This window comes from Callorhinchus milii, unplaced genomic scaffold (assembly GCF_018977255.1).
Source record: "Callorhinchus milii isolate IMCB2004 unplaced genomic scaffold, IMCB_Cmil_1.0 Scaffold4, whole genome shotgun sequence".
Lineage (NCBI taxonomy): Eukaryota > Metazoa > Chordata > Chondrichthyes > Chimaeriformes > Callorhinchidae > Callorhinchus > Callorhinchus milii.
This window is the reverse complement of record NW_024704745.1, coordinates 70205473-70349651: the sequence shown is the minus strand read 5'-3', so window position 1 is coordinate 70349651 and position 144179 is coordinate 70205473. Positions and strand designations below refer to the sequence as shown.

General features: G+C 39.7%; 2 protein-coding genes across 4 annotated transcripts; both read left to right on the top strand.

Annotated features, from left to right (window-relative positions):
- Positions 1 to 14089: 14089 nt before the first annotated feature.
- Positions 14090 to 34300, top strand: katnal1 (katanin p60 subunit A-like 1). Of its 3 annotated transcripts, XM_007900593.2 has the most exons (12): positions 14090 to 14284; positions 15705 to 15880; positions 16723 to 16886; positions 18475 to 18640; positions 20304 to 20428; positions 20548 to 20653; positions 24203 to 24361; positions 25990 to 26116; positions 26934 to 27068; positions 27326 to 27452; positions 27819 to 28011; positions 34015 to 34300. In XM_007900593.2, the coding sequence occupies exons 2-12, from the start codon at positions 15719 to 15721 to the stop codon at positions 34018 to 34020; spliced, it is 1470 nt and encodes a 489-aa protein (XP_007898784.1). In that variant the 5' UTR covers positions 14090 to 14284; positions 15705 to 15718; the 3' UTR covers positions 34021 to 34300. The 3 variants fall into 3 exon arrangements, with proteins under 3 accessions (XP_007898784.1, XP_007898781.1, XP_007898783.1); XM_007900590.2 differs by lacking the exons at positions 14090 to 14284; positions 34015 to 34300 and adding an exon at positions 14510 to 14550 and having other exon boundaries at positions 27819 to 28668; XM_007900592.2 differs by lacking the exons at positions 14090 to 14284; positions 34015 to 34300 and adding an exon at positions 15156 to 15439 and having other exon boundaries at positions 27819 to 28668.
- A 34545-nt stretch (positions 34301 to 68845) lies between these two features.
- On the top strand, positions 68846 to 133668 carry LOC103183281 (protocadherin Fat 4). Its single transcript, XM_042334424.1, has 15 exons — positions 68846 to 68851; positions 68978 to 69212; positions 69949 to 70296; positions 77766 to 78676; positions 80515 to 80689; positions 89591 to 89771; positions 92578 to 92828; positions 94336 to 98682; positions 100184 to 100288; positions 101189 to 101496; positions 114141 to 114226; positions 114378 to 114557; positions 127467 to 127591; positions 131332 to 131546; positions 133588 to 133668. Exons 1-15 carry the CDS (start codon positions 68846 to 68848, stop codon positions 133666 to 133668), a joined length of 7554 nt encoding a protein of 2517 aa, XP_042190358.1.
- Positions 133669 to 144179: the final 10511 nt, after the last annotated feature.

Sequence of the window (144179 nt, the reverse complement as noted above, 5' to 3'; positions counted from 1 at the left end):
CAGAATATCAGTAGACCTAGAATCAAGAATGAGAGTGAATCTTGAATTCCTTGAACTCTGTACAATTTGGAGTTCACCACCCTAGTCGATAAGTTTTGAAAGAAACGTACTTTCAGAAGCTAGAATGTTTTGTTCGCTGTTTTTTAAGCATTGGTGCACTTGTTGCTTTAATGTTTATACTTCAAGGGAAATTGCCATCTACAAATGCATTAAGTGATACACCTGGGATACCAAGACACCAAGATAAACTCCAATCATTCTTCCACTGTCTTAATATCTTATTCAAAGTATAGCACCTCCATCCCCCCAGATGAACAACCCAGACAATGAGGGTGTCTGACACATGTGGAAACTCATCATTATAATTAGCGGTCCAACCTGGCCTGAGACAATCAAGATTGTACAAAAGGTTGATTCAATTGCGATATTCCATTGCCAAGTACTTTACTTTATAGCCAAGAAGGATAGGTGCATTTTTTTCCGATGGAAGAGCACAGTTGTATCAGTCACAACAAAGCAAATCCAAATAAAGCACGTAAAGAGCAAGTTCATAGCATATTACAGCACAGAAGGAGTCCATTTGACCCATCATTCCTGTGCTAGCTCTCTGAAAAAATTATCCATTCAGTCACTCCCCTCCCCTTATACCACATCAGAGGGTAGTGAAGGCTGACAAGTTGCAATGCAAGCTACAGTACTTTAGGCAGTAGAATTACTACAATTGAGTGATCAAATGAGCATGACTGACCAACAATAGTGGAGGAGGTTCATGCTCACCAGCAAGCTGTCACTAGTTTTGTTTGTCAGGTCCATGGAGACAGTGGAGTTCTCTATGAGAAATACTGCACCACCAGTGACAGTGAAGAACATTCAACATTCTCAATTATTATCCAAATTTTTATCCACATTCCCTTGGAGACAAGGTCTGAAAAAATAGAATGAACTCAAGCAAAGTGGTGAGAGTTAGGTCTGTCGAGAGTTAGGATTATAGAGATTTTAGCACATTAGCTTTCTTTTGTTAATTTTCTCAAGCAAATTTAATTTGTATGAAGGATGCTTGTGATGGGCCGAGCTTGAGCGTCTGGCAGAGAGATGAGGACCTCAGGATCTTATTTTTCAGATTTTTTGCCCAGAACCCTGGACACTACTATTTGCACACCAATGTGTTTCCAGTTAAAATTAGAGAACTGCTTTTTGACCTCTCAGTTCAGTGTGTGCTGCCTACAACAGATCTTTTGTTAATTTTGTTTTTGTACAATCCTTTGTTTAAAGCACAATTACAGAATGATGCACTCGCTGCAAGACATATTACAATGAACATCAACTTATTAACTAGTGCAGTGCTACTGGTGCAGGGTTTATGTGATTTGTTACTACATTTGCTCCTTGTAATATAGTTATCCTTGTTTGATATGGTATGTTGCAGCCCTGATACTTCTATTTGTGATTAACCCTGATGTAGTAATAATAAATAACAATAATATATGAAATAACATGGTTAATATGTGAAAGGAAAGAATATATCACAGAAAAGTGGGTATCTATAATATAATAAATAGGCAGGAGCTGAAAATAGAAGAAACAAATGCCCTACTGTATACATCATCAATTGTATTGATAGAAAAACAAGACATTAAGATCAAATAAATAATAAAGAAACAACTAAAATAACAAATGGAAAATGAGAATTCAAAAACAGATTAATGATTACAGAAGTGATCTCTCCATCCTGACTGAAATATGCAATAATAAAATAATCAATATCAGAAACAGAAAAACACTTCACTGGAAATACTGTATAACTGATGATGAAGGAGTCCTGTAGCTCAGTGGTTAGAGTACTCGCTTCACAAGTGAGAGACCTGGCAGGGCGAAAACTTGGGCAAGTTTCCTTACTCCACACACCTGATAATAATCCCTTAAGAAAACAAAGCAATAATAATTTGGTCACTCAATCCACAAGTGTTTGTGGAACACTGCTGTGCGCAATTGACTGCCACGTTTCGCCCACAAAATATATAGTCAATTCACTTCACAGTATATTCTGTGAAGTGCTTTGAGGCATCTCGAAGACGTGAGAAGCACTATATCAAATACAAGGAATATTATTATTAATATTATAAAAGCTCCAGGAGGTGACTGGATATCTCTTCTATAGCAACGGGGAGAACAATAATAAGAGCTCCTCATTTTCTGTCTGTGACATGTGAAGTGAAGTAAGTTCACTGCTAAAAAATCTTTCCTGCAGTAAATTCACTCTGACATCATGGCTTATTCATCGTAATTCGCAAACTCCTACTAGCTTCACATTTATTACTTGCTTTCTACATTATTGCTGGAAATTCTCTTATCAGTACAGTATTTTACACACATTATTTACAATTCAACAATCCCTCAAGTACATAGATGTTTGTGGTCCTATTTTACAGCATTATGAGTGCTTTACTTTGGTCCTATTCTTCAAACCGTGGAGATCCTTCAGACCTCCTGACGGGTCCTCTGAGTCACAGAGATGGTATTTACAGTATCCAAACCACATTTTCACACTTCACTCCTTGTTTACATATGGGGAGAGAGGTGACAAAGGGGTTGCCCACGTAGAGATTGGTTTGCTCAATGATGCTGCAACATCAGCAACTTTGCAGGGCCTAGCACAAAGAATGGTTACTGTGATATTTTTTCTTTGAAATTTCTCATTTCAAAACTGGATTCAAGGATTCTAGAAATGCTATTCACAAACCTCTATGCCGTTCTTCCTCTCTCCCTTGTCTTCAAACCTTCTGAAATTTTTTTCTGCTTAGAAATTGGCAAAAAAACCTTGATTCTCCCTTCTTTCTCAATGCTCAGTCCTCCATATCATGTGGAGCTTTTAAGATGCCCATTCTACATGAAATACATGCACCTTCAGGGTACAAATTGTACTTTCTGGATATTTGAGCTTAAATTGGACTTTTTTTTACAAACATTTGCAGTGTAACATGTTCTGTTTTTATAGATACCTTCATATTTCTGCAATGCTTTTTCCAATGCTGACTAAATCAATTTTGCACACATTGATGAATTTGAAGGCTTCTTCAATGTCATTCCTTGCTTCAGAAAATGAATGGAATGGGCTTTGTGGTTGATTTTAACGAACCTAGGAACTGTGTCCCTTTAGTTGGAGTTGGGACTGAAGGTTTTGGGGAAGAGTGTGGACTGCAAAGATAAAATGTTCAAAAATCTAGGATCGTCTAATGGAAATTTTGGAGAAACAAGGTGGAGTTTCAGTAGCAAAACCCGTAAAATATTTGAATACTTCACTCACCCACTCAGAAGACCACAAACTGGCAAGTGCTGTACATAATATGCTTTCTCTGGTCTGAACATGCAATGATTCATGTACAGCCCTGCCCTTTTTGGTGTGAATTCTGAGTTGGGCTGACATCATTGCTGAGATGGGCTGGTTTTATTTCCGGAAATATGCTTCATAACCTTCCACAGCTCTTGGCTCATAACTGAAGCAGATATTAATTATGTTATTTTTTACAATACAAGCAAAATGCTATAATTTGGAAATAAAATACAGCTGATGACAAATGTTATCTTCCTTTGGCTATTATTTTACACTTGCCTCTACTTTCTCAAACACTAAGCTGACTGTATCTAGTGCATGGAGTATGGAGTGTACACACGCTTATGGAAAGGTAGCATCTATCATGTAACATGAGGTGGAATATGTTTATTCACACTACACCTTTTACAATGTTAGTTTATTTGAGAGGGGATTGATCTCCATTTTCCAAATTCAAGATAATCATTGATGCTCACAGAGGTTCTCTACTCCCTTTGATAAGTTTAGAGTACGATTGATAACAAAATAATACATTTTTAATTCAGAAATGTAATTAAATCCTAAATGTAAAATGCATTTACAGTAATCTAGCTAAGCACACAGGGACAAAGTTGTTAAACTCAATGAACAGTGTAAAATACCACAGTGCACATCCACTGCATTCAGCAAACGTCGGCTTTCTTTCTTCGACCTCACCATCATCGACAAAGCGATCTCGGATCATCACCTCATCTCCCTTAACTCCTCAATCCCTCTCTCCACCGTCACCCAACCCATCTCCATCTCCCACTGGCCCCGGAAAAAAATCTCCCCCCCTTCCCTCTCGGCTGCCTTGCAGTCATCTGAACTTCTTCCCTTCTGGGCTTCCTCCCGCAATGACCTATCCTCCTCGATCACTCTTCTCCACAGATCCCTCTCCTATTCTTGAAAAATCCTCCCTGGATCCATCTCTACTCTTAAATTACCACCCCATCTCCAATCTCCCTTTCCTCTCCAAGGTCCTGGAATGAGTTGTTGCTTCCCAGCTTCGCTCCTTCCTCTCCCGCCACTCCCTTCACGAAACCCTCCAATCGGGTTTCCTTGTCGCCCACAGCACGACACCCAACTGTACTTCTCTACCTCCACCCTTGACTCCAGGACCACTGAGGTCAAGTCCTGGATGAGAGCTAATTTTCTTCAGTTGAACGTGAACAAGGCTGAGGCTCTCCTAATGGCTCCCGTCAGCGCCTCCACACCTTAGGCGCTGACAGCATCACCATCCATGATGCACGCTGCACCTTACTAAGCCAGTTTGGAAACTTAGGGTCTTGTTTGACCCTCAACTATCCTTTCTACCCCACAACTGTTCTATGACCCACTCTGCCTTCCCCCACCTCAGCAATATCGCCTGACTCCGCCACTATCTCACTCCGCAGACTGCCAAAACACGTTTTCATTACAGCGAGGCTTGACTAGGCAAGTTCCTTGCTTTTCAGCCTCTCCAACTTTTCCGTCTACAGGATGCAGATCATCCAGAACAGCCCGTGTCCTCTCCCGCACCAGGCTCCGTGAACCTATCACCCCCATCCTCGCCCAACTCCACTGGCTTCCCATCAAACAGAGGATACAGTTCAAGATCCTGGTCCTCACCTTCAAGCCCTCCATGGTCTTGCTCCCCCCTACCTCTCCGACCTCCTAACCCCCTACCATCCTGCTCACTCCCTCCGCTCAGCGGGTTCGGGCCTGATTCACATCCCCCGCCTCCCTCGCCCCACTATTGACGGACAGGCCTTCTGACACTTTGCCCCCACCCTCTGGAACTCCATCCCGTAGTCCCTCTACCTCGCCCCCTCCCTTGCCTCCTTCAAGACCCATCTCAAGACCCTCCTCTTTGACCATATTTTTGATCTCCCTGCTTCCCCCACTGTCCTCCACCTTCCCCAATTCCAACCCCCAATTTGGGACGAACTTATCCGGCGCCTTGGGACATCCTCCTGTCGTGAAAGGCACTATACAAATGTAATGTTGTTCTTTAATGGGTAATGTTGAACAAGAAATACACAATCATTATATAGTCAAATCTGTTCAAGAAACCAACTCCACTCAGCAACCACCCCTGTTAACAACCACCATGGAACAACTTGGCAGCCCGGTTTCACACCAACGAATCCTTACTCAGAGGCCACCCTCATATAATGGCCAGTTTGGCCCAGTCCCCTAGGAGGTTGTTGAAGACAGGTTTGACTGTATATAGCTATTCCTTGTGATGTGCTATGTAATGGTTAGATGATATAGATACTGTATCAATTGCAAGGATTATTATTATCACTTCCTACTGGAAATAGAAATCAGGGTGAAATCGTGCATTCTATCTATTGGCCTTCCTAGATACAAATAATATATATAACGTCTTTGAGACGTCTTAAATAGCTTCACAGAATATACTGTAAAGTGAATTGGCTGTATATTTTGTGGGCGAAATCATCTTTCAGCAAATGAATAGCCTACAGAATAAAAGATTTCCCCTCCAAGGCTGGACTGGCTTTAAGTTAGTGAAACCCGCCCGCCCATAACATTGGTGAAATATGTGTGTGTCATTAAAAGATTCAATCACACATTATTTTATGTTTTATTCTCCAAAACATAAGTTGCCATTTCTTGTGTGCTATAGACTGATAATGACAGAATTGCTGCACCATCTTGATGCCTTTTTATTTTTTTACTGCGATTGAATAACAAATAGCTTATTGAGAATTCGCCTTCCAACAGTGTGTTCAAAGCCGCTTCGAGACATTCTTACATTTCAGATTAATTATGACGTGCTACAGTGAACACTAGAGCCAAGAAGAGAGAGCAGGTGTGAGAGGATCCTATAATCAAGTACAGGAGTAATTTGAAAGCACATGTCCTGCTCCTGCATGTAGTCCCTCTCTGGTGCTTCTTATTTGAGAATGTTCTATTAAAAAAAACCTTAAGCGCTGCTTAAAGGATCAGTATACGATGGTAAAATTCATAGGTTTTAAATATCTAAATATTTTATTTTGTTGAGCAAGTGTTTTTTAACTTGTACCCAGCGTAATTTCCTTTTTTAAATTTTACAATGTGAACATTTTGTGAATTTTTCTGTTACAGCCTTGCGGGGGGAAATCTTTAACTGTGGTATATTTGTACTTTGTTAATTTATTAGAAATGTGGTGACCTAATTAGGTCTTTTTGTCTTAGGTCTGAATGAAGCAAGTTGTGCTCATGACTTTATTTTGAAATAATAATGATTCTTGCATTTGATTATAGTACATCATCGCATCATTGATTGCAAAGAGCTCCACAGAATTTTACTGTAAAGTGTTGTGACTGTGTTTGTAGATGAACATGGTAGCCAATTTGCACAGAGCAATGACGCATGAATAGTCATGAAGTGAATGATCATGAAGAATTTTATCTGGAGAATTGTTGGCCATTGGGATAAACTTGCCTTCTCTTTTAGAATGGTACCATATGGAATGGTTAACATGCACCTGGTCAAGTAAACAATATCTTGGTTTAATGTGTAAGTGAATGTGAATGGGGCGGAATATCAGGCGTAAGTGTTCTAAAAATATTTTACACTTTATGAATATTCCTCATATTTACACGCTGGTGAAACAATGTCCCAAAAGCTAAACGACTACAGAACTGAAGTTCTTAAAGCCTTGTTAAAGGCTATAAAGCAACTAATAAACCCTAAATTCTGCAACTGAAAAGGAAATTAGACGAGTGAGAAAATATTACATCAGATATTGAGATGATGAAAGGCAAAGTTGTGCTTGGAGGTGAGTGTAACCATTTCCACCGCCAAAAAAATCAAACCCGTCTACTCGAGTGCAGATGGCGGAAAACTGGCCTGACAGTTCACCGCCAACTGTGGCTCGAGCATCTCCACAGCTATTGCCATTCTTTGACATGCGCAAAAACGGCCTTCTACTCCAACATCATCTTGGAGGCTAAACACAATCCTAAAATCCTTTTTTACACCACCCACTACCTCCTCCGTGCCCCCACTCAGGCCTCCTCTATCTTCATATCAAATGCCAAGTGCGAGGAGGTCATGGACTTCTTTTCATCTAAAATACTTAACATCCGCCAGACAGCCTCATCCACCTGCCCCTTGTCACCTACCACCACGCCCTCTCTGTCCCCCTCACCTTCCTCATCACCTGCCCCTACCAACAACCTCATTCTACATTCCTTCCTCCCCATCTCTCCCTCCTCCCTCTCACCCACCATCACCTCCATGAAACCCACCACCTGCTGCCTCGACCCCCTCCCCACCAACTTACTGGTCACCCAGCTCCCCATCCTCTGCCCACTAGTGGCTGGCATCATCAACCAGTCCCTCTCCTCCGGATCAGTCCCTGCTCCCCTCAAAACTGCTGTCATCACCTCCCTCCTGAAAAAACCCTCCCTTAATTCCTCAAACCCCAACCATTACCACCCTATTTCTAACCTGCCCTTCCTCTCAAAAGTTCTAGGATGCGTTGTTGCCAACCAACTTCGCGTACACCTCTCCTCCCACTCCCTCTTCGAACCCCTCCAATCCAGTTTCCGCCCTGCCCACAGTACAGAGACTGCGCTTGTGAAAGTCACAAACGACAGACAACCTCTCTATCTGTGACCAGGGCTCCCTCTGTCCTTGTCCTCCTGGACCTCTCCGCCGCGTTCGACACAGTTGATCACACCATCCTCCTCCACCGCCTTTCCTCTGTCATCCACCTCAGTGGGACCGCACTCGCCTGGTTCGAGTCCTACCTCATAAACCGCCAGCAGTGCATCTGCACAAACGGCTTCTCCTCCCACTCTCACCCGGTTACCTGCGGGGTACCCCAAGGATTATCCTTGGACCCCTCCTCTTTCTGTCCTACATACTCCCTCTTGGGGATGTCATCCGCAGACATGGGGTACATTTCCACATGTATGCAGATGACACCCAACTTTATTTTGCCACCTCTCTTTGCGACCCCCATATTTCCTTTGTCAGCCTGCCTGTCAGATCTCAGGGGCTGGATGAGCGCAAACTTTCTTCAGCTGAACGTTGACAAGACGAAGCTATACTCTTTGGCTCTCGTCAATGTCTAAAATCTCAAGTCTCTCACCTCTTCCACCTACCCGACCTCCCCCTAAAACTCTCCGAACCCGTACACAATCTAGGCATCAGGTTTGACCCCCAATTATCCTTCCTCCCCCACATCCGGTCCCTCACCAGCACCACTTTCTTCCACTTCCGTCGCATCACCCGTCTCCGCCAATACCTTTCCCCAAAAGCCGCTGAAACCCTGGTCCATGCCTTTGCCACCTCTCGGCTGGACTACTCTAACGCCCTCCTCACCGGTCTCCCATCCACTATCATCCACAAAATCCAAGTTATTCAAAACTCTGCCGCCCGCATTTTCACCCGTACAAAACTCCACTCCCCGATCACCCCAGTTCTTGCCAGACTGCACTGGCTGCCTATCCAGAGAGGATCGATTTCAAAATCCTCACCCTTGTATTCAAGTTCCTGCACTCCTCTGCACCTCCCTACCTCTCTGACCTCCTCTCTCCTCAAAACAGTACCCGTTGCCTTCGTTCCTCCGGGTCTGGCCTCCTCCTCGTCCCCCGCTCCACCCTCGGCAGCCGTGCCTTCAGCCACTATGTCCCGAGGCTCTGGAACTGTCTTCCTCACTCCCTTTGTCTCGCTCCCTCCCTGTTCGACCGCGCCTTTGGTCACCTTCCTCCCCCTCCCTCGGTCCCGGGATCCATTTCTGTAAAGCGCTCTGAGACGCCGTCCGGCGTGGAGAGCGCTATATAAATCCAAGTTGTTGTTGTCGTTGTTGGTACATAATAACAACAACAAATTATATGTATCTAGCGCCTTTCATGTCAGGAGTACTTCTCAAAGTGCTGGACAGTCAAGTGTTTAGATCCAAGCTGTAGGCTGGAGTCAAGCGGGGTGGAGGGCAAGGTGCAAGGTGCTGGAAACATGACCAAAGGCATGGTCGAAGAGAAAAATCTTGAGACAGGCCTTGAAGGAGGCAAGGAAGGGGCAAGGTGGAGGGGCTCCTGATAATGACTGGTACATGCTATCATTTTTGACAAAGGAGATATGGGTACAGCAAACACCTGAATGTAAAGGAGTAAAGAGAGAGATTGAGATCAATGACCCCCATCATAGATTGAACACTGATGGAAACTAATACCATAGGCAACAGACGTATAGGAGCAGTGTAACCTACCTGTGCATGAGAAAACTTTGTTTAGGGAAACTGTTGTGGACCAGTGTAAATCCCTAAGAAACACTCTAAGTTAAGCTTTTACACTGTATTTAAAAAAATTCTTTATTGCAGACTTTTACTGCAATTGTAGATACAGTTGTCACAAATGCTTACTTTAAAATATGGATTCAGAGTATCTCCACTATTTGGATTCAACATTAGTATAAAACATATGTCAAATCTAAACTAAATGTCAGAATATATATAAAGATATGACCCATCTAACAAATTTTCTGGCAGTGCTGTATACAATGGAATACATGATTGAATTTATAATTTTTCAAATCATTCAATTTAATCTGATTTCATTTTATGAAAGGAATTTATGATGCTGAAAGAACTGGCAGTGACACTGATGTTTGAGTCAGCTGAGTGTCTGATGAGATTTTCTTGTGGCATATTTGTGCAGAAAGGACACAGACTGAAGGACAATTTTGGGCACACATTCAGGAGCTTGCAAGTCTTGATTTTCGTGATCGTATCAATCAAGAATTTGCAAAATTCTACACAAGTTTTAATTTTAAGACTGTGGTCTTATGACTAAGACTGAGATTTTTGGGGTCTCAGGTGTGCTTAGGAAAGATGCAACTGATAGGTGAATCACACTTCTTGACAAATTGTGAAATATACTATTTACGTATAACACTGAAATAGTGCTCGTCAAAGTCACCAATTATGTGTGACCAGGGGTCCTGAGCCTCCTTGTCCCCCTGGACCTCTCCGCTGCCTTTGACACTGCTGACCATGCCATCCTCCTTCACTGCCTCTCCTCCCTCAAACACTTCAGTAGGATCACACTCTCCTAATTCGAAGCCTACTTGACCCACCGTCAACAGCATACCCTCCCTACAACCCAACATGGTCAGCTGTAGCATTACCAAGGCTCTATCCTCAGCCCCCTCTCTTTCTTGTTTACCTGGTCCCCCTTGGTAATCTCGTCCTCACACAAGGGGTAAATCTTCCACAGTTAAACATAGACAAGACAGAAGCCATCCTCTTGGCTCCCATCAATGTCTTCACACTTGTGGATCTGAACTCCTTAACTTTCCCTGCCTATCCCTCAGACTCGATGAACTTGCACACAATCTTGGTGTCAGGTTCAATTCCTAGTTTCCTTCCTAACCCACATCAGGACTGCTTGCCAGTCTCCTAGCTCCACCATTCATAAAATCCGATTAATTGAAAACTCTGCCGCCTGTACCTCACCCATACTAAATTCATACCCCTATCACCCCAGCCCTTGCCAGGCTCCACTGGCTCCCTATTGCAGAATGGTTTCATTTCAAGATACTCATACTCAACATGCAAATCACTTCATGCCCTGGAACCTCCCTACCTCTCCAACCTGCTTACACACCACTCTTCTACCCACCCCTTTTGCTCAGATGGTTCTGGCCTCCTGTACATCCCTCATTCCCTCACTCCACCTTCGGCAGCCATGCTTTCAGACAGTATGTCCTTCTTTTCCTCATTCTCTCCACCTTGCCTTCTCCTTGTCCATCTTCAGATTTCACATGAAGACCTCCTTCTTCGACTGTGCCAATGGTCACCTCTCCTTGCTCCCTGGGTCGGGGTCAAGATCTCCTGCTGTTAAGTGCTCCAAGACGCTACCCTACATGAAGGGCACTATTTTAATGCAAGGTCGTATTGCTGTTATTTACAGAAATCAACTTGGAAAAAAGAATTGGGGGGGGGTGGGGAGAGAAATGCTCCAGGTTTCTAAAATGCTGATACGCAAAAATAATGTAGGCTTTTTACTACAGCTCACTGGTTTAAAATTAAAATTTAAAATTTTAAATCGAGGCAGCAGGTGGGGGTTGGGGAGAAAGCCCATCTCCTCCAAATGTGGACTCCTGTAGCTTAGTGGTTGGAGCACTTGCTTTGCAAGTGAGAGACCTGGGTTCAATTCCCGGCAGGGCGAAACCTTGGGCAAGTTTCCTTACTCCACACGTCTGATAATAATCCCTCAAAAAAACTAATAAATTGGTCATTTCAATCCACGACTGTTTGTGGGACACTGCTGTGCACAATTGGCTGCCGCATTTCGCCCACAAATATACAGTCAATTCACTTTACAGGCTATTCTGTGAAGCGCTTTGAGACGTCTAGAAGACGTGAAAAGCGCTATATCAAATGCAAGGACGTGAAAAGCGCTATATCAAATGCAAGGATTATTATTATTAAAAAGACCCAAGTCATATTAGAAATTAGGGTTTATATATAATAATAATCCTCTCATTTGGTATAAAGCCTCATCTTTTTGTTGAGATGTCTCAAAGCACTTGAAAGGATTTTACTGTGAAGTGTAGTAAGTGTATTTTGTAGGCAAACATGGCAGCCAATTTGTGCACCTCTGTGCCCCACAAGCGGCATGCAATGAATGACCAAACAAAATATTGGTCCCGACAGAGTATTGGATATGTGAAATAGAATCTGAACAAAAGTAGCCGATGCTGTTCTAATTAATTCATAGAAAAAGAAACAATTAATCAGCTGGTTGGAAAAATATTGCAGATTTTCAGAATAAGTGCAGACTGAACAAGTAGTCTAACAGGTAGAACATTTTCCCCGATTTGTCTTCCATCTATAAAGTTTATACACAGGCAGAAATGATCAAATTTATATTAGCAGAAAATAAGATGCATTTGTTTTTCGGCTTATTTTAAACTTACCAGAGATTATTTAGACACAGACACTGCAATCAGAGACTACGCAGAACCTTATTATAGTAGCTTCTTATTTACAAAACCACTGAGCTGCACCTGGTGCAACATATCCTGGTTTGTTTGCTGGTTTATTCTCATGTCACATATGGCTCGTCTCAGTTGGAATATACTCCTCCTACTGGCTTTGTGAGGCTCAAACCAGTCAATGTTCAGTCTCCAACTAAAACAGTGACAACACCAACAAACCTACATTTGTATAGCAGCATTTCACATCAGGAGGAAATCCCAAGCCGCTGGACAATCAATGTTTCAAACCCGAGCTGGGGTCAGGATCAGCGAGGGTGGAGGGCGGGGGGGGGAAGGATGGTGACTGAAGGCACAGTTGAAGAAGAGGGTCTTGAGACGGATCCTGAAGGAGGCAAGGGAGAGGTCAAGGCGGAGGGACTGCGGAATGGAGTTCAAGAGGATGGGGGAAGAGTGGCTGAAGGCCCGCCTGTCAATGGTGGAGCGGGCAAGGCGGGGGACGTGAAGCAGGCCAAAGCCCGCTGATCGGAGTGGGCAGGTTGGTTGAGAGTTAGGTGGTCGCAGAGGGTGGGGGCGGGGGGGGGAACAGCCAGGAAGTCTTTGAAAGTGAGGTCCAGGATCTTGAAATCTTGAACTGTAATCTCTGTGTGATGGGAAGCCATTGGAGTCAGGCCAGGATAGGGGTGAGAGATTCACGGAGCCTGGTACGGGAGATGTCACGGGCTGCAGAGTTCTGGATGATGTGCAGCCTATGAAGGGAGGAGTTGGGGAGGCCGACAAGTAGGGATGTTATGAGGGTCTCGGCGGCCTACAGTGTGAGACAGTGGGGGAGCTGAGCGATATTCCGGAGGTGGGGAAAGGGGAGTGGGTCATGGCACGGATGTGGGGTATAAAGGACAGTTGAGGGTCAAATAAGACACTGAGGTTTCGTATTGGCTCCGTGAGATGCAGAGTGCATCCATGAAGGGTGATGTGGTCAGCGCCCGAGATATGGAGGCGCTGACGGGAGCCAAGGAGGGCCTCGGTCTTGTTGACATTCAACTACGGGAAGTTAGCTCTCATCCAGGACTTGATGTCCAACAGGTAGTCTGTGAGGACAGCAATGGTCCTGGAATCGCGGGCGGAGGCAGACCCCATGTCTGCGGATGACGTCACCAAGGGGAGCACATAGATATTGAAACGGAGAGGGCCAAGGACACGTAGCCCTGAGGGATGCCACACATTAGGCACAGTTTGGCGAGACCCAAGGCTTGGGGTCCCCAGATTGTGCATCGAGATACTGCTGGGAGTCAAACCAGTTAAAATCGCATGGAGAGCCCTGCTCGGCAAGCCTTCCTGCTCCTTGTTCACACAGGACCACCTCACCCGTTAGGGTTTGGTTTGCAGGATTGACAGGAGCTGCAAAGTCCTTATTCCCAGTGACAGGTCTGTCCTTCCCAAGTGCTGCCGCTGAACCAGGCCCAGGTCTGGCTCAGCGGTGCCCTGGAATACTGCGGACCCGCCCGGCTCAGCACTACCAAGACCAAGTCTACCGAGTTCAGCTCCAAGGAGAGACCCTGAGTGCCAAAGCCCTCAGGAGTGGGGTAGTCCGAGCTGGACAGGCAGGGGGACGAGTAGGCCACACAGCAGCATCAGTGCTGCAGTGCCGTCATGGCGCCCGAGCCATACGAACAGCCCTGACCGGCAGTTCGGGTGAGGCCCCGCCTCTGCTCAGCGCGAGGTTGGGGGAGGGGCGGAGCGCTCAATCAGCTCTTCGCTTCCATTGGCTAATAGCCGCCCGACGGCCTTTGTGACGCGGCGAGGACGGTGGCGTTCTATGGAAACGTCCGCTGCCGCGGCAACGAGATAACGGGCCGAGAGTGAGAGAGAGAGAGTCAGGCAGTGAGTCAGGCACCTGCACTGCGCGGCACCTGCAGAGCGTCGCGCTGCTTCCAGTTGTACAATTGCGCTGTCGGGTCGGCTCGGAGACTTCAGCGTGAAGCCGTAGCGGCCGGTTTGTAAGTACGGCGGAGCGCAGACGGGGCAGTGGCGGTCGGTACTCGTTTCGCGTGCGGCCTAGCAGCAGCCCTGCCGGTTGGGGGCGGCTGGGAGGAGCGCGGAGGCCTGTGGGTATTGTAGTGCGCTGAGGCCGCTGCGCAGCGGGGCCGTTGAGTGAGGCGACTACAACCCCCAGAGGGCATTGCGCCTGTGGCCAGCTGGCCAGTGTGTGTGCAACTCAATGTGTTGGGAGGCAGACAGTGATATGAACCTGGTGTTGCACTGCGTAAGGACTTGTAGGGACAAAAATAATCCTTGCACTTGATACAGCACCTTATCATGTCTTCAAGACGTCTCAAAGTGCTTCACACAACGTACTGTAATGTGTGGTGACTGTATTTTGTGGATGAAATGCGGCAGCCAATTGCGAGCAGCTCGTCATGAGGATTTTTTAAATGGCTTTGTTGACCAAGGAATTATTTCAAGGAGCCTTGGCTGACATTCATGAAAACGTTCATAAACTGAGCTGTGATAATCATTTTTTNGTGTGTATCAGCTCGTCTGTTTTCTGGATCTTTTTTCCGGGGTGGGGGGGTGGTGGTGTGTGGGGGAGAGAAGGAGAGTGAGGTCTCCTCGGAGCGGAAGTGGCTCCGGATGACACGCTTGGCGTTGGAATGGCAGAATTGAATCATTCCTCTGTGGCGGTCTCGGTAGTCCAGTTCCTGAGCCTCCTGAGCCAGGGCACGGCTAATGACATACCAACCAACCTGGCTCATTGGCAGGACTTGGAGGGGCAGAAAGGTCACTGGGGGCAGATATTCTTTTCACTCATCTCCTGTTAACCCTGTAACCCAAAAACCTTAATGGGGGTGGGGGGGGGGGGGCGTGCCATCGAGCTGGACAGCAGCTGGAAAATGGTTAATATATTTGACAGTCACTTGTGACAAGCTTTAAAAGCTTTATTTTAACTGGATGAGTGGCGTTAAACATGCAAGATGCTTTGATATTATAGCTTGTCAAGCTGCGTAGCTGTATATTGGCGTGACAAGTGTTTTCTTCAAATGTTTTTCAGAACACGCCTGCCTTCTGATATTATCGCATTTGTTGGTCAGATATCCATGTGAACCTAATTTCAAAAATTGTTCCGAACAAATTGAACAGCAGCATTTTGTAATGTGAGAGGACATTTTCAATGTACAGAGAGATGATTTATCTGTGCCTTGAAGGCCAAAAGATTATTTGTTTACTAAAAGGAATGAATACCAATTATTTGGTACTAGTGTATATTTCTAAATTAACCAGAAATTATCTCTTCTCCCCCCCCCCCCCCATACCTATATAATACTGGCTTATTCTAAACTTTTCTTGTATTTTTTAAATAGATAAAATCACATTGGTGTGAATTCTAAACTATTTCATTCTGTACTCTTAATCTTTCAGGATTGTAAAGCACCATGAGTTTAGGTGAAATTTATGACAATGTAAAAAAAGGGAGAGAGTATGCTCTTCTAGGGAATTATGATTCCTCAATGGTTTACTACCAGGGTGTGATCCAGCAGATTCAAAAGCACAGCCAATCCATTAGAGATCCAGCAATGAAGGTCAAATGGCAGCAGGTAACTTGAGTTTCTTTTTGTGGAATGCCTGTTTACATATTTGCCTTTAACTGTCACATATTTGCCTTTAATTGTCAGAAGTGTATGTATTTTCTGCTTGGAGGGGGAAACAGGAAATAATGTCCTATTTTGGTTTTATTTCAAGTGAAAGATTTATTGAAAGAAATTAAGTTCAAACATAATTCAACCAGTAATTTGTGACTATGTTCTTAAGTGATTTTTGAAGTTCTCCAAAATTCTCCATGTCCAAAGAAGTGGAAGATGCATGATTTCTACTATTCTGTTGTACCACGATGCCATGTTAATTTAGCGTTGATAGAAGGGATGGGAAAAAATATGCATAGACTGATAAGTGAACCGATTTGGGGAGGAACATAATAGGACACTTTAGGGCAGCAGTTAACAATAGAAAATAGAATAGGAAGATGAATTGGAAAATGTGATCAAATAGGAAAAGAAATTGAGTTTGAAAAATAAATGTTATTGTTTTTAGATGTCCATACCAATTTTTACAAGACCACTGATAGAGATCAATCCCACCTGGTCAGTTAGTTTAATAATAAGCTATACAGTTAAAGACATTATTCTGCTAGACTTACTAAATTGTAAACATTAGAAGTTGGTAATCTAACTGAATCATATTCTTGACTTCAAAAATAAATGCTGCCTAATAAGACAGTAACATCCTCATTATTGGAAGAAAAAATTACGCAATGAAATTAGAGTATTCTTGGAGCAGAGGCCAAAGCAGTATTCTTCATTAGTTAAAGTGAAGAATTATATTTTGATCAGTAGACAAATACTGTACATTTTTATTCAGATATTATTGCATTGTTTTCTAGGTTCGTCAGGATTTGGTAGACGAATATGAGCAGGTGAAGAGCATTGTTAACACTTTGGAAAGCTTCAGAGTAGAAAGACCTCCAACTGATTTCCTTGCACCTCAGCAAGATGACTGCTCCAGAGATCCCAGTGTTTGGCCACCTCCTATTCCAGTTGAACACAGGTGACAGCTTTGAATGCATAATTTTCACAGTTTGATGGTTGAATACACATGTGTTATAATGTACTTTGTTATAACATGGATTTGCTTGTATTATGGTGTGAATTCTAACATTTATTTACCCAAAAATCCAAAATGCACGCAGAAAGTCTAGCTTCAAATTGAATAGTTGCAATTCAAAATTCTGGCCAGTTTCATTAAATTGCATACTGTGCATGAAGTGATGGGGGCAGTGATTAGATAAGCCAAACATTGGCCATATTCTAGCATGGGAAGCCCGATAGCTTTCTGTGTGCATGGGGAGTGAATATGCAAACTCTGACTGGTGGGTTAGATTCTTATGGCCCCTCAACTACCACATTATCATTGGGTTCCACTGTATTTGTCAGAAGATATGAGACTGCAGTGGTTGCAATTCTGACCCAGTCTATCATGTGTTCCGCTTTTGTGGAACCTAAGATAATATGCAATTTTTTAAATATATATTTAAATCGCAAAACCGGAAGGCCATTCTTTGTTATATTTGTTATTTTTTCCATCTAGGAAGTAATTTTTTATTATTGAAATTCATCCTTAACATTTTTTTATTTTGTTTTTATTTTCAGTGAATCCACAATAGATTTTGTTTCTCATGGTTCCAAAATTTATGATTCTAAAAGCATCATCATTTTTGGTTTTAACCTTATTAATATCAAATCTGAATTACAGTCATTGGCAAGGGCCATGTGTAACTAATTCAGATATACCCTAAACCTGCATCTGTTCTTGTACTATAATAGTAATCCTTGCATTTGATATAATACTTTTCACATCTTCTAGATGTCTCAAATCGCTTCACAGAATATAATGTAAAGTGAATTGACTGTATTTTTGTGGGCGAAACGCGGCAGTCAATTGTGCACAGCAGTGTCCCATAAACAGTCGTGGATTGAAGTGACCAATTTATTATTATTTTTTGCTTGAGGGATTATTATCAGGCGTTTGGAGTAAGGAAACTTGCCGAAGATTTTGCCCTGCAGGGAATCGAACCCAGGTCTCTCGCTTGGAGGCGAGTGCTCTAATCACTGAGCTACAGGACTCCATCCTGCACTAAATATGGAGTGAGAAGCAATCACCGTTTACCGCAAATAAATGTCTTGTTTACTTAACTCCCTCTGCTTCTCTGTGGTCAAACCACTTTACCTTGGGAAAATTTTAATTCCTTCATGATTATCTCAACCTGACTTTTGTAGACTTACTGCTACATTGATTTATGATGGAACTACATCAGTGTTAGTTGCCTTTTATTATTTTGTTGGCCTTATTACTGTTGCCTACTCCATCTCTTTTAAAAGGTTAAATTACAAATATTTTATGCTAATTTAACTTCATCTAATAATCATTTTACATTCTTTGGCAAATTCCTGTGATCCTGGTCATGTTTTCATTTGCAGGATTTGATTGTGTACAAAATCTTTGATGTGAATTTTAAAATAGATTATCCCAAACTCTATCAATACTTGATTGACCCACTGTGAAAAGGTTTGGTTGTTATTGTATCATTCTGAAAATTCTGCCTGATGCACTGCTAATACAATTCCTCTTTATCTAGAGCTCCTCAGGTGAAGCGACCAAATCGGGACATGAAGCCCATTCGTAAAGAGTCACCAGTTGTCCAGGCACGGGGCCTTGTAGGTCGAGCTCAGCAAGCAGGGAGAGCTGAAAAAGCCAGCAGCAAATACACCAGTGATTCTAGAGGCAGGGGAAGAGATGACCGGGTAAGTCTGGTACACTCTCTTAATTACAAAGAAGTAATTGTTCAAAAGTTATTTTCTTGTCAAATAAAATAATAATAATCCTACATTTGATATAGTGCTTTTCACGTCGGGAGGACGTCCCAAAGCGCTTCACAGAACACACTAAAGTGAATTGACTATATTTGTGGGCGAACGCGGCAGCCAATTGCGCAAAGCAATGTCCCACAAACAGATTAAAAATGACCAATTTATTATTGTCTTTGGTTTTGGAGGGATTATTATTAGGCTCTGTGTGGAGTAAGGAAACTTGCCCAAGGTTTCGCCCTCTGCCTGGAATTGAACTCAGGTCTCACGCTTGCAAAGCGAGTGCTCTAACCACTGAGCTACAGGACTCCACATATGTTAGTTACTGTTGTTCACATTAGCTTTATATCAGACTACATGTGTGTTTAGTTTGTTTAAACTGCGTTCTGCAATTTGGCAACAGAAACAACTTGTATTTACATAGCACCATTCACCTGGGGCAGTGTCTTGGAGCGCTTAAAGCAAAGTTTGGGTACTCAATGTTATGAGGCACTGAGTCGTGTACTTCAGAGTTCCTTTCAGGTATCTTCCCATTTCTTATTTGGTACCCTTCATTCTGAACTGAACATTTATACCTTAAGGACTTCAAAATGGAGGTTGTGAGGCTTCTGACAAAATTTGTATAACTATATTAAAGGGACCTTCAGCTGTTTCATTTTTCGCTTTGAAAAGTGATGTATATACTATATATAGTAATATATAAATATCCCCCACTCTCCAAATCTCATGAAGATATTGAATCATGCTGGAGTATAGCCCACAGATGTTGCCTGTTTGCACCCAGCATCTAGTTCAAGTGGCCAGTCAGTCTTCATGTGTGAACCTAGGTGGTGTACACATTCTGGCAGCCTGTGTGATATGAAGCCAAGTTTTCGTTTTGCTTCATGTCCATCTATTAACATTCTAATTAGAATTGGTGAATTGTAATGCTAAAGGCCTGATTGTCTCCTACCCTGGCCTTCCCCTTTGGGATTATGTCTAAGATTTAAACTGCATTTTGTAATTTGACAACAACAAAGTCGCCTCACCTCTGCCTTTGGGTCACTGGGCATCTGAATCAAAGGACTTAATAAAGCCCAACTATAGCCCCTTTATTGCCCAGACTGAGATGAGATAACTTATCAGATATCTATGGTTGAAACTGAGTGATACATACCCATAAATTCTCAGTTTCATGCTAGATAATAGTTTTAATTGTTAGAGTTGTAGGTTAAAATAAAATAGATAAAATTAATTTTTATTTAGTTAAAAATTAATGTCTGGCTTTTATAAGCTGTCGTTAGATACAAACTTTATAATACATTTGATGATTTAAGAATAATACATGGAATTAAGAGGATGGGCAGAAATACTATTGCAATAAAACTTTGCCATTTTAGATGCACCAAATTCCCTGTGGAAACTTTAGGTGCTTTTAAGGATTGAATTTTATTTTTTATTACTTAAATTTTGATGGAAACATATTTTGGAATGTAGATGGCACGGGAATTGGGCTAGTTAGTGAGGTGTTCAGCAAAGCACTTAAGCTTTGAAGACCTACCCAAACATATTTTAAATTAATTGCATGTATGTTCAATCTTAGTGATCTGTCTGATTACAGGGCAAGAAGAATCTGCATGATGGAGGAGATGTGGATGTCAAGAAATTTGATGGAACTGGCTATGATAAGGACTTGGTAGATGTTCTTGAACGAGATATTATATCCAGGAATCCTAATGTTCACTGGTATGTAAGCATTTCTATTTTAGAAAGATATACTCACAAATCTTAATGTCTTCTGATAAGCATGTTAAAACCCTCTGGATTTGGTATAGGAACTAATCTTTGTATTTTATTTTGCCTAGGGATGATATTGCTGATCTGGAAGATGCTAAGAGACTGTTGAGAGAGGCTGTGGTACTACCCATGTGGATGCCTGACTTCTTCAAAGGAATAAGACGACCTTGGAAGGTAGAATTTGCTTTTTTTTAAATATAAAGTTTAATTGAATTTAGAACCAGGTGATTTTAATTTTTACCTGGAGTGAGGAATCCTTGCGATACTTTCCTCCCCATCTAAATTGCTAGCACACCTTTGGCAAACTATTTTACAATAGGGTGATAGGCATATTCCTCATATGTCCATTGCAGTTCCATTTGGATTAAAAAGGTTCAATGGGGTTGACAGCTTAGACTTCCTAAGAGTTGATCTGGAACAGGAAAAGCAAGGTTCCAGAGAGGACACTTAAGTCATAGTTGGTAGCATATATCTTGAGTTTGGCCCGTTACCAAGGTTTCTCTTTTATTTAAACAACAAAGCTTCACCCGCACTTTCATATTAGTATGTCACATTTTTAAAGTGAATCTGTTTTTCCTCTTCTGGAATTTCTACTGTAGATGTGGTATTTTCCCCTTGTGTTTTTTTAATATCTATCAAGATCAATAATGTTTTGATATACATATCAAATCATTGTTTCTTAAATTCCACTCCAGGCATTTTCTGTAATTTTAAACTTTTCATATACATTAGAGTAGTAACACAAAACTCCTCTGGGTGCTGCTGTTGAACTACAGTTATCACTTCACTAGATTCCTCGAGTGGTGCTTTATCATTGCTCAAGCAAGAAATTGAAGCTTAAAGTAATCTTGATTCCATAAATTTTACAAGCCTGAAAATTATTTGCCCAGCAAGTGTCAGTTAAAGTCATCCAGACAGAAGGTTGCACATCTAATTTCAGAATTACTCATCAAAACTGGGGCAATATTATAGTGCATCTGTACGCCTCTGGATTATGGATTATCAGAGTTTCTGCTCTTGAATGTCAGTGGATTTGCTCAAATGTCTGTATTAAGCTTGGTTATGATCAATTGTGATCAATCTTGTCAATACTTGCTGTCGTTGTTCATGATGGTCCCTTTGGTAAGGTTCTGGAGGATATACCGTCTCAAGATGTACGACTTTGACCGTACTTTCAGTCAGTTTTCCTCTTCCCGAAAGTACTGTTAGGAGTGGAGTTAAGCACTCTATCAAAACCATCTTATTTTGTTTGCCGGAATTTATACATAATGACCTGTGAACAGAGGAACCAAAGTCATTTCTTATTTATATTTTAAAGCTTGTTTATCTAATATGGCAGCAAAGTTGCATTAGTTCAGTAACAATTACAATAGGCTGGATCACACCAAATAATATTGGCTGTTATGCTTGAGTATAGAGCAATGTTACTTAATATTACAGTATCAAAGTTCATAAGATTCATAAGCAACAGATGGAAAGTCTCAAGTTCTCTTGCTTCTCATTTCTCATGGACTTCAATTAGCAAGCATTGTCTCTGGACCTGGCATGCTGATAACACCAGACGTCAATTTAAGAAATCAAAAGTTTTGTCTTTAACAGTTGTATTCCTGTATCATTGTTTTTTCTTCCCTTTCTACTGTCTTGGATATGATACCCATGAACTGATTTTCATTAAATCAATGCAGTCTCATCAACAATTATGATGAACGCTGCCGCGTTCGCCCACAAATATACAGTCAATTCACTTTGCAGTGTGTCGTGTGAAGCGCTTTGGGACGTCCTCTTGACGTGAAAAGCGCTATATCAAATGCAAGGATTATTATTATAATTAACAAGAGAGCTGCACCTGTGATAAACACATTTCTTACTTCTGAACCAATTTAATTCTTCAAGCCACATATACATATCATTTTCTCATAACAATTTATCTAAAGTTATAGCAACTACCCGTAGCATATATCACGCTTAGACACAAACTCGACAATTTTGCTGATTCTGATTATGCTTATAGTGTCCAGAAATCATGTTTTGCTGTGGACAGTTATATTGCATTAAATGCAGTTAATTGCTGATCCCCAAATGAAATTTGTTCTTCTGTATAGAACAATTAAAAAAAAATGTCCGAGGAAAATGTTTCTAGTTTGAAAGCTTGTTGCTGAAAGGGTTTCCAAGCTCCTGCCTTGGAAAATACTTCAAACAAAATGCCAAATACTGCAGATGCTGTAAATCTGAAACAAAAACAGAAGTCACTGGGAACACTCAGCAGGTCAGGCAGCATCTGTGGAGAAAGGAAAGTGAGTCAACGTTTCAGGTCCATGACCCTTCATCAGAACTGTTCTGATGTATTTGTGGCTTGAAGAATTAAATTGATTCAGGAACTGTTTTGTTCTTTCTCCATAGGTGCTACCTGACTTGCTGAGTGTTCCCAGTGACTTCTGTTTTCATTGGAAAATACTTTGTTTGATACCTTATTATAATTGTGTTTTTGTAAATCATTGATATCTCCAATTTATTTCTGTAGTTAAGAATTTTGCAAACAAGGTTAAAACTGAACAATGTAGAATTGTTTTGCATTCATTTTTTTAATTCCAGTTGTTACAATTTGAAAATTCACCATCTTCAATGCAACATTTTTTTGTGGCCCTAATGTGATAAATTTAATCTAACTCTATGGTGTTTGGACACAACTGTTCTGTCTATTCATATCTAAGGATCATTTGTGTCGATTGCACTGCCTTTGCAATCCATTGGCTTTGTCATCCACTATTGACGCTTGTAAATGGATAGACAGAAATAATAAAGCAAAGTGTGCAGATCTGGGGCTGTTTTTTTAAATATACCGTTTCTCATTTACAGTGAAAAGATGGTTTATTATCTATGCTTAAACCATAGTACTATATTTTTCATCAAAATGTGTTTCATAGATCATGTCTTTCTTATACTTGCAGATAAATTTGATATTTTGCATTTCATACTATTCAAACCTATGGGTGACATTGTACTTCCATTTCTATTCTATTATTTCTGCTTTAGCAGTCATTCATAATTCATGTCTTCCAATTCTCATGCCTTTTTGATGTGATATTTAATGTTATTTGAGATAAGTATTTTAACAACTCAACCAGATCAAAAATGTGTAATTTTTTACACTAATTTTCTATACTTGCAAGCGTACTGGCTACAGTTTGCTTCTGAATCTAATGTATTGTTCAGTCAGATTTTTAAAACTTTTTACTGCTTTGATTTTTTTAATATATGGCAATTTCTCTCTTTTGAAGATGTCTGGCGCCACACATTTATTCATGGCAGGCTATGCCATGAATAGTAATGGTAATGTAATGCTAATGGCGTACTTGCGTCACTGGGAGCTGCCAGAATCTTCACACCCACTGAATTTATACGGCTCCTGAAAACACCTGATACAGTTGCAATGATTCAACACTTATTTATATTGCAATTTTAACACAATCCTCTTCAACATATGTTCCACTTGGCATTCTTTTCATTTTCTTTCTTCTTACCCAAACCCATCCAAAATTCTAATGCACATCCTGTTTGCTGTGAAACATTAACGTTAAACAACAACGACAAAATTACAGTATAACGCCTTTCACATCGGGAGGATGTCCCAAGGCTCTAAAAACATTGTTGGAGATGTAGCAAAAACTCTAACTCTGAACAAATAAGTATGGTTTTAGATTTAATGTTATTGGTATTCTATAGGGTGTTCTAATGGTGGGACCACCGGGTACAGGAAAAACCATGTTGGCTAAAGCTGTAGCTACAGAGTGCGGTACAACATTCTTCAATGTGTCCTCTTCAACCCTGACTTCGAAGTACAGAGGCGAGTCTGAGAAGCTAGTTCGCCTGTTGTTTGAAATGGTACGTAAAACCTTTTAGCCATATATGAAGTTGCTAGCAGTTGAGAAAGGCAGGATCAGGCCAGTTCTTTTACTTCTCCTTTTTCTCTTACTCCTTCCATCTCCATGCATCAAATTTCCAAAGGGGGTTCACTGTCCATCCTTTCATGATTATTATCCTTGAAGAATGGCACAGATTAGAAAAGTTTTCTTGCCTTGTTGCATGAAATTGGATACTGTATAGTGTATTGAGAGCTGCATTTTGAGCATGTCTTTGTGACCACTGAAACATGGAAGAATTAGCAAGTGCTAAGTTACAGCCAGCCTTGTTGCTAGTTTTGGGGCTTCTGTGCTGTTGGGCGGGAGAGAGGAAATTAGCTGAAATTGTAACCATCAATCTAATCTTTAACTTTATGTGAAAAGTAGGTCCACACAATAATTTTCTACTATTTAGAAAATAGAATGACCAATTGCTCAACATGAGGTACTGCCTAAGAAGAAGTCCATGGCTATAATGGACTTCTAGTATAAAGCCTGGTGACTGCAATGAGAAGGAATGCAAAAGTTACTCTATTGAATAAACATTCATAGTCTCTGCTGACAATCCAGTGCAGTGCTTGGGAATGCTAGATTTTGGAAGTTATATCGCACCCATAGTTCAAGTGAACATTAAAGATGCTGTGAAACTATCTTCTTCCAAGTATCCTGGCTCACAGTTCTTCAGATAAAATTGATCATTCACTTGATGGGTTTTGTTTGCGAGAGATTGTTGTGTTCAGATTTGCTGCTGAGTTTGCTTACAAAATACACTGTCACTACACTCTTCAGTAAATCTTGTCAGATGCTTTGAGATGTTTCGACAACATGATAATTTAGGTTTAACTTATAATTATATATTAAACTTGTATGATCACTTCAATCTGTTGTACTTGAGCAGTTTTTCATTTCTAATCTTTTTCTAAACTTTTTAATCAATCTACAACATACAAAAAGAAAAATGTCAAGCTCAACTGACAAGTACACCAATGTATCTGCTAAAAATTCTTCAGTAATATATCTGGAATGAAAGAATTAGATGTTTTCCATAATGGCAAATTAAATTAGACTAACACCCCAGCTGGTGCGACTTGTTGATGGGGGGGTTGGGGTGATGTCCAGAATTTTTGGCTGATTGTAATTACAAAGTTTTTCCAGTTGTGAAAAATGCTGTTAATTGCTAGTACCAGCATTATAATGGTTTGAATCCCCAAGCAGAAGATAGTGAATCAGCTACCTTCTGCTCGCAGGATTCAAACCGAGTCACTGATGATCTCCCCGGCCACCGAAGGTCATCAAGCACTGTGAGATGCCGGTTATGCTAAGAGAGTAGGCTGGCAGGAGTCGATGCGCTGACCTACAGAAATGTTTCTTTTTCAGGCCTGGTCCGGCTAGGTCCAAAGCTTGGTAAGCCGTGGTTTACTGTATACAGTCTCAGACCCTCATGGTTTGATTTTTCATGTACTGGATGTGATGTCCACCTTAAAATATTTAGAAATATATTTTTTACAACATTGCACTTTTGAAATTAACTTTAGATTCCTAATTATTCACATACTTTTGACATTGTGTGTGTATACTCAGGATATTTTTTATTGCTTAAATTGCCCACAGGCCAGATATTATGCGCCAACAACTATCTTCATTGATGAAATAGATTCTATCTGCAGTCGAAGAGGCACATCTGATGAACATGAAGCCAGCCGCAGAGTCAAGTCAGAGATACTCGTTCAGATGGATGGTAAGTTTCCTGTGTCAGGCATTATTTCTGTAAATATTTTTTAAAAAATGTGACCATTATGTATTGAAAGCAGGAAGATTGTTTTTGAGGATTTATCTTGCTATACTTGGTAATTGATACTTAAGTCACCATCTCTGCTAATACGTATGGTTTCATGATGTGTAATGTAGGGGAGCCTTATTATAATGATTGAGTTCAAGAGCTCAGAGGCCATATTATAAGGGAAGCATGACTTTGGGTGATCAGGGCACTGCCGGTGTTGCTTCTTGTGTTTTCCTGAATGTAGCAAACATGCCTGTGAAGTGCTTTAAGATGTCTCGACGACATAAGGCGTGATATCAAAAGCAAAGATTATTATTTATTATGCGTAAAAGTGCCTCTGATGTCACTTGCTGCATGTGCACATGATGCTCAATAAATTGAGCTGATGTCATGTTCTTTGCGAATTGGACTCTGTACTGGATACTTTGTTTTAAGACAGTTCAGAAACCCATTGCCATGCTTAAAGCATACGCAGACCATATATGCATGGCCCCTTTGCATGGAAATCTCCATTTTCCATTTGAATGAAATGTGCACTCCAGAGGGACAAACCTGCTTAGCTAATTTCATAAACTATTTGGTGCTCGTTGGTGAGAATCAAAGTTTAGTGACCTCAGATTGTGTGTTGGGGTACTACTGGAGTTTAATCAACAACTTGCATTTATATACCGCCTTTCATACGGGGCTGCGTCTCAGAGCACTTAATAATGGCAGTTGACTGAATTCTCGATTAATGGATGTGTTTACCATTGTTTTTTGTCAATTGTGTCTAAAGGTGTCGGGGGTGCTTCAGAAAATGATGATCCTTCAAGAATGGTTATGGTGTTAGCTGCAACAAATTTTCCTTGGGATATAGATGAAGCTTTAAGAAGAAGACTGGAGAAAAGGGTATACATTTCTCTGCCTACAGGTACATCTCTTGGAAATATCTGTTTCTTGATGCAGGGGTGTACTTAGTATCTATGGAATCTGGATCTGTATTCAAAACACTTCAGCTTCTTGAAATGTGAAAACCTTTTATCCTTATCAATTACATTTTGTCATTGTATGAATTGTGCCGGAAAGGTTTGGTACATTAGCTAAGCAACAGCCACAAGCTATTAACCAAACTTTTTTTTATATATCATGTTTTCAAAACCAAAACAAATATATTTTTTGCACCACCAGAAATGGGCAGGGCAGAGCTGTTGAAAATAAATCTCCGAGGAGTTGATGTTGCTCCAGGTGTTGATGTTACAATTATTGCTGCAAAGATGAAGGGTTATTCTGGTGCGGATATCACCAATGTTTGCAGGTAAAGATTTTTAATGGAACTAAGATGACTGGTGCAAAGAGGGGGCCCAAAGTGTCAAATACAATGTCAGGTTCAGAAGATTCAAACTAGATAGAATCCCAGTCTTAATATAATCAATTTTATGTTCTTTTTGGGAATGTTTACTAGTTCACTAGACACAGCAGTTTAAATAAAGGTAAAGGGTGGGGATGGTTAGGCCAGGACCAGGATACTCCAGCCAATCAGAATTGTGCAACTCTGATGAGATAAATCTGTCCCAGCTGAGAGAGTGTAGAGGTAGGAGTTTAATGCTGTTTGAAAGACATCAATGGGAAAGAAAATATGATTGATAGAATGATGACACTTTTTCTATATGCTTATTCTTAGAGATGCTTCCATGATGGCAATGCGGCGTCGTATCCAAGGCCTAACACCAGAAGAAATCAAAGCTCTGTCGAAAGATGACTTGCAAATGCCTGTAACCATGGATGACTTTGAACTGTCTCTAAAGAAAATTTCCAAATCGGTCTCTGCCTCTGATCTTGAAAAATATACGACTTGGATGGCTGAGTTTGGCTCGGTATAGTTCATCTATATAGTGTACTTTGTAAAAACTATTTGAGGATGTGGAGCTTTACTTTAACAAACATTTTAGTACATAAGAGAGAGGCTGTGAAGTCATGGGAGTATGAAGATCAATTTTGCACATTTTGTTTCATGAATATGTAATACACTATCAGTAATAGCCTTCAGAATCAATTCAACATGAATCCTGACCTGATGCTTATGAATTTAAAGCACTTTAATGCACTAACAATTAAGAAAGCATTCTATTTACTGGGATAGAGATGAAGTTGTATCAAACCTTATAATGTTATAAAGTGTCTGTCTTGGCCAGCAATTAAGGAAATAGAGTATTTTCCAAAAGTGTTGGTCAAATTATTTCAGCTGGATCTCAAAATTGTAAAGACAATGTTACATATCCTAATTTTGATAAGCGCTCTTTTTACTGCTCCCTCTGAATGATCCTTTATCCATAACACTCTGTATAAATGGTTTTGATTCTAACAGTCTAGAAATTTGCAGTAATGTGCTTCGATAACACTGATTTCTTTCAAAATGTCCAAACTAGACTGAGTTGCTCCAACATATAAAGCAATGTATGATCAATGGGAATCATTAAATCCAATACTTGAGCTTGGTTCACCCACAAAATACGGTCAATTCACTTTACAGTATCTTCTGTGAAGTGCTTTGCGACGTCTCAAAGATGTGATAAGGTGCTACATCAAATGCAAGGATTCTTATTATTGCTCATTTGGCAAAAGGCCACACCAATAATCGTTTGCACAGGGAAGTGAAGTCCTATAGTGGCATGGTGTTTGGACTTTTATGTAGTTGGTGTAATGTTTGTATTTAGTACATATTGTTTCGTTTATATAGTTGATGTTTTTTTTAATTTAATGAACATTATTGTGTTGTAACTGTTTTGAGATCCCTGAAGAATCGTCCTGGCTTAGAAGGGAACTGAAATGTATACTGATTGGATTGGAAAATACTGAATAACAATTGAGTTGCAAACACTTTTGAGATTAATTCAAGCAAACAAACTAGATAATAGTACTTACTTTCATGTTTAACTTTATGTTCTTAAGGTGTTGATTACTTTTTGCTTTTATGATTCAATTCTGAAAAATGGTTCATACTTCTAATACAGTTATAAGAGTTGTCCTGCATCTCCAGTGAACTGTATTTGATTGAGGATCAAAAGGGACCTCTGGTGTTAAATAGAAATATTTATATTTTTTAAACTGGATAATATTCTTTCATTGGGCAATCTTTAGTTCTTAGGACTGATGCATTTTTATTGATATTGGCTAGTTGAAATAAGCTTAACTTTGAAACCTTTTGGGCATTCAGCCATCTACTATTCAAAAGTATAACAAATATAGTAGTAGCAGGATGTTGGATCACATATCTCATAGACAGGTACATAATGGCAGTAGAGAGGTAGGCAGTAGCAAAAAAGGACATCTGACATTAGATAAAACTATATTCCAAGGTACTCCATCTTTTTCTCTCTGACAACTGGTTAATATCTTATTAATAATCCTTGCATTTGATATAGTGCTTTATCACATCTTCGAGATGTCTCAAAGCACTTCACAGAATATACTGTATATTTTGTAGGTGAAATGCGGCAGCCAATTGTGCACAGCAGTGCCCCACAAATAGTCGTGGATTGAGTGATCAATTTATTATTCTCATTCTTTCCCATCTTTATATCCAGCAGCCTTATTAGTCTTGACTAAAACTTGATATTGGCTAGTTGTTTGAGGATTATCTGATTTTTCACATGCAAAATAGAAAAGATAGGTAATGATTTGTATATCTGTCTGTCTTAATGGTGCTAATATAGTAATATAATTTTAATAAGTACATATTAGACTTTAACCAATAATTTAATATAAAGAAGTTGCTATATTTTGCTTTCAAATTAAAATGATGCTCACCATCTAGTTACAGTTAGGGAATATGTGGATGGTCATCTTGGCAAAATTTATTCTGTTCTATAGTACCATAAAACACACAGTTGCTCCACTTTACCGTGAATCCTATGAAGCGTTTTGAGACGTCCTCCTGACGTGAAAGGTGCTATAGCAAATGTGAGAATGATTATTAATTTATTATCCACGTATTGTAATAAAATAGAAAGTTACCTACATCACAAATAAGTCCTATGGTGTAATTCCTAAAAGATCAGAGATAACGGAAAAGGTAACTTTCTTTCCCATTCAATATAGGTTGGATCATTGGGCTTCTTGCATTCTATAAGCCTGCCTATCAATCTTTTTTTACAGAATTGAGATTGTAGTTGGTTTAATTTTCCCTGTAGCTAATTCGGTATTAATGTTTAGTAATGATGAGCATTCCTTTAGTATTTGTACATTGCACTTTTTGTAACCCAAATATTTTAGAACAAAGGGATTCTAATACTGTATCATGTCTTTTTTATATTGTCTTAGTATGAGCACTACTACAAGGACTATTTTGCTGATGGTGTGTAATTGTGCATCTTAAATTGTCATGTTATTTATGTTGTATTTTGCTCGTATGTAACAGTACTACAAAGTATTAAAGTTCCAATTTTTATTTGTGAAATATTCATGAACATGTCAGATAATTTTGATTTGCCTATCTAACACACCTTTTTGGGCTACTGACAACTCTTGTGTGTTTTAAGGGACAAAATAAATTTGAATCATTGTAAGAATTAACTGTTTGGTCAAAGTGATGAATCACACAGTTAAAAGAGTACACAGTAACCAGTGAAAATGTGTTCTTATGTATTTCTAACAGGGAAAAATCACAGGCTGTAGAATGTTAAAAAGAATGATTTCTATCCAACATGCGGTGGTGTTTTTCTCCCCTTGATTCACCTTAATCTAATTCCATTGCCATATTCTAATCTTCCTTTTTAAAATGTCCATCTAATTCTCTTTTAAAATGCATGTTCCGTTTAACAATCTTAAGGAGAACTTCTGCTACCTGGTGTGATGTTTTCCTGAAACATTTATATTCTAAGTTTGTGATTAAATGGTAATAGTGAATTAGATGGGTGGAACAGATGGGTGTTTCTTATGTACTTCAGAAATGGAGAGTTGTGTAGGACAACTGTGACCTCTAGTCTTTGACATCTTATTCAACTATTAGCCATGTTTTGGCACCTGAGTACAAGGTGATTTGTGTTGTAGCTGCTTTTCAACACTATCTGAATATTAGCATTGCTCCCACTTGGAGCTGTTAGTGGAGAATGAGTTGCAACACTGCAATTCTCATTTGTACATCATTCTCTCAACATTCTCCTCAATGAAGAAGCCCTTGGTCATGTGTCCTGGGTTGTTACCATGTGTTCTTGAGAAATAGTTAGACTTAAGAGGCCATTTGTACCTGTCCATCTTGAAAAAAATAATCAGCAGTTTGAGCGAGTAGAAATGGTTGTTTCCAAAAATCAACCTTATTACCCTCAATGTTAATCTGCTATATATCCCACTTCAGAGATAATTGAACCGGGAAAGTTTTTGTCTGTAACAGATATATCCAATGGTTTGAAGCTACTTCAAATAATAGTATGCAAACTGATTTGTTGCTTCTTTACTGCATTATCTCTGAAATGCACCAAATTCTTCCAGACTAGCTTTTGGGCACATTTTACCTGTGAACAAACTTCGCTCAGCTTGTTGCTTGCAGAGTTTACGGAAAGCATGATTAAGTTGGTTTCAAGCTTCATCTGCAGGAAGAGGTGTCTGGTATATATTTTGTCCCTTGAGTAGTTTTCACATAACTCGATTGTGCATTTGTGTCTGGTTTAAAGACTGGCCTTTTTAGTTAACTTGATTAATTACTCTTGAAAGATGGATTTCACATTTTTTGATTAACATGATTAAAGCCAGAAAAAACATGACTTTGATGGGAATTCCACTGCTATTCTCTTGATGTGGATGTTGTGTCCTTGTACGTGTGTGCACTGCAAATCCTCCATTGAGTAGGGTTGTGTGATTTCCTGTGCTGTACAAGTACGATCGCACAGTTATAAATATGAGTTGTTTTTGAGTTATCTGCTGGTTACTGGTCAACTATGTTTGGTTAAGGGTAGGGCCTCCATTTTAGAACCATAGAAATTTATGATACTAAGGTAATTCAACCCATTGTACCAGAGTTGGTGTTTTCCTCTCCAATAAAGCCATCAGTCATAATTCCAACTCTCTGCTCTTTCTTTGTACCCTTGGATAAATAGATACATGATCTCTGTATTGAGATGAAATGTGAAGGATAAAGCAGTAGTTTTATTTGCTTCACAGGTGAAGTGCAGTCTGCCAGAAGCCTTTCATGTTTGAGACCGCTGACATTATCACAGGTTTTGAGGACAGCTGATGTGCTTTGAAAGCCATATCCTAGGAGAGCTTCAAAGACTATAGAATTGAGAGGAAGGCTATTACATGACACAGTTGTTTTAACTTGGTGCTTCCCCCTTTACAGACTTATTTACTTGGGTATTTTTTGTCTTTGATTCAAGAAACACATAAAATATTCTGTAACTGTCATCTTTACTCATTTACAATCATTGGCTCTTTTCAGGATGATAAAAATTGCAGTTCACATTAATGTGTTGGTTACATTTTACCCGAGTCCTGAAAATACATTTCAAGACTTCTTCATGTTTTCCCCTGTTTATGAAGCCAGGCAGGTCTAGTGTAAAACAACAGTTTGCACTTTTATAGGGTGCTTCACATAGGGTAGCATCTCAGAAATCTTATATATAATATATATCAAACTATATTAGTTCTACAAGACTATGTGGCTGCCTTCTGCAAATAATTTTAGAAAGGAACATCATAAACCAGTGTGTTGCATATTTTTAAACTTATTAAAGTATGTAGTAATAACAACAAAAACACATTACTACACAAATGCAATTTGTTGTTATTACGTACTCTTGAAGGCTCAGTTATTGATGTCATTGTAGAATCTGAGTTTGCCACATAAAAATGCATACACTACTTTGATTCTTAACTGGACTTTTGAGTCCAATGGACTGAACAACAACATCAAAACGGCATTTCTATACTTAAGACAGCTGTTTCACGTTAGCCAGTGGACACAGAGCCCAGTTGGAGACTGAACACCTGAACTGTTGGAGGCGGAAAAATGGGTTGGAGGTGGAGCAGAACACAGCTTTCAGAACTCGGCCTCAGCAACAAGAATTTTATTTAAACCGGCCTGAAAAGTTATGTTAAACCTGTTCTAAAGTGTCTTATGCTATTTATATTAATCTATTGTACTCTTGTGTTGTATGTCCCAGCTAAATGATTCAGCTATACATTTGTTAATCTCATGTGACATTAAAGTAATACTTGCTGTTTACCAAAAGACAGTGAGCTATTGAAGGCTTCCAGCTATATATTCAGCTGCCAAACCTAGTTATTGAACACATAATGCATTCAGTAAGAAATTGAGGGCCTAAAGAACTTTCACTCCTTGCAAGTACAAGATCCAGGTTCATGTTTCTATTTTGTCAGCTTGGTTCAATTACTGGCACGCTCGCATCTGGGTCAGAAGATTATGCATTTAAGCCCCATGTTCAGACATTGAGCTCACTCTTAACATTGTGTTGGTGGAATGCTATAATATTTGTCACTTTGAAACCTTTGATGAGACATGAAACTAAGGTGCCTTCTTACTGTATAGGTGGACACTAAAGATCCCATAACACTATTCAAAACAAGAAGTGATTTTTTCCGGTGTCCTGACCAACAGTTCTCCAGTTCAATTTAGCCATTCATTCCATGGCTGTTTATGGGACATTACTGTATGCAAATTGGCTGCAGGGTTTGTTTGTAAAAACACAGCCCCTTGACAGAAATGTTGAGCCATTTTGACATTATAGGCATTGTCTGCAAGGAATAATATTACTTGGAAGTGGTAAGGTTATTATAGCATTTGTGGGATAAGAATCTGGTTGCAGAATGCTGGAAAAGCCTGATGTGACCCCTTACTGATGTGACCCTCTTTGTTTTTCCAGTACTGACAGGATCTGTTTTGTGATGATCATGTGGAAGATCAAGCAGATGAGGTGCGACGCTTCAAGCTGTTGGTATTGTTCTGCTCCCTGTTTGTTGGACAGTAATGGCCACTTTCTCCACTTTGTCATCTTCAATCTTGGACAAGACATTGGAACCTTTTCATGATGAATTGGCCTTTGTTTGGGATGTGGATGAGTCATCTATGAATTGACACTGGCAACTGCATTATTGAGATTATTTTTTAAGAACTGCATACAATATTTAATATGTTCAAAACTTTATTGAATGAAAATAAAAGTGGATTATGTATATTAAAAATGAGTCATTTGTTGTGTAACTTGATATCCATTTTGTATTATCAATGGTATACAGGTGATAAATGCAGACTGAAAGTACACAAAAACCACAGTCACAACACTTTACAATATATCCTGTGAAGCACCTTGAGACAACTTGATAAGGTGCTATACCAAATGCAAGGATTATTATTATTATAAGGGTATATCAAATGCAAGGATTATTATAATAAATGATGAAAGATTGTGGGGGATAATGGTAGTTATAGTCAACAATCTAAATTCCAGTTCTTGAACAACTTAAAACAAATAAGATTTTTAAACAATATATATTTTATGATCTAACTTAACAATAGTAAAGTCATATTCAAGAAAAGATAACTAGTTTTTGTTGTGCAAATGTTACAATGCACTGGTCAGTCTACACTTAGAATGCGATGTTCAATTCTCTTCGTCATGCCTCAGCAACAACTCGCATTTATTTTACATCCTTCACATAGCATAACATCCTGGAGCTCTTTAGAATGGGTTGGATGCCAAGTAGGGGAAAGGAAGCTATCATAGGCACAATTGAAGAGATAGTTTAAGTGGGATTTAAAAACAAATAGAGGGGAAGAGAGAGAGAGTTACAGAGGATAGAATCTGAAGGGTTGGCTCCGAATGGGGATATGGAGAGGGCAAGAGACATGCAGCAAGTCAGAGTTAGATGAGTTGACAGGCAAGCAGAAGAGTGGGGCATAAGATATATTTGCATTAGAAAAGGTATAGAAAAGAGCATCAAGATGCATTCGGATCCAAAAGACCAGAGCTTTGCTATGTTGAAAGAAGGGGAGGGGAGTTTAATGATGTATATATATATATATAATGAGTATAGCATATGTATGGTAAATCAAGACTATTACCTCAAAGTCATCTAATACACAGTAGTACCAGAAAGTATCAATGGAAATTTGTGGAGAGTAAATTTAGAGTAAATATCAGGAAAAATGTATATATTGTGCAGAAAAATAAATAAGCAAAAATGTTGAATAAGATGAAATAAGTCTCCTGTAGCTCTTTCCATCTGGATGGGTGTTGATGCTCTTTTCTGTATCTTTTCTAAAAATGAATTTAGAAATTCATAGAATCAAAGATACTACTGTATCTTTGTTGTGGAATGATTGAACATAGCATTCGAGGAGGTCTGATAAGCAAAATTTTCGTTCAATAAAATTGCTTTAGGCATTTACTATCTTAAGTGAGTCAATGACATTTTCTCATCCTTGATGTTTCTGTTATTGCACAGAGGCAACAAATATAGTCCTTAATGTCTGCAGATGGGATAATTCTTGTGTACAGTAGCAGGAATTCAAATCAAATTCCTGACCAGACAGATATGGTAACTATTACAGTAGAGGGCAGTAAAGAGCCACTATTTGGTCCTATTTTGGACTGCTGCTGTTTGAATATGGAAAAAAACATTCATTACATGCCTAAGCAGTGACCGCTTAGTAATCTCATTGAGCATTCAAGAGATTGGGAGTCATTTCCTCCATTTCTTTATTGTTTATTTCAAAATATGCAGCAAAATATTTTCAAAAAAAAGGCTAGCTCCCAAAATGGGTCAAATGTTAAGATGTTTTGAAGTATAATAATAATCCTTGCATTTGATATAGCGCCTCATCACATCGTTGAGCCATCTCAAAGCACTTCACAGAATATATCGTAAAGTGGATTGACTGTGTGTTTTGTGGGTGAAATGTGGCTACTAATTCTGAAATTAATCTGCAGTGCAGCAACATGCATGTCTCACATTGCTAATGCTATGAAAGCCATACGGATTCAGTACTGGAAAAAATAGTTGAAATATTTTTCGGCATTTGGTAACCAGTTTTTTTTAATCAAAAAAATCTCCCCGAAATTAGCTCGACTTACTTAAATGTTACTAATGCGAATTAATCTTATAGAGGAATAAAATAACTTGTGATACAGAGTTGAATTGTTGATATACTGTAGTAGGAATGGATGGAGAAAAGGGCATTCTGCTCACTAATAATAATCTTTGCATTTGATATAGCATTTTGTCACGTTGAACCACTTTCTGTAAAGTGCAGTGACTTTGCTACTTGTATCATCGACTCTACTCAGCTATTTAATGTTTGGGGAAAAAACATGATACTCACAGATCAATAAGGACCAGAATACCCCTCCCTTCTGCAGATAATAATCGCTTGTCCTTTCCCTTCCACTTTCCATGAACAACATTGCCTCTTCCTTCCTGCCCAGTTTACTCCACCCTATCAACACATGAAACACCATTGTGTTTCATGGAGTATTTAAACATATCTCATTCTCAACCAGACACAATATTTATTATATCTACTCTCATCTAAAAGTGCACAATTTAAAAAAGGATAAACCAACTACATATCAAATCTTGCTCAGACCACACTTGGAATACTGTGTACAGTTCTGGTCCCCATATTATAGAAAGAATATAGAGGCACTTGAGAAGGTGTAAAGGAGATTTACAAGGATGATACCAGAACTGAGAGGTTATACCTATCAGGAAAGGCTGAACAAGCTTGGACTCTTCACTTGAATAGAGAAGGGTGAGGGGTGACCTAATAGAGGTCTTTAAAATTAAGAAGGTTTTGATAGGGTAGACATTAGAGAAGATGTTTCCACTTGTGAGGGGAGACCAAAACCAGGGGCCATAAATATAAAATAGTCACCAATGAATCAAATAGGGAAATCAGAAGAAATTTCTTTACCCAGAGAGTGGAGGGAATGTGGAACTTGCTTTTCCAAAGAGTAGTTGAAGCGGATAGCATAGAGGCATTTAAGGGGAAGCTAGATAAGTACACGAGGGAGAAAGGAATAGAAGGTTATGCTGATAGACTTAGTTGAGGAAGGGCAGGAGGAGGCTCATGTGGAGCATAAATGCCGGCATAGACCAGTTGGGCCAAATGTCCTGTTTCTGTGCTGTATATTCTATGTAATTCTATGTAACTAATAAAGCATTATATACAGCAAGACAAAGAAACCCAAATGGAAAACAAATAGCAATTTATATAATTGTAATTTTGTAATGTTGTTGTTGTTGTCCCCCAGTTCCCAAATGTTTGAAAGTTCGCACACTCTGTATGTATATCACATGACTATTGTAAACTCAATGTATTAGTAAATGATCAGTCCATATACATTCAAAGAATATTTCTGGCCATTATCAAATAGCGCAACTTGCAACCAAAAGATGACTGCAACCTGCACTTACAGAAGAATTACTGTATCAGTCCATAGTGTGTGACTAGGAACCCGAAATGCTAAATTGCACCCAAAGTTTGTCAGATGTCAAGACCTTTTGAAGTATGATAATAATAATCCTTGCATTTGATATAGCGCCTTATCATGTCATTGAGACGTCTCGAAGCGCTTCACAGAATATACTGTAAAGTGGATTGACTGTGTATTTTGTGGGCAAAACATGGCTGCCAATGATGAAATTAATCTGCAGTGCAGCAACATGCACGTCAACAGGAGCTTCTTTCACAATAGTTATTGAATCAGCATGATCAGAAACATGATTAAAGAGGCTGACTCATCAAAGATTGGTGAGAGGGACTTAATAGAGGATGATTGTGAAAGGGTGGGGGGTTGAAGAAAGACAGATTAATAATAATAATCCTTTCAGTTAACAAAGCGCCTCCTTGTCAGGACGACGTCTCAAATCACTGTACAGGATATACTGTAAAATGTAATGAGTGAGAATTTTGCAGGCACATGCAGCAGTCAATTTGCACACAGCAATGCTACACAAAGAGCATGAAGTGAGTGACCAATTTTATTTTGGGGGTTGTTTCCGCGACACTGGGAGAAACTCCCTTCTCTTTTTGAATAGTGCCATGGGATCTTTAACATCCACCTGAACAAGCAAATAGGACCTCAATTTAATGTCTGATCCAAAGGACTACACCTCCATAAATGCAGCACACCCACAGCGCTGCATAAAATACATTGTTCTACATTTCCTGAATTTCATGTCATAAATCAAGAAATAGTCAATCAAAAAAAAGCCTGGAAACAATATTGATTGAATACGGAATTATCTAGATTAGTGTGAATGCCCACCCCCCACCCCCACTCCATTTGATCTGGCCCACTGGCTCGCTCCATAACTCGTAAAGGTTATGTTATGTTTCTCGAAGGGAAACACAATAATATTGCTTATGGGCCCACGGACATTTCTCAAATAGGACATCCAGTCCTCAACAGTCAAAAGGTTAGGCCACCCTGACCTAGACTACGAGAGGCGAGAGTGCTACCAGTTGAGCCAGGCTGACACACAATTATGTCCTTAAGGAGGCCCGGGCATTGTGTGTACAAGCCACTTACTTGGAATGAAGATGTATGGTGCTATGTTTTTACCATTTCAATGATTATTTCTGATCATGCAAATTCTTTCAAAGCTCTTTGTTGTTGGAATTATGTCTCCCTGTCTTGTTATGTTTATTACTTTGTTTGACTAATGCTAGTGGCAAATTGCATTCAAAATAAATTTCCAAGCACAGTATCTTTTGAAACTGCTAGCAAGAAAAACAAAATGAAAACAGCAGCACGATTTTGGCTTGTGAAAGTGTTTACAAAAAAACGGCTCCTGCAGATGCAAAGCAACTGTCAGACTATTATAAAGTATTGATCACCTTTGCTCCTGTATGGGCATGAAACCAAACTACAGCAGGGTCACTTGGATCTTTCCTCAACCAATGTTTACTGAACTGTATCCACAGATCTGCTGCTGACTAAACATAAGAACAAAAGAATTGATGGACGAAAGAAAAAACACCCAGAACAGATCCATCCAGCACGTGTCATGTCCCAAACCAAATATGTTTGCCGCGATGTTATTTCCTAAAAGAAATCTATCTAATTTGCTTTTAAAAGCATCGACACTTTCTGTTTCCACCGTCTTCCTAAACCATCAGCTAAAAAAAGGCTAATGAATTTATTAGCATGTTATTAGTTATTTAATGAGTTTGTGAGCATGTGTTTTTTTTACATCCAGGGCTTGGAATCCACTGCAGAGAGGTTGGCAGCTGCTGCTCAAGCTCTCCACGGCAAACTGATGTTTTTGTATTTTTTTTAATGATTTTTATGAAGCCTTGCACAAAAATGATGAAAAAGAAACATTCAAAAACGTACCAACTAAAGAAAATGGAGTGGAATGAAGTCAGTGGCAGGTATTCTTTCTTTGAAGTGTGAATTTAGATACAGTATTTGATTTTCTGATTGGGATCCATATTGATAGCATAGTTTAAATTGTCCCCCAAGTAATACCTATCCTGCAGTAATGCAAGTTGTATCATTTAAAAAATAAATTAAGTCAATGGATTGAGCTTATTGTTGACCATTGGAGGTCGGTCCTTCAGCCTCTCTGACCCCACCCTCTGGAACTCCATCCCAGTCCCTTCGACTCACTCTCTCCCTTGCCTCCTTCAAGGCCTGTCTCAAGACCCTCCTCTTTGACCACGCCTTCAGTCATCCTTCTACCCCCACCCTCTCTGATCCCAACCCCCTGCTCGGCTCCAAATCCCTGACTGTCCAGCGCCTTGGGACGTCCTCCTGACATGAAAGGCTCTATACATATGCAATTTTTTTTCAATTATTGGTTCAAACTGAAATTGTAACTAAATACAAGTAGTTTGGTTTAGTTTGATCCTTTGGGAGTCGCTCTGAATTGTGCAATGTGCATTGGCTTTTGATTTGTTTTTGGTTTCAATGGTTGCCAGAGAAACCCAGATCACCTGACTGAAATCAATGAACTATTAGACAAGTCACAATATATCAATAATTTGGGATATAACATATATTTAAAATAACACAGGATAAAATCACCTTAAGAATGTTTGATAAGCCAGTATCACCCAAAACATAATGGGGTAGAAATTCTACCTAACTCCAGATTTTCTGTATTTTCATAGCATTTCACTGACAAAAATACACAATCACTCTGCTCTACAGTAAAATCCTGTGAAGTCCTTTGAGAACATTCGATGATATGATAAAGCGAAGATTATCATATTAAATGCAAAGATTATTTATTTATTTATTTGGGGCTGAAATAACTCCAAGGAGACATGTTTGGCAAAGATTCTTCCCACTCAGCTGTTAACACTGCATGCCAAAGCTCTAATGGGTAGGGTGGTCCTAGATGAACAAGCAGCAGGCTTAACTAGATAGTGTTCTCAATGGCGAGCCATATGGCTGGTTAAACTCCAGCAGTTCCCAATGCACACTCTGGGGACCCCAAGCCTTGGCTCTTACCGATCTGTGCCTAATACTTTGCGGAATTAGGTAAGTAGTGTTGTCCCTCCAGGGAGAGTGTGCGCATTCCATTTCTAGACACAGGTGATGTTAGGTGTCAGATACCCAGCTGACCAAACAGAAATCCCATCTGAAATGATTTATCCAGATGCAGTTTTTTTAATGCTTTTGTAACACATTATTACAAAGAACTGCACGGAACAATTCAATATATGAAACTGGACTAATGTGGCATTTATACTGCATGTTTGGCTGTTCTCAAATAGTTCAATGAATAGTGAATAAGTTTTTTAAAAATAAAATAATGATAATCCTTGCATTTGATATCACAGCTTATCACGTCTTCAAGAGGTCTCAAAGCGCTTCACAGAATATACTGTAAAGTTATTAAGTGCAGTTATTATTTTTAATTTCATTTATTTTATTTCACAGTTATTATTATTTTAAAATGTTATTAAAAGGCTCATTGCACGACCAACTTTTTAATAACATTTAAAAATGAAAGTGAACAACAATGTTTTTTAGCTGAAATAAACTGTAGGAAGGAAGAGAAGTTTGGCTTGCAGTCGTTAAGACACAATTCAAATAAATACCCTTAGATTCTTTGAAACGTCAACAAATGCACAGTTAAAATGTTTCTATTTTGAGAGTTTATGAATCTTAAACATGTATGCTATCCTATGATATGTTAGTAAAAGCAGATAAACTGCAGATCACACCTAAACGTAAGAATCTTAACATAAATACTAAATAAACAGAAATTTGTATTCACCTTATAGTGTCCTTCTAATTGAATGACTGAAACTCAAATAACTAAAATTAGGCACAAATGATTTGATGAAAGCAGCTGGTACAACAGGAGCAGCCAAATGCACCAAAGGAAGCTGGAGTAAAATGTCTATTATATAGCGTTACACAGAACAATGCAATGCAGAGAATTAGATTAAGCAGCGTATTACAATTACAATTAGCTGAACTGTATTGTGAAGTCTCTTTCTATCTTTCTGAGTCTTTCAACTCGGTCTTTCTCAGAAATGTTTCTGGAACGGGAGAACAAGAGAAAGGAATAAATTATAAAGAGATCCTGCATGAAAAGTTGATGGACTTTTGATCACACCGAACAAAGAGTAAATCATTTTTTTATCCAAACTTAAGGTTTTCTGCAATACTTCATCCCAAGTGAGAATGCATTTGATTTCTACCCCATTTTAAGCCAACAAACTTTCAGAAGGTGAAACAGTAATGTATTTGTAAGAACCCGTCTGATGCAGCAACAAACACAGCAACAGTGAAAAGATCTACTGACGTTTATTCAAAGTTGCCAAATCCATGAAATTAACCGTGTGCTAGTTTTTTTTTCCCAAGAGGAGAAGGAAAATACGCCAACTTTTACAATAGATACCATCTCCGTGAAATCAGTTCGAGAAGTGCTCCAATTTCCTTCTTCCTTGCTTGGCTAAATTCAGGGCACTGAGCCCAATGCTGAACTCCCCACTAGCGGCCAACCCTAAATAAGCCCTTTATGCTTCTTTGTGCTTTGAGCCCATAACTGTATCGTAGCAACAAGCCAGGAATGCAGCAACATTCCCTGCAGGACAGGGTGTGCTTTCGGCAGAGAAGGGATTTCACAATTTTTTTCGGATTCTCACAGATTGACTGACGTGCTCAAGGTGCATTCAAAACACCAAATAAAGTTCTCAGCGGGAATACTCTGAGAACCTCTCAGTCTGTGTGCGCTTTTGTATGTCAAAGTGTCAGTGCTGAGCAATGGGATAATGATGGTTAAGGAGATCAAAACACAGCGTATCTGTGTTTGTTACTGAGCAATGTTCCTGAGGATAAGTTAATATGCACTGTTATTGCAGCAGGTAGGTTCCAGCAGATTTAATCAAATCATAACTTTAAAATGCCAAGTGCTCTCCTGCAGGGAGGCAATCTGGTTAGAGTAACTGCTGGGAATGGCCTTAACTGATGCCATAGCAATTGTAATAATAATAATCCTTGCATTTGATATTGCGCCTTATCACATTGATGGGACGTCTCAAAGCCCTTCACAGAATATGCTGTAAAGTGTATATTTTGTGTGCGAAACACAACAGCCAATTGCGCACAGCAGTGTCCCTCAAACAGTCGTGGATTGAGTAACCAAAATAATTGTTAAGCAGATCAAAACATGGCGTACTTGTGTTTGTCACTGAGCAATGTTCTTGAGGATAAGTTAATATGTACTGTTATTGCCTGAGACTAACTTAAAGATCTAGAAATGCCACCGGCACATTCTTATAATACTTTTTTTGGAAGTATCAAAAGTACAGTGTTCTTATGAGAAATTTCTATATTATATATAATACATATTATATATAAAATTAGCTTGTGTGCAGAGCAATGTTCCACAAAAAGCAATAAAGCGCATGACTGCTGGGCGTAATTGGCTGCTGCATTTTGCTCACAAAATATACAGTCAATTCACTTTACAGTATATTCTGTGAAATGCTTTGAGACGTCTCGAAGACGTGAAATGGCGCTATATCAAATGCAAGGAGTATTATTATTATGACCATTTTTGTAAACTGCGAGATTGCTGGCCAGAACACGTGGAGAAACTCTCTTTTGAAACAGGGCCATGGAATCTTTAATCTTCATCTGAACAGGAGGAAGACATCTCGGTTTAATGTCACACAACACAAGACAGCAAATCCTGCAAACAGGCACTCTCCCAACATTGCATTAAAGTGTCATCTTAGACTAGTAGCTCAAAGTCCAGATATGGAGCCTAAATCCAAAACGTTCTGACTCAGGGGCAAATTGACTGAGCTGGTCTGACACCTGATACTTTGAGACATTAAAGTTATAGGCACTATCAAATATAGAATTATTACTACTGTACTCAATGTTATATTATGCCCACAAGATATACAGTCAATTCACTTTACAGTATATACAGCGTATACTTTGAGAAGTCACTTTGAAGACATGATAAGGCGACAACGAAAACAACTTGCATTTATATAGAATCCCTCACACAGAATAGCATCCCAAGGTGCTATATCAATCCAGGGATTATTATTATTATTATTACAGCTTCTGAGATAGAACACATTATAAGAAATACGACATCCCCCAGTTCATGAATAAATGCAATCATAACAGGCACAATTTCTTCACCACACATGGATCAAAGACTTACATTGACTGACAAAGAACACGACTGCATGGAAACAGGCCATTCAACCCAACTACACCATGCAGGTTAAACCCCTCCTAATCCATCTCCCATAGCCCTCTTTTTCATTCTTCTTCATATATGCAAAGAATGTTGACTAAAGCAGAGGATTTTACTTGCAAACAAAATATGGATTTTTTTTTATAATAGGGTAGGTTTCTATAAAGTGCAACAGAGAAAAGTGACCTGACAAAAATGTAACTTGTAGAAATGATTACACAGTTATTTTCAAAAACGAATGAATTAACCTTGCATCTTTTGCAAGCAAAGCGTTTCTTCGGAGAGGAGGAGGGTGGGAAAAATTCCCCGTAAAACAATTTTGGCGCTATTAACTAGGATCTATGACGACCGTTTAAAAATGAATTTGTTGACTTCCATCATGACACATAAGCTGCATGATGTGAAAGACAGGCGGGGTTTCTGTTAAGCCAGGCCTTGTCTCACACAAGCTGATTAATAATAATCTAAAGAGTGTACCAAATGCCTTTTTTTTAAAAATCAGAAAAAGGTTGTTTCTCACAGAGAATGAGTGGCAGCCCTTTGACCTGCCAAGAATCCAGCTTTGTGGTTCCCTCACCTGCTGTGAACTGTCATAAAGAATGTGCTCAATTATTATAAGCTGTCCTGTAGCTGTGCACCGGCTGTATAAAAACCTGGGATACATATTCAACTGCACAGCAGGGACTGATATGGTTCATTCATTCCCTGATGTTGCACAGGTAGGGGTAAGGAGGGGAAGATGGCGCCTTCATTACTCTTAATAGATTTCTTTCAATCAATTACAACATCGAATTAAACCCTAGTGAAGATTACCAGATAGATGAATTGAAAAAGGGACAATTTGATTAGATGTTAGAGAAGGCATGTTAAAATTCTATATTTCTTTCCCTTTGAATTTCTCCTGGTAGCTGGCGGATGATTAAATGGGCGACATTGATAGTGAATGAAGTGATGAATTAAATGGGCGACATTGACAGTGAATGAGGTGATGAATTAAATGGGCGACATTGACAGTGAATGAGGTGATGAATTAAATGGGCGACATTGACAGTGAATGAGGCGTTGAAGAGGGCCTCATATTCAAGCTCATTCTCGTCATCACTTTCCAGTAGGGGTCACTGGAGAGTGATCCAAAACATGAAACTTGGCTGATTTTCACTCCCCAGCCCAGTAATACTTATATAATAAGATTTTTTGAATCTAAAGCATGCTGCTGGAGGAGATCTAGAGTTTATAAACAACAACAGATTACATTTCTAGAGCGTATTTCATATCAGGAGGACGTCCCAAAGCGCTGATCATTACATCCATTCTTTAATTAACTGATGTCCTGACCAATGGTCAGAGCCAGGGACATAATCCAAAATAAGAGCTAAAATGGTTGAATCCAAGAAAATATTTCTTAAGACAAAAATGAAATGCACTTCCCAGGATGGTCCGAGATGCAGAATCAACGTAGCCATTTAAAGGTGGGATTGCTGAGTGTTTGGGAAGTCAGAGAACTGTATTAAGGGTTCTGGAGAGAAGGCAGGGAAGTGGGATTGAAAGATAAAGAGCTGCCACAAAATGGTAAAATGACAAAGTAGTCTCGAAAGGTTGAATGGCACTTTAGTTTTGGGTCATGATCTGTTTTTTCAATTCAGGCATTAATTTAGGTCCCTTCTGTCTTGTGAACAAATATACCAATGGTGCTTAATCACGAGTGACAGTTTAATTCCAGGTTACACTGACATGTGAAATGTATTTTTAGCACAGCAACACATGGAACCACTAACAGTACCAGCAGTAATGCCACAGCAAAGAGCAATCAGAGTTCTGCCCACACACCATCCAATACACACACTGTCCAAATTCCCATTTTCCGTCAACTCTACACACAACACCTTTTGTCACTTATGCTACCAAGAAATCAAGGTCACAGACCTGATCTTCACACCTTAAATGTAGAGATAACAAAGCACAGCATATTTTGGGTCTAAATAGTCTGATTCTTTAATAAGGAATCCAAGCCATACAAACGCATGCACTCCCTTTAGAAATCAGAACATGTCAGACTGACCAGTGGAAATTTCTACTCTGATGGTATCTACTTTGGTGTGGGGTTATCATAACAACAACAACAACTACTTGCATTCATATAGTGCCTTTCGTGTGGGGTAGCGTCCCATAGCGCTTGACAATGGTGGAGTCTGACAACGAGCCAGGGGTAGAGGGAGGGGGTTGACCATAAGCACAATGAAAAGGAAACTCTTTAGGCAGTATTTGAAGGTGGGGAGGGGGCAAGGCAGAGGAATTAGGGAGAGAGTTCCAGAGATTTGGGGTGTAGTGGCTGAAGGCACGGACACCGAGGATAGAGCAGAGCGCACAAGAGGCAATTAGATGGCTGGAGACAGTGGGTGGGGGAGTGGGGGGTAAGCAGATCAGATAGGTAGGGAGGTGTGAAGCAATTAAATGATTTTCAAAATGAGTGAGAGGATCTTGAAGTCGATCCGTTCAGTGATTGGGAGCCGGTGGAGCCTGACAAGGACTAGTGTGATGGGACTGATATACCACAAGTTGATAGCAATTCCAATGGGATTCCATATTCTCATTTTTTTTAAAAAATTCAAATCAGTCCCATCATTCCACAAAAAATGAATTAAAATGCTGCAATAATATGCAAGGGACTTAAATACAATTGCCTGACTTGTGTGCCATTCGTCTAAACCCTTAACGCAGTTTCATTTAAAAATGTACACCTTTTGTTAAACATCTCTCAATCCTGTGCAGAATTAAGATAGCTTCTCAGAAGGGCTTAGGTGTGTGCAGCTCAAGGCTGAAATGGGGGCAGATGCTGGTCAGGACACCATATAGGACCAGACCTAGAAAACAAAGTTGGAAGACAAATTTGATAAGGAATCCGAATCATGCAAATGCAGGCACAATAATTTTGGAGTTGAGGTTCAGATCAGACGTGATCTAATAGAATGGCGGAATAGGTTTGAAAGGCTGAATGGCCTACTCCTCCTTTTTCCTGATGGATGTTTCTTCCTTTGCTGGGAGAGAGAAAAAAATGCCTTCAGAGCTTTGGAAATGATGTCAGCTCTGATTTGTTTTAAAATCCAATTGATCCACCTCTCAAAGCTAATTGCTAATACTCTAACCTCATACTCCAACCTGAGAAATGATTCTCCAACCTGATTAGTGTAACCCATTAACCTGATTTGTGCAATTCTCTAACCTGATTAACCTAAATTTGGAGTAACCATTGTTTGTTTATGCAATTGGCAGTACTCTTTTTTCAGGAGCAAAAGGTTGTGTGTCAGACCTCATGTTGGGATTTAATATCAATCTAGGCTAACGATTCAGTGCAGTGGTGGGAGAAGGTGGATAGATATTTGTTAGGTCAGGATATTAAGGGATATGGGGTAAGAGCAGGTAATTGGACAGGATTTGTTAGGGTCCTTCAGATGAGACGTTAAAACTGATGTCCCAACCTCCTACTTAGGTTACTCTATTTGAAAAGAGAAGGAAATTTCTCCCACTGTTCTGGCCAACAATCTTCCAGGTCAATTGTTTTGTCACTTCATGGCTGATTGTGGGACTTTGTGTATACAAATTGGCTGCCACCCGTGTCTACATATACAGGCAAGCTTCCTGTTGTTTGTCCAACCAGGACCACCATATTGTTATCACTTTGGATTGCAAGGTTAACAGGAGTCAAGTGGAAAACAATCCCTGCCCCCAACCCCCAGGGATCGTCTGCCCCTACAAGTCCTGTCGACGAAGAAGGTTGGCTGACCTGTTACCAGTGTCCTGGAATACTGTGGTCCTGCCTATCTTGGGAACTTGACTTCCAAAGCTGCCACAAAGGTTTGACTCAATTCTGATATTCTGTTGGCAAGCATGTCATCCTGGAACCAGCTTGTGCCAGGGAGACCCAACGTACCTACCTCCTCCACCCTGCCAGTTAAACTATATCCTCTTGCCCTACTTTTTTGGTGGAGTGCTGTAGTTTAGAGAGGTTAGAACGCTCGCCTTGCAAACAAGAGTATCTGGGTTCGATTCCCATGGAGGGCAGAATGTTAGGCAAATTTCCTTATTTCACACACCTCTGTTTACCTAGTAGTAAGTCAGCACTGAGTTGTTAGTTTATTGTTGCTTTTCCAGAGGTAATAATCCCTTAAAAAAAATTAAAAAGAAAATAATAAATTGGTCAATCAATCCACGACTGTTTTGCTTTCTTCTGCACTGCCTCTAGGCCTGGGAGGTCCCATATGACGGAGGGACTTGTCAATTTAATCATTTTAAAGTGTTGTAGGATTACACATGGAGAATAATGTAATGGCACAGTGTTACACAAAAACAGGAGTAAGCCATTCAGCCCTTCGAGCCTTTCTATAAGATCATGTCTGATCTGTAAATCCTGTCCAATTACCTGCTCTTACCCCATATCCCTTAATATCCTGACCTAACAAATATCTACCCACCTCAGTCCTGAAGATGTGAATGGATTCAACATCCACAGCCTTTTGGGGGAGGGAGTGCCAGATTTTGAGTGAAAAACTGCCTCCTAATTTCACTCCTACATGTCCTAGCTCTAATTTTAAGATTATTTCTCCTTGTTCTGGATTCCCCCACCAGAGGAAATAGTTTCTCTGTATCTACCCAATGGAATCTCTTTATTATTTGATAAACCTCAATCAGATCACCCCTCAACCTGTTAGTGACATTTAAATAGATGATATTTAAGTAAAGAAACTCATAAGCTACATCATTGTGTATACAATATGCTGAGCAAAGTATTACCTTTCAACCAAAAAATGCAATTCAGTTCTTTATTAATATAACTTTTAGTTGTTTCTTGTATAATCCAAATTAGCTTGTGTGAAAATAATTTTAAACATTGATATTAATGCTTCAAATCTTAGTATTAGTGCTTCAGAATAAGTATTAATGTTACAATCTGCAACTTGAACCGAAAACTATAACGGCTCAAAAATTTATTTATTTTTCATAACTGTACATGAATATGTAAAGCAACTCTTTAACATTGGAGTCCTGTAGCTCAGTGGTTAGAGCACTCGCCTCGCAAGTGAGAGACCTGGGTTTGATTACCGGCAAAGTGAAACCTTAGACAAATTTCCTTACTCCACACGTCTGATAATAATTGGTTAAGAGAAAAAAAAAGTAATAATTTTGGCCACTCAATCCACAACTGTTTGTGGGACACTGCTGTGCTCAATTGCCTGCTGCGTTTCACCCACAAAAATATAGTGAATTCACTTTACAGTGTATTCTGTGAAGCGCTTTGAGACATCTCGATGACATGAAAAGCGCTAAATCAAATGCAAGGATTATTATCTATTATATTATATATTTACATGCCAACAATAATGTCATGCAACATCAAGCACTTGTCAAATGCTAATTAACTTTATCACACAGAGTTGGAAAGAGTGAAAGCATCAGATTCCCTTATCTATTTCTTCTTTACTATCTAAGCAACAGAGTGAGATTCCTCAACTAGCCTCTATGGAGAGACTGCGACATGACACAGATAAGACACAGAGCATCAGAGCAGAGGGCATGCAACACAGAGTTACAATAAATGCCTCTGTCCACTGATTTGTGCTGAACTGGATGATTCATTTGACAAACAGGTCAATTGTAATCGTACTTTAAAAAGGAACCCCCTGAGCTTTTGTCAGCAAGTGCTATGTTACAGCTCCTTAGATGAGCCTAAGTCATTGCCCTTTTAGTGAAAATGTATATAAACAAACCGGATTTGCCAAGATGTACGCTGAGAGCCCTGTTGTATTGTTTGACTGTGACCACAATAGCTTCTCTGCACTAGAGTTTTGTTTTGATAAAGTGTTTCATTAAGAGATACTTAACAATAGACAAATGTAGAAAAAAAATGCATTTATATAGCACCTTATTATGTCAAGGCAACTCAAAGTGTTTTGCAAGCAATTACTATTGAGTGACTATTTTTGTAGATAAATAGGGCAGCCAGTTTTGCTTTAGCAAGGTTCCACAACCAATCGCGAGGTGAACTATGAACTAATCTGTTGGCCAGGAGCAGGCCAGAGCCTGCTGAGAGGAGGGAGCGGGCAAGAGAGTAGGGAGTTAAGAGGTCACAGAGGTAGGGACGAGCAAGACCATGGAGGGCTTTGAAGGTAAGGACCAGGATCTTGAACTGTATCCTCTGTGTGATTGGAAGCCATTGGAGTCAAGCAAGTATGGGGGTAATAGGATCTCGGAGCCGGTGCAGGAGAGGACATGGTCTGCAGAGTTCTGGATGTCTCAAAGACGTGATAAAGTGCTATATCAAATGCAAGGATTATTATTATTATTATTGTTATGGCTCCAGAATCACCTGTTAAATTGCTGCTTCTGATGCTGTTGCCTCTGATGTGCAGAGAGATAGACACTTCATTAGGTGGGACTTGGTGTCTCTGAAGACAACAACACTGCCTTCCTTCACTTCGCAGTGCCACTGCTGAATGCAGGCAGGGCTGACAGTGTAAAATACTGTAAAATACACAGTAACTCAGCCTGAGGTATCTTATTCCAGAGCAGAAGGTACTGAAGACCACATTATAGCTGTTAACTATGGTGCTGCTTTCAAACACAAACAAGGTTCTCTGAAGAGCTTTTGCTTGGAATGTAACTCTGTACCAGGAACTAATTCTAGCAAAACAACCCATAAAGACATAGGAAATGTAAGTGTACTTATCTACTCATCTGCTTAAAGGTGACTTGAATAGATTTGAACAGTGAACATTTTAATAAAAACATATTAAAAGCAATGCACATTTTCTAAACTGTTTTTAACACATCTGCGAGTTCTTTTGGAGAAATGGTGTTTACACGACTAATCTCAGTCATCACTTGTCTGCTTGTCTTTTTCTCAGTTTGGCTGGGTCACTGTTGTTTGACTAAGGCCTCACTTGGCCTGGCCAGATTAGCTGCAGCAAACATACAACAACTATGGACTAAACCCTTGGCAAATACTGTCTGCTAACACAAATAGATTTGTCCCATTTGATGACTTAAATAAAGGGATTTTGCTATCATTGTAGCCATTGTAATTTTACAACACTCCGTTCCTAGGTCAGATGAAAAAAACAGTGACGTATCAATGCACAGGGTTGTGCTGGTCTAGTAAGGAGGGAATTACCTTCTTTCACGCCCTTCCCACCACTTATTTTTGGAGCAGATATAATGGTGCTTTGGTGTTGCAGAACTGCTTGAAAACAATGGCCTCTTGGGTGAGGCATCAGAGAATTGTCAACTACATGGAATTGTACTCAATGTCAAGCTTACGTGTGAAGAATGGGAATTTTGATATAGGTTGCCAGTGACCACAGACATAGTGCCTTATCACCTCATTGAGACATCTCAAAGCACTTCAAAAAACATTTGACTGAAAAGGTTATTTCACACATATGAATTATCTCTTGACATTTTCGCACATGCTAAATCTTCATCATTTGGACAGTGAAATTAGCAATTATGTCAATTGGAGTAAAATCCCATCAGTTACAGACTAGGTAGGAGATAGTTTGAATCTCTTGTCTTTGCTGTTAGTTGATCGGAGCTGAGGCACTGATGTGGGTATTACAATTGCTTGGATATCCCCAAGTTGAGGAAGGGAAATATCAAATCAAATAATGCTCCTTCATTACTGTCCAGTTACTCATCGGAAAAAATGCACTGGTGGATATTGAATAAAGATTACTTGGGACCAGGCTGTAATAAGATTCATTGTTCAATCACCTGCTGGCACTCATTCTCTAAACTCACACATAAAGAATGGCCATTTAGATGAGGTGCTAAAGGTCTTTCCTGACACATGTGGAACTGTAGCGCTGCATGACGTACTGACATCAAAAGAAAAGAGGAGGGAGATTCAATTAAACAATGACCCTCCACCCCACCTTCCATGTAAGACCCATTAGCTAGTTATATTTACACTTTTGCAACATATACATGGTATCATTGATTGTGTGAAAGGGAGGTCATTCAGTATCAGTTCCTTAATGAGAAGCATCTGTGTGATTGCTGTATTTACAATACAATTTACGCTTGTATAGTGCTTATCACACTATATTTTGCTCACAAAATATAGTTAATTCACTTTACAGTATATTCTGTGAAGCACTTTGAGATGTCTTGAAACTGTGATAAGGCGCAAGGATTATTATTTATTATTATTTATCATTTTGGGAGAATGTCGCAAAGCGCTTGACAAAACTGGTTGGCACAGAGGAGTGAGGAGGGGAAAGATGACCAAAAGCACGGTCAAAGAGGTTTTGAAGTGTGTCGTGAAACGGGGGAGGAAGGGAACAAGTTGGAGGGACCTGGGAATGGAGTTCAAGAGAGCAGGTTCCAAGTGACTGAAAGACAACCAGTGATGGTGGATCAGATAGAGCTGGGGATGAGTTGTAGCATCTAGTGCTGTGAAATTCAGCCCATTTACACCTGGGATGGATTACATAGCACTAAGCATTCAAGCCTTCAGAGGAGCCAGCTATTGAGTTAGATATTACAGTAGTTCCTGTGATAGCCACAGCATCACTGCCTTTACACGAGAGTGATGTTGCTCAAGTTGGGGAGTTGATATCATGCGGCAGTGCTGTAAGATATAACATATCGCATTTTTCCATCTATTTCTAAAGATAACTGCTGTGGTTGACCATCGCCCCTGGGCACACAATGATTGAGCCAGAAGATTTCTGCACTGCCACTATTTTTAATTACAGAGATTCAATGCTGATTCATGGGATACAGACTGAGCTCAATTTCAGGATCAAATCTGACAAGTGGGGCCTGCTCATGGGAATCCAAAATGGTAGTCTTGGGACGTCCTCCTGACATGAAAGGCGCTAGACAAATGTAATTTTGTTGTTGTGGTCTGAATATCTTGGAACATCTTCTGCAGGAACCATTATCCCATAGTTGGAGGGGGGATAATATCAGCAGCCAGAATTTAGGAATATTTGGGAAAATATGATATTCATAACAAATTCTAAACATGTAATCTGTAATGGAACATTGCGTTAAAATTTAACTTTAACCTAACACTCTTTACAGTTTCTAGATTACCAATCGGACCAGCACAAATAGTTCAGTTGCCTAGAAGTGCAGAAGAAGTGCAGAAGTGGTTTGAAAAAGGAAATAAGAGGGGCAAAAAGATTATACGAGAAAAGCGGGTAACATTAAAGGGAATTCTAAAATATTTTACAAATATATCAAGAAAAAAGGCTAGTCAAAGGTAGGGTGGGGCCAATTAAGGACCAAGGGGGAAATCTTATTGTGGAGGCAGCGGGCATGGCTGAAAAGGGACAGAAGGACAAACCTGGGAACTACAGGCCAGTCAGCCTAACATCAGTCGTGGGGAAACTCCTGGAGACTATAATCCGGGACAGAATAAATCTTCACTTAGAAGAATATGGGTTAATTAGGGACAGCCAGCACGGATTTGTTAAAGGCAAATCTTGTCTCACAAATCTAATAGAATTTTTCGATGAGGTAATGGAGAGGGTGGATAAAGGTAGTGCAGTTGATGTAGTTTATATGGACTTTCAAAAGGCATTTGACAAAGTGCCACATGAAAGACTTGTAAGAAAGATAGAAGCCCATGGTATAAAAGGGACAGTGGCAGCATGGATCCAGAACTGGCTGGGAGACAGAAAGCAGAGAGTTGTGGTGAACGGCTGCTTTTCTGACTGGAGGTAAGTGTACAGTGGCGTCCCCCAGGGATCGGTATTAGGACCACTGCTCTTCTTAATATACATAAATGATCTGGACTTGGGTATAGCAAGCACCATTTCCAAGTTTGTGGACCACACAAAGTTAGGTAGAGTGGTAAACAGTGAGAAGGATAGCAGCCAACTGCAGGAAGACACAGACAGAATGGTAATGGGCAGACACATGGCAGATGAGTTTCAATGTGGAGAAATGCGAGGTAATGCATTTTGGTAGAAAGAATGAGGGGAGGCAATACAGGCTGGTAATACAATCTTAAGGGGGGGGGTAAAAGAACAGAGAGACCTGGGGGTGCAGGTAAATGAATCCTTGAAGGTGGCAGGACAGGTAGATAAAGCTGTAAAAAGGGCAAATGGGATACTAAGCTTTATAAATAGGGGCATAGAGTACAAGAGTCAGGAGGTTATGATTAACCTATATAAAACACTGGTTAGGCCTCAGTTAGAATACTGCGCCCAGTTCTGGGCATCACACTATAGGAAGGATGTTAAGGCATTGGAAAGGGCGCAGAGGAGATTTACGAGGATGGTACCAGGAATGAGGGACCTTGATTCGGAGGAAAGGCTGGAGAGGCTGGGACGTGGAGACCTAATAGAGGTCTTCAAAATCATGAGGGGATTTGATAGGTTAGAAAGGGAAAAACTGTTTCCACTGGTGGGTGTGTCGGTGACTCGAGGTCACAGTTTCAAAATAGTCTCTAAAAGAAGCAGAGGGGAGGTGAGAAGAAATTTTTTCACGCAGCGAGTTGTTCGAATCTGGAACGCATTGCCTGAAAGGGTGGTCGAGGCCGATTCAATAACAACTTGTAAAAACGTGGTGGATGGATATTTGAGGAGGATGGGTTTGCGGGGTTATGGGGAAAGGGCTAATTGTTCTATTCAAAGAGCCGGCACAGACTCTATGGGCCGAATGGCCTCTTTTTGTGCTGTACGATTCTATGATTCTATGAAGTATGTATGAAGTCAATCATTAACAAGAATAACCTGATTTTTATAGCGGCCTTCACTCAGGCTGGAGTCTTGGAGTGCTGAATCATTTAATGATCAGAGTGTCTTTGCTACATTGCGGTGCTAAATAAAATCAAACTTTAAGGTTGTTTGTAGGTAATCTGAGTTTATTCTCACTATGAAATTGCCATACCACAGCTGTGAGCTTCCCTTCACAGAGAAAGGTCTGCTCCTACTGTAAAACCATCTGAATTATAAAATTGACAGTGTTACTTCTCTTTGACCGAGCCTTCAGCTCCCCTCTCGACTCTCTTCCCCCTCCTCGCTCTCTCCCTTCCCTCCCCTCACCCTGACCATTTCCCCCTCCTCGCTCTCTCCCCTCCCCTGACCATTTTCCCCCTGCTCGGGTCATGACCCAACTGTGCAGCGCCTTGGGACGTCCTCCTGACGTGAAAGGCGCTTTATAAATGGAATCTTGTTGTTGTTGTTGTTTTCCTCTTTGGATGTATAAATCAAATTATATACTCGAGAAAGAAACCAAGAGACCAACACACATACATTTTAAAATACCTCACAGGGTTTGGTATATTATCTATTAAGCAAATGTAAGTAAGTGACAAGAGCAGATTGATAAATAGGTTGTTCTCTAAGGTCTTACTGATCTTTCTTGACACCAAAGTGAGCAAGTTAAATACACTGAAAGGCAGGGAGAACAATCTGGTTGCCTTTTTACTCACTTGACAGCTATTGTGTGGGTTGAAACAGACCTGCTCCAGCTGGAGCAGCAGTGTGAAATCTGCCCCAATTGAAAACACTGTTCTGCCTTGAATAATTAGCACCTTAACATTTCCATGAATTCAGAAAATTCCTTTCTGCTTGCCTCATCGATTGACCTGCCACCTTTTTTGCTCAGGAATCCAAACTGAGAAGATTTGATGGAAAGAGAAACAAGATAATGGTGTGTTAAAAGTGCTCATTCTAATTGAACCCCATTCATGGTATGGATTCAATTTAATTGCCAGCTAGAAATGTAGACTATTAAAATGTTTGGCACCATAACACATGAAAAGTAAACACAATAAACAGGCAGATCACAGGGTGATATTTAACACAAACCTGAGGGGGCAGGAATGGTAATGTTTCAGGTCCTCTTATAGCTGCTAATATCAACATTTTCTTTGGCATTGAAAATCAGCAGGATGACAAATATGTGTTTCAGTCCAGTGTGTTTTGCCTTCAAGCCTTAGGCTAACACGCAACATCTCTAAGCTGGCCTAATTTTAACTTGTGAAGGTGTTCTTGTGGAGTTTACAGATATCTTAGGAAGTATTCTGTGTAAAATGGTCATGTATTGTCCACACCAACTAAAATTCAGAAAGAAATGGCAAGACTTTCATAGTACTGCTACTGTATATATAACCCAGTTTTGTTTTTCTATTCCATTGAATTATAGGTAGCCTATCTGTAAGCTTTTCTGTACCTCTGTTTTCTGCAGCAGGTTAATCGTAAGAATTATTTAAAGCAAATGGCAAAATGTGACTAATCTATTGGAAAAGGTATTAAAATTTTACAGGAATTGTTCAAAGGCACCATGAAAACAGCAACTCAATTGTCGTAGAACTGCTAACGCATTAAATATGATGGGTTTAAATAAAGAAATTGGATGCCATGTACCAAGTAATTATAATTATATATACATGTATGTATTTTAACTTGTTTTACATTTGCCCACATTTTATCTCACAAAAACATACAGTCAATTCACTTCATAGCAATATTCTGTGAAGTACTTTGAGATGTCTTGAAGACTTGATAAGGCGCTATATCAAATGCAAGCATTATTACATTTCATTTATCATTTACATCTCTTTGATAGACTGTTTTTATTTCTCTTAGTTCTATTGTACGACCTTGTGCTTGCATTTTCTTTCCATAGTGTTGTGTCCAAACTGTTTCTCTTCTGGTTAACTTTAAGCGCTGAATTAGAAACTGCTCAGAAATAGTTGGAAGCTACTGACATTTCTTTCAAGGGTACTGTTATAACAAAAACGTGTAAGCCTCTGCTGTGTTAGATAAATGAGCAAACATGGATCATTTCAATTGTGGATCTACATTTCTACACATTTGTAGCACAAATGCATTGCAACAAAGAAAGTTTGAGATTTGTTTTACTGGGTGGAAAATACAGTACAGAATAATTTTTAGTTATGACAACAATCACATCACATGCTTTTTTGTTCCTGCTCACCCCTCCAAATAACTTACAGCCCTAGGATTTGCTCAATATTCAGTCATAGACAGAAAAAAACCTGAAACAAGGAAATAAAATAACAGGAGATCGATAACAGCAAGGGAAAGAAACCTATAAAATAAAACAAGCCGAAAGATTTTTTTAATAAGTGCACTGTGTTCAGGTACCAATAAACAACTTCTATAAAATCATACTATAAAGACAATTCAATCCTCTAGAGTAATAAAAATACAATGCACACTGGACATTGCTTTTGGTCAGCTGGATATCTGGTGCTCTGGGACGCTACCTTGCATGAGGGGCGCTCAATAAATGCATGTTGTTGTTGTTGTGGTTGACATATGCGGAAACCGATCATTAAGTTTAAGAGAATCTAAATCAGTCTGTGAGTTCAACAAATGAATGGCACCTGCACCCTGGAGGAATGCACAAATTGGCGAGATCCAAGGCTGAGGGACCTCAGAATGTAGGTTAAGATACTGCTTGAGGTTGATAATAATAATAATCCTTACATTTGATATAGCGCCTTATCATGTTGTTGAGACAACAACACATTTGCCTTTCACATTGGCAGGATATCCCAAGGCGCTGGACAGACAGAGTTTTGGACCCGAGCTGAGGGTTGAGATTGGGAAGGGTGGAGGGCAGGGGGGGAAGTAGGGAGAAGGCGTTGAAGGTGAGGACCAGAATCTTGATCTGTATCCTCTGTGTGATGGGAAGCCAGTGGAGTTTGGCAAGGGTGGGGGTGATAGGGTCACAGAGCCTGGTGCGGGAGAGGACACGGGCTGCAGAGTTCTGGATGATGTGCAGCCTACGGAGGAAAGAGTTGGGGAGGCCGACAAGCAATGAGTTTGCATAGTCAAGCCTCGATGTAGTGAAAGCATGTATTAGGGTTTTGGCGGCCTGCAGCTTGAGACAGTGGTGGAGTCGGGCAATGTTGCGGAGATGGGAGAAGGCAGAGCGGGTCATGGACAGATATGGGGTAGAAAGGATGGTTGCGGGTCAAACAAGGTCCCTGTGGAAGTTGACCCCATGTCTACAGATGATGTCACCAAGAGGGAGCATGTAGATATTGAAGGGGAGGGGACTAAGGACAGAGCCCTGAGAAATGTGGCATGAGACAGTGCGGGGGCTAGAGGAGAAACCATTTGTGGAGATGAAGTGGAGGTGGTGTGAGAGGTATGATCTGAACCAGTCAAGGGCAGAGCTGTGAAGGTTGAGGTGAGAGGAGAGGCGGTGGATGAGGATAGAGCGATCGATGGTGTCAAAGGCAGCAGAGAGGTCAAGGAGGCCGAGAAGGCAGAGAGAGCCCTGGTCACATTTGGACAGAATGTCATTTGTCACTTTGACCAGGGCTGTTTCAGTGCTGTGGGTCGCATGAAAACCGAATTGGAGGGGTTTGTGAAGGGAATGGCGGGAGAGGAAGGAGAGATGCTGGGAAGCAACAACTTGTTCCAGGACCTTGGAGAAGAAAGGGAGGTTGGAGATGGGGCGGTAATTTGAGAGTGGAGATGGGTCCAGGGAGGGTTTTTTGAGGATAGGAGTGATGACAACCATTTTTAATGGGGTGGGAACAGTACCAGTGGACAGAGAGAGATTTATGATATCTGTGAGTAGAAGGGCAAGGAGGTGGAGCTGGGAGGTAAAGAGAGGGGTGGGGATGGGGTCGAGGGAGCAGGTGGTCGGTTTCATGCGGGTTATAGTGGTAGTGAGAGAGGAGTGGGTGACAGGTTTGAAGATGTGGATGGAGGGATGCGTAGGGGCTGGGGTGTGAGGGGGAGATGGGGTGTAATATATGGAATGGCAGAGGCAGCTGAGTGGATACCTCGGCTTTGGTTTGCAGAAGTCCAGCATTTCCTCGGAGTTGATATTTGAGGTGAGGATGGGCGAGGCATGAGAGGGTGGGTGGAGGAGCTGGTTAGTGATGGAGAAGAGGAGCCTGGCGTTGTCCTTGGCCTCCATGATTGTCCTGGAGTAGAACCACGATTTAGCAGAGGCGAGACAGCTCAAAGTGCTTCACAGAATATACTGTAAAATGAATTGACTATTTTGTGGGCGAAACCAGCTAGATACAGAAATAAATAGTGTTGGGTTTAAAAAAAATGTAAAAATATTAAGGGGAAATTGTGATTTTTTTCCCTAATCTTGTTGAATTCCTAAATTAAGGAATAGTTTACTGACAAGTCAAATTTGGCAACATAGGTCTGATGCCTGTTATCAAAATATCTGATCACCTCCTGGAATTTTGGTTGCCTCTTGAATAGTGATCCAGGTTATTTTTCTTATCCAGAGTTAGAGATTCACCTGACCCCATATCCTATTTTCAAAGGCTCTCTGTGATCAGAAACAGTCAGGTAGTAGGATTAAAAAGGAGATGGATGGGATTGCAACAGATAGCATCAGTACAGAAAACCAGCACAGATCTGATGGGCTGAATATCTCTTTTTGTGCTCACAAAGCTTCTATAATTCTAAACTCCGTGCCCCCTTGGTTTGGGTTCAGGAAATCAACATGGATTCCTGCTTCAGATTATTACCTCGTGACCACACTGGACTAGGCAGATGTTGGGTGAGGATAGCATAAACACTTTGTTCGAAAAATATGCCAACACTAACTACCAAAACTCACAGATGAATACTTGGGCAAGATAACGGACAGCACCCAGTTGCCATGGAATCTTACTAAAGACATTGGGGGGGTTATCTGAACCCTTTTCCCTCCTTCACCTCTCCTTTCCTTCTCTGTTTTGCTTATGTTCATCATAAACCATCCATCTTCAATGTGTGTCATAATGCAAGTATACTCCCCAATGTTAATACAAATTTAGAGTGATACTACTTTTGAACTAACAGCATACGTTAATACAGTAAAGCCCTGGCTTGCCAGACTCAGGGTATCCAGAATTCAGACCTAGTCGGACTGGGCCCGAAACAGAGAAATTGATAAAAAAAATTCTGCAGGCCTTATTATTGGCCTATTCTCAGGGTTCAAAGAATTACAATCTCAGTATGGGCTTTTACTGGCATTTTTCAGCACTGGCACATAAAGCCGGTATTGTAATTACACTTAGCCGGAAATTTCGGCTCTTCCAACCGGATTCCTTCCCTCGCCCCCATCAGTCTGGCTAGTCAAGGGTTCAGTGCATTACATATGTTATGCATAGCACCGTGCTGTCTGAGTGCTGTTATAAATAGAGGATGGAAATTAAACCAGACTCGGTTAGAAAATTATCTGTGTTTTCATTTCTGAAGATAAATAGGATTGTTTAAATAACTGAACTGTAAATGTTTTCCCAAGAAGATAGCACAGTTTTTTGTAGAATCTACGTCTCCAGTCTATTGAGCAGCTTCCAAGTCCGTAGAGTATCTGTAAATGCAGCACTTCCCAGTCATTTTTTAACTAAACAGTATCACAAGCCCACGTGAACTATCCTCAAATGGATTGTGTAAGTATGAAAGAAAAAGTTTGTCTAATGTTCAGTGAAGAGCACACGTGGGTATTGGGGTCAGGTGGTATACTAAGTTGTTAGTTGATCAGGAATAATAATAATCCTTGCACTTGATATAGTGACTTATCACGTCTTCGAGATGTCTCAAAGCACTTCACAGAATATATTGTAAAGTGAATTGACTGTATATTTTGTGCACAACAGCCAATTGTGCACAACAGTGTCCCACGTACAGTGGTGGATTGAGTGACTGTTTTTTTTTTTGAAGGGATTATTACCCCCGGAAAAGCGATCCACCAATCGACTAACAACTGGGTTCCTACTTACTACTAGGTAAATAGAGGTGTGTGGAGTAAGGAAACTTGCCTAAGGTTTCACCCTGCCTGGGAAGTGAACCCAGGTCCTCTCGCTTGCAAGGCGAGTGCTCTAACCACTACGCTACAGAACTCTGCAAAGACAGAGAAAAGTAAAAAAACTGTATCTTCTCCATGATCCAGTGTATGCCTAAATTTTTAAGTTGCAGTAATGTATACACAGTACCAATCTGCTTCCTTTCTCCCTGCCTTTTACTTTAAACAATACTACTTCAATCACATTTTTCCCAAGAGAACAGCTGGACATAGATGTAGCTGTGAGAAGAATTTTCATTCAGTGTTGTCCTATTTAAATATATTAGGATGATAAATGCAGTAATGGATGTGATGATTATCACTGGTTATAATGATTTCATCATGGGACGCACCATGCCTGGAGGTGCCCGGACAGTGACTTGCTGCAGATGAATAGCCCCCATGGTTGGGTTTGAGGTTGCTTGCTGCCTGGTGGCAACACACAGATTGCAGCATTTCAGTACCCATGACACTGTTCAAAAAACAAAGGAATGTCCTGGACAAAAATCTCTCAGACTAAAAAAAATGATCATTTGTCTCTTGGCTGTTTGTGGGACATTGCTGTGCGCAAATTGGCTCCTGTGTTTACCTACAAAAAGAAACAATTGCTACACTTTACAGTAAATCCTGTGAAAAGTGCTTTAAGTGGTCATCTGACGTGAAAGCACTATCAAATGCAAGGATACTATTTTGCTATAACACTGGGGGCCCAAATCTGCTTTGTCACAAGGTCTGAAGGTACACTAACTTAAAGAAGAAGATGACAGAAGACAGGGATGTGCTTTGCTGGAGGTGATGGAGAGAATTTCCAGTGGACAATAAATGTGACTCATGTCCTATATTCTACAAGGCTCAAACATGAAATTCTTCTAACTCTGGTTTCTTTTTGGAGTACCTTGTAAGACGTACATCATTGATGGTTTCCCACTGGGCTAGAACTAATTGGGAATGTTTCATATTTAAAGAAATGCGGCCGAAATTAAGATCATTATTGAGGTGGGATAATAGTGTTCTACACACAAAAGGCCAAATACTTCACCCAGATCTTAGCTTCAAAACTATCATCTTAAAATTGAAGATCATGCATGCAAAATTTCACCTCTGAATATACAATCACTTCACTCCTGTGAATCTTGTGAAGTGCTTTGAGACATCCTCTTGATGTGAAATACAAAGATTATGATTATAATTTTACATACTTTTAAAGGTCAGCCTTAATTTGTAAGATGGTCTTCAGAAGTTCTTAAAGAATGGTAAGTTACTTGAAATGCTTAAAATAATGTGATGACTTGTCAAAGTAGGTATGGGATTCTTCCTCTCTATAATAGAGGCATCTAAAACAACAGGACTTCAAATTAGAGCTAAGTTGAACAGAAGTGATCTCAAAAAATATTTCTTCACACTGAAGTTTGTGAAAGGTTATACACTGCCTTAGGAGGCCGTAGACGCAGAACCAATTGAATATATAAAAGACAGACAGACAGGAATCTAAGAATAGTAATAGTCTATTCAGCCCATCCAATCAGTTGTATAATTTTATTAGATCATGGCAGATCTTTTAATCCAATTTTCCCACGATTTTTCCAAAGCCCTTAATAACTTTATTTCCCAAATATCTATTTGAGTAAATGAGGAGTATCAAATGGCAAAGGGGGATGTAGGGTGCCTGTAAGGGGGAAACAGCAAAATAGCAAAACAAGTTTTTTCTTTTTTTTGGCCAGCTGGGTGTCTGACACATGTGGAAACTCATCACCATGCTTAAGAGTATCCAAACCAAGCTGAGATTTCCGTGCATCCCACGTACACATGGAAATCCCAGAGATAGATTGTTGGAATGGAATGCGCACTCTCTCCCTGGAGGGACGCTTCCTGCTTACCTAATTCCGAAAAGTATTAGGCGCAGGTTGGCAAGAGCCAAATCTTAGGGCATAAAAGCAATGAAAGGGGTCACAACGGTCAATTAAATCACTCTCCTGGCTCCCCTGCCTCAAATGCATTTATTGGCTCTGCCTTTATTGGCTCCAGCTCTTTCTTCTAGATCTCTGAGCAAAATCCAGAGCTAGCCTCAGACATACAATGATAATCGTCACATTTGGTCCAGCGCCTTTCAAATTTGGATGACATCCCAAAGCGCTTCATAGGATATATTGTAAAGTGCAGTGACTGTGTGTTTTGTGGGTGAATGCAGCAGCCAATTTGTGCACAGCAATGTCCCACAAATGGCCATGAAGTAGACTAGATGGAGTAATAGTCCATACCCACTTAAATCTGCTACAACAGTGTGGAGAAACCATCATGTGTACTGAAATTAAGGGTTGAGTTCTCATTCATAATGTATCTTCACAGTGCCAAAAACGATTTTTTTCAGCATCAACATGCTAGAGGTTTTCACTAGTGCTGGTTTTATGATCATCTGGATTGCACAGACACTGTAAATTCTCACCTTGTTCCTTCTGACCCCCTGCTAATCGGGCTTCAGAAATAATTACCTGCCAACACTCCTTACCCAGCCTCCCAAGTACACAGCACTGCAGGGCTGGAATCCTACCCAGCACAAGTAGTTGTGAGTAGTGAAAAGCAAAGCAAGGATATAAACTGGGGAAAATTACAGTACTTCCCCTCATTATATTGCTGATACACCACAACTTTGTTTTTATGGTTTCACATTCCGTAAGAATAAACAACACTTAGTGCGACACTCTTTCTAGGGCTCCTACAGGCTGGTTTACTGAGAGTGTCCAATTTATTTGCAACTGAAGCATCCTGCACTACATCTGACCCTTTAGTTACTGAATGAATTGCTCTTAAATGCCATTTAATGTCATCTCTCCAGAAAAGATCAGGTCAGGGTAAGGATAGTTTTAGGTAGTTTTACATTCAAACACTTCAATGATTCAAGTTTCTTCACTGATTCCCTTGGTTGCTCTTTCCCTTCACATTGTCTGTTAACCCATTGTGCACATAGTCTAGTGTTTGGTTAAATTCCACACAGTTCTTTCTGCTGAAGTAATGTTTTGAAAAGCAAGTTACTGCTTTCTCAATTTGGAATAAATCCATGCATAGTGGACAAACTGTGTATGACTGAAACCCAACACCCATTGTCCAGATTGATTTGAATTTGCATTTTATGTCACCGATGTTGTGACAGCAATTTGCATGAGAATATGGCCAGAGCATCAATCAAAGGAAGTTCCCATGGTCTGCAGACTGATCTCCTAATTATAACTACAGATCAACCAGATAAATAGGAAACTGTTCATTAGTCTACAGGTAGACTGACGCATGCACAACTCAACAAGTAAAAGTTTGCCTGTTTTGTCCAGCAAAGTAGACTCTCTAAATGCACCAGAATGTGTGTGGCACTCAATAAGCATTCGGCTTCCTTCCTTTCTGTGCTCCAAGCAGCATTGAAACCGGCATGTTCATTGTGCTGGCCTATTCTGCATTGGTTCAGCTGTGAATGCTCATGCATGTAAATGGTTTGCCAGTATTGAGCTGGGGGGGGGAAAGAAGAGAGAAGGGGGTGCGTCACTCAGTGAAAGAACTATAACTGGACTCCATGGACACTGAAATTCACACAGCTGCTCACTGACGCTGCCTGATGGGATAGCCGGAGCAAACAGTTCATTTGTTTTGGACTTTTCCATGACTTGTGCCTCACTCCTTCAGCGATTACGCAGGCTTATTTGGAAGCAGATTACTTGGCAAGATTAAACCTGGGAACAGCACGCTTTATTAATGCCTCTGAGTAACAGTCTGAAAGAAGAGATGTCCAAATAGATGGGAGCTGAAGCACAATCCTGTGTGTCTGTTGTACAATGGATAGCTGGAAATGTAGTAATAAAACCCTATTAGGTCTTATTCTAATCCTATGTAAGGTAGGTGTCTTCTTTATTCATTACTACAACACTTTTTCTCCTTAGAAGGAAACATCAGAACAAAATACTCTACAATAACTGGCCTCTCCTGAGTCACATACCTCACACCTCTCTCCAGTGACTCAGCAAACAATTTCTGTGTCTCAGTTGTTCTGTTTATTTAAAGAGAATATTGGTGTTTTCCTCTGTTTCGGTGAATAAGCTAACTCGCCATTAAAGTAATTATTTACCTGAGTGCTTATTGAGGTGCTTATTCAGGAGGTTTTATGATGTTTCTTTATCGAGTGCATCAAGCGAGCACGGAACAGTTGTAAAAAGGTTAAAGGAAACTACTCTAAAGGCTTTCTTTCCAAAGTACAGTGGAGCCTTGTTTGTTCGAATCCCTCTTGGTTTGAGTGTTTCAGATGTGTGAATAATCCACACATATAATAGCTCAATGAGTTTTTGGTCAAACCTTTTCCATAATAAAGTTGAGAAGGAATCCGTGTGAGGAAAGGTGTTTTAGTAACGCAGGCATTTGTGCTCTGTGCGTCCAAATCAAAGTGTTTTTGCTGTAGTTTCTGTGCTCCTTACTTTTCTTTGTCGCATTCCTGTTCTTTGGAGAGCATTCATTAGTTGCTGGTTGCTATAGTTATCCAGCAGGGTGAAATTATCTACTATTATGTAATGCTCATCAAAGCCCAACTCCTTTGAAATGGCAAAATATTTTAAAACCTAACTAACTCTTTCACAGCCGTCTCTTATCATTTGTGGATTACAGTAGAAACACTATCATATCTTAATGTGTGGCAACATTAAAAATCTGTTGAATTGGCATTAAGATAAAGAGAGTATGCTGGAACATAACACACAAAGCAGTTTTTACATCAGGAATACTATTGTGCCTAGAGAAACAAAGAAATATACAAACATTTTCTTTTATCAATTCAGTTCGTTGATAAAAAAAAGTTTGTATCTTTGCACAATATTGTATTTTCACTGAGGAAATACAGTAACAAAAATAATTTGTTATCTCCCTTAGAAAACTAGTGGCGTTTTATTTAAAACTCTTTAAAAATGTTCTAAAAGACAAATGTTGAATAATCATTGCACAAATACAATAGGCATTCCGTCATTCCTTTCTCTTGTGCTCTCATTTCTCCTTTGTAGATGGTGACAATGATCCAACACAATAGAACTGTATTTACATTTGTATAGCGTCTTTCACATTGGGAGGATGTTCCAAGGCCTTAACAGACCTGACAGACATTCCATGGCAATAGAGCTACGTGAATAGATACCTGATAAATAACTGCAGAGTAGCTCAGCTGCCTATATTCTTGGCAGGCTGGTTAAACATGTATCTCAGTAAAACTGAGTAGCTTTGTCAGCTTGACTGAAATGGAATATGTGCAAAGCACAAGTTAGGACATTTGGAAAAGCAACTAAAATGAAGCTGTCTCTTTAAAACTCCTGACATTTAAAAGCTTTGAAGACAAGGTTGTTTGAAGAGCTGTCCCTTTGTAATCTGATTCAAATGTAATTCCTTTTTATTGTAAGCAAATCAAGAATACCTTGGTTAATATAATAAACATGACTATTTACTGTTCACCAGAAATTGCGGAGCCCAATGCTTTGAAAATGTCTCATCCATTATCAGGAACACTATAGCAGATGAAATAAACCTATTTAATGGTTGCCTTTTTCTGTTTGTAGAACATTTCTAATTCCATTCAGATGTTCCCACATTTAAGGCGGATAAATTTCCAATTCAAGGCTGAAAAACAACTCAGATCTGTGCTCTTCTGAAGATCATTCTGTGCCATTGTTGATTCAACACCTCCTTACAGTCAGGGAATGCAGTGCAGATAAACTTGAATGGTAGATGTGGATAGTTATACCATCTGGGATGTTTCTATGTTAGAGCCTTTCAGTTCTTAACTTAAATACAGAGATTACATTTTGATTAATAAATCATTCAGAGTACATGAAAATGTAAAGGTGCCTCTATTTACTATACCATTTCCTCTAAAATTACTGCTAGGATTTAAACCACCAATGTGGTGAGTTGGTTGTGCCTAAACAAAATCAAATGGGATGTTGTGTTGCATCTAAGGATCCGTGCAAAAAGAAGTCTATCTTAATGGGGTTCAGGGTTCATTTATCTTGATGAAGAAAATGATGCTGAATAATGAGCAGAGTAGGCTTCTCTGACCAGTAATAGTCACATTTATTATTCAATCAACGACTGTTTGTGGGACACTGCTGTGCGCAATTGGCTGCCGCGTTTCGCCCACAAAAAATACAGTCAATCACTTTACAGTATATTCTGTGAAGGTGCTATATCAAATGCAAGGATTATTATTAGTGATAGTAATAATGGTAACATCAGGGCATTTTTTAACACATAAAGTGGTGGGGAAAATCTCCACCAGCCCCTAGGAATTCCCCAGCAGTAATTTTAAAATTCCCCACCAGTAAATTGCCTTTCCATAATAACAAAGGTAATGGAGATTTTGTTGGCAGTTGCTAAGAGAACACTGTTTAGGCAGTTTTCACAGAATCTTAGGCAAATTGTACAGAATCTTATTTGATAATTAAAGGCATTCTTGATTATGACTTATTTAATCCCTACTTTCATATTACTTCAATTATCCTAAGGTTTGAAACAACTACATGAAATATTATTCAAATCTGTTTTTTTCCCTTTGAGTTCAGTTCACATCAATGATAATTCCTTTAAAAAATGCCATGAGTAACATTGCCTTTTTACTGCTGCAACTATCTCTGAAAATGCCTGAGGCGAAGCTCTCTGGAGTAATGAAATATAAACTTCTATTCTTTTTCATAACCCAATTTACTTTTGACTGCAGAAATTCCTTCAAGTAATCTGAAACTGACATTAGAGGTTTTCTTAGTAGGAGGTAATTGATAGTAAGATATTGTGCAAATATTGTTTATAACCTATAAGAGCAAAGCCTTTGCCTTGAGGCTCCCCAAATGCACAGTTTGAAAGTTGCATTAATGAATCCATATGCTTTTAATTGGTAAACTCATTCATACCAAAAAATTATAACAAAGGCTTTTTTCCCCGCAGATCAGCATTTTTAGACAGTTTTTATACGGAGCATTATGTAAATTGCTACTGAATAGAATTTCCATAGTGAAAGAATCATTCAGCTGACATTTTCATTTTATTGACCCACTGAGATATATTTCATAGCTTAGCGTCCAGTTTTAATTCTCAAAATGCTAGATACTGTAGGATATTTTATAAAAGACAGATGAATGCTAATTATTTGAAACTAGAATAGCTCCTATACTTTGCTCCACTCAACTTGTTTGTTTCTGCTCTGTAGCTGCCAGTCTACCTAATGCATAACTGTAAGGATTCAAGAGTGGAAATGCCCTAATAGTGGCTGATGACATGCATACAGTGAATAGGTTGTGCACAGCATATACACTGATTGTTAAGGAGTTTATTTGCTTATATGTATGATTTGACTGTGGCATCATTAGGACATGAACAAAGAATATTGAGCGGTCTGATCTGTCCTCCATATGCACTATTTGTATAAAATTTTATATCTAATAATAATGATGCATATGTAATATGATGATACGTAATTTAAGTTCGCTGGGACGCTATCCTGCGTGAGGGGCGCTATATTAATGCAAGTTGTTTTTGATTATTACATCATTAAAACTTGGTATTAAACCAGTTGATCACTAAAGTCTGTGGGCGTGATTTTATATTATATATATATATGTGTATATATAATATATGTGTGTATACACACAATGTATATAACATTTTCCATTTATTTCTTTATATGCCTACATCTATTCAGTTGAGATCAGTCTTGCTGCTCTATTCTCCAATTTTTCAATGCAAATGTTTCTTTTATGATATCCACCACAGGGACAAAGCTGAAGACAGTAAATATTCTCTGACCAGTGTACTGTAGTCTGTTAAACTTGTATTCTACTGTGCTGGATATATATGTTTGCATTTGACCAATTTTTCTCATTGCTTTGCTGCGTTCAGGGAGAAATGTCACCTGAGTCTAGATTTAGCTATTTATGTTGTATTTTAGAATAGCTAGGATTTGTAAAATTCTTAAATACAGCCTTAATTTTGAAGTTGTTTCTCTGTTCATCCTTTTAACAATTACAAGAAATGGATTTCAAAGTAAAAACGGAATTCAAAAATTTGCCAAATTCTGCACGCTTTGCTTTCTTCTGTAATGCATCTAAGAAGGGCATCAAAGATTAAATGGGTCAAAGAATCAAAACTTTGGGTTTTGGAGTCCAAGTCATAACATTGAAATACTTGGCTTCCAAGGATCCTGGCATGATAATGACGGTATAATGTTTGGGTAAAGCAGTATTGACATCAGACACAATGGGCTGAATGGCCTCCTTCTATGCTGTAGATGTTTGACTCTTGCTTACTGAAGAAAATCTGTGATTTTATATCTTTTTTGAGCAGAGTTTGGATGTGAGTCTGACCCATAAAACATTGGTTAAGGCAGAAAGTGTCTCCATCGATTCCATCACTATGAGTTCGGAAACCATAGAGCTAAACCGAGAGGCTCGTTCAGCTAAGAACAGTGCCCAGTCTTCACGAGCAGCTTCGGATCATAACCCTGGGAATATCCATGACAACAGACTGGTCTTTTCAAGGAATGTTTATTCCTTTGAAATCCAAGAAGATGTAGCTCCAGGTAAAGTGATTTTTAAATCATTTAAATAAACTACTTGGCAGAGAAGCTCAGTTACAATCCAGAAATTGAACACGTTTATAGCAACCTCTTGAATTTTGACTGAAAAAATCACATCAGTTCAGAATGTTCTATGAGTTTCAGGTTGTGCTGCTTTTAAATACAGTGGGGTCAAAATTGAGACATATAACCGATTCGATATGTACCCAGCAATTCCTTCTGAAATTTCAATTCACTTTTAATATTCTGAATCTGTTAAGAAACATTTCAAATTTCACACCGTTATCTTTCTTGTTAACTTGCAAGGTTTTTTTTGGTGATTTTTCAAAAAATATCTTTGCTCTGACATTTGTCAGATGACACATTGAGCTGAGGTGCCATCTGCCTGGTCAGGTGAAAGTTGAAGATCCCATGTCACGGGGCAGCCTGGCTCATCAACAGGACTTGGAGAAGCAGACTGGTCACTGGGAGCAGTGATTCTTTCTACTTGGTTCCTGTTAACCCTGCAAGCCACAGCCCCAGTGGGTGGGGTGGGCCTAGATGGATGAGCAGCAGGAAGCTTACTAGACAGTGCTCTCAATGGCAAGCTATGGGTTCCACAAAAATTATAAAACGGGTACAATTCTTTATTTAAAAACTTACTTATAATAATAATATTAATCCTTGCATTTGATATAGCGCTTTATCGTAAGTAAGACGATGTATTAAGATGGTGCATCATCTCTTTCATTCAAACCAGGCACCGTGGTAGGCTCCATAACAGCTTCTGCTCCTAATTGGGGAACTGCTGACATCATTTATGCTATACATGAAGATGATGGCGATGGACTCTTTGTTATTAACTCAGCCAATGGAAATGTTACCCTAACTCGCCCTTTGGACTTTGAGTCTGAAAAATATTACATTCTCACTGTGAAAGCATCTGATGGAGATGGACAGTTCAGTGTGGTCCGGACTTACTTGAATGTGTTGGATATCAATGACAATCCTCCAGTGTTTGGTCTTGAATCCTACAGTGTTAACATAATGGAAAATGTCCCCGTTGGCACCAGAGTTTTAAACCTCAATGTGACTGATGCAGATGAAGGTGAGTGGTCATTTATTCTCACTTCAAGTTCTGTTTACCTTTTCAAAATACTGTATTTAACTGAAACATTTTCAAGTTGATTATAAAACAGTCAACAGTGCCACGATACTATCCATCATATTGCAAATGCATCTTATTTTTGTATTACACTCATAAAGGTCTTTAAAATGATGAAAGGTTTTGATAGAGTAGACATAGGGAAGATGTTTCTACTTGTGGGGAGACCAAAACCAGGGGCCATCAATATAAAATAGTCACAAATAGATCAAATAGGGAAGTTACAAGACATTTCTTTACACAGAGAGTAGTGGGAATGTGGAATATGCTTCCACAAGGAGTTGGTGAGGCAAATAGCATAGATATATTTAAGGGAAAGCTAGATAGGTACATGAGGGAGAAAGGAATAGAAGGTTATGCTTGAAGGCTTAGTTGAGGAAGGGCAGGAGGAGGCTCATGTGGAGCATAAACACTGGCATAGACCAGCTGGGCTGAATGGCCTGTTTCTGTGCTGTATATTCTAATGTATTAGCTATGTATTGAGGGACTTGGTGGTTTTGGGTCGGGTGTTGGGAGAGAGTTATAGTTACTCCAATGATTGAGTTTGCCATGCAGTGATAAGTAAACAAGGAAGGTTGGCTTTACAATACAATAATATGCAAATGAGGGAGGTTTAGCATTTGAACAATTTGAAATTCATAAAGTACAGACAATAATATCACAGCCTTCTCACATTGTTGAGATGTCTCAAAGAGCTTCACGGAATATACTGTAAAGTGAATTGATTGTATATTTTGTGGGTGACATATTACATACGTTTAGAAAATAAAAGTTAACTCACTGTCTTAACATGTGAATGCCTGGGACATTAGGACAGTGTCGTTCTTGTACAGTGGTGTCCCAGTTCTGATCTCCTTCTGCAGAGACACTAAACATACAGTATGACAGTAGGGATATGCAGAGGGAATTCAGAAATGTTTCACAGGTCAGATCAAATCACATCTACCTTTGTCTAGATTTGTCCCCAATGTGGGATAGTTCTATGCCATATGTCACTCTTCCCCAACAATGTCTTTCATAGAAAGCTTGGGCTTGTGATTTAATTTCAGTCTTTCAATAATGCCATTTAATATTATATCCCATATCAACCATGTCTGCTCCCTACACTCAGCAACCTCCAGCCTGGTCCATGTACCCCGCCCGGCCATGCCTGCCCTATCATCAGTGGTAGGGCCTTCAGCCCCTCTGCCCCCATTCTTTGGAACTGCATCCCATATTCCCTTTGCCTTGCTGTCTCTCTTGCCTCCGTCTCAAAACCCTCCTCTTCAACCGCGCCTTTGGTCACCATCCTACCCTGCCTGCCCTCCCCCCTGCCTGCCCTCCCCCTTGCCTGCCCTCCCCCCTGCCTGCCCTCCCCCCTGCCTGCCCTCCCCACTGCCTGCCCTCCACCCTGCCTAATCTTAAATCCAGCTCGGGTCCAAACCCCTGACTGTCCAGCGCCTTGGGACATCCTCCCGACATGAAAGGCGCAATACAAATTATGGCCTAGAGCACAGGAGTGCGGTTCATTTTATTACAGTCATTGAATGGTGCATTTATTGTTGCTCTCCATCCATTTCCAGCAGTTTTCATGCTACAATATGGGATTGAGCACATTGAAACACAAAGTACTAAGTATTAAACATCATCAGCAGCTCTACCTGCTGCTATTTATTGTATGCAAATATAGGAACCAGAGTTCACGCAGCTTTTACACAAGATGGTGCTGTTCTAAGAGCCTCTCCTGAGCTTCACTGCACCAATTCACCTTGCAAAATAACCAGCTATCTAACCAACCCTGAGAACTTTATAGCAAGTCAAGTAAAATATCACAAATACAATTTAAGTTGATCTCCTTTAACATTAGATGTCATGCTGTCTCAGTGGGAAAAAAAATAAAAACCTCTGGCCTCTGATTTAAAAGGCTGTGACTTTCAATTCACAGTCTCGGACTTTTGAGACCCACTCCATCGCAGTGCTGGGGGNTGTGCTGCGTTGTTAGAGATGCCGTCTTTTGATGACCCGTTAAAGCAAGGTGTCGTCTGCTTGTTCAGGTGGTCGTTAAAGATCCCGCGGCACTATTCAAAAAGAGAAGGGAGTTTGTCCCAATGTTTTGGCCAACAATAACTCAAATAATTTTTTTCTTACTCCATTGCTATTTTTGGACTTTGCTGAATGCAAATCGGCATTTACCTACAAAAATACATAGTCACTACACTTTACAGAAAATTCCCTGAAGGGCTTTGCGATGTTGTCCTGACATGAAAGGTGATACATCAGATGCAATTATTTTTGCTCTGTAAAAACACAACTAGTTAATTTAGCCTGTCGAGCCTTTACAATAATCCTCACATTTCATATAATGCCTTATCACGTGCTGAGACATCTCAAAATACATCACAGGATTTTATTCCCTAGCTCTTATCTGTTCAGGAAAATTTTACTGCCTAAAATTTCCAGCCGTTTTGCCCCTGCTCTGGAAATCCATTAAGCAGTTCCTCTGCCTTGTTTCCTTCCTATTCAACTTCCAAACTCACCTGAAGACCTATCTTTTCGACTGTGGTTTCCACCATTTTCCCCTCCTCAATTCAAAACATGGGTTCCATTTCAGATGTGGTGAAGCACCTTGTGTCATCCTCCCAAACTATTGTTCATTGCTGTTGTAACCCTTTCTCTACTCTCTACGCTATAGAAAGTTGCAAAATATAGCACCAACATTTCCTTATTGTGAGTTTCAGTTTGAATTTTGCTTGTCTTTTTATAATTTGCTAATACTTGCAGTTTCTTTAACTATTTTTTTAAAAAAAGCTCCTCTCTACTCAGTTTTATTTAGTTCTGCCTCACTTCCAGAAATAACACACCTTCCCCAAAGCCTCTTTTGTTGATATTGTTTGACTGGTCACAAGGAACAACACAGTATTGATTCGTCATTCATTTGTGAAGCTCACAATCTCTGTTCAGGGCGTTCTCCACCTTCTATTGGAGGGAGGCTGAGATTGGATACTTATCATAGATCACAAGACTGGATTGGATGAAGAAGGCTTTTCAGTCCATCTTATCCCTCCAGAACACCCATCCTACCATTCTCCCATCGCATCATCAAGCTGCTTTTTCCTGGTAACTTCTTCTAGTCTTTATCACCTTTATCACCTCAAGGCTGGACTATGGGAACTCTCTCCTCGTCGGCCTTCCCGGCACCTCCGTCCACAAGCTGCAGGTCATTCAGAACTCTGCAGCTCGTGTACTGTCCCGCACCAGGCTTCGGGAACACATCACTCCCACCCTCGCTCACCTCCACTGGCTCCCCATCCCCCAGAGGATCGAATTCAAGATCCTCACCCTCACCTACAAGGCCATTCACGGCCTCGCTCCCTCCTACCTCTCCGACCTATTATCCCCCTACCTACCTGCCCGTACCCTCCGTTCCTCTGGCTCCGGTCTGCTCCACATCCCCCGCCCCAACCGCCCTACCATCGGTGGCCGGGCCTTCAGCCTCTCAGCCCCTAGGCTCTGGAACTCTATCCCCAGTGCCTTCGCCGCTTCCTCCCTTTCCTCCTTCAAGGCCGGTCTCAAGACCTTTCTCTTTGACCGTGCCTTCAGCTCCCCCCTCGACTCTCTACCCCCTCCTCGCTCCCTCCCTTCCCTCCCCTCACCCTGACCATTTCCCCCCTCCTCGCTCCCTCCCTTCCCTCCCCTCACCCTGACCATTTCCCCCTCCTCGCTCCCTCCCTTCCCTCCCCTCACCCTGACCATTTCCCCCCTGCTCGGGTCCTGACCCAACTGTACAGCGCCTTGGGACGTCCTCCCGACGTGAAAGGCGCTCAATAAATGAAATCGTGTTGTTGTTGTAGTCATTAATAACTGTCTGAGTAAATAAAAAAAACTTCTTGGTATCTGTCTGAAATTGCGCTTATATACTATGCCACCTACTTTTTCTAATAGTAACTTCTTCATACATGTAAGTGCCCATATTTCTCACCTCAGACTAAATTACTGGGAACAGAAATGTGCCATTTCTTCTTTTGGTCCGAATTAGTCCAATTACAGTAAAATCCCTAAACATAAAATCCAGTGCCTTAACCCAGCTTCACAAGGTGGGTCGAAATCACCCACAAGTCCAAAATCAAATTCCAGCCCTCAAATCACCAGGGGAAAATTATGATCTTAAAATGTTATGTCCATAATTTTTACGATCAAAAAACCTGGAGTCCTGTAGCATATTGATAAGAGCACTCGCCTTGCCATTGAGAGCTCCCGGGTTCTATTCCTGGGCACAGCAAAACCCTAGGCAAGCTTCCTCACGTACCCCGTTGCTTACTTATCAGCAATTAGGAACCCAGGTCTTAGTTGATTGGTGGATCGCTTTTCTGAGGGTAATAATCGCTCCAAAAAATAATAATAATAATTTGTCACAAAATCCACAACTGTTTGTGCAACACTGCTGTGTGCAATGGCTACCGTGCTTTGCCCACAAAATATTGGCTTTACACTAATTTGTGAAGTGCTTTGAGATGTCTTGACAACGTGATAAGGTGCTATATCAAATGCAAGGATTATTATTTTGCCAGATCGATATCCGTAATCAAACACAGTGAAAATTATGTTTGTCTTAGCCAAAAAGCTGAAATGTACCAGAAGGTGCTGTCCTAATTTTGTCTTAAATAGCCTGCTGCATCCTATGCCTGTCATACCTCGCTAAGAGTGATTAATGTTGTTAATATGTGTGTTTAAAAAAATTACTCCTCAACAATACTGTTGTGTCTCTCCGTTTGGTTTATTCATGCTAGAATCCTGCTATGACTAACTCTGTTCATCCAACTTGTATGAAATGCTCGCCTGACAGATGGTTGCTGCTCTGACTCATTCCTCCGACTCATTCATTGTGAACTATTTTACGGAAGTCCTACTCACAGGCAGACCTTTCATGTGACATCAGCCCCATCTCTATCTGTGACTGCAAATAATTGACTCTGGGAAGATCAGAAATGGTGACTCTTGGTGCTTTGCAATCGTCAAGACTTTGATTCATACCATAAACTGGTGACTGCCCTACTTAAAAACAGAAAGTTACAAAATGTATATTTATCTGTCCTGCTCTCTATGCCTCCTAAATTAAAACCTTTCACAAAGTCAATTAATTTGTCGGGAAATTCTCCCAAGGTCTTTAAAGCATCGGCCTGGCAAACGTCTATAAATTATGTTCCTGTTTTCAGTTCAAATCCTTGTTTGCTTTATGTTTCTTTTGCCCATGGAGCTGCCTAGTGTCATTAGGGAAATGCCATGCCTTGGAAAAACAACCAGACGATCAAGGCAGGAGAAGACAAATGGCTTGGAATCCGTGCTGGTAGTGAAGGGTAATTGAAGTAAAAGCTTAAGGCTGAATTTGAAAACCCTGAGGTTCAGTTACTTGACCTTTGCAACAAAGGCTGAGTGAAATACTTGTTTTCTCTCCATTTATTAAATCTTACGTCAGACTGCCTCAAATCCATTGATTAAACACAACAGCTTTGTAGTCAGATGTAAAACACGGGAAGGCAGCTGATTTCTAATGGGATCAAGCCTCAAAACTCTTATCTATCAGTCGCATTTTTCCTGTCAAGGCCATGAGTTATCTCAATATCTAATAGTGTCTGAACCCTTTTGAAGCAAAAAAGCAACAGATTGGGGCCGAAGCTGAGAACTGATAATTCATACTGATGTCAAAGCCCCGCATTGTCACTTCCATGATAATTTTACATGTTCAGATTCATATAATTTTTGTGCATTGAACTGGGAATGGTTTAGGAGACTGTTAGTAACTACAGGCATCAATATCACTTTTAATTGCTTTTCATATTGGATTGGGTATAGCAAAGGCTCAGAAAAATAACAGTAGTCTCTTATTACATTAAATATCTAAATATAACAACAATAACTTGCATTTATATAGTGCCCTTCACATGGATAATGTCTCAGAGCATTTCACAAGGACAGGGTCGATTTCTGTGTAAGGGAGATGGGGGAGGTGACCGTAAGCATTTTCAAAGCATTAGGTTTTTATACGGTTTTGAAGACAGATAGAGAGGGGATGAGATGGAGGGGTAGAGGGAGGCATTCCAGAGGTTAGGAGGATCATAGTGTAAGGCAAAGGTGATGTGTTGCTGACATTGGGCATGTAGGACTCAGCAGGCAAATTAAGAGAATACAGAGTGCAAGAAAGTAAACTGTCCTCGACACTGAATAATGGAAACAGGAAAGTATGAAAAATTTAGTGCAGTGGGTAGTCTCAGCATGGAATTACCTGACATTACCATAGTAACAAACCTTATTTGGGAATTCTTAAGCAAAGGGCACTTAGTGCATCTTGTTTGTTACAAAAGTGGGGACAGCTCAGATGTTTGAGATTATAATGAAACTCAGGGTCACTATCAAATGTTACTCAGTATAGCCCAGCAGTAGTTTATTTCCTGAAGAACCTCCTACACAGCAGCCCTAATGATAGTTAAAGCTAAGGATCGGGAGATTGGACTCAATAATAGATTACATTTACCTCTAGTACAATTTCCAATTTTGGAGTCATTGACCACATTACCAGTTGGAGAATAACTCTCATTGCAAATTCACTGGATGTTAATGCACTGTTTCTTTCTTTCAGCGCCTCAGGACGTCCTCCTGACGTGAAAGGCGCTATGCAAATATAATTGGTTGTTGTTCTTTAACAAACGGCATCTAATTTGTGAAATTTCTTAAGTCATGGAAATGGGGTCTCCTTCCCCATATTTTTAAGGATGTTGTGTCAACCCATAAGAACTCCACTCTTTATGTCACAATCTACGTTTGGGGCATTTTCCTGGGGATGTTGGGAATTCTGATGGTATTTCTTATTAAGGAACTGGATAGTGCTCACAAAACAGACTCTGATCCCTCCCTCTGCTTTACCTGGGAAGCACTTTGGGATGTTCCTCCCGACGTGAAAGACGCGGTATGAAATGTAACGATTCCAGATAATATTGGTCACTCAATTTTCCTTACTGCACACGCCTGATAATAATCCCTCCAAAACAAAACAATAATAAATTGGTCATTTTCAATCCACGACTGTTTGTGGGACCCTGCTGTGCGCAATTGGCTGCCGCGTTTCGGCCACAAATTTACGGTCAATTCACTTTACAGTCTATTCTGTGAAGTACTTTGAGACGTTAAGAAGATGTGAAAAGCGCTATATCAAATGCAAGGATTATTACTATAATTCTTTTTTAAAAAAATGCCAGAAATTTGATGCAATGTTGCGAATAAGATAGACAGAAAATTGGGTGAAAGTTGAGCAAAGATTAAATCTGATGCTGTTCTGCTGATTCATTATATTTGTACCGGTGGATGTTAAGTTCTGTGTGAATCGTATATAAATCACTGAATATTACTTTAATATTATGATTTTCTTTTATTCTGTTTAGGTTCAAATGCTGCTTTGACGTTTAAGATAATTTCAGGTGATCCCAGTGGACAGTTTGCAGTTGACAGTAACGCTTTGCTTTGGGTACAAAAACCATTAGATCTGGAAGAGCAACCAGTTTATACTTTAATTGTTCAGACCACTGACCAGGCTCAGTGTGGTTCAACACGCTTTACAAGCACTGCTCAGGTCACAGTGAGCCTTGATGATGTCAATGATAATGCCCCTCAGTTTAGCTCTGCAACTACAGTCTTCCTTCCTGAAGATACTCCTGTCAACGCAGTGATAGTCTCAGTTAAGGCTGCAGATCTGGACAGAGAACTCAATGGCCATGTCACATACTATCTGCAGCAATTTACAGAGAACAAGTTTAGCCTTGATGTATCCAGCGGGCAGCTCAGTGTAACTGGAAATCTTGACAGAGAACTGACAGAAAGGTTCATACTATGCGTGACCGCTTCCGACAAAGGACACCCACCGCTGTCCTCTTCAATGAACATTACAGTCATCGTTACTGATGTCAATGACAACAGTCCTGCCTTTACTCATAGCACTTACAATATCACAGTGGATGAAAATATGCCCCGTGGGGCAGATTTGCTTCAAGTCACAGCTACTGATCCAGACAAGAGCATAAATGGGCAGATTCGATATTCTGTGGCAAGCGAGGACTTTCATATTGATTCAGTAACAGGATTGATCTCAGTAGCTGGAAACCTTGATCGTGAAAAAACTCCATTATGCTCTTTTACGGTTATTGCGTCAGATCATGGAAGCAATCCCAGATCAGGAACAGCCACTGTCCGTGTGAAACTCAGAGATGTCAATGACTTTGTACCAACTATTCAGCCTGTGAAAATGATTTTACATATTCTGGAGAATACAAATACAGTGCCACAGATGATATACCAGGTACTTGAATACTTGTTTTATCTTTAATTGATTAGTGTCAGTGTATTTGGAATAGCTCAATTCTGGGTCTGGCAGTCATGTGTTCATGTCCCACGGATCAATTAATCTCAGTATCTAGGCTGGCACTTCAGAAAACAGGAACACGAGGAAGTCATTCAGCCCATCAAGTCTGTTCCACCAGTTTATTAGATTTGGGCAGATCATTTAATCCCAATGAGCCACCCTTTAACCACACCCTTTAATACCTCTTCTACCCAAGTATTTGGCTGTCTCAGTATCAATTCCAGCTTCCTGAGACAGAGGAATGCACATCATTACAACCTTCATGGCCTCAGTTCTAATAGTCTTGGTTCTGCTTTTAAGATTATGCCCTCTTGTATTAGATTCCTCCACCAGAGGGAAAAGTCATCCACTATCTAATCCTGTCACTTCCTTTCGTAAAATTTTATCAATCAAATCACCACTTGCCCTCCTCTGCTCTCAGGAATATAACCCCAGTCTACCTGGGCTCTCATCGTACCGAGTCCCCTTCAGACCAAGTATTAACTGGACACCCTTAAAAGCTAGTATATCCTTCCCAAACTGAACACTGTACTCCAAAATTAGACCAGTAGCTTTTATAACTGTAGAAGCAATCCGTTACTTGTATATTCCAGTGCTGTACTAAGGGAATTGTTGGAGTTGCTATCCTTCGAATGAAGCTCGGCTCATTTTGTAGTACTTTTGCCTCTGGGTCACAGGTTTTGGTTTTAAGCCCCATATCATGATTTGAACTAATAATCTAGGCTGACATTCCAGTGCAATGCTGGGAAAGCACTACATTGTCAGAGGTGCCATTCTTCAGGCGAGATGCTAAACCAAGGTCTTGTCAGGTTGTTCAGATGAATATTAAAGATTCCACTTGAAAAGGAAAAGGAGAGTTACCCACAAAATATACAGTGAATCCACTCTACAATATATCCTGTGAAGCGCTTTGAGACGTCTCAATGACGTGATAAGCAGAGGGGAGGTGAGAAGAAATGTTTTCACGCAGCGAGTTGTTCGAATCTGGAACGCATTGCCTGAAAGGGTGGTCGAGGCCGATTCGATAACTACTTTTAAAAACGCGGTGGATGGGTATTTGAGGAGGACGGGTTTGCAGCGTTATGGGGAAAGGGCTGGGGAGTGGGATTGACATTAATTGCTCTATTCAAAGAGCCGGCACAAACTCGATGGGCCGAATAGCCTCTTTTTGTGCTGTACAATTCTATGATTCTATGATTCTATAAGGCGCTATATCAAATTATTATTATTGTAAATTGGTCATTCATTTCAATGCTACTTTGTGAGACATTGAGGTGCATAAAGTGCCTGCCATTTTAGCCTTCAAAGGCAATCACCACATTGACAGCGATTATCTTTCAATCACTTTGAGATCTTTCACCATTATAACTGCTGTATCAAATTATTATTATTATTACTATTATGTTGAGATCCTGGTCCTAATTCCCTGGAATTATTTCAATCAGCAAAATAGAGTTGAAGAAATTGGCTTGGGTCCAACATATTATGAAAGCACTCTGTTTTAACAAGAGCTAGGTCTATTTTTATACTGTCATATCAGAATGACATATCTGCTACAATCTAACTGAACATTCTTCAGTACAGCCACATTGAGCATTCATGTAGAAGTTGATACACAAATACATAAAAAATGGTTTCACACAAAACTAGTTGAAAAGAATTACATCAGCAAGCGTTGTAAGCTGTTATTTCCAGGGAATGAACTTGCTGGTTAGACACAGAAGCACTAAAAACACTATTAGTTTAACTCAGTTAGATGCTAACCTGTATTCTAGGTGTCAGGGCGTGATGAAGACCTGGGTTCTAACAGTCAACTGTCGTACACGATTAACTATGGGAATGAAGATGGGATGTTCTCACTCTCAGAGGATGGACTGCTCAGCATGATCCACAGTCTGGACAGGGAATTTCGGGCAGAGTATAGGCTGGTGGTGACCGCCGCAGATGCAGGTAAACACATAAATATTTTACTCTGTGAAAATGTACAAATTATTCTGAGCTCTGCAACCCGTATTCTTTCCCATATCAGGCTGCTCGGGCCTATCACTCACGTCCTTGCCACACTCCACTGACTTACTATTTCTCAGCTGATTAACTTTAAAATCCTTGTTCTGACCTTCGAATCTCTCCACTTCACTGCTCCACTGTACCTCTATTATCTGTTGCAGACTTCTACTATGTTATAGACTTCCAACCTGTGGAAATAGGCTATTTATGTTAACCTTATCAAACTCTTTATTTATATATTTCTATTAGGTTCCCCACTTAAACCTCCCTTTAGCGATAAAAAACCTAATCAATCCTGATAGCAGGAACCTGACAGCCCTGTTATCATCCTTGTAAAAAAATGCTGTATTCTTTCCATTGCTACTACCTCCTTCTCATAGCAACATCAACAACGAATTACATTTGTATCGCGCCTTTCATGTCGGGAGGAAATCGATAGTCAAGGATGTGCACCTGAGATGGGTATTGTTAAATACTTTGAACACCGATATTGGACACAATAATCCAAATGTGGTCTAACCAAGATTTTGTATAAATTCAACATCACCTCACTTTATATTTTTTCTCTCTGGACATGAAGCCCAAGACCCCAGTTGCCTTTTTTTAAATATAGCTTTATCTACATGTGTAGCTATTTTTAGAGATTTGTGGATCTGAATCCCCAGATCTCTTTGCTCCTCTACTCTTCTTATATTCCTATCATCTAGATTATAGATCCTCTCTTTACATTTCCTGCTGAAGTTAATTACTTCATTTTCCTACATTAAACTTAATTTGCTACCTGTCTGCCCATATTCTATTTGCCCTGCATTCTTCTGCAATTGCCTTCACTGTATACCCATGCCCCCCAGTTTGGTATCACCTGCAAATTTTGACACCACCATCCATGTGAAATGCTTTGAGCTGTTTTCCTTTGGGCAGTGAAAGTTCTTGAATGCAGAAAAAAATTGCATCAAAAATCAAATGCATCTGTTTTAAAAAATGCTGATTAGTTTTGACGTTGGTACTTGAAAGGGAGATTGGCGAAGCGGGAAGTCATGTGGCTTTTCACTAAATTAGCTACAGGCAACAAAAGCAGAAAGTCAGACTTATTATAGCTGCTCTGTACGGGAAGATTACACAACTGTATGACTCGATCATGCTCACATGTCCACAGATGAGTTGCTTTGTATCCAGTCTGTACAAATAATAGAATCTAACTTTGGACGTCCCAAGACCAGCGCCTTAGACGTCCTCCCAACGTGAAAGGCGCTCTATAAATGAAATCTTGTTGTTGTTGTTGTAATTAGTTTCAGACATCTCTTCTGGAATGGTTTCAGACCCGGATTATAACCATCACACAGAACATCTGCTTTACTCTACTGTGTACAAGGTCCCAGGATTTTGCTGGAAAAAACTCAGGGCAAGTCTCCTGCATATACCTTGTCCCCTTTGCTCCACTATTGATGACTGTACTTTCAGTCACTATACCCTGAAACTATGCAAATTTCTGCCTCAATACTTCTGCCTTGCCCCCTCCTTTACTACCTTCAAATCACACCTGGAAACCTTCCTCTTTAGCCCTGCCTACGGACATCTACCACTTCTCCCAGGCTCCGCATCAAACTCCACCATTCTTAAGTGCTCCGAGACACTACCTTGCACAATAGCTCTACATAAATGCGAGTTGTTTTGTTTGTCTTTATTTTTCAATGAACTTTTAAATGTTGGTTTCTATCTTAAATCAATTTTCATGGCAAAAGTAGAGTATAGTGGGGATAGCTTGGTTCAAGGTATACACTCCACTAACCATATGAACATTCTATATTAAAAAATACAGAAATGTGCAACGGGACAACACAACAACAACTTGAATTCATATAGAGCTCCTCACATGGGGCAGCGTCTTGGAGCGCTTAACAGTGGCTGAGCCTAACACCGAGCTGGGGGCAGGGAGGAAGCGAGGTTGAAGAGGAAGGTCTTCAGTCGTGATCTAAAAGAGGGGCAAGACGGAAGGATTGGGGGAGAGAGTTCCAAAGCTTTGGGGAGTAATGGTTGACAGCGTGGTGGCTGATGGTGGAGGGGAAGACGGACAAGCAGGAGGTCAGAGCCAGCCGAGCGGAGGGAGTGGAGTGGGGAGAAAGCAGGTGAGAAAGGTAGAGAGGCGCCAGAACATGAAGGAATTTGTAGACGACTGAGTGCATCTTGAAATCGATCCATTGTGTGATAGGGAACCCAGTGGAGTCTGGTAGAGCATATGGGCGGAGGGAGAAGTAATATATCAGCAACATGTTGGGTTGTGAACCAATAGGAGGCAAGGTACAGGTGCACTGAGGAAAATTGCAACAATAATCCAGATTATAAACCTTCTTAGGCTCTATGGTTCCATGCGTGTAGATGAGTCATTACTTGGTGTACATCTAAAATCAGCCTTGGGTTTTCTCACCCATGGTGTGGTGTCGAGTAACTATAACTATTTTCACAAGAGAGATTCAGATGAAAAAAAGTCATTCAGCCCATTTACTCTTAAAGGAGCCAGTACAGACACAATGGCATTCTTCTGTGCTGTAATTTCTATGGATTCTGGAAAACTGTTCTCCCACTACAACATCCAGCTGTGCTTCTTTAAAAAAATACCAGTGTTCTGGCCTCAACCAACTTTCCTGGTAACATGACACAGTGAAAAATAACTCTCTGGTTAAAGATATTTCCTGGTGTCTGACCTGAAATTGCCCCTTCCAAGCCTAAACATGTATCCCCTTGTTCTGCTCTTTTGGGGCATCCAAAAGTATTGCTGTCAACAACAACAACAACAACAAGATTCCATTTATTGAGCGCCTTTCACGTCGGGAGGACGTCCCAAGGCGCTGTACAGTTGGGTCAGGACCCGAGCAAGGGGGAAATGGTCAGGGTGAGGAGAGGGAAAGGAGGGAGCGAGGAGGGGGTAGAGAGTCGAGTGAAGGGAACTGAGATGTTATTTACTCAATCATCTGTAAGACGTTTTTCAAGCGTATTAATCAAATTTTTTTTGTTTGGTCAGCCGGGAGACTGACACATGGAGAAACCCATTATCGTGCTTAAGAGTATCCAAACTGAGAATTCCATGCATCCCACCTTCACATGGAAATCCCAGAGATAGATGGTTGCAATGGAATGGGCACCCTCTCCCTGGAGGGAGTCATCCTGTTTACCCAATTAGCGGAAAGTACTAAGCACAAGTTGGCCAAAGTCGAGGCTTGGTGCCCCAGAGTGTGTGTTGGGGTACTGTTGGAGTCTACCCAGCTAAAACTGCATAGTTTGCTATTGATATGACTGTCTTGCAAGCTTTCCCCCTGCTTGTCCAGCTAGGACCACCCTACCCATTAGGGCTTTGGCTTGCAGGGTTAATAGAAACTCAGTGGGATGACTCGCTGCCCCTAGTGACTGGTCTGCCCTTTCAGATTCTGCCGATGAGCCAGGCGGGTTGTGCTGTCATCAGCAGTGCCCTGGTTGTGAAGGGAACAGAGTATGTTTCAGACGTGTTACTTGCTCAATCATCTAAGACATTTTCAAGGCTATGATTGGAATCAACTCCAAAGTAGTTTGTCTGTCACCTTAGGTCAAACTGAAATAGTTTTCATAAGTTAACCAGGATAGCTTTAAAATCCCTATACTTTGTGTGTGTGTATATATTATATATAATATATATTGTGCTTGTTTTCAAAATAATTAATTGAAGCAACAAAATGGAAGTCCACAGGTTATCATCAACTAAGTTTAAAGTATTGAAAGATATTCCACTTGCAACCATACACATCACATTTCCATAAAATGTAGATTTCACGGATGAGGGAAAATCTATTAGGATAACAGAGAGGCTCTTAATGCATTGGATTAAAGCTATGTTGTGATAATGGACTCCAATGTTTTCTCTCCCAGTAAATGCTCCTCTTAATGATTCAATTCCATACTTAGGGTTGCTTTTGAAATTGAGGTGAATCTAAGTAAGGTTCTGAAAAACCTGTGATCAATTCTTGATAGCTCTTTCAAATTCATGCTTTATTTATTGCACTCATGGTCTAAGAGTTGCTGCTGAAGCCCAAAATTTCTCACGTTTAAAACCATTGTCTTAAAATTGAAGAATGTGCAGAAATTTGGCAAATCCTTCGATTCAATCTTAATTTATTTGCCTTTTTTTGCTGTGGTTTTTAGCATTTCATATTTAAGAAAAAGGCCAATTTCCTAGGTCATTGGGTTACTGTGTTTGAAGGCTTTTTGTGCAGACACAGAAAAGTGATGTTGCAATGACCTGCTGACCTAGAGGTTGGCCATTTTTTACTGTAAGAGCCGAATGGTTGGGCACATGCACCGTAATAGCCAGGGTTTGGGTTTTGGGATTTCACCTTCTGTGTTATAACAAGGCTGGACTGTAGTTCCTTGTTTCATCACTTATGCTGGCCCACCTGGCTCTCATTATATTACTAATAATACTGATCTCATCCAATTACTATTAAAAAAAAAGGGGAAGTGGGTGGATATCCAGAAGCCAATCCATAAGAACATAACATAAACACTAGATAAAAAAAAACCAAGGTCCACCTAGTTCGCCTTCCACTTTCCAGGCGGATGCAACATCCAGTGTCCCATGACCCCAGAAAACAACTGTGCTCGTGATTATGCAAAAAATATCTGTCACATACAGGAGTTTTTCCACTAGTTTAGCCTTGAACGGCTTCTTGGCTAATCCAAAGTACTGCTTCTCCTAAAATGAATGGAACCACTCAGGTATGAATGCAGCTCCTTGACACCAGAATTATTATTTTAAAATAATCTGTTCTTCAAGGGGAAATTGAACCAAGTGGCTGACTGTAAAGCCCAAGAGTTATTCATTTGTTATGTTGTATTTTTCTATGTGAGCTTGCATTGCAAATTGGACTGCTCCATTGGAAAGATTTCTACAGCTACTCATACTTTGTACAGAGGACAGAGCAGCCTTCACGGAAACTAGACTTGTATTGCATTATTTCCCTATGTCTGGAGGAAATAGTTTGAATAAAAAATCCTGTCTCTAGACATTTCTTCCCCTCTAATCTCAGTTGGAGTGTTGAAAGACAAGAAATCTATTCCTTGAATACTGCCAGCAGTGTAATACACACGCGCACACACCCCTACCTTCTATCAGCCATGTGGAATTCTAAACTTTTAAGGGTCAATGGCTTGCACATCAATTCCACTTTGTGCTCCATAAAGTCAGAGGACAGTTACATAAACTGAAAGGAATTGCATTCAATAACCACCCAAGCAAACCTATTATATCAAGGACAAACTTATTGCTTCTTTGGCCCTGGAGCATGCATTTTTCCTTCAGTTGTCAGTTCTGTGCTTTAACTCTTTATTTTATTTTTCCTGCCCAAAAGCCATCAACTTTAAAGGAAGAATCTTATTCCGAGAGAGCAAAGGGTTAACGCTGTGGTTCACAATGGAATACCTGAGAGGGAACCTGAAAGGGATAGTTCATTGGGAAATCAAGCCTTTTCCTGGATATCTGTTCAAGTCATTCAGAGAGATACAACATTGCCTTTGCTAGTGAACTCCAGACAACAAACCGTGAAATTTGGGCAGGTTGAAAACTGTCAAATTGAATCTAATAAATAATAACAATCCTTGGATTTGATTAAAGCTCCTTTCACATCAGGAAGATGTCTAAAAGTGCTTCACAGCATTTACTGTAAAGTGTAGTGACTGTATTTTGTAGGTGAACCCTGCAACCAATTTGTGCACGCAATGTCCCATAAATAATAATGAAATGAGTGACCAATTTTATCTGGGGGATTGTTGTTTGAGGAGACTCCTTTTTTTTAAAAAAAAAGTGCCACAGGAACTTTAACCTTTATCCATCTGAACACACAGATGGGATGTTAGTTTAACATCTCAACTGAAGGATGGCACCTCTATCAATGCAGCGTAAGCCCAGCTTTGCATTGGAGTGTCAGCCAGGGAGAGGACAATACAATAGAAAATTACATTTGTATAGCATCTTTCACGTCGGGAGATTTGCATTGCAGGTAATTTCCATAAGATTACAAGACCCATCCTCATCCCTCCAGAACACCCACCCGCATCACTGCATCAAGCTGCTTTTTAAATGAGTCTGTTGTCCTGGCCACCTTTCCTGGCAACCTGTTGGTAACTGTTCCTGAAATTGCCTATTACATCTCAAAAAANCCTATGTCCTCTTGTTCTACTGACTGGATACATCCTAAAATATTGATCTGCGTTTTACTTTTTCAATCTCATTTAAAATGTTATAGTCCTATCTGGTTCCCCCATTTGAGTTATCTTCTCTTAAGACTCAAGACTGAAGATCCCTAGCTTGTCTAGTGATTTCACAAAGTCCTAGTTTGTCGAGTTTTCCAAGTGTGGGTGGGTTGCATGGAACTCTCAGTTTTGTTTGGGTTCCATTAAGCATGATGATGGGTTTCCGCATAAAAAAAACTCCTTTTTTTTTAGAGTCTGCACTGTTCTTAGGGGAAGGTGTGCATGATTGGTCTGTTAATGTGTGTTTATGACAAAATTAAAATAGGCCAATATTGGAATTCCACGTTCTAAACATCCTTTGCTGAGTTTGGAGAGAGAGAGAAAGGGAGAGAGGGGGTGCGGGAGAGATTAAGTCTAACCACAATGTTCAGTTAACTGAATCTATTGTTTCACTCGAACCAAGAGAGCCCTAAAAATGGGCTATATAAGTAACTATGAGTAACCACTCACATTCTGACCATGCAATTTACTCATTTAGAGTTTGTAGGATTCTAAACTGTTGGCATTTACACTGTACTGGTCCTCTCTCCCAGTGTGAGACCCAAGAGAATTAGAAAATAAACATGTTCTGAGAAACATGTTCTGGGCTAAAACCTAATTTCTCTTTGCTGCTCCTGATGTGGAAAATTGAGGACCAATGCCTGTGAGTCAATGCTGGAGCACTGAATGGCCTTGTAAAGGGCAATCAATGTGACTGTTGGTACATACAGAGGGAGATGGATCATGACATGTACGGCTTTGAGAGCATCTGATGTTTATTAGCATCCCACCCATGCGCATCGGGAACTCTTCTGTCCTACCCAACTGGGAAATGAGGATTGTTAAAGAGATAGGCATTTTTAGATTAATCCTTGAATTTACTTTTCACATCGAAGATGAATATCTGTACTCTACAGAAATCCGGCTTAAAAGTGCAATTTAAAATGTTTCCAAAATTCTGCATGATATCAAATCAATAAACTGTTAAAAGACAATGGTTTGGACCTTGAGCAATCAGGGCCTCAGTTCTGAGGCTGTTGTTGGTTACTTTGGTGCTGCCTATACAACAACAACAACTTGGATTTATATAACTTCCCCTATGCCGGACGGCGTCTCAGAGCGCTTCACAATAATGAATCCCAGGGCCAAGCCAGGGGGAGGGGGAAGAAGATGACCAAAGGCGCGGTCGAAAAGAAAGGTCTTTAACCAAATGTTCCAATAGAGGTAAAGGTTATCATCTGGTTTGTTATTTTTGCTCCAATATATTGGGGGTGATCTTTATTCACATTTCTCAGAGCAAATTGATCTCAGTGAGCAACAGCTGTTCCACAACATAAGCACTTGGGAGAATATATAGTAAATTCATCAATCCATAAATTTACCAATCTTCTTCTGTACCAAGTTACTGGTATCAAGAATCACAGATGTTTATTCTCCAAAATATAGAATTATAATTCGCTGCACTTTAATTACCATTCGCTTTACTCATCACATGGAGAATAATAATATAATCCTTGCATTTGGTATAGCACTTTATCACGCTTCACAGGATTTTACTGATTGCGTATTTGTGGGTGAATGTAGCAGCCAATATGCGCACAGCAATGTACCACAAACAGCCAGAAGTGAATGATCAATTTAATTTGAAAGCAATTTATGAAGAATCTGAATGGTATTTATTTTGTATGTGCATCACATGCCTCTATTCACCTTCCTCCATCTCTCACGGACATCTTCACTCGGAAAAATATGCTGTAGTACTTGAATCTTGTTGAACTGCGTTATATATTTCATTATACAATGATACCTTTAGTGTTATTGCCTTTCAAATCTACAAGCACTACATTCTACAGCAAATCCTGTGAAGCGCTTTGAGACTTCTCGAAGATGTGATAAAATGCTATAATCAAATGCAAGGATTTTTTTTACGACTATTACTGAAGATAATTACTCTAAGCTGTATTTGGAAATACTGGGATCTAAAACATGATATTTGTATCCGGGATCATAAATAGTAACTCCTGCTAGTAACCAGATGAGCATTGCACTGAGGATTCTGCTCCAGTGCTAGACAGAGCATTTAATCTAGTCCCGTAGTATAGTAGTTAGCCTCACCAGCAAGAGGACCCGGGTTCGATTCCTGGCAGGGCAAAACCTTGAGCAAGTTTTCTTACTCCACATGCCTCTATACCTAGTAGTAAGTAGGAACCCAGTTGTTATGCGATTGGCAGATCGCTCTTCTGACTGAGAGGCGAGAGTACTTTAAAAAAATACTAATAATTTGGTCACTCAAACCACAACTGTTTGTGGGACACTGCTGTGCGCAATTGGCTGCTGCGATTAGCCCGCAAAATATACAGTCAATTCACTTTACTCTATATTCTGTGAAGTGCTTTGAGAAGTCTCGAATGCATGATAAGGCGCTATATCAAATGTAAGGATTATTATATTATTATAACATATATCTGCTCAAGTTTCCTGTTAATTATCAAAATTGCAACGCATTATTCATTTGAAAAGCATGCGATTGTGTTAATAGAGAGATGACACATGACAGTCGCATGCATTTTGCTTATCTCTTACTTGTAGGCATTCCTCCGTTGACTGGCACTGGAATAATTACCATTGTTGTTGATGACCTTAATGATAATAATCCACTCTTTGACTTGAATGTGGATCCTGTCACAGTCGGTGAAGATGTTCCCATCGGCACAAATGTTGTGACAATCAATGCTGTTGATCCAGACACTGGGGAGAATGGACAAATCAGGTAAGATATCACTGGGGTCACCCTGACACTATACAGACTTGTATGTCTCTGCTACAAACTGGGGAATTTGTTATGGTGCAGCTTTCTCATTATTTCTTCCATCCACCTGCCTGTCTGTTAACACACATTTGCTAAATTTAAAAAGTCTTTTCAGCTAATAATAATATTAATAAGCGGTGATGATAATCATAATAATAAACCTTACATTTGGTATAGTGTCTTTCACAACAGAGGGCATCTCAAAGCACTTCACAGGATATGCGGTAAAGTGTAGTGACTGTGTTTTTTCTGGACAAATGCTGCAGCCAATTTGCACACAGCAATGTCCCACAAACAACCATGAAATGAATAACCAATTTTATTTGAGGGATTGTTGGTAAGGAAACTGGGAGAAACTCCCTACTCTTTTCAAATAGTGCCATGGGATCTTTAACGTCCACCTGAACAGGCAGACAGGGCCTTTAACATCTCATCCGAAGACGGATTTAACATTTAATCTGAAGGATTGATACCTCCAACAATGCAGCACACTCCTAGTACTGGACTGAATTGTCATCTTAGACAATATGAGTCTGAAGTCCTGACATGGCTTAAACCCATGTCATCTTCTGACTGAGAGGCAAGAGTACTACCAATGAGCCAGGCTAACTCTCTTGTTATCTTCTCTTCACTGCCAATGAATAAATCCATGACTCTGCTGTTAGCACAGAAAAGTTCTCTCCAGATTGCAAAGCACAGTTCCATACAGGTTGATTGATTATCCAATATGTCCCTTGCAGATGTTCTAGACCAGGTTAGTCCAACCTTTTGGCTGCTGAGGGGCGGAAGCCAGATTGGAAATAGTTTGCGAGCCAGATAAAATCATCCCCCAGGTCAGATGCAGCCTGCGGGCCGCCAGTTGGACCACCCTGTATCTAGAATGTTAACCTACCTTTCTCTTTTTGATAATGATCAATCTGCTGCTAATATTCAGCATTTTATTAACATCGAGAAGAAATTGATGTGGCTAAATTGAGTTTGAATCCTGAAAACACCATGCAGAATTGGACAACATTACCTCCTTACCTGAAACTCGTTTAGTCACCGTTTAATAACAATATTTTCAGTTTTTTGCTACTGTGTTTATATTACATTCCACGACTGCTCTATCCATATATTGTAAAATCCAGTGTATGTGTGATGTCTAAGCGAATAGCTTGAACTTTTATTTATTTGACAGCTTTTGTGACACATCGCTTTAAATCCCTCCATAACTTTCAGGGAACCTAAAGTATACCTGCTTCAAAGTAACACAGTAACAATTTCAGGCAAGAATAGATTGTTGATCCATCTAGCATACCCAATGTCTTCAGCTTCATCAATAATAATAATAATAATCCTTGCATTTGATATAGCGCTTTTCACGTCTTCTAGACGTCCCAAAGCGCTTCACAGAATATACTGCACAGTGAATTGACTGTATATTTGTGGGCGAACGCGGCAGCCAATTGCGCGCAGCAAATGCCCTTCATAGGCTGATTACTTCAAAGGAGCTACCGATTTCTGCCAGGCACTTTATTGCTCCTCTCGCACTTGTTTTAGTTTGTCCAGCTTTCTCGTAAATTCAATCAACAAGGTCAGGCTGGTCTGGCACGGTCAATTCACAAACTGGGATTTTGTTTCTTAGCCATATATCCAGGAGGTAAATTAATATTAACAATCTCACCATTTAATTTTCCAGCTCAAGAATGCATCTGAAGATTTTACTTAAAATGAGTCTACATACATGGCACTGAACATAACGAATTAAGCAAAATAAATAGTAAAACAGAAAACTCAATGTAAAAGTTACCAGTTAAAATCTGGTTTCAACTACCTACCTACTTAACTGTATCTAGTTCTTTCATCTCTCTGCATGTTTCTCTCTTTCTGTCCATCTGACTCTCTCCCTCTCACACAGATTTGCTGTCAGATGGCTCTCCCTCTTGTTATAGAGAATCCAACTCACATCCTGGAGACTCTACTCTAGTTCTTTGAACTTAATGAATCATTGAAAGCTGGTAGCTCTATGTCCATTGAACTGTGAGTTTGTGAACTTCAAAGAGCTATTCAATTTGGGGGAGAAGTAGAATGGACACCAGCACTTCACATTGTGTTTTGTTTATGGCAGAGTTTCTGTCATAGGACCAGTCTTGTTCACACCTTGATGTGAATGGAACTTCATCAAGCTAGTGAAACAATATAAGTTTCCAAAAGTCTCTTAGTCTTTATTCTCCCTGTTTTTTTCTTTTACATAAGACAATAATAGTTATATACACAATTTTTGAAAAATTGTCACAGCATCCAATTTCCAACAATTTTTCCTTCCACTCATTAAACCTACTCACCCTCGTTGGTAAAACTTCCAAGCTATTTCTTTATAGAAAAGTTAAAACTTATGTGGGGCAAAAGGAATATTTATATAGCGCCCTTCACACGGGGTAGTGTGCCGGAGCGCTTGACAGTGGGTTTGTCTGACTCCGAGCCAGGGAGAGAGGGATGTGGGCCATAAGCACGATGAAAAAGGAAGGTCTTTGGGCAAGATTTGAAAATGCGGAGGGAGGGGGCAAGGCGGAGGGATTGAGGGAGAGAGTTTCGACGTGTAGTGGCTGAAGGCATGACCACCGATGGTGGAGAGGACGAGGGACAAACAGGAGGTTGGAGCCAACCGAGCAGAGGCAGCGGGTGGTGGAGTAGGGGGTAAGCAGGCCGGATAGGTAGGGAGGTGTGAGGGCATGAAAGTATTTGAAAACTAGTTGTACATAATTTGCACTGATTTCATTTCTAGTTACTCAATGGAAGGAGGAGGGTCTTCCTTCTCTATCAACATGATCAATGGCGAAATTATCACTGCTTCTGCCTTGGACAGAGAAACACAAGCTAACTACACACTAACCATCATCGCGACCGACAGAAATAGCACGCAGCCCCGATCCAGCTCAACCTCAGTATCAGTAATCATAGAGGATGTTAATGACGAACCTCCTAAATTCCTGAATGACCCATACGTTGCTAATGTTCCTGTAACACTATACGTGGGTAAGTTACTGAACTCACCTACGTAAGAAAATGAAGTTTACAAACATGATGTTTGCAAAAATGCTACAACAATTTTCCATTCATATACAATATAACATGTATAAGTCTGATCTGTATAATTCATATAATCGTTTAAGTTGTACACCTCTCCAAGTCCCGTTCAAGAATTTATATTCTATGCAAATTTGACATAACTCCTATTTTGCATAAGTCATATTAAATGTATCGTCCCAACTGATATGACTTATGTGAGGTTTACTGTAGTGCATTTCACATCGGGAGAATGTCTCAAAGCTTTATAGATTCAGTTAAGATGGGGTGGTGGGGGAGAGTTAAGGAAGGGATGGGGGAAACCTGTAACAGTTCCGTATTATGGATACAAATTACTCTTTTCCATAAATATTAGCAACATGGTGTCAACTGTTTGTAGTATTTCTTAATTAAGACTTTCAGAAGCACATTTGGAAACAAAACTCCGTTACCAAAATAGATGAAGTTGAAGTAGCGATCCAACAAGTCAGCCACATCGGCCTTCTGGATTTCTTAATTAAGAAATCCCTTTAAGAAATAGAAATGTTGCAAATTTGACTCCAGTCTGCTTTTCTTACATTTAACCAGGGCAAAACGTTGGGAAACATTTCCTTTACTCCACACCCCTCTGTTTAACTAGCAGTTAGAAGGAACCCAGTTATTAGTCGATTGGCGGATTGCTTTTCAGGGGGGAATAATCCCTTCAAACAACAAAAAAAATAATTTCGTCATGTTCATGACTGTTTGTGGGACACTGCTGTGTGCAATTGGCTGCCGCATTTCACCCACAAAACACTGTATATTTATGAGCGAAACGCGGCAGCCAATTGCGCACAGCAGTGTCCAACAAACAGTCATGAATTGAGTGACCAAAATGTTATTATATATTTTAATTAATTTATTTTTTGAAGGGATTATTACTGACTGAAAAGCGATCTGGCAATCTACTGACAACCAGGTTCCTACTTACTGCTAGGTAAACAGGCGTGTAGATTAAGGAAACTTGCCTAAGGTTTCGTCCTATGCTACTCAGTATGCCTTTTTGGGTGCAGTTGCAATCTGATAGGATGAAATCCTTGGGACAAGATGATTTAAAGTTATATGCAGCTTGTCAGTTTTGTCTGTCTCCACAGGGTCAATTTAGAATTTTCTAATTGTGTGATGTAAGGTAATTTGAGACATTGGGCTCAAATTTGGGGTATATATTAAAATAAATCCTTCCTGTCAATCTATAGCTACTCCACGGTGGAAGTGCATTGCATTCAAAGGGAAGTCCTGGGAAATAGTATAATATAATCCTGTTAGAGGAACTGGAATTTCTTATTTGCACAACTTGGATGTCCTATTAAAGAATCCCATTCAGAAATATTACAAAACTTAGATCTAATAACTCATGTGATCTTACTGTTGTTGATTGTAATCAAATTATTTTGGATTGGTTTTGTGTTGAATATCTGCCTTTACCTCACTCCAACAGGCTCAATAGTCTATGCAGTAACAGCACAGGATCCAGACACTGGGATAAATGGTGACCTACGTTTTACTCTGTCTGGTACAAATGCAAAGAAGTTCACCATTGACTCACTTAGAGGTGTGATCATTGCAGCTCAGGTAATGAAGGGACCACTGGATATTACAGTTGATGTGAACGTAATGGATCGAGGAAAAGATCCCAAAATGGACAAGACAACAGTCACAGTGCGTTTTCAGAGCACTACTGACTTCCCTCAAATGTTTCTGGACAAGAAAGTGTACATCTATCCAGAAGATCAAGTGCTAAACACTGTGATCACGAAGGTCAATGCATCAAGCAGCAAAAGAGGAGAAATTGGACCCATTTCCTTTTTTCTGGCAGCGGGCAACATTGGCGATGACTTTCAGATTGACCAACGTACAGGAGAACTGATTATAAAAAACCCGCTGGATTTTGAGATGATAAAATATTACAATCTCTGGATTGAAGCCAGGGATTCGGGTTCACCCCCATTTTCCTCTTATGCCAGAATCGATGTCAACATTACAAATGTTAATGACAATTGTCCCACCTTCCAGCAGAGTGAGTACAGGTGTGAGATATATGAGAATGTTCCAGCCAGTCGAGTTTGTAATATTTCTGCAGTTGACCAGGATTCTGCTCTGAATGGGAAGTTAGAATACAGTATTGTTGATGGAAATCTCAATAATGCATTTATTATTAGTAGTTTTAGTGGAATCATAAGAACCACTCACATGTTAGACAGAGAAAAACGGGCATCATATGCATTGATCATTCAAGCAAAAGACAATGGAAGCAAGTCCAAGACAGGCACAGCCGTGGTCATCATCTCTGTTCTAGACATAAATGACAATGCCCCGCGCTTTCCACAAATCTTCCTTGCACATGTTCCTGAAAATGCTCCAGTTGGTTTTATCATTGTCCGAATGACCATCACAGATGAAGACATTGGTGTAAATGCTATTAGCACCTACAGTATTTTGGATCAAACAACAAAATTACCATTTGCTATCGATCAAAATACTGGAGATTTAACCGTGGCGAAGCTATTGGACAGAGAGACAACTGATCAGTACATTATAAGAGTACACGCCAATGATTCAGCCTGGAGTGTAAACACGGATGTTACTTTATTAGTTACTGATGCAAATGACAATGAGCCCAGGTTCACTGAGCCATTTTACATAGTAACTATTCCAGAGCCTAAAGAAAAAGAAGTGTTTATTCTCCAGGTATCTGCTACTGATCCTGACCTGAATCAAAATGGTCAGGTGTTCTACCTCCTTAAGTTTCCGAATGAATTCTTTGGAATTAATGCCACAACTGGTGAGATCTTCACCAAGCAGTTTGTTTCATTTAAAAATTCCGATCACACCAACACAAATAAAATTAACCTGAGTGTAATTGCCTCTGATCGTGGCGAGCCAGCGAATCAGTGTGAGACAACAGTGATGGTTACAATTGTATCTCGTAATGATTATCCACCTATGTTTTTGTCACATAGGAACATAACCCCTGTTCCTTTGAATTTAACATTCGGCACCAAGGTGATAAAACTAACAGCAACTGATAAGGACTTGCACTCAGATGGAGCAATGGAATATTATATCACTGGAGGAAACAGTTCATTTCTATTTGACGTTGAGCAAGAGAGTGGTTGGGTTTTTGTGAACAATTCTCTAACGTCGAGTCTAAATGAACTATTCAGCATAACAGTAACAGCCACAGACAAAGGCATGCCATCTCTCTCATCTGGTGTTAAAGCTAATTTCCTGATAACTGAAGAAAATAAATTTGCTCCAAAATTTTCCACTTTGGAGATGACTTTTTCTATTCCTGAAGACCAAGCTCCTGGGTTTGTTATTGGGAGACTTACTGCTTCTGACAATGACCAGGGGGTAAATGGCCTCATAAAGTACTCCATTGCATCTGGAAATGATAAAGGTTATTTTACTGTTGGAAACACTACTGGATTGCTAAGTTTAGTTGAAAGCTTGGATTTTGAAATGGATTCCTTTCATGTTCTTCAGATTTACGGGCAAGATGCAGGGTGGATATCGAAGACTGGATCTCTTAATGTTCTTGTACAAGTTGAGGATGTCAATGACAATCCTCCAAGATTTTGCAACACCATTTTTTTTGCGACGGTAGCAGAGAACTCGCCATGTGGCACTGAGGTGCTTAAATTAAATGCGACAGATGTTGACACTGGACTTAATGCTGAGATAAACTTTTCTATTGATGATGGACACACAGATATGTTTGCTGTAGATCAACAGAGTGGAATAATAACTGTGCAAGAGATTTTAGACTTTGAGATGCTTCAGTTCTATGAAATAACTGTAAGAGCTTTTAACTTGCATGACACCGATCACTTCAGTTTGGCTAAGGTGTATATTAACGTAACAGGGGAAAATGAATACCTTCCCCAGTTCAGTAAAGCACATTATAATTTTGCTATTTCAGAGATTGCTCCCAAAGGAACGATTGTAGGTTATGTGACTGCAACTGATCGTGATCTTGGTTGTGATGGAATAGTTAACTATCTGCTTGTAGCAAATAGCAAAAAAAGAGGCTTCAAGATTGATGGCAATACTGGGGTGATAGTTGTCTCTGATAACACAAAACTGTGCGGTGGAAGCTTCACTCTTCTTCATGTGCTTGCTAAAAATGCAGGAATTATTTATGGCTTTGATGTTGATGAAGCACTGATTAATATTACTCTTCTTGATGTTAATAATCCTCCAGTGTTTAAATCGAGCATATACCAGACCCACATTCGAGAAGATGTGCTCGTTGGTACCTCAGTTATAACTCTGATGGCTGAGGATTCAGACACTGTCCCCGAGTGGAATCAGCTCCTGATTGAAATTGAAGATGGAAACACAAATCAATCATTTTCTATCAATCCTAACAGTGGTGTTGTGCTTGTTGCTTCTCCTCTTGATAGGGAAACTTTGCCAGTTTATAACATAACCATCATTGCCTTTGATAGTGGACAAACTCCAGCAACAGGCAGTACTCAGCTCGTGATCATAGTTGATGATGTGAATGACAATGGCCCCATTCTAGTTACTACTAAAGGGTATGTAACTGAGAACCAACCACCTGGTAGAGAAATTCTAGCTCTGAATGCTACTGATTTGGATTTGCCTCCTAATCAAGGACCATTCACTTACCAGCTAGCACACGAGGATTCCAGAAGCTTTTTTACTTTGTCTCCAATGGGCGTTTTGACTACAAAGAAACTGATTGACAGAGAGCATATTACTGAGCTGTATCTGCCTGTCATGGTGCAGGATTCTGGAACCCCTCCAATGTCTTCAATGGGAACTGTACACATCCTCGTTCTAGACCAGAATGACAACCCGTCCCAGCCCAGAAACCTTTACATTCAGGTAAATTATTATGGTAAATACTATCCTGGTGGAAAGTTGGGTAGTGTGAAACCAGAAGATCCAGATGTTTCAGATATTTTCACCTGCAGCATAGAAAATGAGTCAACAACCGCCTTTGCTATATCGGAGTCCTGTGAGCTTCTGTCTGATCAGCAGTTTGAGGAAACGGACTTCAGGCTCACAGTTGAGGCAAATGACAAAGTTCACAGCACAGTCTCCAGCAGTGTTCACATAACTTACCGCAAATTCAGCAATGCCACAATCGACAACAGTATTCTTCTCCTCCTGGCCACACCCTTCTTCACAGAATTTCTTTCCAAACATTATGCGCCTTTCGTGAAGACCATCAATAATTTCTTAAGCAAAGGCAACGCTGAAGTGCATTTATTTGGGATGACGCCTGTGGGTAATACCACCCTTCTGATGGGAGCTATTAAAAGAAGTAATGGGCAGTATATATCAAGAAGTGCTGTAACAGAGTTTTTCACAGCTCATAAGGAGCTCCTTACCACTCGTAGTGGAGTAACAATATCTGCAATCAATTATGATCCTTGCACCACAGATGTTTGCTACCACAGGGCTGTCTGCAGGAAGCAAATCAGCTTCAGCTCTGACACTGCAGTTTTAGAAAGCCCTTCGGTCATTTTCCTAACCCATGTCCTCATGGAGCCTTTTACTTGCAGCTGCTCACTAGGGTATGTTGGTCAACAGTGTGAGCTGCTCATCGATTACTGTGAGTCTGCCCCCTGCAGCAATGGTGGGACTTGCCTCAACTACCCTGGAGGGTTCAATTGTACATGCACTGAAGTCTACTCAGGACTACTTTGTACAGCAGATGTTGATGAATGCCAGGGTGTCCTGTGCCAAAATGGAGCTTCCTGCCTGATTGTACCTGAAGAGGTGCTGTGTATCTGTCCCTTAGGACGTACAGGTAATAATTACAGTAAGAGATAAATACTGTACACATAATGTTTCTTGACGAAAATAATTATATATGTGGTACAATCATTTTTCAGCAACCTACCCATCCAACTAACCACCCACCCACCCACCCATTAATACAATGCCTTTCTTGATAACATCTCAAAGTGATTCATAAAGGCTGAAACCTGAGGGAGGTGGGAAATGGGAGAGGGTAGGAGGGACCAAGGATGTGATTAGAGGTAATTTTTTGGAAGGGTATTGAAAGCAGAGAGGGGGAGTTTTCAGATAGGTATCATGACATTATGAATAGCTTATTGAGATAGGTAAATTTACTGATAATCTAGGTCATATGAGTGAAGAAATTCCTCTTACTGCTAAGTGTAGCAACTTTTGAAGATATAAACGAATAATGAAACATTGTGAAAGTCACTACAATTTGTGGCAAAATAAATTTCTCTGCCTAAATGGCTCCGACAGTGTTCTGAGATGCTAGCCTGGAGAAAGGGTGCTATAAAAATGCAAAAGTATTTTTCATAGCACCATGGAAATCGAGGCCACGACAGAAGGGACATTTAACTCATATACATTTTTGGCATTTGCTCCCTGAATATTATTTCTAATAGGAAATAACATTATTATAGGAAATAAGATTATGGGATACAGTGCATAGGCAGTTTGGGACATATGTGCATGCGACCACCAGGAAAGTGGAAGGCAAACTGGATGGACCTTGGTCTTTTTTCATCTAGCATTTCTTATGTTCTTATGATTAAACTAACTATTCCCGCATCCTTTAATACTCTTCCTCCAAAGGTGTTTTTTTTTTCTAATTCCTGTTTGAAATGCTCCCAAATGATACCACTCCAACAGCCACCCTCTGGCAATAAACATGAGTTCTCTGTTCCCAGTGCTGGCTTTTTTAAATATATATATATAAGATTATACTGTATTGCTCTTTACAACTATCTTTGAATGTTGGCCACCTTTGCTGTAAAATCCAATATTTAATATTTTTGCAACATGACATAATTTTTTCCAATGCCTTGGTGAATAATTCTAGACTACTTCTCTAAAGTTTTACAGTTTCTTTCTTTCTCTAATTTCCCCTTACATTTTTATTCCTGAAACCCACTACCCGGTTTGTAAGGCAGACAGAAAATTTGCCCCTAAGGTGCTCTTGAGATGAGGTACACAAGAGAAGCCTGGACTGATTTGTCGCTTTCCCTGTCTGCTTCCATTTTATTTTTATTTTTTGATGAACTCCATAACCCTATTTTAAGACTTTCCGCCTACAAACTAGAAATTTGCTGTGTGTTATATTGCAGGTATAAACCTGTTTTGCAACCCTGTATAATGAGTTTCGGTTTTGTATATGAAACCTTTGAGAAGGGGGATTTCAAACAGACGCAACAATCTATTTTAATACCTCTCTCGAAATACTAAAGCTACTTAAATGTTATGCATTCAGACCATGATCCATGTGAAAATAAAGACAATTTTTGTTACAGGTAAATTTTGTGAAAACACTATTAATCACTGTCTGGTGTCTCCTTGTCTAAATCATGGAATGTGCATCAACCTTCCCAATGGCTACAGTTGCAAATGTCCATTTGGTAAGTGGCTTCCTATATCAACATCATGCCAACCCGGATGAATTATGATCCAACAAACAGGGCTTAATTTTGTAGAGATGGCCAAAAGTGATATTAGACTTCAAGTTCCTGTACAATCAGGAATGTTCTGTTTGCTTTAGAAATTGAATCCTAACTTTTAGCTAAGATTCAAATATATATTGTTTCAATTTTAAAATTATACACAAAATGTTAATTGTACTTTATATGCAGAGTTTTTTTGTTGAAGAGGTCACTTTGTAACTCTAGCCAAGTAATATTCAGAATCATGAAATTACATCTGTGTATCGTTACTGATACATTTGTCAAATTATTTGTGAAATGTTTTGCAGTGCTAACAAATGTTTAAGTATCGGAGGTATGGGGTGGGTAATTTGTGAATTTGTTAACACACTAAATCAAGAAACACAACAACACAAGAGAAATTTCTATTAGTTTTATATGATGCCAATCTGAGGGCTTCACTTCCTACAGGGGGCACTGTTGTCAGGTTTCCTATGGAAGTGGAGAGAATGTATTACATTTTAGCAAATTGCACAACACAGCAAAGTTTGAAAGAGAAGATAATTCTATGAGTATAAGTATGATTAATGATACATAACTATGTGTAAATCTATGATTTATAACTATGATTTATGCTTCCAAGCAAGAAACTCCATAGATTCCCAATAGGCCAGTTCTTAATGTTCATTTGACACAATGCGTGAATTTTTCACCACGTCAATGAGGGAGAATTCTGCCAATGTATATCAACCTTATAATTTTCAACAAGGCAAAATATTAACTCTATTGATCATCACATAAGTAGCCTTATTGACAGCACTGTCCTGCTATAAACCATTTTCCTATAATGTTTTCTAAACTTAGCCTAATTCCTTACAGGCACAAGTGGGGATGAGTGTGAACTGGACAGTTGGGGATTTGAAGAACTGTCCTATGCGGAGTTCCCTTCCCTTGATCCTACAAACAACATCATTTATATGGAGTTTGCAACAGTTAAAGAAAACTCTCTCCTCCTGTACAACTATGATGGCAAAGAAACCACAGGCGGTGAATTTCTTGCCCTAGAGATATTGAATGGCAAGGTCGCGTTTTCTTACAACCTTGGCAATGGAACAGTTAGACTGGTCGCAGACCAGAGAGTGGCAGACGGGCAGTTTCACACAATAATAGCAACTAGAACGGGGAAGGTAAGAATATTTACACAAGATAATATTTCATATGTAATATTAATCTTTGCATTTGATATAGCGTTATCAAGTCTTTGACATATTTCAAAGCACTTCGCAGAATATACTGCAAAGTGAATTGACTGTATATTTTGTGGGCGAAACCAATTGTGCACAGCAGTGTCCCACAAAACAGTTGTGGTTTAAGTGACCAGTTTATTTTTTTAAAGGGATTATTACCCCGGGAAAAACGATTTGCCAATTGACTAATAACCGGGTTCCTACTTATCGCTAGGTAAACAGAGGCGCGCGAAGTAACAAAACTTGCCCAACATTTTACCCTGCCCGGGAATCAAACCCAGGTCCTCCCACTTGTGAGGCAAGTGTTCTAATCAATACACTACAGGACTCCGTGTTCACTCATATGGGGGTGAATAATGTCACAGATTCAAATGTTTTTGTTTGTAGAGCTGTCTCGGTGTGTGGGTGGGTGGGGTGGGCGGGATAGGGGTAGGGTTGAGACACCCTACCACAGACGTCATGGAAATTAAAAGCAGCATCATTTTGCAAACTTGTTTTACACAATTCCAAGTGGTTTTAAATCCTCCACGCAGAATAAACAGGGCACATTCGTAGCTCCAGCCTCTGGGTGTTTCAAATCTGGTTATCTTTGTGCTGGCTTTGATGTAACTTCCTAATACAAACATGGCATTAAATATGCTTAAAGAGAGACTCGGGGGCTATTTTGCTTAGTTTACTCAATGCAACACATTAATTGAATGGAGCTCTGGGCTATTTACTTCATTTGATAACTTCATCAAATTTGTCACTGTTTACTTATAAATAATTATAATGTAATTTTACTTATAATTTAAAATGCATTAAAGGTATTTATAAGCACAGCCCAGCTGCAAAATCAGTAAACTTGAGAAACAGAGCAGAAAAATAGTGAGCAAATGGAATTGACACGTCACCTTTCTCCACTGACTGTATTTTAAGCCTTTTCACCTTTTGATGAACACTGCAACGTGACTTGCATCAAAATGCATCACAGTCATAAGAGCATCATTGAACCAACTGCATTGGAAATCGTGGTGGTGAAAACCCAGCTGATCTAAATGATCTCCCTCCTCCAATATTCAAACCACTTCCAATTTCAGTCTATATAATAACCCTTACATTTGATGTAGCGCCCTTATCACGTCATCGAGATGTCTCAAAGCGTTTCATAGGATATAACTCTAAAATGGTAGGATGTGTGTATTTTGTGGGCAAACTCAGCAACTAATTTGCAATGTCTCACAAATGGACATGGAGAGAGTGACCAATTTTATCTGGAGGATTGTTGTCCAGCACCGGGGATAAACTTCCTTCACTTTTTCAATAGGGATTTTTAACATTCACCTGGCCAGACAGATGTGACCTCGGTTTGACAGCTCATCTGTAGTATCAGAAATGGTGTGAGGTATTCCTCAAAATGCAGGTTGACCAGTGAAATTGCGAAGTGGTCGATACTTGCCTACAAAGTTCACAGTCACTACACATTACAGTATATTTTGTGAAGTGCTTTGAGATGTGTTCCCAACATGCAAAGCGCTGTATCAAATGAAAGGATCATTATTATTATTACTTGCATAGTGTGTGTGTAAAAAAAAGTGTTTGGTCTTGAGAGGAAAGAACTTCTATTTTTAATTTTTTATAGCATCATATCATTCTTGAAATGTCTCAAAGTACTTTACAGCAAAAATTATCAAATGTGGTGACCATTTTTGCAGCTAAACACAGGAGCCACTTTGCACACAAACAATCATGAGTTGAATGACTAACCTATTTGAGGGATTGTTGGGCAGATCAATGGGAGAATCTCCCTTTTTTCCCCAAAAACATTAATAATGATAATAATCCTTGCATTTGATACAGCGCTTTTCACGTCTTCTAGACATCCCAAAGCGCTTCACAGAAGATACTGTAAAGTGAATTGACTGTATATTCGTGGCCGAACGCGGCAGCCAATTGCGCACAGCAATGTCCCACAAACAGTTGTGGATGGAAAATGACCAATTTATTATTGTTTTGTTTTTTTGGAGGGATTATTATTAGTGTCATGGGATCTTTAATATCCACATGGATAGGGACACAGGACCTTGCACACCCTCAGGACGGTACCTCTAACAATTCAGCATTCCCCCAGTACAGCAGTGGAGTGTCAGTCTACATTATGGGTAGGTCAGTATATATTATGGATCACAACCTTCTGATCCTTGGAGAAAACTACGAACTGAGGCAAATTTCTGTGAAACTCTAATAAGTAGAGTTCTTCAGGTGAGCTCTCCTGTGTTGGAATAGAATATTCTTCACGACCCAGGGTGTAGGATGAGCATCTTACACTCTGGATTGTCAGGGCAGGAGTCTCTGTAAGGCTTGTGGCAGTCTGGTGTGATTTGAATTCAAATCTGAAAACTCAAGTATATTTCAATGCACACTTCAGCTCCAAACTATGATGTGCTTAATAATTGATTCCTTGGAATCTATTTGTCATTGAACTGACAAGAATTATGCCTCTGTTTTTGACTAGTAGAGATGTCTTACAGAAAAGCCTGAAGGATTACATTATGCAGTGTGATTTTCTGTAATTGCTCCATGAGCCATTTTAAAACTTTGTACTCTCTGGAGAATTCAGACTAAGAGAGTTGGCAGGCTTGTACTAAACGTGGTGGTGATGACAATCCTCTCAAATCAGTTTCAGGCAGCTCCTTGTATTCTGTGTTTTTTTTAAAGTTGGGGTTCAATAAATGCTCAAAATTCTAATAGATAACTTGAAAAGTGGCTGATTTATATATTTGTTTGGTCAGCCGGGTGTCTGACACATGCGGAAACCCAACACCATGTTTAAAGGTATCCACCCAAACTGAGAGGTCTAAGTTCTCTGGGGCGATACCCTGTGTGAGGGGCGCTATATAAATGCAAATTGTTGTTGAAATTCTAACATATTGAAATGGAATGCGCATTCTTTTCCTGGATGGATGTAATCAGATTACCTAATTCGAGATAGTATTAGAAAAAGCCAAGGGTTTGCAGAGGGTTTGCAAAGGCATTCATTAATAGCGATGCAGAACGACGCACCATGAACAGGGAATCTTGCTGGTTAATGGCAATACATCGCGACTGATTTTCAGAAATCAGGTAATTACTCACTGAGTTTTGGAGGTCACACAAGACAGCTGCCTACCAGATGTATTCAAAGATTTACAAGGAAGGTACAAGCACGGAAATAGGCCACTCGACACAACCAGTCCATGCTGGTGTTTATACTCCACACGAGCCTCCACCCATTCTCTGTTAGCAACTCAGTCACAATGAATCAATATAGTTACAAACTTCTACTGTTTTCAATAACTATTTTATTAACAGTTTCCTTTTGTCAAATTTCTCTCTGTTGGTGAAGATATTTTTCATAATCTCATCCTGATCCAGATGTCTGCATTGAGCCAGTGGAAGGCAAAAGGAAGTGAATTGGACTAGACCAGTACAGTATTGTCCCTATTACATCGAGAGGATGAATTACTAGACTAGTTTTGCTTGTCTCCCCCACCATCACCACCAATTCAAACAATTTGGCTCTAAAATCTAGGAAAGAAACTAGCCTAGTATACAAGTATGTCTTGAGAGCACCAGAAAAACCAAGAACCTCTAGTGTGCATCTGCAATGATCTCCTCCTCCCATTCCTTCAATTGGTAAGAATCTTCATGCATGAACTAAGCTGTGTGTGCTGAGATAATATCATGAGTCTTGCTCCTAAATTTGAGGTTCATGAAAATATAAAATGACGTTGTTTTGTGCCGATGTAATTGCAGTATGCAGCCAAGATGGATGAAAGAGTGATCTTTACTTTATATTATAATATTATAATATAATAATGATAATTTGGTCACTCAATCCACAACTGTTTGTGGGACACTGCTGTGTGCAATTGGCATTTCAGCCACAAAATATACAGTCAATTCACTTTACAGCATATCCTGTGGAGCGCTCTGAGACATCTCAATGATAAGGCACTATATCAATTGCAAGGATTAGTATTATTACATTCTCCAGGCTACTTTCACTGAACATCATGCAGCTCAAAACCACCCCCTCCCACTCAGATCACCTGACAAATTGAATAGAACAAGCTCTCCAGCCCAGTTGGAAACTTGAATACGTGCATCAGATACTGGGAACAATAGGAAATTAGATCACATATCATCTTCACTATACCCAGCAGAAATCTCGGATACATGTGCCAATTGGCTCATTGTTTGTGCTCTGCCATCTTGTTAGCTCACGACAGCTCTTTATCTTTCTAATCCCATTTCCCTGCCTTTTCTTTCTATTCTCTGTACTTCCTAAGTACCTATCTATTTCTCACTCTAGCCTAAAATGACACTCCAAAGCAGTGCTGAGGGTATGCTGCATTGTCAGAGGTGCCATCCTTTGGGTGAGACAGTAAACCGAGACTCCATCTGCCTGTTCAGGTGGAGGTTAAAGATCCCACGGCACTATTCGAAAAGAGAAGGGATTTCTCCTGGTGTCCTGGTCAACAATCCCCCAAATAAATTTGGTTGCTCACTCCATGGCTATTTGTAGGACATTGCTGTGCACGAATTGTTCGCCCACAAAACACACAATCATTGCTACTTTACAATATTATCCTTTGAAGTGCTTTGAGACATCCTCATGATGTGAAAGGTGTTAATACCAACTGCAAGGATTCTTCTTATTGTTATCATAAACACATCAATTGATTCTGCATTTATTGCCTTCTGGGGCAGTGCCTCCACATAACCCTCTTTATATAGAAAGGTTTTCTGAGATCATGTTTAAGCATCTTAGCTATAGTTTAAAATTATGCTGTCTTTAGGTGCTCTGAGATCTGACAATATCTCTCTTAATGGAGTCAGGCCAATCCTCCATTGGTCAGTGAATCGGTAACTGGGGATAAACATTTAAGATCAATTTAACTAAGGGGGAAGTGCGCAGGTATTATTTGCTTACAATGGCCATCTATTGTGATGTATAATTCTGCTTTTATGATTCAACATTGGGACTATTGCCACCAAAAGGGAAATATTGAGTATCAATCAGGTGAATAGGATAGTCAATGAGACTCGTTTTCACCTGTTCTGAATACTGAATTAAACCTTTCAATATCAGTACAAGAGATGGGAGGAAAAACTGCTAGGTAATGCAAGTTTACCAGCTATTACTGGTGTAAAAACAAATTCTACTTTCGAAAAATGCATCCACAGAAGAAAAATTGCAAACACAGGAAGCAAACCAAATCCTGGTAGTGGGACTGATTTAGTGACATGGGTGGTATTGAAATGTGGCAGAAAATGAAGGCTAAAGTGGTATTTTTAATTAGTGCAGTAAACCTCATTACACACACACAAGTCTCTGCTCAGTCAAACACAGCCCCACTAATCACTAATGAATTATTTATAGAATTACTTAGTCAAGTACTGGCTCAGAAGGTTGGTTGGATTTCTACTGTGGCTCATTGAAATCGTGGACTTTTCACATGCCCAGGGATTGTCAGAATGAACAAGTGTGGAGCTGTAGGATACAGCCCTGAGTGAAATTAACATGCAGTGTTTACACGGTGGTCTGGGCTGAGTGGCAAATCAGGATAATAAAGCGTCGCATCAGATGAGAGCTTGTGAGCAACGATGATAACAAAACGCTTGGTTTGGCAGCTGCAAGTGTTTCACTTTCTGTGTCAGCTTCTTAGCAGCAACTGTCCCTGTGTTTCTGTGTGCTCTCCCAGGCAGCCTAGTTATATTAGCTACTCATTGTGCTGTTGAGCTGCAGCAGGAGGGGGAAGGAAGGTAATATAAGAGCTGCATCTTAAACTTGTCCTTCACAACTCTGTTGCTTTGGCTAGACTAACAGTATTGTTTGGTGGTTGCTTTATTCCGTTCAGCATTTATTTGGTCCCCTCTTATCCCCCAATATCACAGAACTTGGTATTTTATACCCAATCCCCCAGTGACCAGAATCCGGTGGTGGTGGTGGGGGGGGAAAGGTTGAGTCAGGAGGACAAAACCAGTATCCCGTTTATATTAACAAATTGAAATACGCACAATTCAAAATAAATTCGAGACATATATTGATCATGACAAGCATAAAATTTGATGACACCCCAAAGTTTTAGATTAAGTCAGAGTCATAATACATAAAGGCGCTTACGGTTTGACTGGGTCGGCAAGCTGACCAACTTCTTGTTAGAAGTCCCTCCAAGATACAACTTCCTATTATTAAAGTATCTATTTAGAAGACCGCCTAGTTTGTTTTCTCATGGTTGACCCCTCTAACACTCTAACACATCAGCCTTATTAGTTATCACCCTCCTCTGCACTGCTTCTAAAGCCTAGCTGGCTCCCTCAGCTCATGTGGAGATATTAATAATACTGCTGCTGTGATGAAGAGGAGAATAAGCCAAGATTTCCGCTTCAGATCACTATCCAGTGACCACTGCTGGAAAGTATGTGTGTGCAGATGTCAGGTGAGAACAGGAATTGTCTCAACTGAGACGCTCCCCATGAAGCTTCACTTTTCTCGACTCTCACTAAATAGGCTCACACATGAAGAATGGCCACTTGCCAAGGGTACCAGAAGGACACCACCCTCAGCTTGAGTCAGCACCTTCAGAAGAAACTGCAGAGGAAAAAATAGTGCTGGGAGCACAAAAGGGCCAAGAAACTGCCCTACTTCTCCCACTTTTGAAAGTCAAAGATTTTCAATTTGTTTTCAGTGGGAGAAGTACGGACAGAAGCTCCTTCACTAGAACATAATCTAGCCAATGAAAGAATTCCCCGGGAGGTATTCTTGCTAAACGTGTTAGTGCTGTACAATTGAATGGAAGGATGCAGGCTTGCAACTCAGATTTTAATAATAAAAATCCTTGCATTTACAGTATCTTTTCACATCATCGATGTCTCAAAGCGCTTCACAGAATATACGGTAAAATGAATTGACTGTATATTTAGTCGACGAAACATGGTAGCCAACTGCGCATGGCAATTGCCTATATTTACCTAGCAGTAAGTAGGAAACCGCTTGTTAATTGATTGGCGGATCGCTTTTCCGGGGATAATAATCCCTTAAAAATAAATAAATAATAATAATTTGGTCACTCAATCCACGACTGTTTGTGGGACACTGCTTTGCAATTGGCTGCCATGTTTCACCCACAAAATGTACAGTCAATTCACTTTGCAGGATACTCTGTGAAGCACTTTGAGACGTTTCGAAGACGTGATAGAGCGCTATATCAAATGCAATGTTTATTATATTACTATTTAGAAGTCTTCCAAAAGCAGAGCTGAAACAAAAAAATTTGCAGTGACACTGCAGATGATCCCCTGATTGAAATGATCAGATTACTGCTCCAGTCATTGTCAACCAAAGGGCTGTGAACCAAACCTAAGCTTACTTTGTACCCATCATGTTATTAGTGCAAACCCCAGTGCTGCTGTCGATTACCAGTAAACCACTGGACTTTTAGAGTGGATCAACCTGAGCTCCCTCCAATTTCTGCCTAAATTATCTCCCATCAATCTGTTAAATCGCCATTAGCATTCTCGTCCATCGCCCGTTTTTCATATATAAATGAAAGGCTGCTGCCCTCTGCTGTTTAATGTATCAGCTTTACTGACCCATTCACAGTTTTGATTTAAAACTACAATTACCGTTTTCCCCACTGAGTTTTCCCTTGAAACTCTCCCTCCTTCCTCTCAGTATCCAACTGCGAAGTTACGTTGGACGCAAATACTGGGAACCTCATAAGACCACGAGAAAGGATTGAATAAGAAGAGGTCTTTTGACTCATGAAGCCTACTCTTTCCACAGACCACACAAATCCCTGCATCCAATTCATTTTATCACATCCACTCTACTTCCATTAGGTAGCTCTACAAAGTTGCTCCCTGATCCCCAAAGGCATTTAAGCAACAGCTTCAGAGTATTCATTACATTGAGTGATACAGTGTGGAAATAGGCCATTCGGCCCAATTAGCTCATGCTGTTGTTTATGCTTTACACAATCTCCCATCATTCCTATTCTCCTTTCCTATATTCCATTATTCCCTTCTCTCTCTTATGAACCAAGTTTTCTCTTACATTTATTGATGCTTTTTGCATCAACGACAGCTTTCAGCAGTGAGGTCCACATTCTCACTACCCTTCTGGGTGAAGAAGTTCCTCCTAACCTCCCTATTGATCTATTACCAGCTATTTATATTATTTTGTGATATTTGATATGATCAAATTTGTTATGAATGACTTGCGTCTTCCTTCCCCATTAAGGAAAAGTCGGGAAGAAAAATGCCAACTTGACATTTTATGCTTCTTCATTACATTCAATAAATGCACTTTTTATGGAAGACAATGACAAGTCCCACATTCCTGATGCTGAAAACAACAACAGCTTGCATTAATATAGTGCCCTTCACATCAGGTAGTGACCTGGAGAGCTTGATTGTATATTATGGAGTATGTGTAACAACAAGTTACATTTGTACAGCGCTCTTCACAGCAGGAGGAAGTCCCATTGTGAAAGGCACTAATGTAATTTGTTGTAAATGTAACCACAAACCCTGTTTGTTAGATTACTGCAGCCTGCAGGATTATCAGGGAAAAAAAAGTTTCAATCCACTAATGTTGCTTGATATTTCAATTTGTTTTCAGTTCTCAAGGGGTTAAGCACGAAAGCAACACGATTAGATAAAGACTGAATAATCCATTATCATAGCTCTGCTAATGAGCATCTTATCCGTGCTACTCAGTGAGTGAGTCTGCTTGTAATTCCATTCCTTTAAACTCTGCACCCAGTTAAGCGTTTGAAAGGTATTCTGCTGTTTTGTTAACAGCAAGTCATACCCTGCATTAATTTTACATGAGGCTTTCCCCCGGTGGTAAACTGCGCAACTACTCAGCCCTGCTTTGTATAGTTCAGAAAATCCACTCCCAAAGAACCTTTTGATTCTCAGGCCCCAGGGCCACTAGGACTTCTGTGACATATCTACTCTCATTTCTCTCTGGTGCACAGCGCCATGCTCATTCTGTATATAACACGGATGCTGTAATCACCCATAATTATATCAATCCCCAGGGATCGCAAGGTTCAGAAAACATAATCTCATGAGATTTTCCTTTTTTTCAGAAAGTAAACAATTGCTCAGTGTTTCAATAATGTGAAGCAAGCTGTTGTTACTTTGTGTGAATCCCAGTTATTTTATGGGGGATTTAAGTATGCTGATTTTGCTGGAAAGTAATGTATATGCAAAACTGGAGTCCAGCGAATCTGAATCCAGACTGTTAATAAGCAGCCTCTGCGAGACACAGTGTAGGTAATGAGTGCCCAGGCTTTCCTAGGTACTGAGTACATCTCAATGAGGGGAAGAGAGGGGAAGAGAAGAAAGCGAGGTGATGGAATAATCCTGAGACACTCTGATGTTGCATTTAGCTATCAATTACATCTCAACCGGAAAACAAGGTGGGAGAGAAATTTGAGACCATTTCTCCTTGAGACTTTCTGTTAGCTTCTCTAAGTGCCCACTTACACAGCAATGCTTGAAGGCTTTGGAGCTGGTCTGGAGCTGGCGAATGAAATTGATAATGCAATAGAAGCAAGGCAAGACAGATTAAAGGTAACTTTGAGATTTTACAAAAAAGTAACATTCTAAAATCCTAATCCAATGAACAACTCAGTGTTCTTAAAGTAATCTGAATCCCACAAATTCAAAGGTTTTGCAGTATTAAAAAACTGACATGGAATCCCGTCGTGTAGTGGTTAGCAGGCTCACCTCATAGGTGAGAGGACCCAGGTTCAATTCCTAGTGGGGTGAAACCTTAGGCAAGTTTTCTTACTCCACACGTGTCTGTTTACCCAGCAGTAAGTAGGAACATGATTGTTAGTCAATTGGTGGATTGCTTTCCGGGGGTAACAATTCCCCTCACCCCCCAAAAATGGTCATTCATTCCATGTCTGTTTGTGGCATACTGCTGTACACAATTGGCTGCCACCTTTCGCCCACAAAATACACAGTCACTCCACTTTGCAATATATTCTGTGAAACGCTTTGAGACATCTCAACAACATGAGCAAATGCAAAGATTATTACTATTAAAATGGATAACAAAGGAATTGTAGCAAGAACTTGGAATCCCTTGTGGGCTACTCATAACTAAGCATGTAATGCCATTGTCTTTATAATACAATTAGATTGAGAACCATACTGATCAGAACATCCAACGTACATTATTATTTCATTAGTTAAGAGATCAGACCTGTTAAAGTCTCAACTGAAGGATGGCAACTCTCCCGATGTAGGGCTCCCACTACATTGTGTTGAAGAGTCAGCTGAGACTTTGAGCTCAAAGCCCCAGGTGAGACATAGAGTCACAAACTTCTGACTCAAAGGATAGAGTGAACCATTAACCTCTTTGAAGATCCCAACATGAAAGACACTATATTGAATGTGAAATTGTTGTTGTTGGAATATCACACTCTCAAGACGTACTTGCTATTAGAAAAGCTGAATATTAATAGCCCATTATAATTTAATTCACGTTAATTTATCATGTATTACCATGCATGAATGAATAATACACCAGCTCTATAACTGTCTAAAGGGACGATTTGGATCAAGCACAGCTGAAACAGATTTTAGCTTTGGCTTAGATGAGGTGCTACATATTCAACTGAGCAAGTTGTTCTTCAGAAAAATAAACAATACTAATTTCTCCAAACATTTTCAACAATAAAATTACCCAAATTTTCAAATGCTTGTGCCAATGCAAAACAAGAACCAACAACAACAACAACAACTTGCACTTATCAGCACTCTCCACGCAGGATAGTGTCTCAGAGCGATTCACTTATAACCTACACTTGTATACCACTTATATAGTACCTTTCATGGAGAAGAAACATCTTGAAGCATTTTACACGTACCAGTCTGGCTCAAATGGTAGCAGTCGTCTCTGAGGCAGAAGGTTGTGGGTTCAAGCCTCAGTTTGGAACTTTGAGCTCATAATCAAGGCTCACACACACTCCCAATACAGTACTGTGGGAATACTGCATGGTCAGAGTTGCCATCTTTTAGATGAGACATCAAACCTGTCCAATCTACCTGTTCAAGTATTAAATATCCCATGGCACTATTTGAAAAAGAGAAGCAAGTTTCTCCCCAGATAAAATCCCTCAGATAAAATTGCTCACACAATCCTCCAAATAAAATTATTTATTCACTTTATAGCTGTTTGTGGAACATTGTACGCACATTGCCTATCTCACTTGCATACAAATACACAGTGTACTTTACAATACATCTGTGAAACGCTTTGAGACGTTTTGACAATGTGATCAAATATTAAAAGCAAGGATGAATATTGAAGATGAGATTGAATTGAAATGAAGTGACAGCTCAGAGATGTTACCCCGCGTGAAGGACGCTATATAAATGTAAGTTGTTATTGTTGTTGAATGTTGTTACAGGGAGAAATTCTCCCTACATCCTTGTACTCTTCCTCACTATTTTCAAAACCCTTCTAAAAACCTGCCTGTTTGACTGCCTCTTTGGTCAGCTCAGTATCGCCCAGTCCGTGATTCCCCTCCATGTCTGTAAAGTACTTTGAGATATTTAACTACAATGTGAAAGACACTAAATAAATACAAGTTGTTGTGTTTGAGATTTTGAGCTGCAGGAAATGGATGCCAAGTGGAAAGCTATTCTGGTGTAAATGTCTGTAAGACAGTTCGCTCAAAAAAAAGTTTTTGTGTAAGTTTCTAGAGTAAAGGTGGCCTACATTTAGTATGGTTTGTTTTTAAAAAGAAGATTCAGGTCAATACCATTTCTCCCCACGGAAAACAGCCCACGCTTGAATTTCATCCTTCTGTATACTCCTGTCAACTCGTTCTACCTATTGAAGGTGTGAGGAGATTTGTTATAAATGTTGTTGGGTTTTCAAACCCCTTGTTTGCCTAAGGCTCTGCCAGAGGCCTATCTCAGTCCTACCAGTATGTAGCAATGCCCAAAGATAATAATAATCCTTGCATTTGATATTGCGCTTTCCACGTTTTCTAGACGCCTCAAAGCGCTTCACAGAATATACTGTAAAGTGAATTGACCGTATATTTGTGGGCGAAATAAATAAGTTACTGAACTATAAATATATTATCCCTACAGTATATATGTAATTGTAGGTACCTATAATTAATAATAATAATAATCCTTGCATTTGATATAGCGTCTCATCAAGTCATTGGGACGTCTCAAGTGCTTCACAGAATATGAATTGATTGTGGTTGAAACGCAGCAGCCAATTGTGCAAAGGTGTCCCACAAACAGTTGTGAATTGAGTGACAAATTTCTTTGCAACAAAACATAACGTGCAAAAAAAAATCCCGTGGCACATTATTTAAAAATATATTTGTTCTTTATGAATATTTTGCTTACAGACATCTGAAAATTATTCTGAAAGAGTTCTAAAAATGCATAAAGATGAACAGGTGAAGACTGTTAAAAACGGGCTGAATCTCTCTTTGTGGGTGGGGTGAGTTATTGATTACAGTTTTTTTTAAGTGAGCAGCAGTCGGCTTATATTTTTGCTGCATTCGCAGGTTGGATCCCTGACAGTGGACAATTGCACCAGCAATCAGCCTGCACAGTTCTGCTCCGTAAGCACTCCAGGCGTAGGCACAGAGAGGTATCACTGAGTCTCCAGTTATGTGCTTTGTAAATCTTTTATTACGTTCAATTGGCATTACAGTCGTACGAAAATGATATGATTCCAAGATATTTTTCCAACCTTCCTTTTGTAAATAAATTTACACAGTTTTTGATTGTGTTGCTTCCAGGACTCTGGATTTGGATAAAAATAGCATGGTATTGGGAGGAATCAAATCCATTGACCCGATCCTCCTTCGCCCAGATCAGGTGAAAACAGATGACTTCATTGGCTGCATTAGAGAAGCTAAGCTGAACAGTGTTCCTCTTGAATTTGCTGAGGCATTGTCTTCGTATAACATCCTCGCCAGGTACTATGTTTCACTTAGCACTGTTGTGTCATTCCATAAATAGCGTCGAGAAGTAGGTTCTTTTACCGCATTTTACCACATTAGGGTAAACTGGTCATTTGATCGTTTATTTGTGGAAACTAGTGCTTGATACTTATAATTTAATATGGCTTTCACACATACTGATGACCACATTCTAAAATATTGCATATATTTCAAACTGCAATTGTGTTTTATATCCTCCTGACCTTTGGCTTTTATATAAATGCAGACAAATCAAACTTTGAGAGCCTGTAAATCTGTAAAGGGACTCACAATACTTGTGATCTTGCAAATTCATAACCTGATATGGTCCGTTTGAAGGAACCTGTCAATTCAATTGGTTTAGCAATAGCTTTAGACATCTAACCAGAAAATCAAGCACTTGAATTCCAAGTTGTCAGTCGCTCAGCCTTACTTGGATGAGTTGTTGTGTGTTTCAGCCAGGCTTCACTCTCTATGAAGTACAACATAGTAATGATATATTACATTTTGACAAAAGGAAACAGTGACATAACCTGACTAGTCTCACACTTGTGTTCACCTTCTATGATTGAGCACAATGCAGCACAGATGGTGGCAGTGGAGAAATCAGGCTATTAGAGTCTCTGCTTTGAAGATGCTTTTTGGAAGCAAGTGATACTTGGAGGGAAAGAAAATATTAGATATACCATAAGATATAGAACTACAGGCAAAGAATTGTCACAGTGCGGTTCTTTGAGGTATTTTTGGACCACATGATAAATTAGGCTTTCAAACATTTAACAATGACAATTTCTGCTGTTTTTGATTGGTAGCGTCTCTAGGAGATTCGAGGCTCCTTGGGTTGGCTGGTTTTGTGCTAAGATTTCAGCTTACATATAACTGAAATAATAAACATCAATATTACAGTAATAAATACAGTAATACGTATAACTTTACAATGATAATATTAATCCCAAATTATATATATAAAACGCTTCAAAAACAATAAAAGTTTTAACACTTCAAAGGGTGAATTTTAAATACTGTATTTCATTCGTAAAATATTTAATAATGATATTAAATCTGTTTTGAGGATTTTGCAAATTTCCATCCTTTTAACCATTTCTGTTATCTTCCATTTTTCACATTCTCTCTCCTAAATATTATTATTTTAACTACATTTAAATAACATTCTATTTTAAATTTGTAACAATAATTTGCATTTATATCGTGCCTTTTAAGTGGGATAGTGTCTTAGAGCACTTTACAGTGGTGGAGCTTGACATCGAGCTTGGGAGAGAGGGGTGGTGACCATCGATACAGTTGGAGGAAGGTCTGAAGACGGGCTAATAGGGGGAAAGCAGAGGGATTGAGGTAGAGTTCCATGGTTTCGGGGTGTGGCACCTGAAGGCACAGCTGCTTATAGTGGAGTATAGGGGGCGAGGGGCTTGCAGGAGGCCGGAGCCAGCTGAGCGAAGAGAGTGGATATTTGAGGGAATTAATTGATTTGTACGCAAGTATGAGGATCTTGAAATCCATCCCTTCTGCAATAGAGAATCAGTGGAGTCTGGCAAGGACTGGGATAACGAGGATGTGGAGTTTGGTGCAGGTGAGGATGTGCGCAGCAGAGTTTTGAGTGAATTGGATTTTTTGAATGATGGAGCTGGGGAGACCGGCAAGGAGAGCATTGGAGAAATCAAGCTGTGAGGTGACAAATGCGTAAATAAGGGTTTTAGCTGAGTTGGGTGTGAAGTTTCACTATTTTCCTTATTTTCCGAACAAAATGTTTCCTTATTTTGTTAATGCAAAAACCTGCATTTGTATTGCACCTTATCCCATCCAAAAGCATTTCCACAGCTAAGTACTGATAAATGTATTAACAATATGTAGATATATGTGGCATTATGTAGCTACTTGCACCAGCATGGTCTCAGAACACAACCGTGATCATCCATTAGTCTGGAGATTCTTGGCCAGGAGAAACTCTTCTCTTTTTGAATAGTGTCATGCGATCCTTAATATCCGTCAATGGAGGCAAACATGGTTTAACATCTCATCTGACAGTGGGCATTTACAACAATGCAGTGCAGGCTCCCCCAGACTCCCACAGAGGGCTGACACCATACCAAATTCCATTGGCAAACATGTCACTGTGGAGCCATCTCACCTCCAAGGAAACCCTAAGGAGGGCAGTGCTCCGAGATGCCATCTGGCATGACGGGCGCTATGTAGATGCAAGTTGCTGTTATTTTGTTGTTGTTGATAGTCACTAGTTAGTTCAATTCCAGGCAGGGCGAAACCTTGGGCAAGTTTCCTTACTCCACACGCCTAATAATAATCCCTCCAAAAAACAAAAACAATAATAAATTGGTCATTTTCAATCTACGACTGTTTGTGGGACATTGCTGTGTGCAATTGGCTGCCGCGTTCGCCCACAAATATACAGTCAATTCACTTTACAGTATATTCTGTGAAGCGCTTTGGGACATCCTCCCGACGTGAAAAGCGCTATATCAAATGCAAGGACTATTATTATTATTGATATCCGATTAAGTACAGATTTCAGTCCTTAATAGGTAGGTGACTGGTACAAGGAACTCACTGTGAGCTTTCTGGGGCAACACAGCTCAGCATGAAATCCATGAGAGCATTACTGTTATCCTCCTGCCCACAGCTCAAACACACATTCCTATCCAATGTGATTATTTCACCAGTTGGATGTACGGAGCTTAAGCAGCAGCTGCTTATTTCTCTGCATACAAATCAAGATGGATACCAAAAGATATATGAGCATGTGTTCACAAATCTGGACTCCAGGTAACTCCTTCTAGCCCCTGTTGTCCCAGGTCTAAGAGTTTCCTCGTCCGCTATTCAGTAGACATGTCTTGAGTGGGACCTATACAGGACAGTTTTTTGTTTAATTCTGGAGGTAATGACCCAGATGTTAAAAATTGGCTATAGATAGACAGAAACGTTGTGGCAAAAGCTTTGGTTTTACACGCAATCAAGGTTCATGACCTCAAACGTAAAATTGACCTGGAAAGTGTAGTCTCTTTAAGAAATGGGGAAAACTTGTTTCCAAATTAAGAATTTAAGAGTTTTCTATAATTCTGTGTGATGTTAAAGACTAAGGAATCTTCAGGTCTCAGATCTGTTTTATTTGACATCCACGTTCATTCAGTCCTTCCATATCCTTCTTCAGCGCATTCACCTGTGCTTGCAATATATTAAAGTTTGCTTGCCAGGTATGAGGCCATAGTAACATAAGATTTGGCACAAAATTGTAGCAAAGGGCAGCCAAATGGCACCCTGATTCAGCTTGTTCACCTTTCATTCAATTATGTAACTTGGCACAGGGAAGCATAGTGTCTGTCCCAGTACAACAGCTGAAGTCAACCCTATGCCTCACAAACTAAGACACAGCATCATGACGCACATTGAAACTGAGCTACTCACCAGTGTCATTCTGACTCCTTGAGCCAGCAGACTTGTGACAGTGAGTAGATTTATTATCTGGCTGGATCAACCAAGCCGGACACACTGGGCAGTCCTTGTCCTCTAAAACTCAAAGGACCATTGCACTTGGTCAAATCTGTGTGTGGGACACTTGACATGGTGTATACATTCATGGTGTATACACTCGCGATCTGCTCACATCCCATTCCACTACCAGCCAACTTTGCACGGGTCTACTGCACGTCTCTCGTCCCCTCCGCTCCACAATTGTCGGCCATGCTTGCAGCCACTATACCTTAATTCTCTGAAATTCCTTGCCTCAATCCCTCCGTTTTGACTCCTTTTTTCCCATCTCCAAATCATACCTGAAGACTTTGAACGTGCCTTCGGTCACCCCCCACTCCCTTTGCAGCTCGGCATCAAACCATACTACTTTTAGCTGTCCGAGACACTATCCATCTGAAGACCGCTTTGTAAATGCAAGTTATTACTGTTGTTCCTATATTATGAAAAGTTTCATGAGAGTTACAATGAACAAGATTGAAAAATAATTTTGAACTCTCGACCTTGAGGCTTGGCCATTTCTGTTGTTTATTTCTATTTATCTCTAGTCCTTTCCTGGGATAATCTCTATGCACCTGTTTTCTGCAACTCTTTCTTTGATGTACATCTCTGACTTTCTCAGCCTTTTGATCTCTTTTCAATCTTCACGTCTTCCTATCTCTATGTTGATTTCTTTTCCCCATTTCAGTCTCTCAGCCGTAAATGGCCAGGCCTCTCTTTTTGATTTCCAGTCTCGATGCCTCCTTTGCTCTATTTTGAGTGAGTCATGTAGTGCAGTGGTTAGAGCACTCGCCTTGCAAGTGGGAGGACACGGTTTTGATTCCTGGGCGGGACGAAAACTTACACAAGTTTCCTTATTCCACACGCCCTTGTTTACCTAGCAGTAAGTAGGAACCAGGTTGTTGGTCAATTGGCAGATTGCTTTTCCGAGGGTAATAATCCCTTCAAAAAATTTTAAAAATAAAATAAATAATTTGGTCACTGAATCTATGACTGTTTGTGAGACACTGCTGTGCGCAATTGACTGCCGCGTTTCGCCCACAAAATGTACAGTCAGTTCACTTTACAGTATATTCTGGGAAGTGCTTTGAGACGTTTTGAAGATGTGATAAGGTGCTATATCAAATGCAAGTATTATTATTATTTTGAGACACTATTTGCTTGGTCTTCCAGCTAATAACACTTTAAGATCTTATCCTTTTCTTGTTCTGCGTGTAAACAACAACAAGATTCCATTTACAGAGCGCCTTTCACGTCGGGAGGACGTCCCAAGGCGCTGGACAGTTGGGTCAGGACCCGAGCAAGGGGGGAAATGGTCAGGGGGAGGGAAGGGAGGGAGCAAGGAGGGGGGAAATGGTCAGGGTGAGGGAGGGAAGGGAGGGAGCGAGGAGGGGTAGAGAGTCAAGAGGGGAGCTGAAGGCTCGGTCAAAGAGAAAGGTCTTGAGACCGGCTTTGAAGGAGGAAAGGGAGGAGGCGGCGAAGGCACTGGGGGATAGAGTTCCAGAGCCTCGGGGCTGAGAGGCTGAAGGCCCGGCCACTGATGGTAGGGCGGTTGGGGCGGGGGATGTGGAGCAGACCGGAGCCAGAGGAACGGAGGGTACGGGCATGTATGTAGGGGGATAATAGGTCGGAGAGGTAGGAGGCCATGAATGGCCTTGTAGGTGAGGGTGAGAATCTTGAATTCGATCCTCTGGGGGGCCAGTGGAGGCGAGCGAGGGTGGGAGTGATGTGGTCGCTGTGTCTGGTGCGGGACAGTACACGAGCTGCAGAGTTCTGAATGACCTGCAGCTTGTGGAGGGAGGTGCCGGGAAGGCCGGCGAGGAGAGAGTTCCCATAGTCCAGCCTTGAGGTGAAAAAGGCGTGGACCAGGGTTTCAGCAGCGTGAGGGGTGAGGTAGTGCCGTAGTCTGTTTCGGAGGTGATGGAAGGCGGTGCCAGTTGTGGCGCGGATATGAGGGAGAAAGGACAGCTCAGGGTCGAACAGAACCCCGAGGTTCCTGACTGGCTTTGAGAGGTGGAGAGTGCAGCCTTGGATGCTGATGCTGTCAGCGCCTGAGGTGCGGAGGCGCTGACGCGAACCAATCAGGAGGGCCTCAGTTTTGCGCACGTTGAGTTGAAGAAAGTTGTCTCTCGTCCAGGACTCGATGTCAGACAGGCAGGCTGTCAGGACATCGGTGGTCGTGGAGACATTCTGAAACTAAATTGTTGTTTTGAGGAGAGGCAACAATGTGATTTTATCCTTTTTAATTTAATCTCCTAAGAGTCCAACCTAAGAACCTGACTCAGCATTATCAAGTACAGTATTAATAGGCACAGAATCCTAAGCCTTTCTGCAGCAGTCTCATCCCTCACCATAATGAGCACAAAAGAATATTACACATAGACAGCTAATGGCGACAGTGACAACAATGAAACTGTCCCCCTTGTCCTTTGAAATGATTCATTACCATCTCGCTCTGCTGCAGGGAAAGAGAACAAACGTGTTGACAATTCGAGAAATATTACTTGGTACAACAATAGCAGGCTAACTATAGAATGGTCATGCATTTTTGCTCCATTTATTATGCTATGAATATGTACAGAAAAATGCCACCGTGTCACAAAGGAATCAACTCCGATTACATCAGTTATAGCAGTGCCTGAAGGGGTTTCAAAGGTGGAACAATGTTTTTTTTATATGAATTGTAGCCTTTACTGTGTTTCTCTTTGGCACGCTCTTTTGGTGTGTTGCCATACTGGGTGTTATGTGCACCTGATTTATAAACCTAGGAATTAAGCATCCAGCGGTGAGTGGGTTTGTCACCAGTGCTGTACGCAATGACATCAGGCGCAGACAATAGAGAGCGTCAAAAGAAATTCTGCACCACCATCGGCAGGCAGGCTGTAAGTTTATCACACCTCAGGCTCGGGAGCCCATCCAGCAATGTGAAGTGCCTTGAGAAATCCTCCCGATGTGAAAGGCGCTATACAAATGTAAATTGTATTGTGAAAGGCACTATATAAATGTAAATTTTATTATGGATTATTGAACCCTGTCCAATTTCTCAGTGATATTTAGAAGGTAGGGTGCCTACAATTGCACACAGTATTCCAAATCTGTACAAACTTATAATACTTACTGCATCTTAACTTACAAACACAATTGAGATGCAAATCAGTATTTGATTAGTTTTGTTGCCAGCAACTTCATATTGACGAGGAACCATCAATAATCACCTTTTCCTTTTCCACTTCTGCTAATGGACCCTCCTTGATGCACATCATTATAAAATAGTGAACAAGAACAAAGTAGCTTTAGCCATGAAGAAAGCTGCACATAGGCAAATTCATTCTCATTAGGGAAAAGATTGAAGAAGGAAATCAACCAGTTCTTTAAATGATGAAAGGCAGTGATGATGTACATATGAGCAGGCTATTTACTAAGTTCCTTGGGGAGCAGATTTAGAGCAAGCCTAGAATTTAGAAGCATTTTTCTCCAGAGAGAAGAGAATATGTAGAAATGGACTCCCAATAAAAGCAACTGATGCTGCTGTAAGTTAACCCTCTTTACAATAGAAATGGAGAAGTATCTGCCTGAGGATAGTTTTGAAGAGTATCAAAATAAAAGCAGACTGTGATGAAGGGATTCCCCATGAAACACAATTATTTCTGTTCTGCTGGCTATAGAGGAGGCTATATTCCAATAATAATAATAATTTTTCATTTGATATAGTGCCTTTCATGGCAGAGGACATCCCAAAGCGCTTCACGGGATATACTATGAAGTGGAGTGACTGTATTTGTAGCCAAACGGCAGCCAATTTGTGCGCAGCAGTGTTCACACCAATGGAGTTTCTCCATGAAGTAAACGACCAATTTTATTTGAGTTATTGTTGGACAGGACACCGGAAGAAAACCCTTTCTCTATTCAAATCATGCCATGAAATCTTTAATGTCCATATGAACAGGCAGACGATGCCTCGATTTAATGTCTCATCCATAGGACAGAGGCAGGCAAGGGATGAATAGTGAAGATATGAGGATGGGAAAGATAAATCTGCATTTTTCTTATTATTTTCACAATTTTCTCCTCTAACATTCACTTTTTTCTCTCTTGAAAACATTTTGACTCATTTTCCCTTCCTCTAGAGTACTTTTCTCAAATAGTCATCATGCCTTATGTGAGATGTGCTGATGAGTGTCAGTAGATTATGTAATGTCATGTTACAAACAGTGATGACATCTATGGCTTTAAAGATCTGAAACATTTGCCTCTTCAGTTTTCTCTTTTCCATGGAAACATATTGACCTATGTGAGCCTCCCCTTTGTAATTTAGAGCTCTACGTTTCATAACCATTTTCCTCACTGAGCCCTAAACCATCATGTGCATTTAATTGTCTTTTCAGAGCTAGAGTCCCAATGCTGCATATACACTAAAATACAATTCTTACATTTGGTATAACATCTTTCATGTCAGGAGGACATCTCGAAGCGCTTCACAAGGTTTATTGTGAAGTGTAGTGACTGTGTGACTTCAAGGCATGTCTCAAGACCCTCCTCTTCAACCACATGTTTGGTCACCCTCCTACTCGTACCCTAACTGCCTTCCACCCCTCCTATTCCCAACCCCCTGCTCGGGTTTAAATCCCTGACTGGGACATCCTCCGGACAAATGTAGTTTGTTGTTATTGTTGTATTTTTTTGGCAAACTCAGCAGCCAATTTGCACAAGCAATGTCCAACAAACAGTAATGAAGTTAAACATTATATAATATATTATAATAACACAAATAGTGCCATGAAATATTTATTGTCCAATTGAGAAGGCATAGAGACCTCAGTTTAACGCATCATCTGAAGGATGGCACCTCTGATGATGCAGCTCGCTCCTAGGCCCTCAGTTCAGTGTCAGCCTATACAAATTAAAAGCCCTGTTTAACCCACCACCTCCTGACTCAGAGATGAGAGTGCTACCAACTGAACCAGGCAGACACTGCATATCTATCTGTGATTTGTGCAATATAAAAAATGCATGAGGCAGCAAACGTGGAGCCTCCATCCCCACATCACCTGGAGGAGGTAGTTTCAGGATCAGAGCAACTTGTACTTGCGTATTATAAATAGAATGAGTCTGAAGATTATTTTCCCTTTGGCTAGTGAAGGGTCTGTAAGATAGCCCAGAATTTTCAATAGTTTTTTTTAATGTTATTAAAAGAGCCAACTTAGCAAAGAAAAATAAATACCTGATTTCTGGTAAATACCAAGATTCATAAATGCAGAGCATTAAAATGCAGTACAGTATTTGTTTTTTTTGTTCTTTTTATTCAGTGTAGTTTTGAAAGAGAAAAGGAAATCTAGCTTCCTTCTCCAATAAGCACTGCATAATACTCCAAATATGGCTTCACTGGTGCCTAACCTATGGTTAGAATTACTTCTTCATATTTAAGAACCCAATGGTGGAACGGGCAAGGCAGGGGACGTGAAGCAGGCTGGAACCCGCTGAGTGGAAGAAGTGGGCAGGTTGGTAGGGGGTTAGGAGGTTGCAGAGGTAGGGGGGAACAAGGCCTTGGAGGGCTTTGAAGGTGAGGTCCAGGATCCTGAACTGTATCCTCTGTGCGATGGGAAGCCAGTGGAGTTGGGCGAGGATGAGGACAATAGGGTCACGGAGCCTAGTGCGGGAGAGGACACGGGCTGTAGACTTCTGGATAATCTGCAGCCTATGGAGGGAGGAGTTCGGGAAATCGACAAGCAGAGAGTTTGCATAGTCAAGCCTGGATGATATGATTGCGTGTATGAGGGTTTCTGGAGCCTGGTGCAGTACCTTTCACGTCACAAAGTGCTTCACAGGATATAGTGTAAAATGGATCGATTGTGCTTTTGGACGAACGTAACAGCCAATTTGACCAGAGCATTGTCCCACAAACATCCACAGAGTGACTGCTAGTTTTATTTAGAGGATTCTTGGCCAGGACACCAGGAGAGAGAAACTCCCTTCTATTTTTGAATCGTGTCATAAGATCTTTAATGTCCACCTGAACAGGCTCATCCGAAGGACGGCACTTCCAACAATGCAGTACACCCCCACCACTGCATTGGAGTATCATCTTAGACTACATGAGTTCCAAATCCCAACATGGGGCTTGATCCCACAATCTTCAGTAGTGAGACTGCTACCAACTGAGCCAGGCTGACATACATCAAATTATAATCCAATACATTCAAGATGTAATCTTGAATTTGTGGTCTATTTTACAAATAAACACGTGCGCACAAAGGGTGCTCTTAGTTTTGTAGTAAACAACTAATACAGAGGATTGTGTATGGGCTCATATCCAAACAATTTTATACAAAGGAATGAACAGTAGGGAACCCAGATCAGAGCTTGTGGAATTCCACTAGTCACAACTACCCAGACCTTTCTATTATCACCACCTTCTGATTCCTGTTGCTAAGGCGGTTTTCAGTCTAATTAATTTACCCTGAATTTCATGAGCCTTAACTCGATTTCTTGTCTGTATTTGCATATAGACAGGAATGGCATTTCAGGGTGACAAAGCACGTTTCTTCAACAATAGGGCTTCAGTTTATAAAGTAAATGGTCTGAATGTATTTGTATAAGCCAGATGCTCAGTAGTGGTTTGGAGTTGCTTGCTGCAGCTTCCTCACTGAGCAATTTATCAGCAGGACTGCAATGTGGAGCTATACCAGACACATTGAGAGCATTAAAGGGTCATTCAAATTTCCTTTCATCTAAAAATAAATGTAAACTGCAAAATATCCGTTCACACAATAACCTCAAGCTGGCAAGTTTGTTATTAATTTGAGAACAATGGATACCTTGGATTGATTACAAAATGGTATTTTTAAATCATAGGATTTGTGTGACGTCATGAGCTCTGAGAGCAAAGATTAATGAGTTTATAAAAGCGTATGAGCCCAGAGATTGCATTGCTGCCTGACTATCCATTTTAAAAATATATGTTCATTTTATTAGAGGGAATATCTGCTTTTGAGCTGATAGCTTAGATTTAGATAGCGTAGATTGCTTAGCACACCCCCGTGCCCTTGAAATATGACGGTAATCTCACCGAAGCAATAGTCATTGTGATATAATTACTCCAAGTTGATTGAGAAATACTTGGCATTCGATCATATGCAAATGATATGGCTGGTATCTGCCAGAATGCAGCTTTATTAAGAACTTTGTTTGATTAATAGCTGCATTGTTCTGAACTTTGCAGAGAGAAAATTTAGGAAGTTCCCATTTACCATTTGTTTCAGTTGACATTCACATAGCAATATTTATCTGCTCCAGGTAGAAAAGAGGTTCAAAGAGAAAATATTCCACTCAAGAAGATCAAGGTCCTCGACCCATATCCATAGGCTGTGCGGATTCACTTGAAATTTTAATTATCAAACTAAAAGGGTTTGAAATAATTGGATGATTCCACTAATCTACCTTTGTTTTTCAGTCTTATTCAATTTTTGTTTGGCTTTTAACCTCTGGCAGGACTGAAGCTGAATGCTTTAAACAATCATGCTGCCCTTTTCCATAAGGAGATCAATAGCAGTGCTTAAGGGGGAAGTTCACTCTAATTAAATGTGGCACACGTAACCCCAAATGCTCTTAAAGGAAATGCCTAACTGACACTTACTGGTGTCTGTCACCAATGGCTACCTTTCGTTGCCATCCATCTAGTTTGGGATTCTGTAATTTGGACAATTATTGGATAATTATAATCAATCAGCAATAAGGCACGCAATAATTAGCAGATATTTTAAGAGCCCAGATTTAAGATAAGCATAAAAATAATAATAATAATAATATTATAAAAATAATTAAAAGGGAAGTTAGGAAAAAAAAAGAAAAAAATTCTTTGAACAGAGAGGTTGGAATGTAAATTCTCTACCACAAATGATTGTTGAAGCTGTGTCCTTTTAATTCCTTTTCAATAGGAATTAGATAGATGCTTGACAAAGAGAAATATTAAATGCCACATGGTGTGAGCAGGAGAGGGGATTAGGTTGGATGGCTCGTGGGCAGAAAAACACAGCACAGACTCAATGGGTCAAATGGTCTGTTTCTGTGCATAAGTACAATGATAAACACCATGGCATTAATTACGCTTCATAAGAACAGTGTCTTAAGAGCTCACGGGAAATTTGGTCCTTCTTAATCTTTCTACATATACATCTTTTAATGATAATAATCCTTGCATTTGATATAGCGCCTTATCACGTCTTTGAGGTGTGTCAATGTGCTTCACAGAATATACTGTAAAGTGAATTGACTGTATTTTTGTGGCCGAAACCTACCACAAGTAGGGGCTGATGATAAAAATGCTTGAACTGTTCAAGGAGCAGTTTCCAAAAACTACCTTGATGTGCCAAATACCCCTCTATGATATCTAATCTATCCCTCTGGGAAGGTCTTCGGATGGAATTGTTCACGGATCAACTCAAAGGTACTTTCTGCACACTGTATATCCAATTAAAGACATCAGCCTCTTCTACATGTTTTCCATTAAGACCGGATGCAGCTCTTAGAGATTATAAAGATGAATATATATGTCTGTCTACTGCATGATACGAACAATTCATCAAACAGGTTGGTGCTAATGGGTTAAGGATCTGTATATCTTTTACACAGAAAGAAACCAGCACTTTGTGACACAGGAAACCACTGAGAAGTAAATCACTTAGTCTATCTGCTGTCTCTAACACAGACACAATTTGGAAATAGGAGTCTACGGTCTGAAAGGAGCATTGAGATCCATCTGACGAGTTCCAAAGTGAAAATTCGGGAACGCTCTTCCTCTATCCCTCCGCCTTAACTCCTCCTTCCCCGCCTGAAGACGTTCCTCTTCAACCATCCCTATGGTCACCTCCTCCCTCCCCCTGGCTCAGCATCATGCTCTGCTACTGTGAAGTGCTCTGAGACGCTACCCTGTGTGAGGGGCATTATATAAATCCACGTTGTTGTTGTGTTGTTATTGTTGATGATGAAAACAAACCTCAGAGGAACAATTCTAAGGTGTAATATGATAATGACAAGTGATAATTATAAATAATGATTGAATTTGAGCAGCTGTTCCTCCCAACTTTGTCAGAACAATAGGGACCCACACCATCCCATGGTCAGAGTTGGAATTCCCAGCCATCAAATCCCAGCCAGTTCTCAGATATGGGCTTTAATCCAGCAAATAAAATTGGTTCATCTCATCACATACCTATAATTATCGCGTACTGCAAATTCCCCTGCCTGCAAACATTCTTTTAATAGCTCAAAGTTAGGCATATCAGTTTATTTTCTAAAACAGGATCCAGAATATTTGTGTTCAGCTGTTTCTAAACCTACATGTGTGAAACTTCGTCATGTTTTACACATGGTGCTTTACTAATTCCACATTAATTCTGATATGTTTTGCAGTTGTCCACGATTGGACAGGGTTTGTCAGGATAAACCATGTCTCAATAATGGTGTTTGTCAAGATCATTGGTCATTCTATTTGTGCCAGTGTCCTGATGGTTTTATTGGACCCCATTGTGAAGAAGGTATGTGATTTTATTATTGTAGTACTTGCAATAATAACACAATAGTGATAGTAATAAATTAATAATCCTTACATTTGATATATCTACCTTTCATGTCAAGAAGACGTCTTATAGTGCTTAGTGCTTCACAGAATGTACTGTGAAGTGTAGCGACTTGTATTTTGTAGGTGCACATGGCAGTCAATTTGTGTGCTCCCACAAACAACCATTAAATGAATGACCAATATTATTTCAGGACAGCACAGCCAGCCTGGCTCATCGGCAGGACTTGGAAGGTCAGACCAGTCACTGGGGGCAGGGAATTATCCCACTCAGCTCCTGTTAACCCTGCAAACCAAAGCTCTAATGGGTAGAGTGGTCCTAACTGGACAAGCAGCGGGAAAACTTGCCAGTCAGTGATATCAATGGCAAGCTAAGCAGTTTTAGTTGGTTAGACTCTAGCAGTACCCCAACACACACTCTGTGTCACAAAGTCTTGGCTTTTGCCAATCAGCGTCTAATACTTCGTTTCTGGAATTAGGTAAGCAGGATGTGTCCCTCCAGGGAGAGAGTGTGCATTCCATTCCAATAATCTATCTCTGGGATTTCCATGTGTAGGTGGGATGCTTGGAATTCTAAGTTTATTTTGGATACTCTTAAGCATGGGTGATGGGTTTCCGCATGTGTCGACACCCAGCTGACCCCAAAAAATATTATCTGGGGAATTGTTGGCCAGGAAACTGGGAGAAACCACCTTCTCTAAACAATGCAATAATAATTATGTATTATAACAGTTTTAGTAATCTTTGTGGAGATCACTTGAAGTATATTCTAACTCAATACTATGTGCAAGAAGTAATAGGACAATAGAAAGATAACCACAAGAGAGGTCCAACAAAACTGTTGGTAATGTTAGAAATAAATGGCCTGTTAATACAAGATGCATTCTTTAAGCTACACATTGGGCATCAATATAATACTATAGGGCATCACTAATTACCTCACATATTAACTTATTTCTTATCAGCAATCTTCACAAATAAAGACAGTATGAAATCTCACCCACTCACTTTCGCCCACGAGCCTATAATATAAGTAGAGATTAGTGAAATGAGCTTTGCGAAGAGACTCAAGAACATTCTAACTGTAATTTTTGTGCTGATTTACTATCATGCAGGAAATGACAGCCTAGGCATTGGGGCTATCTCAGGCAGTATTAGCACCAGTGTGCAAATTTCAAAATGATTCCAAAAGATCCTTGCATTTGAAATAGTGCCTTTCACATCATAACATCTGAAAGCGCTTTATAAGTAACTACTGTCAAATATAGTGATTGCATGCTGTAGAGAAACAACATAATAATGTTCCCCATTAAGTGAATGATCAGTTTATCTGGAGGAACACTGGCCAGGTTGCCAGGAGAAACAATTAGTGCCTTATCATGTTGTTGAGACGTCACAAAGTGCTTGTTCTCCTAGTCCATTGTTCTTAAGCAGGACATTGAACATAGATGCCAAATGCAATATTTACAGGAGGGAAATTTCCTAACTTAACTTTATGCAGAGAGTTGTTAGGATATGAAATGCCCTGCCAGGAATGGTGGTCAGACAGCATTATATCAGTTTTCAAGAGAGAACTAGTTAGATATCAAAAACAGAGTCATTTACAAGCAGCTTTGAGACGTCTGAAAGACGTGAAAAGCGCAATATCAAATGCAAGGATTATTATTATTATCTGGGAAATAGGCAAAGTAAATGGAGCTGAATGTATATCTCCTTCAAAGATCCAGAACAATGGGTTGATTGGCCATCTGTGCTGTAAAGTATCATCGTTCTAAGATTGTTGACGAAATGTATGGTCAAAGAAATGTGTTTTCAAGAGGGTTTTGAAGAGAGGGGGTAGAGAATTCTAGAGCGCTGAGACATAGTGTTAAAGGCTCAGCTACCAATGGTACGGAAGGAGTGAGGGAGCAGTGGTGAAGCAGAGTCAGAGAGGAGGGCACAGGTAGTTGAAGAATCCATAGGAAGTGAGCAGCAAGACCAGGAAAAGGATTTGAAGGTCAGGATGGGGCTTTTAAACAGAATCCACTGGATGAGGGGGAGGAGGGCCTTCCTCATTTAAAGTTAACACAAAACAAATATTATCAAGGCCTGGAATTCAGCATCAGGAACAAAGCCAGAAACTGGGAGCAGCAAATTACATTATCCAAAGCTGGGGAATAGGAACAGTAGGTGACCCACAAAATATAGTCAATTCACTTTACAGTGTATTCTGTGAAGTTCTTTGATACGTCTCATGACGTGATAAAGCGCTTTATCAAATATAAGGATTATTATTATAAAATTTGGAACTAGGAGCAACTGGTGGGTCAGTCTGAATCTGTCATTGAGAAGACACTAAATCAATTTCACAGCAAAATGCTCAGATACACAGAATGGAAAGATATTCCAAATACCCATATATCCAGAGTTATAGTGGATACCTACAAATGTTAATGGATGTGACATCGGCAGATGGTGGTGGTGGTAAAGGGCATAACGCAGAGAAAGAAGTGACTGGTTAGTCTAAGTGCCACTGGGCAAGATATGATCAAGAGAATGTTTTGGGGGAGAGCTTGAGGACTGCAAAACACTGCCTTGAAAAGAAGTGCCACATGACCTGTTAGTATAAAGTTCACAGTGCAAGAAATGTGCAACAGCAATTCATTGTAGATTATTGCTGCTCAAGTAAATAATGGAGTCCATGAGGAGTGTTTAGCAGGACTTTAGAAGCAGTATATGCCTCTCTAATCTACTGCAATTCTTTGAAAAGGTAATTATACTGGTGGGTGAGAATGAGCAGCCAATATCACTTACTAGGATTTTCAGAAGACATTCGATAAACCTTAACATATGGGTTTTTTCTACTGTAATAAAGGTTCACACTACTTAGTTAATTGGATTGAAAATTAGTTTGACAAACGAAAGCAGAAGGTAATGATAAATGCTAAGCTCTGCCTGGGAGCAGTAACTGAGGTATTATACTCTGTTAGGTAATGTTTGGTGACCTAGAATCATACGCGCCAATAAAATACTGAATTAATATTTTGACCTGCTTCTCAGCCATCCTATAGACACTACAAGAAGACATGTCAAATTTATTCTGACCTCAAGATATTAACTTATACTTTCTACTATAAACTCACATTATCAAAGTTTATAGAGCGTACAATGTTCTCACTTGTTAAGATCTGTAAATTTATCTATGCTCAGAGAATCCCTCACGATATTAATGAAGACAGTACAAGACAGTTACAATACTTTACACTGTATCCTGTGAAGAGCTTTGAGATGCTCAACAATGTTTTATGTCAAATGTAAGGGTTATTATTATCTAAACCCAGGAGAAAACGTTAATGTTAAAGGGGAAAGAGCAAAAATAGCTTCCTGTTTCTTCACCAAGAAGATTAGGATGAATCCAGACTGTTAAAAATATAATTATTATTTCATAACTTGTTTGCATCCAGGAAGTCAGCATATTCAACTCAATAAGTTAGTTTGGATTTATTAGGTAGGTATGCAAGATTGGGGTCTTGGAAGAGTGAGGCAAAAGTCTAAGAAAATGGGAGTTACATGAATGGGAGCAAGGCTTGTTCTGCCAGATAGGGGAGTAGGAGTCAATGCTACTGAAAGAATGTTTATGGTAAACTGCTTGATTTCTGATGGGGAGTAGCAAAGGGATATAGCCAATCTAATGGATTCATATGTTTGCCTTAAATGAAGATATTTCACAAGATACAGCTCTAAGTCTGAATGGTCAGACTCATCTTGACTATTTTATCAAGGAAAGCTACAAACGTAGACAACTATTAAAGATTCACACAAAGGGAAAAAGAAATGGAAAAGAAGACAGCTCTGTGGAACTACAGTTCAGAACACGATCGCCAAAAGGGGTACTTCTCCACATAGAAGGAAACGCAAGCTATGCCACTGTTATGGTAAGTTTTATTTTCAGTATTTTAATTAATAAAATTACCTAAATTAACAATAATCCTTACATTGGTATTGCGCCTTATTACATTTCGAGACGTCTCAGAATATGCTGTCCCAGCGCCTTGGGACGTCCTCCCGACGTGAAAGATGCTCTATAAATGGAATCTTGTTGTTGTTGTAAAGGAGATTGACTATATATTTTGTTGGTAGTCAGTTTGTGCACAACAATGTCCCACAAATAATCAGGGAGTGAGTGACCAATTTTATTTTATTAATTTATGATAATTTCTTTGAAATATATTGATTAAAGATGAATCGACTTAACCAGTGAGAGTATTATTAAGAATTCTGAAATAATCTGTAATTGGGGCAAATTCACCACAAGTCCACAGCAATAAATATTCTGATTAGGAGGATCCTTCAACCTGTTTGATCTAAACCTTTCAGAATATCCAACCATTACAGCATCAGGCAGTTTCTTAAATGAATCCAGTGTCTCAACTTCAACCATGTTTCATGGTAAGCAATTCCAGCTGCTGATTATAGCTTCTGTCTCAAAAACAATTTTTTTATTTTTTTCAATGGTTTGGAGCCCCATTTGTCATGTCCAAAAGTCTTTTCAGTGGAATTGAAGTTTGCTTGTTACGCTCATTGCAGCTTGCAGTGAATAGGAAATCTTACAAAGGTACATGATTAGATAGAATCTATTGTCTTTATAAGGACATTGGAAACGTATATTCCTGTTGATATAATGTGAGTTATAATAACAAATAGTTATTCAATGTGCTGACAAGCAACATTTACTTTTAGAGAGATGCATGGAAATTTTCATTTATTTATTATGAACATACAACTTGCATTTATATAGTGCTCCTCACGCAGGGTAGCGTCCCAGAGCGCTTGATTGAATAATTTCTATTCATTTTACTGCAGAATGTATGCAGCGAATTCAGTGACTATTATGTTAACCGTGATGCTATTGCTATTGGCTTTTTAAACCATGAAAGGAGCCTAATTGACTCCAGACTGTTTCAGAAGCCAGGAATAAGGAATAGACAGTTGTGTTTCGAACATCCATTGTTCCACAGATAAGATATGAACTTCACAATAAAACATGGTGTTGAAAGTTATATTAACAATATAATAATCCTTGAATTTGATATTTTCACAGAATATATTGAGAATTGAATTGATGCTGTATCTTGTTGGCAAAACTATCAAGTTATATAGACCCAAGATGTCACCTACTAATTTGTCTTAAAATTTAAGATCACACAGAATTGTGGAAAATTCTTAAGCTTGGTGTTGATTTGGAAGCTGGTTTTCCACACTTTTTAAAAAAAGAGATGGCTTCCAAATAGAATGAATTATAAGAATTTTTCAGACTTTTGCATAATCTTAAATTTTGAGGCAAAATGGTCTAACTAGGTGAAAATTCAGTCCTGATGTGACTTGTGAAATCTCACTTCAATCCCTTGTCTATTGGTGTGAACTGAGCTTTGTTACAAGGTTGATGGGGGCTTCGCAAGCTCATATTTGAGAACAACTTGAAGTGTTCATGCCCAAAAAACTATAAAGAATTAGTACTACATTAAGATGCAGCCTCAGGAGAATGTGTGCTTAATTCTTTAATATGAATTAATAATTAAACCAACCACCAGCTTACTGCAACTGGCACTTAAAAATTATTCAAATTGAAATTGAAGTATGAATTTGTTTTCCCTCCTATTTGTTATGTTGCGTTTCTGTGTATTCTGCAGTGTCTCTCTCCGCCTTCCCACGACAAATGTATTGCATGAATTTCTGATCAGATGAGGACCCAGGGAGCACTCCACCACTGCAGATGCTATTAGAAATGCAGAGACACTGTCACCGTCAGACTGGCCTAGTGAGATCAGGACCTCACACCCATGGGAAACATTAGGGAAGATGTGCATTCACTCTATTGGAAAAGGGCAGTGCTCCATTATAAGCACATCGCTCACTTTAATGAGCAGAGGAAATCACTGCACTAAATATAAATGTAAAATTGTAATGAACATGCAGATAGTTGAGATTGTGGAATGCGTGCGTCCGAAACAGATGGTTATCGATCCAAGTCCTCTGTTGGCCATCTGGCATGGCTAACATGCCTGTAACGTATTGGTTAGAGCGAGAGGACCTGGGTTCGATTCCCAGCAGGGCGAAACCTTAGGCAGGTTTCCTTACTCCACACGCCTCTGTTTACCCAGCATTAAGTAGGAACCTGATTGTTAGTCGATTCGTGGATTGCTTTTCCGGGGCTAATAATCCCTTCAAAAAAAAAACTAATAAAAACTAACAATAATTTGATCACTCAATCCATAACTGGTTTTGGGACATTGCTGTGTGCAATTGGCAATTGACATGTTATCACTTGATAGCTATGCCCCTGGATCCTAGAACTACTCCACTGAAAGAAAGACAATGATAACCCGAGTTATCTCACCCTCTAACAGCTTTTCTATTGACCAGTCAGGGATAATGAAAGTGCCAATCCCATAATTGAAGAAAAATGAGAGAAAAAAATGAAAAGAAGCATATCATTTATCCTTTTCAGATCATGAATGGCTCGATGAATTATATTTCTGAGACTGGTTTGGCAGAACGCGTTGAACATTATATAACAGACGTCTCGGTTTCCGACGGGAGGTGGCATACTTTCAAAGTGGAGAGATATGACCGTGTCACCCAGTTGATTCTGGACAAGAATTACCTCCACAACATCTCATATCCCACTCATCAATTCGGAGATGTTGAATCGTTTATGGTTTCCTTAGGGGCAGGACCACAAAAAATACCAGGTAAATTCTTGTACAATCTTGTTCATTTGACAACAGCAACATTTATATAGCGCTTTCCAAAGACAAAGTCTGACACTGAGTAGGGGAGAGGGCGAGGTGACCATAGGCGTGGTCAAAGAGGTAGGTTCTAAAGCGGATGTATATTAATATTGTTTGTCATGTGGCCTCTCACTTTGCTCTAAAATATAACTAGCTGAAATGTTGCAAATACTCTAAACATCGATTAAGTAACAAATTTGCAGGGGCACCTTGAGTTCAAAGTCTGTTTTGAACAACACATTTAGCATTGATTCAATGTGAAAACTGCAGTGTGCAGTACAACTCCAGTTTGAGAGTTATCGATTTGATTTTAAATCTTGTTCCAGAAACCAGCTCCCAGAGGTAGACTTGGAACAGAATAGAATTGAATTGAAGGCCATTGAAATGAACTTCTAAACATTTGAGAAATGTGTTGGTTATTGTTTTCAATGTTATTTAAGAGTCATTTTTAATCCTGAAGTCATATAATAATAATAATCCTTGCATTTGATGTAGCACCTTATCATATCATCGAGACATCTCAAAGAGTTTCACAGGATATATTGTACAGTGGTATTAACTGAATTTTTTTTGTGGGCAAAACGCAGCACCCAGTTTTGCACAGCAATGTCCCATAAACAGTCATGAAATGAATAACCAATTTTATTTGGGGGATTTGTAGGCCAGGACACAGGGAGAAACTCCCTTCTCTTTTTGAATGGCGCCATGGGATCCTTAACTTCCACCTAAACAGGTGGTCGGCATCTCGATTTAACATCTTGTCAAAAGGACAGCACCTCTGACAATGCAACAACCCTCACTACCTCATTGGAGTGTCACCTTAGATGATGTAATTCCAAATCCTGACATGGGGCTTGAACCTACAACCTTTCAAAATGAACTCGAATAGACATCTAAAAAGAAGTGCTTTTAAGGGTACGGGGAAAGGGCAGGTAAATATGACTGAAAGGATTGTTCTTTAAAAGAACCAGCACAAAGCTTTCTTCTGTCCTGTAAATTTATGTCCTGCAAATCTATGTTCTTCCTCATAGATTGCCCTATTGTGGTTGAAAGTAACATTTACTCTGACAGCATGTAAAATGTATGTGGGAGGAAGTTATTGCACTATAATCTGTGTGTGATTACATATAGGAACTTAAATGAGCATGTAACAAAATATGTCTCATGGCTTTCGAGCCATGCTCCCTCCAGACTATGCAATAGATATTCTATCATGGGTTTCATGTCACCCACACAATGTCGAGCCAGAACTCTCCATATAGAGACTCCGTGAACTCCTCAAAACAATTGAAGAAACTACAAAATATTCTTCCAATGTTTCCATTATTATTCAAATATTTACTTATTGCCGTCCACAAAGGCCTGGTTCGGTGCTATTTCACTCCATGTAACTCTATGTAAATCCTGTTGAGATGTCTCAACAAGGTAATGAGGTACTATATCAAATACAAGAATTATTATTGTTGTTACTATTTCAAACCACACTATGGAGCAGAAATTCCTCCTGGGTCTAGATTTAGTGCAACATTTTGCAGCTTTCAGAATTTGGCAAATGGTTGAATTCGATTTTAATTTTGAATCCGTTTTCTGAAGTTCTTAAAAGAACTGGAAGGAAACTAGTGTCAAAATCATAGAATCCTATGGCACAGAAGAAGGCCATTTGGCCCATTGTTCTGTGCCGGCTCTTTGGAAGAGCTTTCCAATTATTCCCTGCTCTTACCCCATAGCTCTGCAATTTTTTTCTTTTCAAATATATATCCAATCCCTTTCAAAAATTATTAAATCTGCTTCCATCATCCTTTCCAGTGCATTTGCTAATCATCTTAAATCTTAAATTAAAGACTATATTTAAGAATTTGACAATAATGGATGCTCTGAAATGTTACGTTAATAGAGTAAATCCAGCCCAAGGTTGGATTTGAACCCACGTGATTGGTATATTCACGGTGATGGGTTAGAACATAAGAACATAAGAATTAGGAGCAGGAGTAGGCATTCGGCCCATCGAGCCTGCCCCGCCATTCGATAAGATCATGGCTGATCTTCTGACCTAACTCTAATTAGCTAATTGACATTTGAGAGCAGAGAAAACAACGAAAAGTCTCTCAGTGATGCCATTGGAACCCCACCACAGTAAAAGCATTAATTTGGTTACCATTTAAAATTCAAGGTCAATGTTAATATTTTCCATCATTTTTATTACCTAGCAAACAGAATAAAAAATGACGAGCCTTGAGATAAGATTTATATCCTGTTTTGGGCTGATCTGGGATCTCATAGCCAATAAGTTCACTTTCATTGTAGTCCATTATAATCATAATAATAATAATCCTTGCATTTGATATAGCGCTTTTCACGTCTTCTAGATGTCCCAAAGCGCTTCACAGGATATACTGTAAAGTAAATTGACTGTATATTTGTGGGCGAACGTGGAAACCAATTGCGCACAGCAATGTCCCACAAACAGTCGTGGATTGAAAATGACCAATTTATTATTGTTTTATTTTTTTGGAGGGATTATTATTAGGCTCTGTGTGGAGTAAGGAAACTTGCCCAAGGTTTTGCCCTGTGCCTGGAATTGAACTCGGGTCTCTCACTTGCAAAGCGAGTACTCTAACCACTGAGCTACAGGACTCCCTCAGTGTTATGTGACTCTTATCCTAAAGCCCCTTTTCATATAGCCTGTTTCTACCATCCAATGGGTTATGTATTTCAAATTAAAATGATACAAGTTAGCAATCTGAATTTTATTGTTAATTAAGAATTGACGTGACACTCAGATTTTGATTGTTACTGTCACCATGACTGGTGACAGCCATTCATCACCAATCTTTCATTTCATATATTGGTTGTCAAAAATTTGCTCATAATGATAATGCTTACATTTGTATAGCGCCTTTAACGTCAGGAGGACATCTCAAAGGACTCTGTAGGATATCTTGTAAAGGGGAGTGAATGTATATTTCTAGGCAAACATGGCGTACAAGGAAAATGGCAGGTAAATATCACCTCAAAGCAGGATGAATCACCCCAGGACATATCTTGCAGAGAATCTGGCTTTGATCCTTGATCGTCCAGGATTTGAGGTGTGAATATTTTAAAAGAATTTCTTCAGCTATGGAAAAGCTACACTTCAATCCATTTATGATTATAACATTTCGGAAAACTCTAGAGAATAGTAAACATTTAGTCAAGAATGCAACTCAAATAACAAAACAATTCATTAAAATGCACTGCAATCTCTTTTTTATGGTGATGGTGCAGTTAATGAAAGCAATCAGCTGCATATTAACATTTGTGAACAGCACAACCACTCTGACTTAGTAAATTATGTTAAAAGCAAAACCGTTTCCTCCTTCATTTATCAAAGCAAAGCAGGACACTCAGTCGAAGGGAACGTTTAGTAATGGAAGGCAGTAGCAATAATGCATATTATTGGAACATGTGCATTAAGAATAAGCATTTGCCCTAAGTGAATTTTGGGAAAGATTAATAGCAAAAATCTTCACCTTCTTGATTCTGCTGGTTAAGTACAAATAGTTATAGCTCTCAAGGACATCACAAGAACAAGTTGAATGATTGGTCTTAAAAGCTGTCTCACCCGAAACTACCTTACACAACATCTGAATTGCAATCATTGACAAGTGGATTTTTGCTTCCAGTCGAAACAGTGATCTGTTTGTCCCGAGAGTCAATAGTGACTACAGAGAAGTGTCATTTATGTGGTTTGAAGCAATCTTGCATGACTGGATTTCTGTATTTATTGTGAAACTGTAATAATGTCACACAGGAATGAAATGACAAGGAAGCTATTTAAACATATTTGAAACCTTATCAGATTTGTTTTAAAAGGTGATAGAAAAATATATGCAGTGCTTGTAATTGTATATGCTGATTCTCATGCTATATCGTTCTGACACCACTTTAAACACACCAAGTGTGTTTTGAACATCCAAATAGGAATTGCGTAAACATTGACTGTTTATTCACAGCACATTGATCAATTAGGATTAGGTAATGACAGGCTGAATGGCACAGTCAATACATCAGCCTGAATTATTGAGGTCAAAATATTTGGCCTGCAACAGGCTGTACAAGTGTTAGCCACTGAATCCTACAAATAGTTGCCTTAAACATAAATAAGTTGGTTGCCAATACATAGCTCAGAAATGCATCATGAGTAAACTATGATGCGTTTCTTCTTTCTGCAAGGCCACTATCTCAACAGAAAGTGGCCTTGCAGAAACAAGTCCTGGAGATTTTGTGCAACGGGTTTGCAATTGGCTGTGCAAGCTATTGACTTTTTTCCCTTCTGTGTCATAGGGTTTGAAGGCTGCATCAAAATATTCAAATACAATAATCAAGTTATGCCATTTACTGGATCAAATGACTTTGTCAAAGTACAGCCAAGTGTCATCGCAGTCCAGGTTGGTTGCAGAGGACCTGATGTCTGTTTAAGCAATCCATGCCCAGCTCGAACTAAGTGCACCAATTTATGGTTGACATACACGTGTCTCCCACCTTCTTGTCTTTCTGACCCTTGTAAGAACGGCGGTACATGCGACTCTTCCAAAGATGGCGTATATTATTGCATTTGCAAGTCAAATTTTACTGGAACATTTTGTGAGTTCTGCACGTCAACAGTCGATGACCTTTCTGCCTGCTCAGAGGAAGAGAGTCAATATCCATTATCGAGCACAACTGTGACTATACCGATTGTTCTCGTACTGATTCTTCTGGTAACTGTGTTGCTCAAGAGTCGATGCCTTACGTGTAAAAATAAGCAATTGAAAAGGATTGCATCACAGCAAAAAGGTACGGAGAATAAAGCTTTTGATGATGTTGATGATATTTATGATAACGATAGGAAGCAGCCAGATATTCTCAAGGCAGAAAAGAATGATCACTTCCTGGATGAAACGTTTATTAAAGACACAGACATGGTGCAGGATTACGAAGGTTATGAGTACCAACACCATGATTTGGAATTCTATGACATTGATAATGCTAGCAGTATAGCTGCTGCTGATGCTGATATCATTCAACACTACAGACAGTACCAGGTCAGCAATGATCATAATACAAAACTCATTCTAGCTAGAGGTACGGCTGGCAATTTTCAACCGTTTCTCACCACTGTGAATCAAGGTAAACATTCAATCTTCTGTACAGATTGCTTCCAGTCAACAAAGTCGTCGGAGTAAAAAGCAAATGCCAAAAAGTACACTTGAAAAGCAACAGTACCCTCATACAATGGCATCACAATGGTTCCCCTCACAGTTTACAACTGCAGACAGTCAACATTTAACTGACTTTGATGGAGAGCATTCCCATCACATCCACATTGACATGTACCAATCGAGTCAAGGAGGCATTGACAATTTGGCCTTTCATGGAGATGCCCAGACTGGACACTCGATTAATTCAGCAACATTTGTGTCCAGCAATAAACCTGCCAGCAGAGTGCAACAAATATTAAAAAACAATAGGTTTCCATTGGGTCTATCTGTGGAAGAGGTAGAAAAACTAAATGCTTCAAAAAGGCAGAAACCTGTTACGAATGTTGCTCAAGGAATTTCACTTGTTCTACCTCCACAAAGAACTCCAGCTTTGCAAGTCCCCCCAGATTTCCCTCTTTGTACAGAGAGTTCATCTGACAGTGAATCTCACAGTTCTTTCACTTGTTCAGAATATGAATATGAAAGAGAACTTTCAACGTACAATCACTCTTCTGTGCACAAACATGTTCAACAGGATTCAGAGGGCAATGGTATTAAGGATAAGAAGGGACTGAATCAAAGGGAGATTACATTACAAGAACACAAAAAAGAATATACGTCTCACTTGTGCTTTATAGACCTTGAAATTATCTCTGACGAGGATACAGATAAGAGTACACCACCATATAATCATTCCTCTGAAACTGGAACAGACCGCTGGGATAATCTCTTAAACTGGGGCCCAAACTTTGAAACATATATTGAAATATTCAAGGAGCTTTCTCAATTTCCAAATGACTCAGGCACTGAAAAACAACCCTTTACTGATGGAAGGAGTGATCAAGAGGAATTCCTGTGACAATAATCCTTTGTATTTCGATCCCTGATTACAATGTGGAACATTTTTCTAATTCCGTGTTTCTTTTGATATTTACTAAAGTGTAATATTTAAAGGATAATTTTATACAAATATTTTTATGACTGTAAGCACTGTGAAGAGCTTTTATGTGCCAAGAATATTTCATACAGTTTGCAATTTCAAGCCAATTATTATCATTCACTGTCATATGTGAAATTATAATATAGTAATATTAATTTTTGCATTTGATGTAGTGCTTATCACGTGGGTCGAGATGTCTCAAAGTGCTTCGCAGAATTTACTGTTAAATGAATTGACTGTATATTTTGTGGGAAAAATATATTATATATTGGGATGCAATTTGCAGTATTTTCTTAGCAGATATCATTTAATAATAAATATGCAACTATCAAAATCTTAAAATAATAAATATGCTAAAGAATGCACAATTGGATTTCTATAATAGTATGTAATACAGCACATTTCATGGAAACTTGATAATTTCACATTATTATTGAGAAATCCGTTGAGAAATACCACAGATTAGACCACATTACATAGATTTTAGTTGAATAGTCAGTAACTGAAGTGACACTTGTCTGGAGTGGGTGTTTTCTCACTCTTTCCAATTAACCAAGTGGAAAATATAAAACTTGCTCTGGGAAACATGCAAACCTGTAACCATCATGAAGTGTGTGAGCAGGTTGTTCAGTTTTGTTTCTGTGTGGTTGGAAAAAAACAGATCCGTAATAAAAGTACTGTTAATATCATAATGTGCTTAACTACACTACAACCATAACATCCTAAGATGAATGTTACTCTCATGGAACATTCATGTTACTCTAATGTTACTCTCATGTTATTCTCATACTCTCATTTGTGGATGTGTAACTTATATATATCAGATCAATGCTATGGTGTGATTTGTAAACTATTCATCGATATAAGATTGCATTTCAAAAAGAGTATTTTATGAAACTGTTTTGAAAGCAAATGCTTTCAAGTGTTTGGCTCTTGGTTATGATGGTATCAACAGCTTAATGCCACTGTATTCACATTTGTAATATTCCTGCCTTTGTAAAGAAAGTATTGGCAACTGGTTAAAGAAGTCTGCAGGGAAGGAATGTAACGTCTGTTTCCTTGTTATTGCAAATGTTGAGATATTTTGGTTACATAATGTTGCGTAGTTGACAAATAGGAAGGCAAAGTAATTAAGAAATGATGGGGCTACTGTACCTTTAATAATCATTTTACATATGCAGACCCTTTCTGTTTTCAGGTTCACATTATGTTGCACTAGTGTTTTCTTTAAATAAATAAACCTATTTATTGCCATGAATTAGAATTTCTATTTTAAATTATCTTTTTTCTGTCCCGTGGACATTGGACAAAGTTGGGGGAGGGATGGTGGAGAGATTGAAAGTTTGGCACTTGGTGTTTGCTTGTGTTTCTAAGAGAGGAGGCGTACAGGAAATTTTAATGGAAGCAGACATTTCCACCCATATAGAAAGCCATTTGGCTTAAAACATTGGCTCTGATAACATTTTCTTAGCGACTTCGAAACTCACGCACTGTCCATTCAAAATCGAACTCTTCTACTTTAAACTATCACAGCAATAGAATTGTTTCATTATTAATTTAGATGTTTAAAATCCAATCTGATACTAATAACTGACCTTTTATGTAGCATTCTAACAATGCTCTGTACAAGTATTTATTCTAACAATCCTTCTTATTCATTGTGATGATGCTTAATTGCATATGATCTCTTGTTACTGACTCATCAGAAGTTTCTCACTTCTTCTCAAGAAGTCTGGAATACAATTTAGAACTTCTTGAGTGAGACCAGAGATCAGAAAATAGTTATCTTTCCCCACAGAGTAGAAGATACTCACATTAAAAGCAATTAAAATGGAGCTAGTTGAATATTTAGTTAATATAATAATAATAATCCTTTCTTTTGATATAGCGCCTTATCGTGTCGTCGAGACATCTCAAAAACGTTCACAGAATATACTGTTAAGTGAATTGACTGTATATTTTGTGGGCAAAACGTGGCAACAACAACAACAACAACAAGATTCCATTTATAAAGCGCCTTTCACGTCAGGAGGACGTCCCATGAGGCAGTCATTTACAAGGATTAGTCTGAACACAAATGACGTACAGAATGGAGGACACATTTCAGTTCTGTTTTAATTGCTGAAACATCATCTCTGGAATAATCAGTTGTTATGTTAGGGTAATGTAAATTGTAATGTTAGATTGATATCCTAGAGGTTTGGGGAGTCGTGGAAAATATGAGAATTTTATCTTTGCTGAAGTTTTACTTTTCCGCATAGAATTCATGAGACTGCAACTTATACAGAGTGAGTTTTCTTATGTTCGAGTCGCCTATATGTTGTGTCTCAAATAAATGTGATATGTCAAAAGAACGTATTCTAACTGTGTGTAGATGATTGTTATTAGAATAATTCTTGCATTTGATAATAACCCTTGCGTTTGATATAGCGCTTTTCACGTCTTCTAGATATCTCAAACCGCTTCGCAGAATATACTCTAAAGTGAATTGACTTCACAGTAATTGAAGGGGAAATCGGAAAGCTGGCATGTGATATTGGGGTGAACGTTGTTGCATTTTGTAATGTGTTTGATGAAATAATTATGATTCTCCCCCTCCTTTCTCCAGCCTTGACAAAACATTATCCTTTGAAAATTTGATATTCCCCAGAAAAAAAAGCCCATCTTTCTGTTTCAGAGTTTATTTAAACTGCAGTTTAAATCATTTTTATTTCCATATTTTTCTGTTTTTATCATGAGATATGCAGTCTTTCTTGGATAAACTTTTCCTTCAAGTACTTTTTGTTGACCCTTCAAAATCCCAAAGTCTTGGAAAATATGATTATATTTGTCCAGATGAATGAATTATAAGGTGGCCTGATAATGTTGTGCAGGTGCAAGAATTTCCAGTGTAGACACAGCATATCAATGTCTGCAGAAACGATAACATTTTCCAAATACTCCAAGCTGTTTGAATCTCTATAGGATAGTGTTTGTGCCCATGAAATATCTGTCAGATTCTCATGAAATGTTATCCTTTTAAATGATTTATGGATTACCACATGGCAATAAAGAAATTCTTAGCCTTGATGCGGAAACACATAGTGCCGAGGAAAACTCCCAAGCGAGTTCCGTTAAACAGCTTAAAAACGTTGCTTCCTTAGTAGTGCTGGTTCTTAGGGGTAAAATGATTGCATCGGCAGCTCGGTCTATGAAACAACCTAACAAGGCCATCCTTTGAGAATTAACAGATTGAAAACAGGAAACAAGTAAATGGCTGGGTATGGAGCAGAAGCCTAAAGAGCAGACTGAACGTGCGCTGTTTCCAGGAAATGGTGACTGTGGATTGTTTTTACAAAGCTGTGAAGGTTATTAATCTATTTTCAACCTTGAAGGTGTAATATCTCAAAATCTGAACATTAATTCTTAGAAGACCTTTTGAAATGAGTATGCTGTATTTTTCCCCAGTTCTAAAATCCAGGTTCTATCTCTAGTTCTTTAAAGTTAACAGATTAATATATCAGGAAATGTATAATCAAATGGGGTAGATGTACAAGATATACAGATGCTTCCTCTTTTCATTCAAAGCATGTTTTTCAACCATTATAATAATAATAATCTTTGCATTTGATGCAGCCC

Bases quoted from the DNA above. Each gene is read 5' to 3' on its own strand.
- katnal1 (XM_007900593.2), top strand. From the start codon at position 15,719: ATGAGTTTAGGTGAAATTTATGACAATGTAAAAAAAGGGAGAGAGTAT. The intron at 15,881-16,722 runs GTAACTTGAGTT...ATTGTTTTCTAG, and splicing joins TGAAGGTCAAATGGCAGCAG to GTTCGTCAGGATTTGGTAGA. The intron at 27,069-27,325 runs GTACATCTCTTG...TTGCACCACCAG, and splicing joins ATACATTTCTCTGCCTACAG to AAATGGGCAGGGCAGAGCTG.
- LOC103183281 (XM_042334424.1), top strand. The intron at 101,497-114,140 runs GTAAGAATATTT...CTGCATTCGCAG, and splicing joins TAGCAACTAGAACGGGGAAG to GTTGGATCCCTGACAGTGGA. The intron at 131,547-133,587 runs GTAAGTTTTATT...ATGAACATGCAG, and splicing joins CAAGCTATGCCACTGTTATG to ATAGTTGAGATTGTGGAATG.